Source organism: Ylistrum balloti, unplaced genomic scaffold (genome assembly GCF_031769215.1).
Source record: "Ylistrum balloti isolate Yb309-2 unplaced genomic scaffold, AGI_CSIRO_Ybal_v1 Utg370390, whole genome shotgun sequence".
Lineage (NCBI taxonomy): Eukaryota > Metazoa > Mollusca > Bivalvia > Pectinida > Pectinidae > Ylistrum > Ylistrum balloti.
Genome location: NW_026782270.1, coordinates 31771 through 173835, shown reverse-complemented (window position 1 = coordinate 173835; position 142065 = coordinate 31771). Strand labels below are relative to the sequence as shown.

Sequence of the window (142065 nt, the reverse complement as noted above, 5' to 3'; positions counted from 1 at the left end):
GTGTATATATGCTTGTGACTGGTGTATATACATGCTTGTGATCGATGTATATACAGGCTTGTGTCTGGTGTATATACAGGCTTGTGTCTGGTGTATATACATGCTTCTGACTGGTGTATATACATGCTTGTGTCTGGTGTATATACATGCTTGTAACCAGTGTATATATATTTGTGATGGGTATATACATACTTGTGACAGGTGTATATGTATTTGTGACAGATGCATACATGCTTGTGACCAGTGTATATGTATTTGTGACTGGTGTATAGATACTTGTGACTGGTATTGACTTACTTGTGACTGGTGTCTATTGACTTGTGTTTGGTGTTGACGTACTTGTGCGTGTTGTTTACGTAGTTGTGACTGGTGTTTCCATACTTGTGACTGGTGTTTACATATTTGTGACTGGTGTTTACATACTTTTGATTGGTGTTAACATACTTGTGACTGGTGTTTACTGACTTGTGACTGGTGTTTATTGACTTGTGTTTGGTGTTTCCATACTTGTGATTGGTGTTTACATACTTGTAAATGGTGTTTACATACTTTTGATTGGTGTTTACATACTTGTGAATGGTGTTTACATACTTTTGATTGGTGTTTACATACTTGTGATTGGTGTTCACATACTTGTGAATGGTGTTTACATACTTTTGATTGGTGTTTACATACTTGTGAATGGTGTTGACATGCTTGTGACTGGTGTATACATGCTTGTGACTGGTATATGTACATGCCTGTTACTGATGTATATACATGCTTGTGACTGGTGTATATACATTCTTGTGACTGGTGTATATACATGCTTGTGTCTGTTGTAAATACATGCTTGTGACTTGTGTTGCTTGTGTCTGGTGTATATACAAGATTGTGACTGGTGTATATACATGCTTGTGACTGGTGTATATACATTCTTGTGACTGGTGTATATACATGCTTGTGACTGGTGTATATACATGCTTGTGACTAGTGTATATACATGCTTGTGATCGGTGTATATACAGGCTTGTGTCTGGTGTATATACATGCTTGTGTCTGGTGTATATACATGCTTGTGACTGGTGTATATACATGCTTGTAACCAGTGTATATTTATTTGTGATGGGTATATACATACTTGTGACAGGTGTATATGTATTTGTAACAGATGTATACATGCTTGTGACCAGTGTATATGTATTTGTGACTGGTGTATAGATACTTGTGACTGGTATCGACATACTTGTGACTGGTGTTTACTGACTTGTGTTTGGTGTTGACGTACTTGTGCGTGTTGTTTACGTACTTGTGACTGGTGTTTCCATACTTGTGACTGGTGTTTACATATTTGTGACTGGTGTTTACATACTTTTGATTGGTGTTTATATTCTTGTGACTGGTGTTTACATACTTGTGACTGGTGTTAACATACTTGTGACTGGTGTTTACATACCTGTGACTGGTGTTTACATTCTTTTGATTGGTGTTTATGTTCTTGTGATTGGTGTTTACATACTTGTGACTGGTGTTTACATACTTGTGATTGGTGTTTCCATACTTGTGATTGGTGTTTCCATACTTGTAAATGGTGTTTACATACTTGTGAATGGTGTTTACATACTTGTGATTCGTGTTTACATACTTTTGATTGGTGTTTACATACTTGTGATTGGTGTTTACATACTTGTGAATGGTGTTTACATACTTGTGACTGGTGTTAACATACTTGTGACTGGTGTTTACATACTTTTGATTGGTGTTTACATACTTGTGAATGGTGTTTACATACTTTTGATTGGTGTTTATATTCTTGTTACTGGTGTTTACATACTTGTGACTGGTGTTAACATACTTGTGACTGGTGTTTACATACTTGTGACTGGTGTTTACATACTTGTGACTGGTGTTTACATTCTTTTGATTGGTGTTGATGTTCTTGTGACTGGTGTTTACATACTTGTGACTGGTGTTTACATACTTGTGATTGGTGTTTCCATACTTGTGATTGGTGTTTACATACTTGTAAATGGTGTTTACATACTTTTGATTGGTGTTTACATACTTGTGAATGGTGTTTACATACTTGTGATTGGTGTTCACATACTTGTGAATGGTGTGTACATACTTTTGATTGGTGTTCACATACTTGTGAATGGTGTGTACATACTTTTGATTGGTGTTTACATACTTGTGAATGGTGTTTACATGCTTGTGACTGGTGTATACATGCTTGTGACTGGTGTATATACATGCTTGTGATCGGTGCATACATGCTTGTGATCGGTGTGTATATATGCTTGTGACTGGTGTATATACATGCTTGTGACTTTTGTATATACAAGATTGTGACTGGTGTATATACATGCTTGTGACTGGTGTATATACATGATTGCGACTTGCGTATATACAAGATTGTGACTGGTATATACATGCTTGTGACAGGTGTATATACATGCTTGTGACTGGTATATATATGCTTGTGACTGGTATATACATGCTTGTGACTGGTGTTTACATACTTGTGACTGGTGTTAACATACTTGTGACTGGTGTTTACATACTTGTGACTGGTGTTTACATACTTGTGACTGGTGTTAACATACTTGTGACTGGTGTTTCCATACTTGTGACTGGTGTTTACATACTTGTGACTGGTGTTTACATTCTTTTGATTGGTGTTTATGTTCTTGTGACTGGTGTTTACATACTTGTGACTGGTGTTTACATACTTGTGATTGGTGTTTACATACTGGTGATTGGTGTTTCCATACTTGTGATTGGTGTTTACATACTTGTAAATGGTGTTTACATACTTTTGATTGGTGTTTACATACTTGAGAATGGTGTTTCCATACTTGTGACTGGTGTTTACATATTTGTAACTGGTGTTTACATACTTTTGATTGGTGTTTATATTCTTGTGACTGGTGTTTACATACTTGTGACTGGTGTTAACATACTTGTGACTTGTGTTTACATACCTGTGACTGGTGTTTACATTCTTTTGATTGGTGTTTATGTTCTTGTGACTGGTGTTTACATACTTGTGACTGGTGTTTACATACTTGTGATTGGTGTTTCCATACTTGTGATTGGTGTTTACATACTTGTAAATGGTGTTTACATACTTTTGATTGGTGTTTACATACTTGTTGAATGGTGTTTACATACTTGTGATTGGTGTTTACATACTTTTGATTGGTGTTTACATACTTGTGATTGGTGTTTACGTACTTGTGAATGGTGTTTACATACTTGTGACTGGTGTTAACATACTTGTGACTGGTGTTTACATACTTTTGATTGGTGTTTACATACTTGTGATTGGTGTTTACATACTTGTGAATGGTGTTTCCATACTTGTGACTGGTGTTTACATATTTTTGACTGGTGTTTACATACTTTTGATTGGTGTTTATATTCTTGTGACTGGTGTTTACATACTTGTGACTGGTGTTAACATACTTGTGACTGGTGTTAACATACTTGTGACTGGTGTTTACATACCTGTGACTGGTGTTTACATTCTTTTGATTGGTGTTTATGTTCTTGTGACTGGTGTTTACATACTTGTGACTGGTGTTTACATACTTGTGATTGGTGTTTCCATACTTGTGATTGGTGTTTCCATACTTGTAAATGGTGTTTACATACTTTTGATTGGTGTTTACATACTTGTGAATGGTGTTTACATACTTGTGATTGGTGTTTACATACTTTTGATTGGTGTTTACATACTTGTGATTGGTGTTTACATACTTGTGAATGGTGTTTACATACTTGTGACTGGTGTTAACATACTTGTGACTGGTGTTTACATACTTTTGATTGGTGTTTACATACTTGTGAATGGTGTTTACATACTTTTGATTGGTGTTTATATTCTTGTGACTGGTGTTTACATACTTGTGACTGGTGTTAACATACTTGTGACTGGTGTTTACATACTTGTGACTGGTGTTTACATACTTGTGACTGGTGTTTACATTCTTTTGATTGGTGTTTATTTTCTTGTGACTGGTGTTTACATACTTGTGACTGGTGTTTACATACTTGTGATTGGTGTTTCCATACTTGTATTTGGTGTTTACATACTTGTAAATGGTGTTTACATACTTTTGATTGGTGTTTACATACTTGTGATTGGTGTTTACATACTTGTGATTGGTGTTCACATACTTGTGAATGGTGTGTACATACTTTTGATTGGTGTTCACATACTTGTGAATGGTGTGTACATACTTTTGATTGGTGTTTACATACTTGTGAATGGTGTTTACATGCTTGTGACTGGTGTATACATGCTTGTGACTGGTGTATATACATGCTTGTGATCGGTGCATACATGCTTGTGATCGGTGTGTATATATGCTTGTGACTGGTGTATATACATGCTTGTGATCGGTGTGTATATATGCTTGTGACTGGTGTATATACATGCTTGTGACTTGCGTATATACAAGATTGTGACTGGTGTATATACATTCTTGTGACTGGTGTATATACATGCTTGTGTCTGTTGTAAATACATGCTTGTGACTGGTGTTGCTTGTGTCTGGTGTATATACAAGATTGTGACTGGTGTATATACATGCTTGTGACTGGTGTATATATATGCTTGTGACTTGTGTATATACAAGATTGTGACTGGTGTATATACATGCTTGTGACTTGTGTATATACAAGATTGTGACCGGTGTAATTACATGGTTGTGACTGGTTTATATACATGCTTGTGACTGGTATATATATGCTTGTGACTGGTGTATATACATGCCTGTGACTGGTGTATATACATGCTTGTGACTGGTGTATATATGCTTGTGACTGGTATATATACATGCTTGTGACTGGTATATATACAAGATTGTGACTGATGTATATACATGCTTGTGACTGGTGTATAGACAATCTTGTGACTGGTGTATATACATGATCATGACCGGTGTCAATACATGCTTATAACTGGTATATGTACATGCCTGTTACTGATGGTGTATATACATGCTTGTGACTGGTGTATATATATGCTTGTGACTTGTGTATATACATGCTCATGACTGGTGTAAATACATGCTTGTGACTGGTATATACATGCTTGTGACTGGTGTATATACATTCTTGTGACTGGTGTATATACATGCTTGTGTCTGTTGTAAATACATGCTTGGACTGGTGTTGCTTGTGTCTGGTGTATATACAAGATTGTGACTGATGTATATACATGCTTGTGACTGGTGTATATACATGCTTGTGACTGGTGTATATACATGCTTGTGACTGGTGTATATACATGCTTGTGGCTAGTGTATATACATGCTTGTGATCGGTGTATATACAGGCTTGTGTCTGGTGTATATACATGCTTGTGTCTGGTGTATATACATGCTTGTGACTGGTGTATATACATGCTTGTAACCAGTGTATATGTATTTGTGATGGGTATATACATACTTGTGACAGGTGTATATGTATTTGTGACAGATGTATACATGCTTGTGACCAGTGTATATGTATTTGTGACTGGTGTATAGATACTTGTGACTGGTATCGACATACTTGTGACTGGTGTTTACTGACTTGTGTTTGGTGTTGACGTTCTTGTGAGTGTTGTTTACATACTTGTGACTGGTGTTTCCATACTTGTGACTGGTGTTTACATACTTGTGACTGGTGTTTACATACTTGTGACTGGTGTTTACATTCTTGTGATTGGTGTTTACATACTTGTGATTGGTGTTTACATACTTGGATGGTGTTTACATACTTGTGATACATACTTGTGATTGGTGTTTACATACTTGTGATTGGTGTTTACATACTTGTGATGGTGTTTACATACTTGTGATGGTGTTTACATACTTGTGAATGGTGTTTACATACTTGTGATTGGTGTTTACATACTTGTGACTGGTGTTTATACTTGTGATACATATTGTGATTGGTGTGTTACATACTTGTGATTGTGTTACATACTTGTAAATGGTGTTTACATACTTTTGATTGGTGTTTACATACTTGTGAATGGTGTTTACATACTTTTGATTGGTGTTTACATACTTGTGAATGGTGTTTACATGCTTGTGACTGGTGTATACATGCTTGTGACTGGTGTATATACATGCTTGTGATCAGTGTATATACATGCTTGTGATCGGTGCATACATGCTTGTGATCGGTGTGTATATATGCTTGTGACTGGTGTATATACATGCTTGTGACTTGTGTATATACAAGATTGTGACTGGTGTATATACATGCTTGTGACTGGTGTATATACATGATTGCGACTTGCGTATATACAAGATTGTGACTGGTATATACATGCTTGTGACAGGTGTATATACATGCTTGTGACTGGTATATATATGCTTGTGACTGGTATATACATGCTTGTGACTGGTGTTTACATACTTGTGACTGGTATTAACATACTTGTGACTGGTGTTTACATACTTGTGACTGGTGTTTACATACTTGTGACTGGTGTTAACATACTTGTGACTGGTGTTTCCATACTTGTGACTGGTGTTTACATACTTGTGACTGGTGTTTACATTCTTTTGATTGGTGTTTATGTTCTTGTGACTGGTGTTTACATACTTGTGACTGGTGTTTACATACTTGTGATTGGTGTTTACATACTGGTGATTGGTGTTTCCATACTTGTGATTGGTGTTTACATACTTGTAAATGGTGTTTACATACATTTGATTGGTGTTTACATACTTGGGAATGGTGTTTCCATACTTGTGACTGGTGTTTACATATTTGTGACTGGTGTTTACATACCTTTGATTGGTGTTTATATTCTTGTGACTGGTGTTTACATACTTGTGACTGGTGTTAACATACTTGTGACTGGTGTTTACATACCTGTGACTGGTGTTTACATTCTTTTGATTGGTGTTTATGTTCTTGTGACTGGTGTTTACATACTTATGACTGGTGTTTACATACTACATACTTGTGATTGGTGTTTACATACTTGTGATTGTGATTGGTGTTTACATACTTGTGATTGGTGTTTACATACTTGTGATTGGTGTTTACATACTTGTGATTGGTGTTTACATACTTGTGATTGGTGTTTACATACTTGTGAATGGTGTTTACATACTTGTGACTGGTGTTAACATACTTGTGATTGGTGTTTACATACTTTTGATTGGTGTTTACATACTTGTGATTGGTGTTTACATACTTGAGAATGGTGTTTACATACTTGTGACTGGTGTTAACATACTTGTGACTGGTGTTTACATACTTTTGATTGGTGTTTACATACTTGTGATTGGTGTTTACATACTTGTGAATGGTGTTTACATACTTGTGAATGGTGTTAACATACTTGTGACTGGTGTTTACATACTTTTGATTGGTGTTTATATTCTTGTGACTGGTGTTTACATACTTGTGACTGGTGTTTACATACTTGTGACTGGTGTTTACATACTTGTGACTGGTGTTTACATACTTGTGACTGGTGTTTACATTCTTTTGATTGGTGTTTATGTTCTTGTGACTGGTGTTTACATACTTGTGACTGGTGTTTACATACTTGTGATTGGTGTTTCCATACTTGTGATTGGTGTTTACATACTTGTAAATGGTGTTTACATACTTGTGAATGATGTTTACATACTTGTGATTGGTGTTCACATACTTGTGAATGGTGTGTACATACTTTTGATTGGTGTTCACATACTTGTGAATGGTGTATACATACTTTTGATTGGTGTTTACATACTTGTGAATGGTGTTTACATGCTTGTGACTGGTGTATACATGCTTGTGACTGGTGTATATACATGCTTGTGATCGGTGCATACATGCTTGTGATCGGTGTGTATATATGCTTGTGACTGGTGTATATACATGCTTGTGACTTGTGTATATACAAGATTGTGACTGGTGTATATACATGCTTGTGACTGGTGTATATACATGATTGCGACTTGCGTATATACAAGATTGTGACTGGTATATACATGCTTGTGACAGGTGTATATACATGCTTGTGACTGGTATATATATGCTTGTGACTGGTATATACATGCTTGTGACTGGTGTTTACATACTTGTGACTGGTATTAACATACTTGTGACTGGTGTTTACATACTTGTGACTGGTGTTAACATACTTTTGACTGGTGTTTCCATACTTGTGACTGGTGTTTACATACTTGTGACTGGTGTTTACATTCTTTTGATTGGTGTTTATGTTCTTGTGACTGGTGTTTACATACTTGTGACTGGTGTTTACATACTTGTGATTGGTGTTTACATACTGGTGATTGGTGTTTCCATACTTGTGATTGGTGTTTACATACTTGTAAATGGTGTTTACATACATTTGATTGGTGTTTACATACTTGAGAATGGTGTTTCCATACTTGTGACTGGTGTTAACATACTTGTGACTGGTGTTTACATACTTGTGACTGGTGTTTTCATACTTGTGATTGGTGTTTACATACTGGTGATTGGTGTTTACATACTTGTAAATGGTGTTTACATACATTTGATTGGTGTTTACATACTTGAGAATGGTGTTTCCATACTTGTGACTGGTGTTTCCATACTTGTGACTGGTGTTTACATACTTGTGACTGGTGTTTACATACTTGTGATTGGTGTTTACATAGTTGAGAATGGTGTTTACATACTTGTGATTGGTGTTTACATACTTGTGATTGGTGTTTACATACTTGTGATTGGTGTTTACATACTTTTGATTGGTGTTTACATACTTGTGACTGGTGTTTACATACTTGTGATTGGTGTTTACATACTTGTGATTGGTGTTTACATACTTGTGACTGGTGTTTACATACTTGTGACTGGTGTTTACATACTTGTGATTGGTGTTTACATACTTGAGAATGGTGTTTACATACTTGTGACTGGTGTTTACATACTTGTGATTGGTGTTTACATAGTTGAGAATGGTGTTTACATACTTGTGATTGGTGTTTACATACTTGTGATTGGTGTTTACATACTTGTGATTGGTGTTTACATACTTTTGATTGGTGTTTACATACTTGTGATTGGTGTTTACATACTTGTGACTGGTGTTTACATACTTGTGACTGGTGTTTACATACTTGTGATTGGTGTTTACATACTTGTGACTGGTGTTTACATACTTGTGACTGGTGTTTACATACTTGTGACTGGTGTTTACATGCTTGTGACTGGTGTATACATGCTTGTGACTGGTGTATATACATGCTTGTGATCGGTGCATACATGCTTGTGATCGGTGTGTATATATGCTTGTGACTGGTGTATATACATGCTTGTGACTTGTGTATATACAAGATTGTGACTGGTGTATATACATGCTTGTGACTGGTGTATATACATGATTGCGACTTGCGTATATACAAGATTGTGACTGGTATATACATGCTTGTGACAGGTGTATATACATGCTTGTGACTGGTATATATATGCTTGTGACTGGTATATACATGCTTGTGACTGGTGTTTACATACTTGTGACTGGTATTAACATACTTGTGACTGGTGTTTACATACTTGTGACTGGTGTTTACATACTTGTGACTGGTGTTTACATACTTGTGACTGGTGTTTACATTCTTTTGATTGGTGTTTATGTTCTTGTGACTGGTGTTTACATACTTGTGACTGGTGTTTACATACTTGTGATTGGTGTTTACATACTTGTGATTGGTGTTTCCATACTTGTGATTGGTGTTCACATACTTGTGAATTTGATTGGTGTTTACATACTTTTGATTGGTGTTTACATACTTGTGACTGGTGTTTACATACTTTTGATTGGTGTTTACATACTTGTAACATACTTGTAAATGGTGTTTACATACTTTTGATTGGTGTTTACATACTTGTGACATACTTGGACTGGTGTTTACATACTTGTGACTGGTGTTTACATACTTGTGACTGGTGTTTACATACTTGTGATTGGTGTTTACATACTTGTGAATGGTGTTTACATACTTGTGATTGGTGTTTACATACTTTTGATTAGTGTTTACATACTTTTGATTGGTGTTTACATACTTGTGACTGGTGTTTACATACTTTTGATTGGTGTTTACATACTTGTAATTGGTGTTGACATACTTGTGACTGGTATTTACATACTTGTGATTGGTGTTTACATACTTGTGAATGTGTTTACATGTGACTGGTGTTTACATACTTGTGATTGGTGTTTACATACTTGAGAATGGTGTTTACATACTTGTGATTGGTGTTTACATACTTGTGATTGGTGTTTACATACTTGTGATTGGTGTTTACATACTTGTGATTGGTGTTTACATACTTGTGATTGGTGTTTACATACTTGTGACTGGTGTTTACATACTTGTGACTGGTGTTTACATACTTGTGATTGGTGTTTACATACTTGTGACTGGTGTTTACATACTTGTGAATGGTGTTTACATACTTGTGAATGGTGTTTACATACTTGTGATTGGTGTTCACATACTTGTGATTGGTGTTTACATACTTGTGATTGGTGTTTACATACTTGTGACTGGTGTTTACATACTTGTGATTGGTGTTTACATACTTGTGAATGGTGTGTACATACTTTTGATTGGTGTTTATGTTCTTGTGATTGGTGTTTACATACTTGTGAATGGTGTTTACATACTTGTGAATGGTGTTTACATACTTGTGGTTGGTGTTCACATACTTGTGAATGGTGTGTACATACTTTTGATTGGTGTTTACATACTTGTGAATGGTGTTTACATACTTGTGATTGGTGTACATACTTGTGAATGGTGTGTACATACTTTTGATTGGTGTTTACATACTTCTTAGTGATTGGTGTTTACATACTTGTGATTGGTGTTTACATACTTGTGACTGGTGTTTACATACTTGTGATGGTGTTTACATACTTGTGATGGTGTTTACATACTTGTGATTGGTGTTTACATACTTGTGACTGGTGTTTACATACTTGTGACTGGTGTTTACATACTTGTGATTGGTGTTTACATACTTGAGAATGTGTTTACATACTTGTGACTGGTGTTTACATACTTGTGATTGGTGTTTACATACTTGAGAATGGTGTTTACATACTTGTGATTGGTGTTTACATACTTGTGATTGGTGTTTACATACTTGTGATTGGTGTTTACATACTTTTGATTGGTGTTTACATACTTGTGACTGGTGTTTACATACTTGTGATTGGTGTTTACATACTTGTGTTTACATACTTGTGATTGGTGTTTACATACTTGTGACTGGTGTTTACATACTTGTGATTGGTGTTCACATACTTGTGAATGGTGTTTACATACTTGTGATTGGTGTTTACATACTTGTGAATGGTGTTTACATACTTGTGATTGGTGTTTACATACTTGTGATTGGTGTTTACATACTTGAGAATGGTGTTTACATACTTGTGATTGGTGTTTACATACTTGTGATTGGTGTTTACATACTTGTGAATGGTGTTTACATACTTGTGAATGGTGTTTACATACTTGTGAATGGTGTTTACATACTTGTGAATGGTGTTTACATACTTGTGATTGGTGTTCACATACTTGTGAATGTTGTTTACATACTTGTGAATGGTGTGTACATACTTTTGATTGGTGTTTATGTTCTTGTGATTGGTGTTTACATACTTGTGAATGGTGTTTACATACTTGTGAATGGTGTTTACATACTTGTGACTGGTGTTTACATACTTGTGACTGGTGTTTACATACTTGTGATTGGTGTTTACATACTTGTGATTGGTGTTTACATACTTGTGATTGGTGTTTACATACTTGTGACTGGTGTTTACATACTTGTGACTGGTGTTTACATACTTGTGATTGGTGTTTACATACTTGTGATTGGTGTTTACATACTTGTGACTGGTGTTTACATACTTGTGATTGGTGTTTACATACTTGTGATTGGTGTTTACATACTTGTGATTGGTGTTTACATACTATTGACTGGTGTTTACATACTTGAGAGTGGTGTTTACATACTTGTGATTGGTGTTTACATACTTGTGATTGGTGTTTACATACTTGTGATTGGTGTTTACATACTTGTGATTGGTGTTTACATACTTGTGACTGGTGTTTACATACTTGTGATTGGTGTTTACATACTTGTGATTGGTGTTTACATACTTGTGACTGGTGTTTACATACTTGTGATTGGTGTTTACATACTTGTGATGGTGTTTACATACTTGTGACTGGTGTTTACATACTTGTGATTGGTTTTTACATACTTGTGAATGGTGTTTACATGTACTTGTGATGGTGTTTACATACTTGTGATTGGTGTTTACATACTTGTGATTGGTGTTTACATACTTGTGATGGTGTTTACATACTTGTGATTGGTGTTTACATACTTGTGATTGGTGTTTACATACTTGTGATTGGTGTTGTACATACTTGTGATTGGTGTATTACATACTTGTGATTGGTGTTGGTATATACCTGTATATACATGGTGTATACATGCTTGTGACTGGTGTATATACATGCTTGTGACTGGTATATACATGCTTGTGACTGGTATATACATGCTTGTGACTGGTATATACATGCTTGTGACTGGTATATATATGCTTGTGACTGGTGTATACATGCTTGTGATTGGTATATACATGCTTGTGACTGGTATATATACATGCTTGTGATCGGTGTAAATACATGATTGTGACTTGTATATATACATGTTTGTGATCGATATATATACATACTTGTGACTGGTATATATACAAGATTGTGAATGGCGTATATGCATGCTTGAGACTGTGTTGTGATATACATGCTTGTGACTTGTGATTGTGACAGGTGTATATACATGCTTGTGACTGGTGTATAGACAATCTTGTGACTGGTGTATATTCATGCTTGTGACTGGTATATACAGTGTATATATACATTCTTGTGATCGGTGTATACATGATTGTGATCGGTGATGTATATATGCTTGTGACTGGTGTATATACATGCTTGTGATCAGGTGTATATATATGCTTGTGACTGGTGTATATACATGGTGTATATACTTGTGACTTGGTGTATATACATGCTTGTGACTGGTATATATAGATGATTGTGACTGGTGTATATACATGCTGGTGACTGGTATATACATGCTTGTGACTGGTGTATATACATGCTTGTGACTGGTGATATATACATGCTTGTGACTGTATACATGCTTGTATATATATATATGCTTGTGACTGGTGTATATACATGCTTGTGATATATGGTATATATGCATGCTTGTGACTGGTATATATATGCTTGTGACTGGTGTATATACATCCTTGTGACAGGTGTATACATGCTTGTGATCGGTGTATATACATGCTTGTGACAGGTGTATACATGCTTGTGATCAGTGTATATACATGCTTGTGATCGGTGTATATACATGCGGGTGAACGGTATCTATAAATGACTGTGACTGGTGTATATACATGCTTGTGACTGGTGTATATACATGCTTTTGATCGGTGTGTATATATGCTTGTGACTGGTGTATACATGCTTGTGATCAGTGTAAATACATGCTTGTGACTGGTGTATACATGCTTGTGACTGGTGTATACATGCTTGTGACTGGTGTATATACAGGCTTGTGACTGGTATATATACTGCTTGTGATCGGTGTATACATACATGCTTATATACATGCTTGTGATGTATACATGCTTGTGACTGGTGTATATACAGGCTTGTGACTTGGGTATATACATGCTTCTGACTGGTATATAAACATGCTTGTGACTGGTGTATATACATGCTTGTGTCTGGTGTATATACATGCTTGTGACTGGTGCATACATGCTTGTGATCGGTGTATATATATGTTTGTGACAGGTGTATACATGCTTGTGATCAGTGTAAATACATGCTTTCGACTGGTGTATACATGCTTGTGATCGGTGCAAACATGCTTGTGATCAGTGTATACATTCTTGTGATTGGTATATATATATACATGTGACTGGTGTATATACATGCTTGTGACTGGTATATATAAACTTGTGACTGGTATATATACATGCTTGTGACTGGTGTATACATGCTTGTGACTGGTATATATAGATGATTGTGACTGCTGTATATACATGCTTGTGACTGGTATATACATGCTTGTTACTGGTGTATATACATGCTTGTGACTGGTGTATACATGCTTGTGATCAGTGTATATATATGCTTGTGATCAGTGTATATACATGCTTGTGACAGGTGTATACATGCTTGTGATCAGTGTAAATACATGCTTGTGACTGGTGTACACATGCTTGTTACTGGTGTATAAATGCTTGTGATCAGTGTATATACATGCTTGTGATCGGTGCATACATGCTTGTGATCGGTGCATACATGCTTGTGATCAGTGTATACATACTTGTGATTGGTATATATATATGCCTGTAACTGGTGTATATACATGCTTGTGACTGGTATATATAAATTTGTGACTGGTATATATACATGCTTGTGACTGGTATATATACAAGATTTTGACTGGTGTATATCCATGCTCATGACTGGTGTATATACATGCTTGTGACTGGTATATGTACATGCCTGTGACTGATGTATATACATGCTTGTGACTGGTGTATATACATTCTTGTGATTGGTGTATATACATGCTTGTGTCTGTAGTTATTACATGCTTGTGATATATACATGGTGTTGTATATACATGCTTGTGTCTGGTGTATATACATATACATGCTGTGACTGATATATATGCTTGTGACTGTATATACATGCTTGTGACTGGTGTATATACATGCTTGTGACTGGTGTATATACATGCTTCTGATCGGTGTGTATATATGCTTGTGACTGGTGTATACATGCTTGTGATCGGTGTATATACATGATATATATTACATGACTTGATACATGCTTGTGACATGCTTGTGACTGGTATATATACATCCTTGTATATACATGCTTGTGACTGGTATATATACATCCTTGTGATGGGTATATATACATGCTTGTGACTGGTATATATATATATATATATATCCTTATAATCGGTGTATATACATTCTTGTGACTGGTGTATATACATGCTTGTGACTGGTGTATATACATGCTTGTGATCGGTGTATATACATGCTTGTGACTATATACATGCTTGTGACTGGTATATACTGCTTGTGACTTGTGTGTATATACATACTTGTGACTGGTGTATATACATGCTTGTGTGTATATACATGCTTGTGACTGGTGTATATACATGCTTGTGACTGATGTATACATGCTTGTGACTGGTATATACATGCTTGTGACTGGTGTATATACATGCTTGTGACTGGTATATACATGCTTGTGACTGGTGTATATACATGCTTGTGACAGGTGAATATACATGCTTGTGTCTGGTGTATATACATGCTTGTGACTGGTGTATACATGCTTGTGACTGGTGTATATACATGCTTGTGACTGGTGTATATACATGCTTGTGACTGGTGTATACATGCTTGTGACTGGTGTATATACATGCTTTTGATCAGTGTATATACATGCTTGTGACTGGTGTATATATATACATGCTTGTGATATATACATGTGTATATACATTCTTGTGACTGGTGTATACATCCTTGTGTCTGGTGTATATACATGCTTGTGACTGGTGTATATACATGCTTGTGACTGGTGTATATACATGCTTGTGACTGGTATATATATGCTTGTGACTGGTGTATATACATGCTTGTGACTGCTTTATATACATGCTTGTGACTGGTATATATACATGCCTGTGACTGGTGTATATACATGCTTGTGACTGGTATATACATGCTTGTTACTGGTGTATATACATGCTTGTGACTGGTATACATACATCCTTGTGATGGGTATATATACATGCTTGTGACTGGTATATACATGCTTGTGACTGGTGTATATACATGCTTGTGACTGGTGTATACATGCTTGTGACTGGTGTATATACAAGCTTCTGACTGGTATTGATATGCTTGTGACTGGTGTATATACATGATTGTGACTGGTGTATACACATGATTGTGACTAGTATATATACATGCTCATGACTGGTGTATATACATGTTTGTGTCTGGTGTATATACATGCTTGTGACTGGTATATATATAAGATTGTGACTGATGTATATACATGCTTGTGACTGGTGTATATACATGCTTGTGACTGGTGTATATACATGCTTGTGACTGGTGTATATACCTGCTTGTGATCGGTGTATATACATGCTTGTGACTGGTATATATACATGCTTGTGATCGGTGTAAATACATGATTGTGACTTGTATATATACATGCTCATGACTGGTGAATATACATGCTTGTGACTGGTGTATACATGCTTGTGACTGGTGTATATACATGGTGATATATATATATGCTTGTGACTGGTGTATATACATGCTTGTACTATATACATGGTGATTGGTGTATATACATGCTTGTGACTGGTATATATACATGCTTGTGATGGGTATATATACATGCTTGTGACTGGTATATATAGATGATTGTGACTGGTGTATATACATGCTTGTGACTGGTATATACATGCTTGTGACTGGTATATATACATGCTTGTGATATGGTGTGGTATATACATGCTTGTGACTGTGTATATACATACTTGTGACTGGTGTATATACATGCTTGTGACTTGGTGTATATACATGCTTGTGACTGGTATACATACTTATACATGCTTGTGATGGTATATACTTGTTGTGACTGGTGTATATACATGCTTGTGACTGGTGTATATACATGCTTGTGACTGGTGTATATACATGCTTGTGATGGTGTATACAAATGCTTGTGACTGTATACATGCTTGTGATGACATGCTTGTGACTGGTATATACATACTTGTGACTGGTATATATACAAGATTGTGACTGGCGTATATGCATGCTTGAGACTGGTGTATATACATGCTTGTGACCGGTGTATTTACATGGTTGTGACTGGTTTATATACATGATTGTCACTGGTGTATATACATGATTGTGACTTGTGTATATACATGATTGTGACTTGGGTATATACATGCTTGTGACTGGTATATACATGCTTGTGACTGGTGTATATACCTGCTTGTGATCGGTGTATATACATGCTTGTGACTGGTATATATACATGTTTGTGATCGATATATATACATACTTGTGACTGGTATATATACAAGATTGTGACTGGCGTATATACAAGATTGTGACTGGTGTATATACATGCTTGTGACTGGTGTATACACATGATTGTGATTAGTATATATACATGCTCATGACTGGTGTATATACATGTTTGTGTCTGGTGTATATATGCTTGTATATATACATGCTTGTGATTGGTGTATATACATGCTTGTGACTGGTGTATACATGCTTGTGATCAGTGTATATACTTTGTGACTGTGTATATACAAGCTTGTGACTATATACATGCTTGTGATGGTGTATATACATGCTTGTGATATGTACTTGGTGTATATACATGCTTGTGATTGTATACATGCTTGTGACTGGTGTATATACATGCTTGTGACTGGTGTATATACATGCTTGTGACTGGTATATACATGCTTGTGACTAGTGTATATACATTCTTGTGACTGGTGTATACATCCTTGTGTCTGGTGTATATACATGCTTGTGACTGGTGTATATACATGCTTGTGACTGGTGTATATACATGCTTGTGACTTGGGTATATACATGCTTGTGACTGGTATATACATGCTTGTGACTGGTGTATATACATTCTTGTGATATACATTTGTGATTGGTGTGACAGGTATATACATGCTTGTGACTACATGCTTGTGATGTGTGATTGGTGTATATACATGCTTGTGACTGGTATATATACAAGATTGTGACTGGCGTATATGCATGCTTGAGACTGGTGTATATACATGCTTGTGACAGTGTATATATGCTTGTGATCAGTGTGTACATGCTTGTGACATACATTTGTGATTGTATACATGGTGTTATATACATGCTTGTGACATACTTGTGACAGTGTATACATGCTTGGTGTTGTACTGGTGTATATACATGCTTGTGACTGGTGTATATACATGTTGTGACTGGTGTATATACATGCTTGTGACTGGTGTATATACATGCTTGTGACTGGTGTATATACATGCTTGTGATGGTATATACATGACTTGTGATTGTGACTGGTGTATATACATACTTGTATATACATGCTTGTGACTGGTGTATATACATACTTGTGACTGGTGTATATACATACTTGTGATTGGTGTTATACACATATATACTTGTGATTGGTGTATGGTGTTTACATACTTGTGACTTGTGTGTGTTTACATACTTGTGATTGGTGTTTACATACTTGTGACTGGTGTTTACATACTTGTGATTGTGATTGGTGTTACATGCTTGTGTTTACATACTTGTGATTGGTGTTTACATACTTGTGACTGGTGTTTACATACTTGTGACTGGTGTTTACATACTTGTGAGTGGTGTTTACATACTTGTGACTGGTGTTTACATACTTGTGACATTGTGTGTTTACATACTTGTGAATGGTGTGTTACATACTTGTGATTGGTGTTTACATACTTGTGATTGGTGTTTACATACTTGTGATGGTGTTTACATGTGTGTTTACATACTTGTGATTGGTGTTTACATACTTGTGATTGGTGTTTACATACTTGTGATTGGTGTTTACATAGTTGTGATTGGTGTTTAGATACTTGTGATTGGTGTTTACATACTTGTGATTGGTGTTTACATAGTTGTGATTGGTGTTTACATACTTGTGATTGGTGTTTACATACTTGTGATGGTGTTGGTACATACTTGTGAACATGGTGTGTTACATACTTGTGATTGGTGTTTACATACTTGTGAATGGTGTTTACATACTTGTGACTGGTGTTTACATACTTGTGATTGGTGTTTACATAGTTGTGAATGGTGTTTACATACTTGTGATTGGTTTTACATACTTGTGATTGGTGTTTACATACTTGTGATTGGTGTTTACATACTTGTGACTGGTGTTTACATACTTGTGATTGGTGTTACATACTTGTGATACTTGTGACTGGTGTTTACATACTTGTGATTGGTGTTTACATACTTGTGACTGGTGTTTACATACTTGTGACTGGTGTTTACATACTTGTGATTGGTGTTCACATACTTGTGAATGGTGTGTACATACTTTTGATTGGTGTTTACATACTTGTGAATGGTGTTTACATACTTGTGATTGGTGTTCACATACTTGTGAATGGTGTGTACATACTTTTGATTGGTGTTTACATACTTTTGATAGGTGTTTACATACTTTTGATTGGTGTTTACATACTTGTGACTGGTGTTTACATACTTGTGACTGGTGTTTACATACTTGTGATTGGTGTTTACATACTTGTGACTGGTGTTTACATACTTGTGATTGGTGTTTACATACTTGTGACTGGTGTTTACATACTTGTGACTGGTGTTTACATACTTGTGATTGGTGTTTACATACTTGAGAATGGTGTTTACATACTTGTGACTGGTGTTTACATACTTGTGATTGGTGTTTACATAGTTGAGAATGGTGTTTACATACTTGTGATTGGTGTTTACTTACTTGTGATTGGTGTTTACATACTTGTGATTGGTGTTTACATACTTTTGATTGGTGTTTACATACTTGTGACTGGTGTTTACATACTTGTGATTGGTGTTTACATACTTGTGACTGGTGTTTACATACTTGTGATTGGTGTTTACATACTTGTGACTGGTGTTTACATACTTGTGAATGGTGTTTACATACTTGTGATTGGTGTTTACATACTTGAGAATGGTGTTTACATACTTGTGATTGGTGTTTACATACTTGTGATTGGTGTTTACATACTTGTGATTGGTGTTCACATACTTGTGAATGGTGTGTACATACTTGTGAATGGTGTTTACATACTTGTGAATGGTGTGTACATACTTTTGATTGGTGTTTACATACTTGAGAATGGTGTTTACATACTTGTGATTGGTGTTCACATACTTGTGATTGGTGTTCACATACTTGTGAATGGTGTGTACATACTTTTGATTGGTGTTTACATACTTGTGACTGGTGTTTACATACTTGTGATTGGTGTTCACATACTTGTGAATGGTGTGTACATACTTTTGATTGGTGTTTACATACTTGTGACTGGTGTTTACATACTTGTGACTGGTGTTTACATACTTGTGATTGGTGTTTACATACTTGTGACTGGTGTTTACATACTTGTGATTGGTGTTTACATACTTGTGACTGGTGTTTACATACTTGTGACTGGTGTTTACATACTTGTGATTGGTGTTTACATACTTGAGAATGGTGTTTACATACTTGTGATTGGTGTTTACATACTTTTGATTGGTGTTTACATACTTGTGACTGGTGTTTATGTTCTTGTGACTGGTGTTTACATGCTTGTGACTGGTGTTAACATACTTGTGACTGGTGTTCACATACTTGTGACTGGTGTTTACATACTTGTGACTGGTGTTTACATACTTGTGACTGGTGTTGATGTTTTTTTTATTGGTGTATATGTACTTTTGAATTTGGTGTGACTTACACTTAAAGAGGAATTTCAATGAAATTTTTATTTTTCAAATCTACAATGATACAGAAATGATGAACACTTGTTAGACAGTGCCTCCTTTATAAAAGAAGTTGATGTATCAAACTGTTATCACATCAGTGTATTTCACAATGTAAAGTATGTCCTAATTCTCAGATGATTTCTTCTGCTAAAACTCACAATAATGCTATAGTACACATTTTTCTGAATTAAAAACTCCACTATATGTCTACTTTCAAACATGTATACAGTTCAGGAACCAACCAAGATAATCAGGACATGTTCTGGCTGAATCAATCATTGTCATCTTGTGATGCGATTGTCTTTGAACTGGTGTTCAGGTACTTAAATATTCCACATTCAAAGAAGCGACAACCTCCAATCAAAATCAAGGCTGCAATAAAAACAAAGTTTAATCATGAATCAAAATGCTTCAGCATTTTATATGTAGTATATTGTTATACAGTATATTACTGTTATATAATTCATAAAAGCTGGTAGTGAAAAGATAAAATTTTGATTAACGTTTCATAATTACTTATATGTACAATGTAATCTGACATTCTTTACAGAGAAAATTTAATTAAGTTTTAAAACAGTTTCAATAAGACACAAGCTATCTAATAAGCCTTCCTCAACTACCTGAAGACATTCCTAAACACACAATGTTCCATATCAATCCTTCAGATCCTTTGTAAACACTTTTCTTGAGTCGATAATGATGCAAGATATATCCTGCTGCACCAATAGGCACTGTTGTCCCTATTATTCTACATTCTAAACAGCCCTGATTTGTCACAATATTGGGGTTCAACTTGGAACCATCATCCACATGATGTGAATGATATGGTGAAGAATCTTCTCTTTTAATCCCAAATATTCGTTGAATTCGGTCCATCTGTCAAAAAATTTTATTATCATTAGTATCCATTTATAGCAACCTGGTAACAGTTGTGTAATCTAATAACATCCAACTCCCAGTTACGTTTACATATTAACTACCCAGTAGGTTTTATTCTGCATCTAGATTTATCAATCAAACAGGTGGTGGGAGGATTCCAGAGAACCTGTAAAACAACTTACAGGAACTGGAAGATCACTTCACGCCTGAAGATTTTAATGCCAAGAGAAACCTTATCAGTGTAAAGTTTTAAACTTTAAGCAATTAACTTAACAAAAATGTAGTTGGCACCAAGAAGAAATTGCTTGTGTTTGACTCCCTTCTGCCATTTAGACCCTTTACCAGTTATAAGGCCAGATAAATTTTCTGAGAGAATAATTTCAATATCAAATATATAAATATAAGTATGAAGCCAAATGTAAAGATATACTTTGAAATTAAATTATCTCTATTATTACTGCTAAATGGCAATGTCCTTCTGAGCATGCCATTAAGGATTTGCTGTGATTAACCCTTTCAACTATAGGCATTTTTAATGACCCAAACGTAAATTTGTACTCAGTATAATTTTTTCTGAAAGAAGACTTGTATTGTAAATAAGTGGCCAGGCAACAGGGGCCATGAGAAAACCCCAGGTACCAGAACTTGCTGCCAGGAGAAATAAATATTTATTTATGGAGTACTGTATCTCTTCATTTATATAACACTTTGCTTCTAACCCAGCCGATGCGTCATACAAAAGAAGGCTCAGAAAAATGTCAACAATATATATGAGTACATAGACATTTAAACTGTAACTTATCTAGTATGGTAACGGAACTGAATAAAAATATTTTTTCAACAAAATTTAAACTAACATCTTTCAAGCAACAGTATGTAACCTTGTAAATACTAGTAGCAATATAATACACCTTGGCTAGAGAGAACTTCTCTTTAACACAATCAATTGAGCGTCAGACTAGGAAGCCATGCTACACTGGGTTAAAATCCTAGACATTGCAATAACTTATAACCTCTGTTACATTGGCGCCCATGTAGAGACTCGGAAATAACACTTAGCCATGCCCAATAAGCATTGTTGTAATCCCTAGAAAACTTGAGGATGAGTTTTTTCCTGGAAGGCAAGTATGTAACCTTGGTAAATATTAGACGCCATATACTGCTCAGCTAGAGAGATCTTATTTAGCTTGTTGGCAGTAAGGTCCATCGGTTCAAATCTTAGCGGAGGCATCAAAATAAATAATGACCTCTGTTACAAATGTATTCAACCTCTAAAGAGTTGGACATTTCTTCTCCTGTTTGTCACAGTACCTCAGAGATACTTCCAAGAATGTCCCAATCTCAGGTACTTTAATTAACTGATATGGTATTCTTGTGCATTTTAAATAAGTACACACCTTTATCGGCAATCCTAAAATGACACTGTTTTGTTATTCTTATAGAGCAATGGTAGACACTTAAGTTTACAATTCAACGTTTCTGGTTTACAGTTTCCTCAACTAAATAAAGTAGTTGGATGTTTATAATCTGTTTAAATAATATCTGTTTAAATAATATATGGTTAAACATGATACCGGACTAACTCACCAAAGTGACAAAGTATTTTGCTGTCACTGCGCTATGCCAATTTATCTATAATGAACACTTGAACAATGTCAATTACAGTTAAATTACAATTAAAAACTGTAGTTCTATGTGAGTGACACTGTCGTTTATATTTAGGGATAAAGATCAATTGTATTAGTAATAAGAATAGACGACGAGGAAACAACACCAAACCAATGGGGAGTAAACATACGAAAACACAAATTGTGGTGGGATTCCACCTTGCCACTCATTTTTATCAGACGTTTGACAACCTCTCTCGTCGGCGAGGGTCACTGTCAAACATCCAATGTAAATGAGTCCCCAGGAGGTACTTCCATTGTTTGGCTCTCATCGAATGAGAGATACATCTTTGCTTTTTGGGGCTTAAGGTCCTTGTTTCGGTTACAACCGGGCCTAGGACACTCTGAGAGATACATGACATCACTTTCTATTATATGGTCCAGCATATTTATACGCGCATGCGTTTTAACGAATGTCTTGGTATTCCTTAAAATCAACATAACAATACACACCTTGCCACTTTTCCGACCGTCAAGGAAGATAACTCCATTGTAATTGCACGTGATCACGCCCACACATCTGCGAGGATTGTGGCGGCATTGACACTAGTAGGTACGTCAACAGTCTTACGCATCGTTACCAACTGGACAACAAAGGGTGTACGCAAAATGAGTGTCAAAACAACAGCTTATGGATCATGGACATCGCCAATCACCAGCAAAATTGTCACTGACAGTAGTGTTCTGCTACAGGAGGTTAGGACAGACGCAAAATGCCCAAGTAAGTACTGATGCCATAGTAGGCTATCTACTTTCGCTTTGTCAGTTTGGAAGCTTGTCCTGTATTTAATTGTTTTGTAGTCCTGCAAAACATACAAATTTCATAATCTGCTTTCAGTATTCACTAACGATGGGAAAATATATCATTTAGGTGTAGTGGAATATTCAGGTAATACCCGTTTAAGGTTTCACGTCCGCTGTAATTTACACTAGGAATAGGTGCGATTTTAAGTTGAACTTTTAACAATTCGAGCTTTAAAAACACACAAAAACTTACCCGATCATGCATGAATGGTTTCTTACAAGACGAAAGATGGGAATATTTACTTGATGTCATTAAAACATTGTTGTAGATGATGTATACTGGACGGAGATGCGATTTGATGAGGGTGGGCGCTACGTTATCTGTAAAAAGACTGTTGGCCAGGGCAAACCATGTATATCACTTACACCAGCGGAATTTAGTGCTAGGACCCTGGTTCATGAATATGGAGGTGGAGCATTCTTTGTCAATAATGGAAAGGTGTATTTCTCAAATTTCAAAGACCAGAGACTTTACATGCAAAAATCTGAGGTAGGAGCCAATCCTGAGCCAATTACACCAAAAGATTGTGGCTTGAGGTATGCGGATGGGGAGCTTGATGACAAGGTATTTTTTTTAAATACAGTCTTTACATCTTTAATACATCTTTTCATTTCTGGAGACAGAGATTGACTTATATTCAAGACATGAAAAGTAATGAAACATAATGTGTACAATTTTATTCTAAAATCATACATTTTGGGTTAAAAAATCCCAAACTGTAGACACCTGATTTTGTGGATAACTATAGCTCAATAAATCTACTTATGTTAATATCAGCAGTTCACGGAAACACTCTGTGTATGGATTTGTAGATTAAGAAAGCTCATGAAATCAGTAAAAATAAACCACAAACCAAGTAATGGTGGTATCATGTGTCTCAAGGATACTTTTGTTACACATAGTATACTTCAAATATTACTGTTTGATTGGTAGCTATAATTCTTATTTATCTTACAGACAGGCAAAATCTTCTGTGTGAGAGAAGAACATAAAACAGGAGTCAAAGAACCTGTGAATACTGTGATATCTCTTGACCCCTCCAGTCAACAACAGACAGTTTTGGTAAGGTTGATACAGTCATGTCGTTTGACCCCTCCAGTCAATGTTAATTATAAATAGAGAATATCATGAAAATGAAAGGTTTGTGCATTGGATTCATTCCATTTATAATGAAAATTTCCCCATCCCTGGAGTGTTTTGAGACTAAGGTTTGAATAAAATGGTGTACTTATACATTATCATTCAGTTGCTGGCTTGTTATAGTGTGAGGGAACATGTCAAAGTGGTGTAGATAGATCAGTTGAGTTAGAAAACAATTTACTTGTTAACTACACCTACGATATTTGGTTATTTTGGCAGGTGCACTGTAGTACCTGGACATTTCTGTAGGCATTTTGCACCAAAACATGTCTGTGTGATGTTTAATTTTGCATGTCCAGGCTTATAAATCAATAAGGTTATTAACATAAATTTGTTGATGATGTAACCTGAGTATAACTTCCGATGCAGTATTGTCAATAACACATACCTAAATCTCCTATAACTGAAGTGTTTTTCCAAGTATCATGGAAATTTACAAAGCACCTGCTAACTTCAATCATGAGCCCGAAGCCTTTTCTTGGTATTGTGTGATGTGGATCTATTTTTAGAATTCCATGAATCTCATATGGATATTTCTAAGAATAACAAAATTGTTGTGTGGAATGCTCTTGAATCGAGTTACATTTGTTTTTTGAGTAACTGACTGAATTCTTTACTTAGAGGGTATGTAATGGAATACTATTATGTTATTGCATAGATCACTAGTGTCCTTACATTGTATACACTACTACACAGATCACTAGTATCCCCTACATTGTATACACTACTACACAGATCACTAGTGTCCTTACATTGTATACACTACTACACAGATCACTAGTGTCCTTACATTGTATACACTACTACACAGATCACTAGTGTCCCCTACATTGTATACACTACTACACAGATCACTAGTGTCCCCTACATTGTATACACTACTACACAGATCACTAGTGTCCTTATATTGTATACACTACTACACAGATCACTAGTGTCCTTACATTGTATACACTACTACACAGATCACTAGTGTCCTTATATTGTATACACTACTACACAGATCACTAGTGTCCTTACATTGTATACACTACACTACTACACATTGTATCACTAGTACACAGATCCTTACATTGTATACACTACTACACAGATCACTAGTGTCCTTACATTGTATACACTACTACACAGATCACTAGTGTCCCCTACATTGTATACACTACTACACAGATCACTAGTGTCCTTACATTGTATACACTACTACACAGATCACTAGTGTCCCCTACATTGTATACACTACTACACAGATCACTAGTGTCCTTAACATTGTATACACTACTACACAGAACACTAGTGTCCTTACATTGTATACACTACTACACAGATCACTAGTGTCCCCTACATTGTATACACTACTACACAGATCACTAGTGTCCCCTATACACTACTACACAGATCACTAGTGTCATTGTATACACTACTACACAGATCACTAGTGTCCTTACTTTGTATACACTACTACACAGATCATTAGTGTCCCCTACATTGTATACACTACTACACAGATCACTAGTGTCCTTACATTGTATACTACACAGATTAGTGTCCTTACATTGTATATACACAGATCACTAGTCCTTACATTGTATACACTACTACACAGATCACTAGTGTCCCCTACATTGTATACACTACTACACAGATCACTAGTTGTCCTTACATTGTATACACTACTACACAGATCACTAGTGTCCTTACATTGTATACACTACTACACAGATACACTAGTGTCCTTACATTGTATACACTACTACACAGATCACTAGTGTCCTTACATTGTATACACTACTACACAGATCACTAGTGTCCTTACATTGTATACACTACTACACAGATCACTAGTGTCCCCTACATTGTATACACTACTACACAGATCACTAGTGTCTTGATATTGTATACACTACTTCACAGATCACTAGTGTCCCCTACATTGTATACACTACTACACAGATCACTAGTGTCCACTACATTGTATACACTACTACACAGATCACTAGTGTCCTTACATTGTATACACTACTACACAGATCACTAGTGTCCTTACATTGTATACACTACTACACAGATCACTAGTGTCCCCTACATTGTATACACTACTACACAGATCACTAGTGTCCTTACATTGTATACTACATTGTATACACTACTACACAGATCACTAGTGTCCCCTACATTGTATACACTACTACACAGATCACTAGTGTCCTTACATTATATATTGTATACACTACTACACAGATCACTAGTGTCCTTACATTGTATACACTACTACACAGATCACTAGTCACTAGTGTCCTTACATTGTATACACTACTACACAGATCACTAGTGTCCCCTACATTGTATACACTACTACACAGATCACTAGTGTCCCCTACATTGTATACACTACTACACAGATCACTAGTGTCCCTAGTACATTGTATACACTACTACACAGATCACTAGTGTCCTTACATTGTATACACTACTACACAGATCACTAGTGTCCTTACATTGTATACACTACTACACAGATCACTAGTGTCCTTACATTGTATACACTACTACACAGATCACTAGTGTCCTACTACACAGTGTCACTACTACACAGACATTGTATACACTACTACACAGATCACTAGTGTCCTTACATTGTATACACTACTACACAGATCACTAGTGTCCTTACATTGTATACACTACTACACAGATCACTAGTGTCCCCTACATTGTATACACTACTACACAGATACTAGTGTCACAGATCACTAGTGTCCCCTACATTGTATACACTACTGCACAGATCACTAGTGTCCCCTACATTGTCTACACTTCTACACAGATCACTAGTGTCCTTACATTGTATACACTACTACACAGATCCATTGTATACACTACTACACAGATCACTAGTGTCCCCTACATTGTATACACTACTACACAGATCACTAGTGTCCTTACATTGTATACACTACTACACAGATCACTAGTGTCCTACATACACTACTACACAGATCACTAGTATACACTACTACACAGATCACTAGTGTCCTTACATTGTATACACTACTACACAGATCACTAGTGTCCCCTACATTGTATACACTACTACACAGATCACTAGTATCCCCTACATTGTATACACTACTACACAGATCACTAGTGTCCTTACATTGTATACACTACTACACAGATCACTAGTGTCCCCTACATTGTATACACTACTACACAGATCACTAGTGTCCCCTACATTCTATACACTACTACACAGATCACTAGTGTCACTATACACTACTACAGATCACTAGTGTCCCCTACATTGTATATTGTACTACCCCTACATTATATACACTACACACAGATCACTAGTGTCCTTACATTGTATACACTACTACAAAGATCATGTATTGTATACACTACTACACAGATCACTAGTGTCCCCTACATTGTATACACTACTACACAGATCACTAGTGTCCTTACATTGTATACACTACTACACAGATAGTGTCCCCTACATTGTATACACTAGTGTCCTACATTGTATACACTACTACACAGATCACTAGTGTCCCCTACATTGTATACACTACTACACAGATCACTAGTGTCCCCTACATTGTATACACTACTACACAGATCACTAGTGTCCTTACATTGTATACACTACTACACAGATCACTACATTGTATACACTACACAGATACATTCCCCTACATTGTATACACTACTACACAGATCACTAGTGTCCTTACATTGTATACACTACTACACAGATCACTAGTGTCCCCTACATTGTATACACTACTACACAGATCACTAGTGTCCTTACATTGTATACACTACTACACAGATCACTAGTGTCCTTACATTGTATACACTTGTATACACTACTACACAGATCACTAGTGTCCCCTACATTGTATACACTACTACACAGATCACTAGTGTCCCCTACATTGTATACACTACTACACAGATCACTAGTGTCCCCTACATTGTATACACTACTACACAGATCACTAGTGTCCTTACATTGTATACACTACTACACAGATCACTAGTGTCCCCTACATTGTATACACTACTACACAGATCACTAGTGTCCCCTACATTGTATACACTACTACACAGATCACTAGTGTCCTTACATTGTATACACTACTACACAGTATACACTAGTGTCCCCTACATTGTATACACTACTACACAGATCACTAGTGTCCCCTACATTGTATACACTACTACACAGATCACTAGTGTCCTTACATTGTATACACTACTACACAGATCACTAGTGTCCCCTACATTGTATACACTACTACACAGTCATATTGTATACACTACACTACTACACAGATCACTAGTGTCCTTACATTGTATACACTACTACACAGATCACTAGTGTCCTTACATTGTATACACTACTACACAGATCACTAGTGTCCTTACATTGTATACACTACTACACAGATCACTAGTGTCCCCTACATTGTATACACTACTACACAGATCACTAGTGTCCTTACATTGTATACACTACTACACAGATCACTAGTGTCCTTACATTGTATACACTACTACACAGATCACTAGTGTCTTATTGTATACCCAACATTGTATACACTACTACACAGATCACTAGTGTCCTTATATTGTATACACTACTACACAGATCACTAGTGTCCCCTACATTGTATACACTACTACACAGATCACTAGTGTCCTTACATTGTATACACTACTACACAGATCACTAGTGTCCCCTACATTGTATACACTACTACACAGATCACTAGTGTCCCCAACATTGTATACACTACTACACAGATCACTAGTGTCCTTATATTGTATACACTACTACACAGATCACTAGTGTCCCCTACATTGTATACACTACTACACAGATCACTAGTGTCCTTACATTGTATACACTACTACACAGATCACTAGTGTCCTTACATTGTATACACTTCTACACAGATCACTAGTGTCCTTACATTGTATACACTACTACACAGATCACTAGTGTCCTTACATTGTATACACTACTACACAGATCACTAGCGTCCTTACATTGTATACACTACTGCATAGATCACTAGTGTCCCCTACATTGTATACACTACTACACAGATCACTAGTATCCCCTACATTGTATACACTACTACACAGATCACTAGTGTCCCCTACATTGTATACACTACTACACAGATCACTAGTGTCCCTTACATTGTATACACTACTACACAGATCAATAGTGTCCTTACATTGTATACACTACTACACAGATCACTAGTGTCCCCTACATTGTATACACTACTACACAGATCAATAGTGTCCTGATATTATATACACTACTACACAGATCACTAGTGTCCTTACATTGTATACACTACTACACAGATCACTAGTGTCCTTACATTGTATACACTACTATACAGATCACTAGTGTCCTTACATTGTATACACTACTACACAGATCACTAGTGTCCTTACATTGTATACACTACTACACAGATCACTAGTGTCCTTACATTGTATACACTACCACACAGATCACTAGTGTCATGACATTGTATACACTACTACACAGATCACTAGTGTCCCCTACATTGTATACACTACTACACAGATCACTAGTGTCTTGATATTGTATACACTACTTCACAGATCACTAGTGTCCCCTACATTGTATACACTACTACACAGATCACTAGTGTCTTGATATTGTATACACTACTACACAGATCACTAGTGTCCCCTACATTGTATACACTACTACACAGATCACTAGTGTCTTGATATTGTATACACTACTACACAGATCACTAGTGTCATTACATTGTATACACTACTACACAGATCACTAGTGTCCCCTACATTATATACACTACTACACAGATCACTAGTGTCCCCTACATTGTATACACTACTACACAGATCACTAGTGTCCTTACATTGTATACACTACTGCACAGATCACCAGTGTCCTTACATTGTATACACTACAACACCGATCACTAGTGTCCCCTATATTGTATGCACTACTAAACAGATCACTAGTGTCCCCTACATTGTATACACTACTACACAGATCACTAGTGTCCTTACATTATATACACTACTACACAGATCACTAGTGTCCTTACATTGTATACACTACTACACAGATCACTAGTATCCCCTACATTGTATACACTACTACACAGATCACTAGTGTCCCCTACATTGTATACACTACTACACAGATCACTAGTGTCCCCTACATTGTATACACTACTACACAGATCACTAGTGTCTTGATATTGTATACATTACTACACAGATCACTAGTGTTCTTACATTGTATACACTACTACACAGATCACTAGTGTCCCCTACATTGTATACACTACTAAACAGATCACTAGTGTCCCCTACATTGTATACACTACTACACAGATCACTAGTGTCTTGATATTGTATACATTACTACACAGATCACTAGTGTTCTTACATTGTATACACTACTACACAGATCACTAGTGTTCTTACATTGTATACACTACTACACAGATCACTAGTGTCCCCTACATTGTATACACTACTAAACAGATCACTAGTGTCCCCTACATTGTATACACTACTACACAGATCACTAGTGTCTTGATATTGTATACATTACTACACAGATCACTAGTGTTCTTACATTGTATACACTACTACACAGATCACTAGTGTCCCCTACATTGTATACACTACTAAACAGATCACTAGTGTCCCCTACATTGTATACACTACTGCACAGATCACTAGTGTCCCCTACATTATATACACTATTACACAGATCACTAGTGTCCTTACATTGTATACACTACTACAAAGATCATTAGTGTCCCCTACATTGTATACACTACTACACAGATCACTAGTGTCCCCTACATTGTATACACTACTACACAGATCACTAGTGTCCTTACATTGTATACACTACTACACAGATCACTAGTGTCCTTACATTGTATACACTACTGCACAGATCACTAGTGTCCCCTACATTATATACACTACTACACAGATCACTAGTGTCCTTACATTGTATACACTACTACAAAGATCATTAGTGTCCCCTACATTGTATACACTACTACACAGATCACTAGTGTCCCCTACATTGTATACACTACTACACAGATCACTAGTGTCCCCTACATTGTATACACTACTAAACAGATCACTAGTGTCCCCTACATTGTATACACTACTGCACAGATCACTAGTGTCCCCTACATTATATACACTACTACACAGATCACTAGTGTCCTTACATTGTATACACTACTACAAAGATCATTAGTGTCCCCTACATTGTATACACTACTACACAGATCACTAGTGTCCCCTACATTGTATACACTACTACACAGATCACTAGTGTCCTTACATTGTATACACTACTACACAGATCACTAGTGTCCTTACATTGTATACACTAGTACACAGATCACTAGTGTCCTTACATTGTATACACTACTACAAAGATCATTAGTGTCCCCTACATTGTATACACTACTACACAGATCACTAGTGTCCCCTACATTGTATACACTACTACACAGATCACTAGTGTCCTTACATTGTATACACTACTACACAGATCACTAGTGTCCTTACATTGTATACACTACTACACAGATCACTAGTGTCCCCTACATTATATACACTACTACACAGATCACTAGTGTCCTTACATTGTATACACTACTACACAGATCACTAGTGTTCTTACATTGTATACACTACTACACAGATCACTAGTGTCATTACATTGTATACACTACTACACAGATCACTAGTGTCCCCTACATTGTATACACTACTACACAGATCACTAGTGTCCCCTACATTGTATACACTACTACACAGATCACTAGTGTCCTTACATTGTATACACTACTACACAGATCACTAGTGTCCCCTACATTGTATACACTACTACACAGATCACTAGTGTCCCCTACATTGTATACACTACTACACAGATCACTAGTGTCCTTACATTGTATACACTACTACACAGATCACTAGTGTCCCCTACATTGTATACACTACTAAACAGATCACTAGTGTCCTTACATTGTATACACTACTACACAGATCACTAGTGTCCCCTACATTGTATACACTACTACACAGATCACTAGTGTCCCCTACATTGTATACACTACTACACAGATCACTAGTGTCCCCTACATTGTATACACTACTACACAGATCACTAGTGTCCCCTACATTGTATACACTACTACACAGATCACTAGTGTTCTTACATTGTATACACTACTACACAGATCACTAGTGTCATTACATTGTATACACTACTGCACAGATCACTAGTGTCCCCTACATTATATACACTACTACACAGATCACTAGTGTCCCCTACATTGTATACACTACTACACAGATCACTAGTGTCCTTACATTGTATACACTACTACAAAGATCATTAGTGTCCCCTACATTGTATACACTACTACACAGATCACTAGTGTCCCCTACATTGTATACACTACTACACAGATCACTAGTGTCCCCTACATTGTATACACTACTACACAGATCACTAGTGTCCTTACATTGTATACACTACTACACAGATCACTAGTGTCCTTACATTGTATACACTACTACACAGATCACTAGTGTCCTTACATTGTATACACTACTACACAGATCACTAGTGTCCCCTACATTGTATACACTACTACACAGATCACTAGTGTCCCCTACATTGTATACACTACTACACAGATCACTAGTGTCTTGATATTGTATACACTACTACACAGATCACTAGTGTCCTTTCATTGTATACACTACTACACAGATCACTAGTGTCCCCTACATTGTATACACTACTACACAGATCACTAGTGTCCTTACATTGTATACACTACTACACAGATCACTAGTGTCCCCTACATTGTATACACTACTACACAGATCACTAGTGTCCCCTACATTGTATACACTACTACACAGATCACTAGTGTTCTTACATTGTATACACTACTACACAGATCACTAGTGTCCCCTACATTGTATACACTACTACACAGATCACTAGTGTCTTGATATTGTATACACTACTACACAGATCACTAGTGTCCTTACATTGTATACACTACTACACATATCACTAGTGTCCCCTACATTGTATACACTACTACACAGATCACTAGTGTCCCCTACATTGTATACACTACTACACAGATCACTAGTGTCTTGATATTGTATACACTACTACACAGATCACTAGTGTCCTTACATTGTATACACTACTACACAGATCACTAGTGTCCCCTACATTGTATACACTACTACACAGATCACTAGTGTCCTTACATTGTATACACTACTACACAGATCACTAGTGTCCCCTACATTGTATACACTACTACACAGATCACTAGTGTCCCCTACATTGTATACACTACTACACAGATCACTAGTGTTCTTACATTGTATACACTACTACACAGATCACTAGTGTCCCCTACATTGTATACACTACTACACAGATCACTAGTGTCTTGATATTGTATACACTACTACACAGATCACTAGTGTCCTTACATTGTATACACTACTACACATATCACTAGTGTCCCCTACATTGTATACACTACTACACAGATCACTAGTGTCTTGATATTGTATACACTACTACACAGATCACTAGTGTCCTTACATTGTATACACTACTACACAGATCACTAGTGTCCCCTACATTGTATACACTACTACACAGATCACTAGTGTCCTTACATTGTATACACTACTACACAGATCACCAGTGTCCTTACATTGTATATACTACTACACAGATCACTAATCACAGGAACTTCATACTTTGTATATGGATTCACCTTGGTCAGGTGGTTTGTCCTAGTTGGGAACTGTAATTCAATCAATTTTTTTTATATTGATAGCTTAAACCTTATTTACATGTATTTTACAATAATTGTGAAACAAGCTCAAAGCTTATATTTATCACTGATGCTGGCTCAAATGGAAGCATGTGGAGGGTTTTCCTGTCTGGAATATCCTGTGAAAACCCATGTAGTCAGGCAGGGGATCCCATACCTAATCACATCTGGTCTGGGAATCTAACCCCAGACAGTAAGGAGAAAGGTTAGTGTGTTACCACTGTACCACCCAACCACTTATAACTATGTCATAAACAACTAGATGATTGCAAGCATATGCAATGTAGATTGTGTTCAGATGAATTTACTGATATAAGTACACAAACAATCCATTGGGATTTTCCAGGTTCAGGGGTCAGACTTCTATAGCCATCCAAGAGTGTCACCTGATGGAAAAACTCTGGCCTGGATACAATGGGATCATCCAAACATGGTTTGTATTCTAGACAGATTTAAGCTCTTTACTATGTTATACTGGTGTTATTCCTATGTAACAAATCTACATTAATTATGGAAATTAATGTCACACAGCTATTCAGTACACCACGGTTTATGAACATCACTAATTCAGAAAAAGATGTCAAAGATGAGACACATAAAGGTCTGGCATAACTCACTCTCCCTTACAAGTGTTAAGGTGGAAAATAGCAATCTGTACCTAACCACAGTGGTTGCCATTTTGTTTTGTCCTGACCATCAATTTGTTTACTCCTTGACATCTTGGGATCAGATTGTAGCATTTATCTCTCTTGCCCCAACAAGGTGGTATTGGTTTGGTATAGATTTACAAGGTGTTGATGCACCAGGCCAGTCAATGTCATGTTCCTGTATTCTAATCAGTGATAGTTCCTGTATTCTAAGCAGTGATATGTTCCTGTATTCTAATCAGTGATATGTTCCTGTATTCTAATAAGTGATATGTTCCTGTATTCTAATAAGTGATATGTTCCTGTATTCTAATAAGTGATATGCTCCTGTATTCTAATCAGTGATATGTTCTTGTATTCTAATCAGTGATATGTTCCTGTATTCTAATAAGTGATATGTTCCTGTATTCTAATAAGTGATATGTTCTTGTATTCTAATAAGTGATATGCTCCTGTATTCTAATCAGTGATATGTTCTTGTATTCTAATCAGTGATATGCTCCTGTATTCTAATCAGTGATATGTTCTTGTATTCTAATCAGTGATATGTTCTTGTATTCTAATAAGTGATATGTTCCTGTATTCTAATCAGTGATATGTTCCTGTATTCTAATCAGTGATATGTTCCTGTATTCTAATCAGTGTTATGTTCCTGTATTTTAATCAGTGATCTGATGTAACATGGTATTGTGAAGCATGGGGACATGAACCAGGATCAAAATAGCATAATTGAGAAATGAATCCCCCCCCCCCCCCCCATTGGTAAAGTGAATCCACTTTATATTTTGTCTTCAATTGCTGTTCACCATAATGGTGAAATGAACTGTGGTTCACTTTACCATGGGCTTCACTTTACCATACTACACCAGTATTGACAACAGTTGCTGTATATATGGATATTGTTGATATGTTCAAGCCATGGGACACCACTGAATTGTGGATTGCTGATTTGAATGAGGCTGGTGATGGGATCAGTGGTGCAAGACAGGTTAGTATCGGGATCAGTGGAGCAAGACAGGTTAGTATTGTGATCAGTGGTGTGAGACAGGTTAGTATCGGAACCAGCGGTATGAAACAGATTATCATAGGCATCAGTGGTATGAGACAGGTTAGTGTTGGCATCAGTGGTGTGAGACAGGTTAGTGTTGGCATCAGTGGTGTGAGACAGGGTAGTATCGGAACCAGCGGTATGAAACAGCTTATCATAGGCATCAGTGGTGTGAGACAGGTTAGTATCGGAACCAGCGGTATGAAACAGATTATCATAGGCATCAGTGGTGTGAGACAGGTTAGTGTTGGTATCAGTGGTGTGAGACAGGTTAGTGTTGGTATCAGTGGTGTGAGACAGGTTAGTGTTGGTATCAGTGGTGTAAGACAGGTTAGTGTTGGTATCAGTGGTGTGAGACAAGTTAGCTTTGGCATCAGTGGTGTGAGACAGGTTAGTGTTGGCATCAGTGGTGTGAGACAGGTTAGTGTTGGCATCAGTGGTGTGAGACAGGTTAGTGTTGGCATCAGTGGTGTGAGACAGGTTAGTGTTGGCATCAGTGGTGCATTACTGAATACTACACAATGAAGAAATCATGTTTGATGTTTGAAATTTGTGTGATGATTATCATCCTTCAATTCATCATTTTGTTTCATTGAATGTTTTGACAGAAAATATGACCAAGATTGCCATTGGAAGTGTAACAAGAAATTGGTTGTGTGATATTCTTTAATGCCACACTTGAATAGGAGCCTAAATTAGGACACTTACGAATCTGACCCCTACAGTTGAGAAATCTTTGCCACACCTTGAAGTTACATTCTGTCATTTGACACAATTAAATGGAACCATAGTTGTTATCCATGAGAAAAATTGTGGATTACAAAAATTTCACAGTGCCTGATATTTGAATTCTATGTGTTAACTTGTTAAATATAGCTTACTATCATTGAATAGTGGGCTAATTCAGTTGCCCTTACTCTGTCTTCCATTATCTGTTGTCAGACTGTCATCTGTCAATCTTTAAACAATTCTAGTTATTGTTATTTCTGGGGAAGCATTGAATAGATCATTCTCTTATTTGATGTGGTTTGCCTTGATCCCTAATTGTGCATAGGCTGTTTTAGGACTAATGAAAAAAAAGATGGCTTATAGGCAGTCATCCTGGTTTTTGACAATCATACCTTGTAACTGTTATTTCTGAATGCCTATAGTTATACTTATTCCATTGTGGGACTAACTGTTGAAATAAGATGGCCAACAGGTGACTAACTTTTATTTAAGTTTGTTAACATTTTGTCTTACCCCTCGGTCCCTAGTAATGCTCTTTTGATTTTTGGATTGATCAGAAGAATGGGCAGGCAGACATCTTGGATTTTGACAAGAAAAGTTTGTTATGGCTGTTTTATGAAGTAATGGATGGAGTTTTCTAAAATTTCATATATAGGTTCCCCTTGATCTTTAGTTGTGCATTTTTGATTTTGGGACTGATTCAAACAAAATGGCCAACAGGTGGCCATCTTGAATTTAGCAGTTTAAGATCCAACTGTTTAAGAACAAACAAAGATGAAACGATAGTGGGCGCCAAGATGTCGTTGGGATCTCTTGTTTTCAGTGTTTCACATACAAAGTATTGGCATAAATAGTGTGTCATTAAAAAAAAGAATTTTAGCTAATTTTGCTTGTTTAGACCAATGACAATGATTTATATTAAGATTTGTGACCCTGGTAAATACTAGTCACAATATACTGCTAAGGTAGAGAGAACTTCTCTCTTTAGCTCCACTGGTTGAATATCCAACTAGTAAGCCAGAGGACCCAGGTCCATCTCCTAGTGGAGGCATACTAACTTTATTTTCAAAAGCATGCTGTAACCCCTGGAAACCTGAGAATTATTATGTAACCTTGGTAGATAATATACTTTCAGCTAGAGAGAATTCTCTTTATCTCCATTGAATGAGCATCTAACAAGTAAACGAGAAGTCCTGGGTTTCAATCCTAGCAGAGACATTGAAATGAATAATGACCTCTGTTACATTTTGTTCAGCTTCTGGGAGTGACGATTGCAGTGTGATTGAGCCTGGTTGGACAAGAGACAGTGATTTATATTAATGTTGTCAGGTTGCCGGGGGTGATAATTGCAGCGTGATTGAGCCTGGTTGGACCACAGACAACAATTTACTGTACATAAGCGACAAGTCTGAATGGTGGAACTTATATAAGATGACCTCTGAAGGGGAGCATATTAACCTATTACCACAGGAGAAGGAGACAGGAGGTCCACACTGGGGTTTCAACTGTACATCATACAGTGTGAATCCATCAGGGAATGGTCAGGTTGCCATCAAGATGGGAGGGGTGAGTAGGCCTAATATGACGTAGATACCATATAGCGACTAATTTTCAGAGTCAAAATTTTCTCGATGTTGTTTTACATTGAACTGAATTACATTTTAATGATGTTAAATGTCTGTATTTATTTTACATATGTCTCATTTCACAGATATAGCCAAAATTAAACAGTATATGCATCATTGAGCGTCTTAATTTTGATATTTGTTGACAAGGAATTTATCAATATTTCATATATAATCAGCATACACCATTATGGATTTTCGGGAGTGTCAAAGCAATCAAAATATATGTTACATTAAGTTCTAAAGAAGATAAGATGGTTGGATTCCTGATGACTGATTCCAGACCTCAAAAAGGAATAGGAAGTATCATTAATGTTATAAGATCAAGTGTCAGACCAAAGAGAATGAATCTTCTAAAAATGAATGGACTGACCCATAGAGCCAACGGTGATGGCACTCTGACATTAAGACTTTACAAGAAGAAATTAAAAGGCAATCCAACTAATGATAGGTGACTGCCAGTCATGAACATTTCCAGTGTACTGGTTTGAAATCAGAAATCCTCCTTTATTTACAAGTTTCAGATTCGCCAATTTGTGTATCATTATTGTTTAAATAAGCTACCTTTACCCACATTCAAGATTTGATTACTGAGTTTTGAAACAGCATCGTGAAACAAAATGAAATGAGAGAGCATTGATTGTTTTGTAATGTATAAAAACTTTGTAATGACTGAAATAAATACTGCTTTCAACTTAGGAGCTTGGAATATTGGATCTGAAGACAAAAGTGTACGATGTGATTGATAAAAGGTTTGCTTCTTACCGCTTCATCAACTTCACAACAAATGGCGATATTTTCTGTTATGGAGCCAGTTCAACACATTTTCCCTGTATTGTCCATATACAGTCCAATGATAACAAGGTAGGTACAGTCCAATGACAACAAGATAGGTACAGTCCAATGACAACAAGGTAGGTACAGTCCAATGACAACAAGGTGGGTACAGTCCAATGACAACAATGTAGGTACAGTACAGTGACAACAATGTAGGTACAATCCAAGGACAACAAGGTAGGTACAGTCTAGTGACAACAAGGTAGGTACAGCCCAGAAATAACAAGGTGGGTACAGTCCAATGACAACAAGGTAGGTACAGTCCAGTGACAACAAGGTAGGTACAATCCAATGACAACAAGGTGGGTACAGCCCAGTGACAACAATGTAGGTACAGCCCAGTGACAACAATGTAGGTACAGTCCAATGACAACAATGTAGGTACAGTCCAGTGACAACAATGTAGGTACAATCCAATGACAACAAGGTAGGTACAGTCTAGTGACAACAAGGTAGGTACAGCCGAGTGACAACAAGGTAGATATAGCTCAATGACAACAAGGTGGGTACAGTCCAATGATAACAAGGTAGGTATAGCTCAATGACAACAAGGTAGGTACAGTCCAATGATAACAAGGTGGGTACAGTCCAATGACAACAAGGTAGGTACAGTCCAATGACAACAAGATAGGTACAGTCCAATGACAACAAGGTGGGTACAGTCCAATGACAACAAGGTGGGTACAGTCTGATGACAACAAGGTGGGAACAGCCCTGTAATAACAAGGTAGGTACAGTCCAATGACAACAAGGTGGGTACAGTCCAATGACAACAAGGTAGGTACAGTCCAATGATAGCAAGGTGGGTACAGTCCAGTGACAACAAGGTGGGTACAGTCCAATGACAACAGGGTGGGTACAGTCCAATGACAACAAGGTAGGTACAGTCCAATGACAACAAGGTAGGTACAGCCCAGTGACAACAAGATAGGTACAGTCCAATGACAACAAGGTGGGTACAGCCCAGTAACAACAAGGTAGGTACAGTCCAATGACAACAAGGTAGGTACAGTCCAGTGACAACAAGGTAGGTACAGTCCAGTGACAACAAGGTGGGTACAGTCCAATGACAACAAGGTGGGTACAGTCCAATGACAACAAGGTGGGTACAGTCCAATGACAACAATGTGGGTACAGTCAAGTGACAACAAGGTAGGTACAGTCCAATGAAAACAAGGAGGGAACAGCCATGTAAAAACAAGGTGGGTACAGTCCAATGACAACAAGGTGGGTACAGTCCAATGACAACAAGGTGGGTACAGACTAATGATAACAAGGTGGGTACAGTTCAGTGACAACAAGGTGGGTACAGTCCAATGACAACAGGGTGGGTACAGTCCAATGACAACAATGTAGGTACAGCCCAGTAACAACAAGGTAGGTACAGTCCAATGACAACAAGGTAGGTACAGTCCAATGACAACAAGGTAGGTACAGTCCAGTGACAACAAGGTAGGTACAGTCCAGTGACAACAAGGTGGGTACAGTCCAATGACAACAAGGTCGGTACAGTCCAATGACAACAAGGTGGGTACAGTCCAATGACAACAAGGTAGGCATAGTTCAATGACAACAATGTAGGTACAGTCCAGTGACAACAAGGTGTGTACATTCCAATGACAACAAGGTGGGTACAGCCCACTGACAACAAGGTGGATACAGCCCAGTGACAACAAGGTAGGTACAGCCAAGTGACAACAAGATGGTTACAGCCCAGTAACAACAAAGTGGGTACAGCCAAGTGACAACAAGGTAGGTACTGTCCAGTGACAACAAGGTGGGTACAATCCAATGACAACAAGGTAGGTACAGTCCAATGACAACAAGGTAGGTACAGTCCAGTGACAACAAGGTGGGTACAGTCCAATGACAACAAGGTAGGTACAGTCCAATGACAACAAGGTGGGTACAGTCCAATGACAACAAGGTAGGTACAGTCCAATGACAACAAGGTGGGTACAGTCCAATGACAACAATGTGGGTACAGTCCAATGACAACAAGGTGGGTACAGACTAATGATAAGAAGGTGGGTACAGTCCAGTGACAACAAGGTGGGTACAGTCCAATAACAACAGAATGGGTACAGTCCAATGACAACAAGGTAGGTATAGTTCAATGACAACAATGTAGGTACAGTCCAGTGACAACAAGGTGTGTACATTCCAATGACAACAAGGTGAGTACAGCCCAGTGACAACAAGGTGGCTACAGCCCAGTGACAACAAGGTAGGTACAGCCTAGTGACAACAAGATGGGTACAGCCCAGTAACAATAAAGTGGGTACAGCCAAGTGACAACAAGGTAGGTATAGTCCAGTGACAACAAGGTGGGTACAATCCAATGACAACAAGGTAGGTACAGTCCAGTGACAACAAGGTGGGTACAGCCAAATGACAACAAGGTGGGTACAGTCCAATGACAACAAGGTGGGTACAGTCCACTGACAACAAGGTAGGTATAGTCCAGTGACAACAAGATAGGTACAGTCTAATGACAAAAAGGTGGGTACAGTCCAATGACAAGGTAGGTATAGTTCAATGACAACAAGGTAGGTACAGTCCAATGACAACAAGGTGTGTACAGTCCAATGACAACAAGGTAGGTACAGTCCAATGACAACAAGATAGGTACAGTCCAATGACAACAAGGTGGGTACAGTCCAATGACAACAAGGTGGGTACAGTCTGATGACAACAAGGTGGGAACAGCCCTGTAATAACAAGGTAGGTACAGTCCAATGACAACAAGGTGGGTACAGTCCAATGACAACAAGGTGGGTACAGTCCAATGACAACAATGTGGGTACCGTTCAATGACAACAAGGTGGGTACAGTCCAATGACAATAACGTAGGTACAGTCCACAGACAACAAGATAGGTACAGTCCAATGACAACAAGGTAGGTACAGTCCAATGACAACAAGGTGGGAACAGCCATGTAATAACAAGGTAGGTACAGTCCAATGACAACAAGGTGGGTACAGTCCAATGACAACAAGGTAGGTACAGTCCAATGATAGCAAGGTGGGTACAGTCCAGTGACAACAAGGTGGGTACAGTCCAATGACAACAGGGTGGGTACAGTCCAATGACAACAAGGTAGGTACAGTCCAATGACAACAAGGTAGGTACAGCCCAGTGACAACAAGGTAGGTACAGTCCAATGACAACAAGGTAGGTACAGCCCAGTAACAACAAGGTAGGTACAGTCCAATGACAACAAGGTAGGTACAGTCCAGTGACAACAAGGTAGGTACAGTCCAGTGACAACAAGGTGGGTACAGTCCAATGACAACAAGGTGGGTACAGTCCAATGACAACAAGGTGGGTACAGTCCAATGACAACAATGTGGGTACAGTCCAGTGACAACAAGGTAGGTACAGTCCAATGAAAACAAGGAGGGAACAGCCATGTAAAAACAAGGTGGGTACAGTCCAATGACAACAAGGTGGGTACAGTCCAATGACAACAAGGTGGGTACAGACTAATGATAACAAGGTGGGTACAGTTCAGTGACAACAAGGTGGGTACAGTCCAATGACAACAGGGTGGGTACAGTCCAATGACAACAAGGTAGGTACAGTCCAATGACAACAAGGTAGGTACAGCCCAGTGACAACAAGGTCGGTACAGTCCAATGGCAACAATGTAGGTACAGCCCAGTAACAACAAGGTAGGTACAGTCCAATGACAACAAGGTAGGTACAGTCCAATGACAACAAGGTAGGTACAGTCCAGTGACAACAAGGTAGGTACAGTCCAGTGACAACAAGGTGGGTACAGTCCAATGACAACAAGGTCGGTACAGTCCAATGACAACAAGGTGGGTACAGTCCAATGACAACAAGGTAGGCATAGTTCAATGACAACAATGTAGGTACAGTCCAGTGACAACAAGGTGTGTACATTCCAATGACAACAAGGTGGGAACAGCCATGTAATAACAAGGTAGGTACAGTCCAATGACAACAAGGTGGGTACAGTCCAATGACAACAAGGTGGGTACAGACTAATGATAAGAAGGTGGGTACAGTCCAGTGACAACAAGGTGGGTACAGTCCAATAACAACAGAGTGGGTACAGTCCAATGACAACAAGGTAGGTATAGTTCAATGACAACAATGTAGGTACAGTCCAGTGACAACAAGGTGTGTACATTCCAATGACAACAAGGTGAGTACAGTCCAGTGACAACAAGGTGGGTACAGTATAATGACAACAAGGTAGGTACAGCCCAGAAATAACAAGGTGGGTACAGTCCAATGACAACAAGGTAGGTACAGTCCAATGACAACAAGATAGGTACAGCCCAGTGACAACAAGGTCGGTACAGTCCAATGGCAACAATGTAGGTACAGCCCAGTAACAACAAGGTAGGTACAGTCCAATGACAACAAGGTAGGTACAGTCCAATGACAACAAGGTAGGTACAGTCCAGTGACAACAAGGTAGGTACAGTCCAGTGACAACAAGGTGGGTACAGTCCAATGACAACAAGGTCGGTACAGTCCAATGACAACAAGGTGGGTACAGTCCAATGACAACAAGGTAGGCATAGTTCAATGACAACAATGTAGGTACAGTCCAGTGACAACAAGGTGTGTACATTCCAATGACAACAAGGTGGGAACAGCCATGTAATAACAAGGTAGGTACAGTCCAATGACAACAAGGTGGGTACAGTCCAATGACAACAAGGTGGGTACAGACTAATGATAAGAAGGTGGGTACAGTCCAGTGACAACAAGGTGGGTACAGTCCAATAACAACAGAGTGGGTACAGTCCAATGACAACAAGGTAGGTATAGTTCAATGACAACAATGTAGGTACAGTCCAGTGACAACAAGGTGTGTACATTCCAATGACAACAAGGTGAGTACAGCCGAGTGACAACAAGGTGGCTACAGCCCAGTGACAACAAGGTAGGTACAGCCTAGTGACAACAAGATGGGTACAGCCCAGTAACAATAAAGTGGGTACAGCCAAGAGACAACAAGGTAGGTACAGTCCAGTGACAACAAGGTGGGTACAATCCAATGACAACAAGGTAGGTACAGTCCAGTGACAACAAGGTGGGTACAGCCAAATGACAACAAGGTGGGTACAGTCCAATGACAACAAGGTAGGTACAGTCCACTGACAACAAGGTAGGTATAGTCCAGTGACAACAAGATAGGTACAGTCTAATGACAAAAAGGTGGGTACAGTCCAATGACAAGGTAGGTATAGTTCAATGACAACAAGGTAGGTACAGTCCAATGACAACAAGGTGTGTACATTCCAATGACAACAAGGTGGCTACAGCCCAGTGACAACAAGGTAGGTACAGTCCACTGACAACAAGGTAGGTACAGTCCAATGACAACAAGGTAGGTACAGTCCAATGACAACAAGGTGGGTACAGTCCAATGACAACAAGGTGGGTACAGTCCAATGACAACAAGGTGGGAACAGCCATGTAATAACAAGGTAGGTACAGTCCAATGACAACAAGGTGGGTACAGTCCAATGATAACAAGGTGGGTACAGACTAATGATAAGAAGGTGGGTACAGTCCAGTGACAACAAGGTGGGTACAGTCCAATAACAACAGAGTGGGTACAGTCCAATGACAACAAGGTAGGTATAGTTCAATGACAACAATGTAGTTACACTCCAGTGACAACAAGGTGTGTACATTCCAATGACAACAAGGTGAGTACAGCCCAGTGACAACAAGGTGGCTACAGTCCAGTGACAACAAGGTGGGTACAATCCAATGACAACAAGGTAGGTACAATCCAGTGACAACAAGGTGGGTACAGCCAAATGACAACAAGGTGGGTACAGTCCAATGACAACAAGGTGGGTACAGTCCACTGACAACAAGGTAGGTATAGTCCAGTGACAACAAGATAGGTACAGTCTGATGACAACAAGGTGGGTACAGTCTAATGACAAAAAGGTGGGTACAGTCCAATGACAAGGTAGGTATAGTTCAATGACAACAAGGTAGGTACAGTCCAATGACAACAAGCTGTGTACATTCCAATGACAACAAGGTGGCTACAGCCCAGTGACAACAAGGTAGGTACAGTCCACTGACAACAAGGTAGGTATAGTCAAGTGACAAGAAGGTGGGTACAGTCCAATGACAACAAGGTAGACACATGCCAATAATAACAAGGTGGGTACAGTCTAATGACAACAAGGTAGGTACATTCCAGTAATAATAAGGTAGGTACAGTCCAATGACAACAAGGTAGGTACAGTCCAGTAATAACAACGTGGGTACAGTCCAAAACAACAAGGTGGGTACAGTCCAATGAAAACAAGATGGGTACAGTCCAATGACAACAAGGTAGGTACAATCCAGTGACAACAAGGTGGGTACAGTTCAATGACAACAAGGTAGGTACAGTCCAGTAATAACAAGGTCGGTACAGTCCAATGACAACAAGGTGGGTACAGTCCAATGAAAACAAGGTGGGTACAGTCCAATGACAACAAGGTAGGTATAACTCAATGACATCAAGGTAGGTACAGTCCAGTGACAACAAGGTAGGTAGAGCCCAGTGACAACAAGGTGGGTACAGCTCAGTAACAACAAGGTGGGTCAGCCAAGTGACAACAAAGTAGGTACAATCCAATGACAACAAGGTAGGTACAGTCCAATGAAAACAAGGTAGGTACAGTCCAGTGACAACAAGGTAGATACAGTCCACTAACAACAAGGTAGGTACAGTCCAGTGACAACAAGGTGGGTACAGTTCAATGACAACAATGTGGGTACAGTCCAGTGACAACAAGGTAGGTACAGTCCAATGACAACAAGGTGGGAACAGCCATGTAATAACAAGGTAGGTACAGTCCAATGACAACAAGGTGGGTACAGTCCAGTGACAACAAGGTGGGTACAGTCCAATGATAACAAGGTGGGTACAGTCCAGTGACAACAAGATAGGTACAGTCCAATGGCAACAAGGTGTGTACATTCCAATGACAACAAGGTGAGTACAGCCGAGTGACAACAAGGTGGCTACAGCCCAGTGACAACAATGTAGGTACAGTCCAGTGACAACAAGGTGTGTACATTCCAATGACAACAAGGTGAGTACAGCCGAGTGACAACAAGGTGGCTACAGCCCAGTGACAACAAGGTAGGTACAGCCTAGTGACAACAAGATGGGTACAGCCCAGTAACAATAAAGTGGGTACAGCCAAGAGACAACAAGGTAGGTACAGTCCAGTGACAACAGGGTGGGTACAATCCAATGACAACAAGGTAGGTACAGTCCAGTGACAACAAGGTGGGTACAGCCAAATGACAACAAGGTGGGTACAGTCCAATGACAACAAGGTGGGTACAGTCCACTGACAACAAGGTAGGTATAGTCCAGTGACAACAAGATAGGTACAGTCTAATGACAAAAAGGTGGGTACAGTCCAATGACAAGGTAGGTATAGTTCAATGACAACAAGGTAGGTACAGTCCAATGACAACAAGGTGTGTACATTCCAATGACAACAAGGTGGCTACAGCCCAGTGACAACAAGGTAGGTACAGTCCACTGACAACAAGGTAGGTACAGTCCAATGACAACAAGGTAGGTACAGTCCAATGACAACAAGGTGGGTACAGTCCAATGACAACAATGTGGGTACAGTCCAATGACAACAAGGTGGGAACAGCCATGTAATAACAAGGTAGGTACAGTCCAATGACAACAAGGTGGGTACAGTCCAATGATAACAAGGTGGGTACAGACTAATGATAAGAAGGTGGGTACAGTCCAGTGACAACAAGGTGGGTACAGTCCAATAACAACAGAGTGGGTACAGTCCAATGACAACAAGGTAGGTATAGTTCAATGACAACAATGTAGTTACACTCCAGTGACAACAAGGTGTGTACATTCCAATGACAACAAGGTGAGTACAGCCCAGTGACAACAAGGTGGCTACAGTCCAGTGACAACAAGGTGGGTACAATCCAATGACAACAAGGTAGGTACAATCCAGTGACAACAAGGTGGGTACAGCCAAATGACAACAAGGTGGGTACAGTCCAATGACAACAAGGTGGGTACAGTCCACTGACAACAAGGTAGGTATAGTCCAGTGACAACAAGATAGGTACAGTCTGATGACAACAAGGTGGGTACAGTCTAATGACAAAAAGGTGGGTACAGTCCAATGACAAGGTAGGTATAGTTCAATGACAACAAGGTAGGTACAGTCCAATGACAACAAGCTGTGTACATTCCAATGACAACAAGGTGGCTACAGCCCAGTGACAACAAGGTAGGTACAGTCCACTGACAACAAGGTAGGTATAGTCAAGTGACAAGAAGGTGGGTACAGTCCAATGACAACAAGGTAGACACATGCCAATAATAACAAGGTGGGTACAGTCTAATGACAACAAGGTAGGTACATTCCAGTAATAATAAGGTAGGTACAGTCCAATGACAACAAGGTAGGTACAGTCCAGTAATAACAACGTGGGTACAGTCCAAAACAACAAGGTGGGTACAGTCCAATGAAAACAAGATGGGTACAGTCCAATGACAACAAGGTAGGTACAATCCAGTGACAACAAGGTGGGTACAGTTCAATGACAACAAGGTAGGTACAGTCCAGTAATAACAAGGTCGGTACAGTCCAATGACAACAAGGTGGGTACAGTCCAATGAAAACAAGGTGGGTACAGTCCAATGACAACAAGGTAGGTATAACTCAATGACATCAAGGTAGGTACAGTCCAGTGACAACAAGGTAGGTAGAGCCCAGTGACAACAAGGTGGGTACAGCTCAGTAACAACAAGGTGGGTCAGCCAAGTGACAACAAAGTAGGTACAATCCAATGACAACAAGGTAGGTACAGTCCAATGAAAACAAGGTAGGTACAGTCCAGTGACAACAAGGTGGGTACAGTTCAATGACAACAATGTGGGTACAGTCCAGTGACAACAAGGTAGGTACAGTCCAATGACAACAAGGTGGGAACAGCCATGTAATAACAAGGTAGGTACAGTCCAATGACAACAAGGTGGGTACAGTCCAGTGACAACAAGGTGGGTACAGTCCAATGATAACAAGGTGGGTACAGTCCAGTGACAACAAGGTAGGTACAGTCCAATGGCAACAAGGTGGGTACAGTCCAATGAAAACAATGTGGGTACAGTCCAATGACAACAAGGTAGGTATAGCTCAATGACAACAAGGTAGGTACAGTCCAGTGACAACAAGGTGGGTACAACTCAGTAACAACAAGGTGGGTCAGCCAAGTGACAACAAAGTAGGTACAATCCAATGACAACACGATAGGTACAGTCCAATGACAACAAGGTAGGTACAGTCCAGTGACAACAAGGTAGGTACAGTCCAGTGACCCCAAGGTAGGTACAGTCCACTAACAACAAGGTAGGTACAGTCCAGTGACAACAAGGTAGGTACAGTTCAATGACAACAATGTGGGTACAGTCCAGTGACAACAAGGTAGGTACAGTCCAATGACAACAAGGTGGGAACAGCCATGTAATAACAAGGAAGGTACAGTCCAATGACAACAAGGTGGGTACACTCCAATGACAACAAGGTGGGTACAGTCCAATGACAACAAGGTAGGTACAGTCCAATGACAACAAGGTAGGTAAAGCCCAGTGACAACAAGGTAGGTACAGTCCAATGGCAACAAGGTAGGTACAGCCCAGTAACAACAAGGTAGGTACAGTCCAATGACAACAAGGTAGGTATAACTCAATGACAACAAGTTAGGTACAGTCCAGTGACAACAAGGTGGGTACAGTCCAATGATAACAAGGTGGGTACAGTCCAGTGACAACAAGGTGGGTACAGTCCAATGACAACAGGGTGGGTACAGTCCAATGACAACAAGGTAGGTACAGTCCAGTAATAACAAGGTCGGTACAATCCAATGACAACAATGTGGGTACAGTCCAATGAAAACAAGGTGGGTACAGTCCAATGACAACAAGGTAGGTATAGCTCAATGACAACAAGGTAGGTACAGTCCAGTGACAACAAGGTAGGTAGAGCCCAGTGACAACAAGGTGGGTACAGCCCAGTAACAAGGTGGGTCAGCCAAGTGACAACAAGGTAGGTACAATCCAATGACAACAAGGTAGGTACAGTCCAATGACAACAAGGTAGGTACAGTCCAGTGACAACAAGGTAGGTACAGTCCAGTGACAACAAGGTAGGTACAGTCCAGTAATAACAAGGTCGGTACAGTCCAGTGACAACAAGGTGGGTACAGTATAATGACAACAAGGTAGGTACAGCCCAGAAATAACAAGGTGGGTACAGTCCAATGACAACAAGGTAGGTACAGTCCAATGACAACAAGGTAGGTACAGTCCAGTGACAACAAGGTAGGTACAGTCCAATGACAACAAGGTAGGTACAGTCCAATGACAACAAGGTGGGTACAGTCCAATGACAACAAGGTGGGTACAGTCCAATGACAACAAGGTAGGTACAGTACAGTGACAAAAAGGAAGGTACAGTCCAGTGACAACAAGGTAGATATAGCTCAATTACAACAAAGTAGGTACAGTCCAGTGATAACAAGGTGGGTACAGCCCAGTGACAACAAGGTGGGTACAGTCCAATGACAACAAGGTGGGTACAGTCCACTAACAAGGTAGGTATAGACCAGTGACAACAAGGTAGGTACAGTCTGATGACAACAAGGTGGGTACAGTTCAATGACAACAAGGTGGGTACAGTCCAATGACAACAAGGTAGGTACAGTCCAGTGACAACAAGGTGGGTCAGCCCAGTGACAACAAGGTAGGTACAGTCCAATGACAACAAGGTAGGTACATGCCAATAATAACAAGGTGGGTACAGTCTAATGACAACAAGGTAGGTACAGTCCAGTGACAACAAGGTAGGTACAGTCCAGTAATAACAAGGTGGGTACAGTCCAATACAACAAGGTGGGTACAGTCCAATGAAAACAAGATGGGTACAGTCCAATGACAACAAGGTAGGTACAGTCCAGTGACAACAAGGTGGGTACAGTTCAATGACAACAAGGTAGGTACTGTCCAGTAATAACAAGGTCGGTACAGTCCAATGACAACAAGGTGGGTACAGTCCAATGAAAACAAGGTGGGTACAGTCCAATGACAACAAGGTAGGTATAGCTCAATGACAACAAGGTAGGTACAGTCCAGTGACAACAAGGTAGGTAGAGCCCAGTAACAACAAGGTGGGTCAGCCAAGTGACAACAAGGTGGGTACAGTCCAGTGACAACAATGTAGGTACAGTCCAATGACAACAAGATGGGTACAGTCCAATGAAAACAAGGTGGGTACAGTCCACTAACAACAAGGTTGGAACAGTCTGATGACAACAAGGTGGGTACAGTCCAATGACAACAAGGTGGGTACAGTCCAATGACAACAAGGTGGGTACAGTCCAATGACAACAAGGTAGGTATAGTTCAATGACAACAATGTAGGTACAGTCCAGTGAGAACAAGGTGTGTACATTCCAATGACAACAAGGTGGGTACAGCCCAGTGACAACAAGGTGGCTACAGCCCGGTGACAACAAGGTAGGTACAGCCTAGTGACAACAAGATGGGTACAGTCCAATAAAAACAAGGTGGGTACAATCCAGTGACAACAAGGTAGGTAGAGCCCAGTGACAACAAGGTGGGTACTGCCCAGTAACAACAAGGTTGGTCAGCCAAGTGACAACAATGTAGGTACAGTCTGATGACAACAAGGTAGGTACATGCCAGTAATAACAAGGTGGGTACATTCGAATGACAACAAGGTAGGTACAGTCCAGTGACAAGGTGGGTACAGTCCATTGACAACAAGGTAGGTACAGTCCAGTAATAACAAGGTGGGTACAGTCCAATGACAACAAGGTGGGTACAGTCCAGTCACAACAAGGTGGGTACAGTCAATGAAAACAAGGTGGGTACAGTCCACTAACAACAAGGTTGGAACAGTCTGATGACAACAAGGTGGGTACAATCCAGTGACAACAAGGTGGGTACAGCCCAATGACAACAAGGTAGGTACAGTCCAGTGACAGCAAGGTAGATACAGTCCACTAACAACAAGGTAGATACAGTCCACTAACAACAAGGTAGGTACAGTTCAGTCACAACAAGGTGGGTACAGTCTGATGACAACAAGGTAGGTACAGTCCAGTGACAAGGTGAGTACAGCCCAGTGACAACAAGGTGGGTACACAAACTCACCTGTTCGGAGAGTAATGTACGTGTTACTAGTATATTTATGTGCATATAGGCGCCGCTCGAATACTCTATTTGTGAATATTTCTATAGAATTATAATATGTTCTGAAATGTAGTTATTATCAGTTCGTATGTATTAGTAGTTATATAATGTGTCTTTACAATGCCAATTGGTTCTCGTTACAGGAATAGGAAAACACATTTGATATATTACTGGTATTACAAGAAAGACCAAATGATGTGGATGTATTTTTTTGTTACTTCTTCTTATACACTGTAAGGTAATACTTAATTATCCTTCACAGGTAAATGTTATCAAAGAGTCAAAGGTGCTGTCAATTGACCAGGGATATTACAGTACACCAGAGGAGATAACCTGGCTTACGTCAAAGGGAGACAAATCATATGGTTACTTGTACATGCCACAGAACAAAGACTTTATAGGCATTGAGGATACCTTACCTCCGCTGCTTGTCAAGGTACATGGTGGTCCCACCTCACAGTCAAGCAGTAATTTAGACCTCAAGATTCAGTACTTTACAAGTCGTGGATTTGCTGTCCTTGATGTCAACTACCGCGGGTCTACAGGCTATGGGCGAACATACAGATTGAAACTACACAAAAAGTATGAGTATACTGTTATTACTGAGTATAAATTAGACAATGTAAGTGGATACCAAACTCAGGGCCACAATACTTGTTCAGATATTTAACAATTACAAATTTAACATTTGAGTAAGAGTCTTTTCTGCCATGTCCTAATTGTAGGTTTTTAAGCTTCATAAAGTCAGCCTTTGAATCATTATTCTACATTAGACAGCATTTTAGGCTTTTTCTTCTGAAGTTTAAAGTGTTGTCATTAGATCTTTGTATTAACCGGATCACTTCCATTGCTGACATAGCTGGGGTGTGTATGATGTGGATGACTGCTGTTCTGGTGCTCAGTTCTTGGCAGTCTCTAAAAAAGTGGATCCCAATAAGCTGTGTATTGATGGAGGATCAGCAGGGGGTTACACCACCTTGGCCTGTCTTGCCTTCAAAGACACCTTCAAAGCAGGTAGGCTACAATTCTCATTTAATCTCACTTCAAGGTCACCTTCAAAGCAGCTGGGCCACCACACTCACCTATCTCACTTCAAGGTCACTTTCAAAGCACCAAACTCAACTGTGATTTCAAAGAACTTCAAGGTTACCTTCAAAGCTGGTAATTAACTTTTACATTACACATTCTACAGTTTCACTATTGGATCACTTTTTACAGTTAAGGTCATCTTACACATAGTTTCCCTATACAAAAGGAGAGTAAAACAAAGATTTTATGGCAAACTTTTTGTTACAGGTATCTGGGTCTAGCACCATTTGTCAGATAAATTGATATGTTGTGTTCCTTGTTTAGACTGTATAATATTGAAAATGATGTATGCAACAGGTGCCAGTCACTATGGTGTTAGTGACTTGGAGGCTTTGGCACAAGACACACATAAGTTTGAAAGTAGATACCTAGACTCACTGATCGCTCCCTACAGTGGAGATGGCATCAACATCTACAAGGCCCGTTCTCCTATCAACTTTGTGGATAACCTTACATGTGCCATGGCCTTCTTTCAGGGAGATGAAGACAAGGTATTTGTCATTTAATCTCATATTCTTAAGTGTAAAAAATATGGTATTCTGCATTTCATAAAAGAAGTACAAATAAAAATGCAATTGTTTATTTAAAAGTACGGTTGACTTTGATACTCTGGTTAGTAAGGTAGAATGGTTGATAGTGAGGTAGACATGGTTGATAGGGAGGTAGACATGGTTGATAGTGAGGTAGACATGGTTGAAAGGGAGGTAGACATGGTTGATAGTGAGGTAGACATGGTTGATAGTGAGGTAGACATGGTTGATAGTGAGGTAGACATGGTTGATAGTGAGATAGACGTGGTTGATCGGGTTGATAGTGTGGTAGACATGGTTGATAGTGAGGTAGACATGGTTGATAGTGAGGTAGACATGGTTGATAGGGTTGATAGGGCAGTAGACATGGTTGATGGTGGGGTAGACATGGTTGATGGTGAGGTAGACATGGTTGATAGGGAGGTAGACATGGTTGATAGGGAGGTAGACATGGTTGATAGTGAGGTAGACATGGTTGATAGGGTTGATAGAGCAGTAGACATGGTTGATGGTGGGGTAGACATGGTTGATGGTGAGGTAGACATGGTTGATGGTGAGGTAGACATGGTTGATAGGGAGGTAGACATGGTTGATGATGAGGTAGACATGGTTGATGGTGAGGTAGACATGGTTGATTGTGAGGTAGACATGGTTGATATGGAGGTAGACATGGTTGATAGTGAGGTAGACATGGTTGATAGTGAGGTAGACATGGTTGATAGGGAGGTAGACATGGTTGATAGGGAGGTAGACATGGTTGATGGTGAGGTAGACATGGTTGATGGTGAGGTAGACATGGTTGATTGTGAGGTAGACATGGTTGATATGGAGGTAGACATGGTTGATAGTGAGGTAGACATGGTTGATAGTGAGGTAGACATGGTTGATAGGGAGGTAGACATGGTTGATGGTGAGGTAGACATGGTTGATGGTGAGGTAGACATGGTTGATTGTGAGGTAGACATGGTTGATAGTGAGGTAGACATGGTTGATATGGAGGTAGACATGGTTGATAGGGAGGTAGACATGGTTGATAGTGAGGTAGACATGGTTGATAGTGAGGTAGACATTGTTTATAGGGAGGTAGAATGGTTTATATTGAAGTAGACATGGTTGACAGTGAGGCAGATGTTGTTGATAGTGAGGTAGACATGGTTGATATGGTTGATAGGGAAGTAGACATGGTTGATAGGGAGGTAGACAAGGTTGATAGTGTGGTAGACATGGTTGATATGGTTGATAGAGAGGTAGACATGGTTGATAGTGAGGTAGACATGGTTGATAGTGAGGTAGACATGATTGATAGTGAGGTAGACATGGTTGATAGTGAGGTAGACATGGTTGATAGGGAGGTAGACATGGTTGATAGGGAGGTTGATAGTGAGGTAGACATGGTTGATATGGTTGATAGTGAGGTAGAAATGGTTGATAGTGAAGTAAACATGGTCTAAAATATTAGTTGTTACATGACTTAATCTCTTTGCTGATAAATGATGTTTTAGCTCACCATGCTCAAAGGGCCAAGTAAGCTTATAGCATACTGTTGCATTCAATGTCTGTCTGTATTTCATTTGTCAAATTTTTCCTAAATAATGCTACTTGTTTTAAATGACTGACAAGATTTTGACAAAATTCAGTCAGAACTCTCCTATAGAAATGATTGGATTTTGGACAAATCTGTAGCATTCTTGTTTGAAGAAGAATCAGTTTTGTATAAACTGCTAGTCTTGGTCCCCTTTGGCATGAAGAGAGGGGCCCGAAAGGGGAAATAGATTCTGTAAAATCCTCCTCCTGTAGGAATGATTATATTTTGCCCAGATTTAGCCTGAAGCATTCTTAGGTGATGGAGAATCAATTTTTCATAAACAGTGGATTTTGTCCCCCTCGAGTGAAAGCGGCGGGGCCAAATATGGGAATTGAACCAATTTCTATCAAAATCCTACTCCTCCTGTAGGAATGATTGGTTGCTGCCCAATTTTAATCAAGCATTTTTGAGTTAAGAGGAATCATCTTTGTATAAATGATAGGTCTCAGCTTCCTGGGACAAGAGGGTGTGGCTGAATAGAGTTAATAGAGCAAAGATCTTTAAAATCCTACTCCTCCTGTAGGAATGATTGGATTTTCTGCAAGATGATCTGAAACATTCTCAGGTGATGGGGAATCAAATTTGAATAAAAGGTCATTCCGTGGGATGGGGTCTAATTGGGGAAATAGAAAGGAAATTCTTTAAAATTCTGCTCCTGTGGGAATGATTGGATTAGGACAAAATTTGGTGTGAAGCTTTTTTAGGTGAAGAGGAATCTATTTTGTGAGGTGAGGGGTACAGGCCGTATAGGCCTCTTGTTAAACTTATTATATGCATGATTCTTTTGTTACAGATTGTACCTCCTAACCAGGCTCAGATGATGTTTGATGCAGTAAAGAAGAAGAGCCTACCTACCATGTTTGTCTTATTTGAAGGTTAGAAATACTTTCACCACTCAAGTGTAGGGAGCCATATAAATTGTGTATATATTGTTTTAAACTTCATGTGGTGTCTACAACAACCATCATATTAATAGTGGTAAATTATCTATTAGGTTACAAAAATTTACAGCAACAATTATTTGTATGTAATAAACACTATCTTAATGATGAAAATCTCCAAAACATTTACCTATATATACCTGGGGTAAGAACCATGATGTTGATGGTAGTGATCCCCACAATATCAAATTTATAAGAATTCTTTCATATTTGGTGATTGCTGTAGTGATGATCAACAATTGATTCATTGTTGCCTGCCATTAGTTCAGTGATAATAATGGTTCTATTGATATATAGATGACTAAAATCATGTAATTGTTAATGACAGTCATTAATGCTGTGAATTGGATCATTTTTTTCACATTCAATTTTAATTCATCCATCTTTCAGGAGAACAACATGGCTTTAGAAAAGCAGAAAATTTACAGACTGCCCTTGATGGAGAGCTCTATTTCTTCTCGAAAGTGTTTGGCTTTGAAGCTGCTGGTATCACATGTGATGTAAGTAATGTTTTCTCACAGGTACTGATGGAAGAGATGATAGAAGTATAGACCTGTCTATGTTAATGAGTGTCTTATGTACTGATGGAAGAGATGATAGAAGTATAGACCTGTCTATGTTAATGAGTGTCTTATGTACTGATGGAAGAGATGATAGAAGTATAGACCTGTCTATGTTAATGAGTGTCTTATGTACTGATGGAAGAGAAGTTTAGACCTGTCTATGTTAATGAGTGTCTTATGTACTGATGGAAGAGAAGTATAGACCTGTCTATGTTAATGAGTGTCTTATGTACTGATGGAAGAGAAGTATAGACCTGTCTATGTTAATGAGTGTCTTATGTACTGATGGAAGAGAAGTATAGACCTGTCTATGTTAATGAGTGTCTTATGTACTGATGGAAGAGATGATAGAAGTATAGACCTGTCTATGTTAATGAGTGTCTTATGTACTGATGGAAGAGAAGTTTAGACCTGTCTATGTTAATGAGTGTCTTATGTACTGATGGAAGAGAAGTATAGACCTGTCTATGTTAATGAGTGTCTTATGTACTGATGGAAGAGAAGTATAGACCTGTCTATGTTAATGAGTGTCTTATGTACTGATGGAAGAGAAGTATAGACCTGTCTATGTTAATGAGTGTCTTATGTACTGATGGAAGAGAAGTTTAGACCTGTCTATGTTAATGAGTGTCTTATGTACTGATGGAAGAGAAGTATAGACCTGTCTATGTTAATGAGTGTCTTATGTACTGATGGGAGAGAAGTATAGACCTGTCTATGTTAATGAGTGTCTTATGTACTGATGGAAGAGAAGTATAGACCTGTCTATGTTAATGAGTGTCTTATGTACTGATGGAAGAGAAGTTTAGACTTGGCTATGTTTATCATTGTCGTATGTGCTGATGGAAGAGATGATAGAAGTATAGACCTGTCTATGTTAATGAGTGTTGTAGTACTGATGGAAGAGAAGTGTAGACCTGTCTATGTTAATGAGTGTCTTATGTACTGATGGAAGAGAAGTATAGACCTGTCTATGTTAATGAGTGTCTTATGTACTGATGGAAGAGAAGTATAGACCTGTCTATGTTAATGAGTGTCTTATGTACTGATGGAAGAGAAGTTTAGACTTGGCTATGTTTATCATTGTCGTATGTACTGATGGAAGAGATGATAGAAGTATAGACCTGTCTATGTTAATGAGTGTTGTAGTACTGATGGAAGAGAAGTATAGACCTGTCTATGTTAATGAGTGTTGTAGTACTGATGGAAGAGAAGTTTAGACTTGGCTATGTTTATCATTGTCGTATGTACTGATGGAAGAGATGATAGAAGTATAGACCTGTCTATGTTAATGAGTGTTGTAGTACTGATGGAAGAGAAGTTTAGACCTGGCTATGTTTATCATTGTCGTATGTACTGATGGAAGAGAAGTTAAGACCTGGCTATGTTAATGAGTGTCATATGTACTGATGGACCTGTGTATGTTTATCAGTGTCTTATGCAACAATTAGATCAAATACAACTGCCAAATTTTAGATATCTGTTCCGCTTTAAACAAAATATAGATATGATGTCAAATTTTAAAAAGAGTTATTGCCCTTGGTACATTTTTTCCAGATGTAATTCTAGCCTAAGTTTGGGGGCTGTAACAAAATAATGTATATTAAGTGGTGTACTTAGATTTCCTCAATATTTGTGGTTAATTTGCCTTATTGCTATGTAGCAATAATAATTTGATAGGACATCTTTAAATTAAAACATTTTGATAATATGTTCATTGTTCATAAATACATTTGTACATTAGTATATATATTATTCTGTTTTACTGGAGCTAAACCACTACTTATGGTAATTCTTGGTTATTATGAATGGATAGAACATGCAGAATGAGGATTATCCTGCCACATGTCAATATTTAGCCAACAACCTGGTTGTCTGATATTTGAAAAATTCACTTGTAGTACCAATGGAAATAATAGCTCATTTTTTTCTCTTGTACATGTATAATTTCTGAAGAAGAGAACCAGGGAATGTGCTTACTAGAATATTGCATTGTGTTTCAGGAAACCATTTACAACTTGTGAAGAGGAATTCTACAAAATAAACAAGGTTGACTGTTAGATGTTTCCTAGGAGTTCACTGTTATTAGAGATCAAGTATCATGGACAGATTACAATAAATTGAATAACATAACAAGCGTATCTAACAGCTAGTCACTCGGATATGAGTGACATACAACAAGTCTTTATATCACTTGATGTTTATTGCTAGTTTATATATGTAAATTGTAGATGACCTCTCCTGTTGAGCATCTCCTGTGGGATATAACTTCTTCTGTAGAATGTTTCCTAGAGGGAGATGATCTCTCCTGAAGAGCCTTTCCTAGAGAGAGGGAAATGTCCTCTCCTGTAGAGTTTCTAGTAGAGAGAGGGAAATGTCCTCTCCTGTAGAGTATCTCCTAGAGAGTGGAAATGATCTCTCCTGTAGAGTCTCTCCTAGAGAGTGGAAATGATCTCTCCTGTAGAGTCTCTCCTAGAGAGTGGAAATGATCTCTCCTGTAGAGTCTCTAGTAGAGAGAGGGAAATGTCCTCTCCTGTAGAGTCTCTCCTATAGAGAGGGAAATGACATTGATGAAGGATGTCTCCTAAAGGTCAATGATCTCTATAGCAGAGACTAGTCTAGAGAGAGGGAGATGATCTCTGGTGTAGAGTCTCTCCTAGAGAGAGGGAGATGATCTCTCCTTTGGAGTCTCTTCTAGAGAGAAAGATACCCTCTCCTGTAGATTCTCTCCTAGAGAGAGGGAAATTACGTCTCCTCTAGAGTCTTTCCTAGCGAGAGGGAGATGACCTCGCCTGAAGAGTCTCTCCTAGAGAGAGGGAGATGATCTGTCCTGTACCGTCTCTCCTAGAGAGAGGTACAGTTACTCCTAGAGAAAGGAGATGACCTCTCCTGTAGAATCTTTCCTAGAGAAAGGAGATGACCTCTCTTCTACTGTCTCTCCTAGAGAAAGGAGATGACCTCTCTTCTACTGTCTCTCCTAGAGAAAGGAGATGACCTCTCTTCTACTGTCTCTCCTAGAGAAAGGAGATGACCTCTCTTCTACTGTCTCTCCTAGAGAAAGGAGATGACCTCTCCTGTACAGTCTCTCCTAGAGAAAGGAGATGACCTCTACTGTAGAATCTTTCCTAGAGAAAGGAGATGACCTCTCCTTTACATTCTCTCCTAGAGAGAGGGAAATGACCTCTACTGTGGAGATTCTCATAGTGGAAATGATGTCTCCTGTAGAGTGTCTTCTAGTGAAAGATGGCATCTCTAGTAGGGCATGACTCCTATATGGAGATATGTTCTCCAGTAGTGTGTTTCCTAGAGGGAGATGATCTCTCTTGAAGAGACGGAGATGTGTTCTCTTGGAGGGTGCTACCCAGGTAAATAGAGATGACCTCTCTGATTGGGTGTCTCCTAGAGGTAGATGACCTTGATGCAGCTTCACCTTGGGGAGATTATATCTCCTGTAGAGTTTATCCTAGATAGTGATAGCCTCTCCTGTAGTGTCTTGTAGAGGGAAAGGATCCTCCAGTGCATATTAGAGGAGGAGTGTAGAGCATGTTTCTTTGGTGGATATGTGCTCTCCAGTAGAGCATTTCCTTGGAGATGACCTCTCTTGTAGGGTGTTTCCTAGAGGGAGATGACCCCTCCTGTGGGAGATGATCTGCCATATAGATATCTATTGGGAGATGGCATCTCCTGTAGAGTACCTCTTAAGATAACCACTTCCATAGTGTCTCCTAGAAGGAAATGCTTCCTCCATAGAGTTTGTAAAGAGGGAGATAACCATCCGTGTAGAGTGTCTATTAGAGGGAGATGCTTTTCTAGTAGAATGTATCAAATATTATATATATATAATAATATCAATGAATGTAATAGGGCTATAATACCAGTTTGCTTATTGTTTTTTTTCTGGGCCCATTTCCATGGGGTTTTATTTCAATTTTTCACCAGCATTTTCACTTATGTACATGAATATGAGAAAAAAAACCCACTTGCACTGTTGTGAGGTATACTGCGTAGTTTCCTACATATGTATACATAGTAAACACTGGATGATACTTTCATGTGCGGACACATCTGTGCTCTTTGGTCCATATTTGAAAGGGTTTTCATATCTTGGTTTTCAATTCTGTTTTATATTTAGTATATGATTGTGACTAATGTTTATTTAGATGTGATATAACAAACATAGTCTAATCATTTAATATCAGCTTATGGGTTTTTTCAAAGTGAAATTTTGTGGTGAACAATTTCAAATAAAAATTACTTGAAAAAATTATTTGTTTCATTGTGAGTGTTTTTTGTTTTTTAAATGGGATAAATGTTAATTCATAATTTCTTTCCAGGATTCAAGTTAATGCAATGCATGTTTTTTGTGCTGTAGGTAGCAGAAGATTATTCAGTGTAATTTTGTGAGAGTAGGCTTACATCAAGAATAACATAAACAAAACCATCACTGTAAAAACTTTCGAAAGCAAATAAATGGGCTAAATGTATGCAAACAAAATTTGGATGAACTGGTTTGAGCACCAAGGAAATAAACAAAAAAGAGTATATTGAATTATTGAAGATAATTACTTGGTACTGCTATCCACATACTACCTGAAGAGCACTTAAGCCCGTCATCAAGACATATTTTCCTTCAACAGTTCTTAAACAATTCTCATTATCTTACAAATTTTGTATGGGTTATTTCTGTGGTCACATTGCAACATTTTGACAAGATTAATTTAATTTTCCAATATCATATACAAGTTCTCAATAGCCCATGGCCATTATGTAATATGGGAATTATTGAAAGAATTGATGGCCATTTTGGAAAATGTCTTGTTGACCCACAAGCACAATTATTTACAGACCCAGACATTGGTGGCCATCTTGGATTTTTATGCTCCCTGAAGGAAGATCATATAATTGCTGCTTTGTCTATCATAATTTTGTTTGAAGCACAACACAAACACTATATGAGGTATCAAAAGAAAACTTCGTAGGCAGATAGATCTCAACAAGAAGTGCAGTGCACAAGAACCAGCACTCTATTTTTCATAATTTAGGAGTTATTGCCCTGTGTTATTTTTCATACTTAAATATTGCAGTGCACAAGAGCCATCACTCTCTTTTGCATAAATCAGGGGTTATTGTTCTTTTTGTTATTTTTTTAAACTTAAATTTTGTTTGGGGCATTACAATAAAGTGGTATAAACATGAAACTTCCTTGGTAGATAGATCTCAACAAGGGGAAGTGCAGAGCACAAGAACCATCTACTTAACTTTTGTCTGGAGTACTACACTAAAACATAAGTGGTATAAACATGAAACTTTATAGGTAGACAGATATCAACCAGAAAAAGGGCAGTGCACAAGAACTAATTATAATTTAGGAGTTATTTTTCATACTAAAGATTTGTTAAAAGCACATTTCATAAAGTAGAAATGGTATAATCTTGAAACTTTAAAAGGTAGCTAAATGTTATGCTCCCAAAGGGAGAGCTTTTAGTCGCCACTTTGTCCTTCCATCCGTTTGTTTGTCCGTCATAATTTTTCCCAGAGCACATCACTAAAACTATAAGATGCATCAACATGAAACTTCATAGGTTGATAGATCTTTGTAAGCAGTGCAGTGTACAAGAACCATAACTCTCTTCAGCATAATTCATTAGTTACTTTTCATACTTAAATTTTGTCTGCATCATTAAACAAGAGGCCCAAGGGGCCTTAACAGTCACCTGAGGAATATTTGTCAATAATCTGGGGATTTTAAAATGTTGCAAAAATGTAACAACACTTGTGAAGGACCGTGTGTAAAACATCTGTACCAAGTTTGAACATGATCCACCCAGTGGTTCTTTAGAGGAAGTCCAAAATGTCTTAGCCAAACAGAGGCCAGTGTTGCACATTTATATAAATCAAATCATGTTTTCATTTACAAGTTGAAATATAGCTTAGTAGATACATGTATAGCTAAAGTATACAAAAAATCAGATTAATTTCAAGTCTATCCACAATCTTTTTCTTCCCTAATACAATAAGGCATCCAACTAAAAAAACTCACATAAAACAATGTGAAACAAGAGGCCCATGGGCCTTAACGGTCATCTGACAAAAAGCAAGCCAAACCTAGAAAGTGGGTTGAGGTCATTCATTTGAACAAACTTGGTAGCCTCTCCTCCAAACATCTTACAGGCCCAATATCAGCACTCATGGACTTTTGCTTGTTGAGAAGAAGTCGTTTGTATATTTTAACATATTTGACCCCTGTGACCTTGAAAGTGGGTTGAGGTCATTCATTTGAATAAACTTGGTAGCCTTTCCTCCCAGCATGCTACAGACCCAATATCGGCACTCATAGACTTTTGCTTATTGAGATGAAGTCCTTTGTATATTTTAACATATTTGACACCTGTGACCTTGAAAGTGGGCCAAGGTCATTCATTTGAACAAACTTTGTAGGGCTCCATGCCAGCATGCTATGGGCCAAGTATTAGCCCCCTAGGCCTTCTAGTATTTGAGAAGAAGTTATTTAAAGATTTTGACATATTTGACCCCTGCGACCTTGAAAGTTGTTCAAGGTCATTCATTTAAATAAACTTGGTAGCCTTTCCTCCCAGCATGCTACAGACCCAATATCGGCACTCATAGACTTTTGCTTATTGAGATGAAGTCCTTTGTATATTTTAACATATTTGACCCCTGTGACCTTGAAAGTGGGCCAAGGTCATTCATTTGAACAAACTTTGTAGGGCTCCATGCCAGCATGCTATGGGCCAAGTATTAGCCCCCTAGGCCTTCTAGTATTTGAGAAGAAGTTGTTTAAAGATTTTAACATATTTGACCCCTGTGACCTTTAAAGTGGGTCAAGGTCATTCATTTGAACAAACTTGGTAGTCCTTCATCCCAGCATGTCACAGGCCCAATATCTACACTCTGAGCCTTTTGGTTAATGAGAAGAAGTTGTTTAAAGATTTCAACATATTTGATCCCTGTGACCTTGAAAGTTGTTCAAGGTCATTCATTTAAACAAACTTGATAGCCCTTCATCCCAGCATGCCACAGGCACAATATCAGCAATCTGAGCCTTTTGGTTATTGAGAAGAAGTTGTTTAAAGATTTTAACATATTTGACCCCTGTGACCTTTAAAGTGGGTCAAGGTCATTCATTTGAACAAACTTGGATGTCCTTCATCCCAGCATGTCACAGGCCCAATATCTACACTCTGAGCCTTTTGGTTAATGAGAAGAAGTTATTTAAAGATTTTGACATATTTGACCCCTGCGACCTTGAAAGTTGTTCAAGGTCATTCATTTAAATAAACTTGGTAGCCTTTCCTCCCAGCATGCTACAGACCCAATATCGGCACTCATAGACTTTTGCTTATTGAGATGAAGTCCTTTGTATATTTTAACATATTTGACCCCTGTGACCTTGAAAGTGGGCCAAGGTCATTCATTTGAACAAACTTTGTAGGGCTCCATGCCAGCATGCTATGGGCCAAGTATTAGCCCTCTAGGCCTTCTAGTATTTGAGAAGAAGTTATTTAAAGATTTTGACATATTTGACCCCTGCGACCTTGAAAGTTGTTCAAGGTCATTCATTTAAACAAACTTGATAGCCCTTCATCCCAGCATGCCACAGGCACAATATCAGCAATCTGAGCCTTTTGGTTATTGAGAAGATGTTGTTTAAAGATTTTAACATATTTGACCCCTGTGACCTTTAAAGTGGGTCAAGGTCATTCATTTGAACAAACTTGGTAGTCCTTCATCCCAGCATGTCACAGGCCCAATATCTACACTCTGAGCCTTTTGGTTAATGAGAAGAAGTTGTTTAAAGATTTCAACATATTTGACCCCTGTGACCTTGAAAGTTGTTCAAGGTCATTCATTTAAACAAACTTGATAGCCCTTCATCCCAGCATGCCACAGGCACAATATCAGCAATCTGAGCCTTTTGGTTATTGAGAAGAAGTTGTTTAAAGATTTTAACATATTTGACCCCTGTGACCTTTAAAGTGGGTCAAGGTCATTCATTTGAACAAACTTGGTAGAGCTCCATGCCAGTATCCTCTGTGCCAAGTATTAGCCCCCTAGACCTTCTAGTATTTGAGAAGAAGTCGTTTGAATGAAAAGTTTACGGACGGCGCACGGCGGACGACGACGGACGAAGCATGATGACTATAGGTCATCGTACCCTTCGGGTCAGATGACCTAAAAATCTTGTGGTACTTCTGAGACCGGAATATATATGTATCAAGGCTGAGAAATATAGTGTTACCACAGGTATTGAACCATATTATACATGTAGCTCAGAACATAGAAGGTTCAGCGAGTAATAAGATCCAGGTTTGATGAAAGATCTGGCTACACATTTTTTCTCGCCTATATGGTTGTCATAAACACACAACATGTCTTTATTAAAGATTAATATGTAACAAATATCAGATGGGCTAATTTTGGACCAGTTATTTTTATTCTCACAAACTATGCAGTCCTTTCCCTATAGATTATCTATATGAAGTTACGCTTTTGGTTCAGGACAACAAGATTTGCTAAGATTTAACAAATTCTACCCTTTTCTGCCCCTTAAATATGTCCCCATTGAGGCCACACCTTTTTCTATTGTAAACTTAAAGAAGCTTACTTTACCTAATTTTACTTTTTTACCCCCACCTGAGGCCCCTATTGCTGCCATTACTCTTTTTTCCCCAAACTAAATGTGTCTTATTACACAGATGTGTTGTGCTTAGTGTGGTTGTAACCCAAAAACATGGTCAATGCCATTAGAACCCATTTTTCAAAAAAAATCTAATCGACCCCTTTTTGCCCCCCATGAGGCCCCAAAACCCCTCAGACACTTTTTTTCAACTCAAAGTCACATGTTCTTCACTAGGGGACCCTATATACTAAATCTGGTTGAAATCCATCAACTTTGAATTTTGACCCCTTTTTAGTGCCCCTGGAGGGCCTGTTTATGACCCAATTTTTTTTCAAATTCGTAAACTTTGTAGACCTTGCTCTAAGAATTATTAATTTTGAATTTTAGGAAAATCTGATACTTGGTTCATTTGAAGAAGATATTGCCATCAGTTTTAGCTGTCGTCGTGCGTTGTGCTTCGTTAACTTTTCACATATTCGACTTCTTCTCAAGAGCCACTGAATGGATTTTGACCAAACTTGGCACAAAGCATCCCCATGGGAAGCTGCTTCCAGTTTGTGAAGAAAAAGGGTGTGGCCCCAATAGGGGCCGCAGGAGGGGGAAAAAGGTGGTAAAATTAGGTAAATCTTTAAAAATCTGATGGCCTCACTGAATAGATTTTGACCAAACTTGACACAAAGCATCCTCACGGGAAGCCGCTTCAAGTTTGCGGAGAAATAGGGCGTGCCCCTAATAGGGGTCCAAGGAGGGGGAAAAAGGGGTTAAAATTAAGTAAATCTTTAAAAATCTTCTTCGCATGAACCAACAGTCAGATTAACCACTGGGTTGATCATGTCTAAACTTGATACGAATGCTCTTCACAGGGTCCTGGCAAGTGTTTTAACTTTTTAGGGCGATTCAAAATCCAAGATGGCTACCCTGACCTCTGTTTGACTAAGACATTTTGGACTTCCTCTCAAGAACCACTTGAGAAGAAGTCGAAAATGTGAAAAGTTAACGATGCAGGACGGCAGACAAATCATGATGGCAATAGGTCACCATGTGCCTTTGGCTCAGGTGACCTAAAAAGTTAACAACGCACGAACTTTCTCTGAATGTTGGTTCATGAGAAGATTTTTGAAGATTTACCTAATTTTACCACCTTTTTCCCCCTCCTACGGTCCTTATTGGTGCCACACCCTTTTTCTTCACAAACTGGAAGCGGCTTCCCATGGGGATGCTTTGTGCCAAGTTTGGCCAAAATCCATCCACTGGTTCTTGAGAAGAAGTCATTTAAAGGTTTTTACATATGGCCCCTTTTACACTCCTTATGGGCCCCAAAGGGGACATAATCACTTTTTCAACATAATTTCATATGGACTTCACTAAGGGATGCTTTCTACCAAATTTGGTTGAAATCAGTTAAAGTTGAATTTGTTACCCTTTTGAGTGCTCCCTAGTGGGGCCGTTTTTGACCAGATCTTTTTTTTCATTCGCAAACTTTGTAGACCTTAAGGACCCTAAATATCAAATAAGAACTTAATCTGACTGTTGGTTCATGAGAAGAAGATTTTTAAAGATTTACCTAATTTTACCCCCTCCTGGGGCCACGCCCTTTTTCTTCCCAAACTTGAAGCGGCTTCCCATGGGGATGCTTTGTGCCAAGTTTGGTCAAAATCCATTCAGTGGTTCTTGAGAAGAAGTCGAATATGTGAAAAGGACGACAGACAAATCATGATGGCAATAGCAATAAGAGGTATCAACACTGAAAGTGCTAGCGTTTCTTTTGGGGGCATCCATAAGTTCTTTCAATGCTCTTGTTGTGTCAGAAAAATATCCCTAATGCTCAAGGAGACTACAATATCTATAATTTTTGTTGAAGTGATTGAGGCATTCAAAGCAGGAGTATTAGAAAGAGCACTACCTCTTATTAAAGAATGATATAAGACATGTTACAGGAATTTAGAATTTTTTTAATTTTTTTCCCATTGCTGTTGAACATTTTATTTAAATCAAAATTTAAATTCAAATTGTAAAACAATTATTTATTCAGTTTGATAACATGGTACGTAAGTGATGCAAATTACCTTTTAGAAGCAAGGCAATACCTGTACAATGTATATTCATTTAAACAGAAAATCTTTAAAGAGAGGATTTTTCCATTAAAATATCAGGTGAGGTAATATGTTTAATGTAAACAGTTCAATAGTTTGTTTCTTTAAGAAAACAGCTTAAGAAATATAATGATATTTAATAATTTACTGTTACATAACAGCATTATTGATTTTTAGCTGCATATTAGTAAGAAATCCGACTAAATTCCAGATGATCAATTCTAGAAGAAAAATACCTCTCTTACACAACCACTGATCTGGTATTACATGTACATGTTCTGTTGTAATGCTCCAAATTTAAATTTAACACACTACAAGGCTATTATAGTCAGTCTATGATAAACTAAACATGGAATCTACATGGTGGATCTGACAAGGAAATGACCTTTATGGTGTTTGAAGCAAATTTACAAAGTAATTGTTGGTGTTTTAAAAATTAAATATGAGCATACAAATATTGAAGTCCATGCCTTTCAAGCACCACAACATATTGTACATGAATACCAAATAATTATTGATACATTGAAATATTACTGCCATTATACTCTTAACTTAAATGCCAATAGATCTAGTCATAATTCCACTGGGATTACAACACTCACTTGGTATCATGGATGTTAACTTTTCTTGTTTTAAGAAGGCCTTTTTTCAAAGCTTAAATTCTGATGGCCTCACCTAAACGACAGACGATACGTCACAGCATCATCAGTTCTTTTTCGTCCTCCATTAATTCAAAAGGAAGGCTCTATCTGAGCGAGTAAAAAAATGCCTGATATCAAACACTTGCATTTACTTGACTTAGAGTGTGGATTTCAATTGTTACGTCATTATCAATGGTAAAGCGAGACCAAAGTAAACAAAAAGATACGCGTCAATTTTGATTTACAAAAACACTATGTATTTCATGACATTGGAACCTTACAGTAACAAGTTAATGAAATGTTTTCCATTATTTTATACATTTGCAATTTCATTAAAAAAATAAAGAAAGAAAACCCCACTCTGATCGCTTCTAAACCATTCATACTCAGGAGAACTAATCTGTGATAATGACAACATAGTGGCAATGGTTTTATATTGTTTCTGTTTCCATTGCATCGACAAATGAGATGTCATCAGTATATTTCACTTGGAATAAGAGCAAATCTGTCTATTAAATATACCATTTCAGTAATTTCCAGAACTAAATCCAGTGACAAATCAGCAAGTGATAAACTTCAGATTTATAAAGTACTCTAAATCAGAATAAAACCACTGATTTCTTTCAAGTACTTCTATCAAATATGACACTTCACTGTCTTTTGATCTATTTTACTGTATGTATACAAAATATTCAATTAAATCAAAATTATTTGTGAAAACATAACATGCTGTTAAATTGCTAATCCTCGTAATGCAAGTCATTATTTCGTCTTCCAGTGCAAGGATTACCAATATACAGAGAACACAATCGTATCATACATAAAATATCAACATTCTCATAGTGATTACGACATGATCAAAGCTATTAAAATACATTTTTTTCCAGTACTGTTGGAGGAAATAGCTTAGTGATTAGCATGTAATTGTTGAGACATTTAACTTATTAAGGCCTAGCTTATATGTGGAAAGACTTCTAGAAAAAAAAATTGAAAAAAATGTTTAGACACTCCTCCCTCCCTTTGCTGTATTCAAAGTTTTGGCAAGAGTATTGTAACAGTATATGATACTTACAACACAGTTGAAGACAGCCTTCACCCAATCATACTTAAAGTATTTATAGCTCTGCCAACCAAAGACTCGCATTAAGTCTAGCAAAAATAACTAAACATTTCATTTATGAGCTCTGAATTTGATAAAAAAAAAAAAAAAAACCCACACAATCTTAAGAAAAAAAATGTATTTAGTAAAAGTAATAGGTTTACTTAAAGCCAACAACTTGAAGATGTACTTTTGTGCACTAAATCATTTGATATCTTAATTTTGAATTGACCATGTGCTCTGTAAACATGTTCAAAATTTAATATCGCAGATACTAAAGGATGGACCCTTTTATCTGTAAACTTAACTTTCCCTCATTCCTGATATTTTCTTTACTGTTTAGGGAGAAGAAATTCCTCCAAGATATAGACATTGAAAAGCAGTGTTGGTTTTAGCCTCCTGGCAAAAACTAAATATTCAGAATATCAAGTTATTTAGTGTTTATAATATATCAAGGAAAGTGAGTTTCCAATTCTGACATCGTTGGTACGAGTACCAAAGATTTGCATTGCGTAATTAAAAAGTCAATGCTGCATTTATAACCTATAACTGTAATTCATTGTTCAATATAACATGGTATAACATGGTTCAAACTCGATTTCTCTAATCATTTACTTCAGATAACATACATCACATACAAGCTGTATACTCTCTTTCATATTTAAAAAGCACTAAGCCGAGATTTAAACACCTCGCTTCACAGATTGTCTGTTATCAATCTATCATCTGTTATGTGAAGAGACATTCAACCCTCCATTTCCATAATTTTATATACAGCTACAAGCTGTATCAATAATACCTTTACTCATTATGCTCCTTCATCAATAGGTGATTAGGTCATCCAGTCCACTTACAGGATCTTTTGCATTTTAAGATCACAACATGTACTTAGGTGGGAATTCCAAGATAGACATGTGTGACAAACAGATCAATCACGAACCCATGTGGCTCTCTGAAGTGCACCCGGTCCATTGCTTCATCACTTGATCATGTTCAATGTTCTGCTTTCTGACCAAGCAGATGATGAACCAGCTCCCAATTGGAAGTGTTCCCTTTTCATGTTACAGCAGAGATTCACTGGACCAAAAGTAATCCTTGGTAACTTTAATCCTGCATGTCTTCCTGAATCTCATGTGGTCCTATGATACCAGGAACAGCCATCTGTACCTTTCGTTTCTCATCAGCAGCTTGTTTTATTGCTGCTTCTCGCTCCTCAAGGAACAAGTCACTGTTGTCTTCACCAGCAAACTCCTGCAGGATATACAGAAAAAAGTTTCAGCTTAACAATTCCTAGTAACAATGTGAATTCTTATCTAAAATAACAATTTGTTTTATGTAGCAAAAATTTATTTGTGAACATAAAACAAGTAATCTGTAAACAAAAAAGAACAAAGTCAGCAAAGGTTTTGTTTTATTGTTATTTTATCAGTACATAAAGTAAAAATTAAATGTGCAACATTTAAACAATGTGTAGTACCAGAGTAGGGATTAGTTCCAATGTTAGAAATTGAATTGAAACATTCAACATACCCTGATCTGCACAAGGAAATCCCGGACATGCTCCTTGAATGCTGGGATATCTCTATCGAAGCTGAAAGCACCCTCAATAAACACACGGATTTGTGGCCTGAAATCAGAAATGATCATATCATGAATATGATGAGAATCTTAATGATTATGAATTGTATCTTCATCAATTTTTATTAGTAGCACTTATAGTATATACCAATTGGCAGAGTACATAAACGTTCCGTTAACTCCTACCGTATTTACCAATTCTACTCATAACCTGATCACAAACTCCAAAGATGTTTACTAATTCTCTGATCTCTTAATTCCTACAGTATTTATAAATTCTCTAATCACTAGCTCAAACAGTGTTTACCAATTCCCAAATCACTAGTTCCTTCACCATTTACCGATTCTCGGATTGCTTACATATAGTATTAACAATTTTCTTAGTGCTAACTCTTTCCAGTAAACTAATTACAAGCTTGAATGGTATTGACCAATTCTTTAATCACCAGCTCCAATATTATTGACCAATTCTCTTAACACTAGTTCTTATAGTATATACCAATTAACTGATTACTATCTCATATAGTATTAACAGGTTCTCTTAACACTAGCTCCTCAAGTACTTAGCAATTCTCTGATCAGTATGTCCTATATTATTGATCAGCTACCATATCACTATCTCCTATTCTCCAACTCTCTGATAACTAGCTATCATACAACTCTCTCTTTTACTACTCCCTGATGTTCCTACAGTGCCGTCTCTCTTGTCATACTTCTTATAAAACCAGTTTTATTTAAGTCTTTAATTGCACATAACCCATTTCCTAACACCATTAATATTTCTAGACTCTCTGATAGTATATGACTTACTCATTGAGATGAGGAAATGCTGCTTTGAGAAGGTTGAGGAGAAACTGCTGTATGTATTGAACGTTTTGTGATGATGATGAATTGGAACCAAGAGCCACTGTGACTTTGCCTGTCTCCACTAATACAAACATGTACGCCAAAATTGTTGCTTGTGTTGTCAAACCTGCAATTAAAAAAGTTAACATTTCAAGAAAAGTGAAAATAAATAATGATGAAGGAATAGTAGAATCAGGATTACCTAAATAAATTTTGACTTCAAAACAAGTTTTCATAACAAATCTATTGGAATACTGTAAGTTTAACCAAGCCGAGTTACTGCCATATACCCAAAGTTTGATACTGATAAAAACTTTACCTGCAGTGTGTGAACTGTCTGTCACAACAGAAAACACATGCTGTAATATGTCTGTGAAGTAAGTCTGATAGAAGCTCTGGGCAGCCGTCTCCTCATTGGCTATATTCTGAAGCAATACATAGAGAATGTCTAGTCCAGTGTCTGCAACATTCCTCATAGTGTGTTTAAATGCCCAAATTATTGAATCCAACACCAACTTAAATTGCGCAGGTGGAATATTCAAGAAAGCTGGAAGAGAAGATTCATTTGCATTAAATATCAATGATACTACTAGGGTATTCTAAAATGTTTTAAGCAAGAAAGTATTAAGACAATTTCATAGTATCACTTTTTCCAGTTGTAGACCTTTAAACTCATGAACAGCATTCTAACATAAGGTTACATGCTAAATCCAGAGTTTATTTAAGTAGGACTTTTTCTCACTTTAAACAGTCATAGAATATCCCATCTGGGATCTTGGTGTCTACCATTGTTTGGTCTTTATTTGTTCTTCAAAAGTTGTATCTTTTCCTCTGATGTGACTATTACTTAAAAGTAATTTGAAATCTCCTCGTTAAAAATGGTCATAATACAAATTAATTTACAAATCCAAGATGGTTGCCTGTCGGCCATTTTGGTTTTCTGATCAGTTCCAAAATCAAAAGGGCAAACTAGGGACTGAGTGAAACCTACTTTAAAAAAAAAACATCTGAAAAAAGATCCTGCAGTATTTCCCACCAATTAGTGATTCATAACTTTTTCTGTCAAAATCAAAGCAAATCGTCTCTCAGCCATTTTATTTGCCTGATTGTAAGCCTCAGAATAGAAAGGGCCACCAGGGGGAAACTATATATGAAATCTGAGAATGATCAATCCAGTACTTCCTGAGAAACAGCTAAGACAAACTTTTATTGGCAAAATCCAAGATGGCTGCCATCAGCAATTTTGTTTTTCAGATAAGTCCGAAAATGGGACAATGCACTACTAGGATAAAAGGGATAACACACATGAAATTTGGGAATAATCCAAGTACTTCTCTAAAAATAACAATAACTGTCCAAAACCAAGACGGCTGTCTGTCAGCCAATTTCTTTTTGGAATCGGTCCCAAATTCAGACAATATCCAACTAGGGACAGAGAAGAACATATTTATCAAATTTGAAAATGATCCATACAACTTTTTTTAAGAAATAGTGATACATTTTATTCCTGTCAAAATCCAAGACAGCTACTTTTCTTGCAGATTTTGTTTTTCAGATTAGCCCCAATATTGGGCAATGCACAATTTGAAAATGATATATCAAATACTCCTTATGAAATAGCAATAGCAAGAAATGTTCAAGGAGAGGTGGACTAAAATAAACACACTAGTCCATATACACTATACATGATTACAAAGATATGTCAATTCAACCCACTATCTGTCATGCCAAATTATTTAACACTGATTTTTCTGTGTTATCAGTAAATAAAGATTATAGAGTAGTGGTGTATGTCTGTTGGTAGTTCTTTTTCCTCACTTTACTTTCATTTGTACTCATTGTCTTGGTAAATGTGGTGGATGTTACTAAAGTTAATTTAAATAATGGTCAAACCTTGGAAGCAATGTGAGTTGACAGCTTGCAGGAGCAAAAAGAAATTTGTTCTATGTTCTGGAAACTCTTCAAAGTCCTTGTTGATCATGTCCAATGTACATTCAAATACAGCATCAAAGATCTGGGGAATATCCTTGGTAATATGATTCTGTGAAACAAAGTGTTTTAGATATGGAGTTACCACTTGAAGCAAAACAGCATTACATTATACTCATATTGTTTGTCCATACCGAAAAATTAAAGCCAAATCTTTTTAAGTCTATTTCATATACTCACTTCCAATCTGTTGACAATGGTGGCCATTGTGCTCAGCACTTCTGGTTCCCTAGCAGCTGGCACATTCCTTTGATAGTCAAGTAATACAGCATCTAATAGAGGTGGGATGAAGTTCTCTGCAACCTGCACAAAATAAAAGTTTGTCTTGAAAAATTAAAACTTAAATCATTTGATTTGGTTCTTCATTTCAAAAACTGATTTTCCAATTTCCACTGTCATCTGCTTTTGTCTTGTAAATTAAGAACAGTTTTAATTTTAAGTTAGGTATCATTTGATACCACAAAGTATTAATACACATACCATAGCAGGGTCATTGGATCGACTGACCCATCCTGATATCAACTTGAGTGTTTCTTTCTTGACTGTTCTCATGCTCCTGATGAGCGGCTGTTTGGTGACACTCTCACCATTGGTCGCTATGGCACTGCTGATATTCTCACTCATGACTTTGTACACATTTAACATATCCAGATATATCCTTCCCAACTAAATCAATACAAACAAACAAGTAGGACAACCATAACCTCAATATGTGATTTACTATGCTCCAGCTTCTAGCAAAATCTACAGCAATTAAATAGGAAAGAAATACCAGGTATAAATCCTTGAATAACAACAGGATTTTTACACTAATATACAATTCATACAATATATACAAGATATAGGAGACATAAAAATGTCCTCTGATTTATTTATTGCTATCTTGTAATCTTAACTTTATAACTGATGTCTTCATAATTGGCAATGTTGTTCAGTAGGAGAAATTTGTTACTCACCTGTACAACATAGGGGTGACCTAAAGCTTTACAAGCTCGCACATTAGTTTTCAGAATATTTCCAAGTTGTTTTACAGCATCACCATCCTTAAGGACCTCTACATTCTGTGTAGCCTGATTAATGATGCCATCCCATACTTGGTTTGGTAGTAGCATGTACCTCTCGATTAGATGTTCTTGAGCTACCTGATCGGTCTGTGCACTGATCATTAAACCCACTGCCTCATAAAATGTGTGGACCTAGGAACAATATGTGTCAATCTCATGAAAATCAAGTATTTACCACATCCAATTAATTCTATAAAGCACATTTTTTATTAACCTATCTGCTTTCTGATTCATTGGTTTCGATCATTATCCTGGAAACAGTGGAAAATATAGAATATATACATCATAGTATTTATTTCATTTTTGTTAGCATGCAATAGTTCAATTATGAAATTGTTTAGCACAAAAATAGAGACTGTTAGAAGTTCATGCATACATCTAAACATTTGAGTTGATTTATTTACCTGTTGTGGTTGTAGATCACAGATAATTGTGTTGATGCCATTTAAAATTTCCTCAATGAAAGGCATGACCTCGCCCACCTGTACCTGTACAAAATGACGACGACATTTCTGTGCTATCTTGATAAAGGTGTCACAGGCCATATCTTGTACACCATCATGAGTTTCTGAAGAAACAAGTCACAAAGTTTATACTCCATTCTCTGTAAAAGCACCAAATATCAATCTGGCTGTTATGACATTAATTTGTTATCTTTGACCAGCTCATTAAAAATCCTACAAAATACTCACCATGCATAAATTCAAATAACTTGTTGACAACTGTCTTGAGAAACTTCCAATGTGCCCGGAGAAATCGTGGGTACTGCCCTACCACATACATGATATTGGATGCTATGATGGCTTTGTTATCCTTTCCTCTCTTCTGCTCACATAGACCAAGCAAGTCCTGGAGAATATCAATCATTATGATACAGCTTGAGGTACTACACTGCAAATGCCAGTTCATAATATATCTGTAACACTGGTAAATGCTAGCAGCAATATACAGCTCAGCTAAAGAGAACTTCTCTAAGCTCAATCGCTCGAGCGTCTGACTAGTCAAGGTCGAAGGGGAAAATCCTTTCAGGTGCATTGGAATAAATATTGCCCTCTGTTATATTAGCCCCAATGTATGGACTCCTGAATAGTATTTAGCATTATCCCAAAACATTGCTCTGAAAACTTGGTGACAATTTCTTTCCTAGAAGAGGAGTATGTAACCCTGGTAAGTACTAGCCACAATATGTCATTCAGGCAGAAAGAATTTCTCGTTAGTTTGATCAGCTGAGTGTCAGACAAGTAATTCAGATGTCTGGGGTTTAAATCCTGACATTATTGTAAAGTACTGCACACACATATTATATACATTCTGATGAAAAGGCTGACTGAAGTTAAACTTGTGAGTAGGAACAAGTTTTTATGAAACAAAAAATGTAATGGATCATCCAAAGATTCTTTTTATTTCATCCAACTCACCTTTATCACAATCACTAAGAATCTCTTTTCATCATCTTCATGCATTGCACCACTGATAGACCCAATAGCCCAACACAGCTGTTAAAAAAATTTTTTAGTCATTTTGCTTTATACAACATATTTTTTAAGACACAATACTTAAAAAAAGTACACTGATGTAACAAAAGCACTTTAAAACACAAAATGGAATTAAGATACTTACCGTATTGAGATTTTTCCATGACCATTCAGTTCCATTCACTTGATTGTGTAGTTTTTCAGTCATAATAGATTCAGTGTCAGCACAGTCCAAATGTGTCAGATAAACTTTAAAAGAAAGAAATACATCAAAATACAAAAAAAATAAAGAGTCAATGTCACTGTGGCTGACAAAAATGGTAAATGAGTACTTCATTCCATTGTAGATTACTTCAACAAATATATCTGACCATTGTCTGCTCTCTGCAAAGAACACAAGGATATTGTATGTAATTGCTAGCACAAAACACTTTTTTTCATATGTATCAGTATATATATCATTTTAAAAGCAGAACCAAAGTCATTTACAAGACCTAGTGTCTCTCTCACATTCTTGTGTAAACTTACCAAGAACATACCACGAAAGTGGTCAAAAGCAAAAACATTTGAAAGCATGTTTTCATAAGTTTCATATGTTTTTCAAAAGTGATTTACCCAGAGTTTCTCTCATGTTCTTGTATAAATTAATTGAGTCTGTGTCTTTCATGAATTCTCTAACAACCTCTCCTTGTTCATTTTCCACCACCAGCACCTCTTCAGGTTTTGCCATTCTAGAGATCATCACTCTTCGTACGCGCGATAATACAGGGTTGTAAAGCTGTCTTCGGGCTGGTAGTTCATTGTGGTGAGACTTGCCCAGAAGAAGTGGAGAGGAACTTGTAGCAGAAAATGGACTCTCCCTGTAAATATCTGCAGCCAGACTATTCCAATATTCTAGACATATTTTGAAAATCTCCACTTCATCGACTTCTGATATCAGGATAAGGTAATTAAGTGCCTGTTGTAAAAAAACAAATTTATTCATGTCCTTTAACAATATCTTTGTGGATTTTGTTCATTAAAAGTTACAGCACATTATAATGAACAATACGAAAATAAAAACAAATATGGGATGAGAACAGGAAATTTTTGGTCTCTTCATTTCCATTGTACCTGTATTCAGGAAAAGATCACTTAAAAAATTTGAAGACATGGTCTAAAATTATCAAGAATTGTGAATCCTGTTTGTAAATCTAAACACTCACCTCTAGTAAAACCTCATGATTTTCTTGTTTTCTTTCAATTAATGTACTATGCTCTTTTAAATAGGAACACAGAAAAAGGCTGAGATTTTGTATGAAGTTCTGTTCATCATCTGTCCCACTTTGGTAAGCTTCCCTCAGGTTAGTTTGAAGTGGGAGCATCTGTAACAGACCAATGTATATTTAATGATTTTCTACAGCAAAAGATATTTAATATTAAATACAAAAATCCCTGCAACTTTAAAACAAATTCATGCATAATCTTATCTAAAATATAATTGAGGGTGATGAAGGTCCCACAGAATGCCACCATTTCTCTATTTCTAAAATAAAGAAATAAAAATGAAATACCTGTTTCAGTTGCCCCATTCCTAAATTGAAGAGCAGTAAAAATTGGTCATCATATTGTGATACCTGAACAGCAGCTGAAATAGAAATTTAATCAGCAATAATTATGATAAAACAAAAACAAATGATAAATTAACCAAAATGAAGTTAAAAGAATACTTAATCCACATAATCATGTATACTTACATGTACCTTATAAGAAATTGTACTCCTATGTATGACAAACTCTAATCAGTACTGCTACTGGTTCAATCTTTCAATCATGTTAGAAAAACTACAAGAAGCAGCTGATGATCAGTTTAAAACCTTCAAACAGATCATGAACAATTCTTTATTGTATTTGCACTACAACTAACAACAGTACAATACTAAGATATAATCAGCTGAGATTTCTCAAACATTTCCATAATTGAGACATGGAGATCTATTTCTACAGGAATTACTCACCAATTTCTGTGAGACACTTTAATGTGACATTCCTGAACATTGGCACATTCAAAAACTGAAATGTAAAAACTGGAATTTTAGAAATTAGCTACACCATGTAAATGTGTCTGTGAAAATCAAACACATCAAGGAACTTGAACTCTAGGACATCAAAGTTAAAAACTAGTTATCTATACGTTGGATGAAATAACTGATTTCAATATGCTAATCGTGTATGACAGAATAAACTGACACAACTATGAGTGATAAAATATGTGGTCTGACTGCAGGATAAACATCCACATATCATAAATAAAAACAAAAAAAGATCTGACTGCCCCATTAAGCTTTGCAAAAATTTTGAATAAAGAAAATTCTTCCAAGATATATTAAATAATGTATATTTAAATTAATATTTTCATAAATCAACTTATCTAATGTGAAAAATTAATGTTGATGTATCATTTTGCAACCGCCTCATTCATTTAATTAATGCATGTATGAATTTAACACAAGAAACCATCCCTTCCCCCACACTACAATTTACAAATATGGCTGAACTATTCATCTACGATCACATCACAATGCTCTAAGAATCTATTCAATCTTATATTAGTTGTGATTCCTTTGAAGCAAGTGAACATTGCAACACATATTTAAGTAGTTCAATTTCAGAACTAAAACCTTTCTAAATTGTTAAACAGTCAAACTATTCCATGGGAAAGGGCAATAATTTCAGAATGGAGTAATTAAGAACAGAAATAACTTCCGTAGGATTTTAATACTTGGGACATTTTTTTTAATACTCAAACCATTTATTGTCAACATTTAAGAAGGAGGGCAAATAGTTTTCAGTTGCCCTGACAAATACCTAGAGGCCAGGACTTGCACCAGAGCATGATTTGGTTTGGTGGCCTTCCTGGAAATACACCATTTTGCCAAATAACTGGACAGGAAACAATATTGCATGCCCATAAATACAGTGTTACAGCAAATGAAAACGAAACAACTTGTAATCAAGTTATGGTTCAAGTAAGCTCTTAACACAGTCATTATTACATTTACTCACTATCCAAGACAAGACCAAGCAATAGAAATTCATCATTCTTTTAACGTACTTTATAAGTATTAAATTTGTCTAAACGTTCCAATGATAAGTAACTCTAGATAAGCAATTTTTCAATCAAATATACAGATACAATCAATTTAACAAACACTGCTTTCTAGCGATCTGCTATCAACTCATTATTGAACACAAATATTTTGATTATCCGAGAAAATATGTTTGGTCATCAAGTTTTCAGACAAAACTTTCTGGCTGGAAGGTCATTAGGTGATTCTTAAATCTACATGATTCACATGATATAATTCTAAAGACTTTTCAGAATGTTTTTGGTTTAGAAAAAAAATTTCAGGGCCAAGTTTTTAAATAAAGAAAAGAGTCTCAGATACTGTCATTTAGAAAGAAATTAGAACAAATGATCATGGTTTGAAAATGATCAATTTAAAAGTAAATCTTTATCAGAAAAGAGTATACTCTGCACCTTCTTCAAGATAAGTGTCCACCACTTTTTTTCATGTGAAATCCTACCCATTCCCATGATACACTATTTTTCCATTATTTTTCAAACATTTTATAGCAATTTTAAGATGTTGAAAACCTTGCTCTCCAATGGATTGTATCATACTTGCTAAACATTCTATCTACTATCAACACTTTTCAACACAAAAACAAAATCTAAAATGACATACCTTGTAAATCAATGTACTGATCAATTTTGTTTCAAAAATATAGCCAAGAGGGATCCAGTTGAGAAATCGTAATAATGTTTCCAATGTTGATCCAACAAGAGGTGCATTTTGAGAATTATCCTGAAAGTAAAATCATCAAAATCATATCTAATGTCTAAAAAATGGGGCAAAGCAACAATTGGCTAGGTTGCGGGACGAGTGCAATGTTATATGGTATTTATAAGACAATTAAGGGTGTTTCATTTGTTGAGTATGTAGAATATTTGTTATAAGAGAGAAAGTTTGGTTGTATTTTATGAAATGGTGCAGAAGAAGGGCATTTGAAGAAAGAAGTTGCAGCCATTTTTGATTCGTAGATGTTCAGAAAAAGACAATGGACATCTAAGTCCTAAAGACGATTTAAATGCGGATAATGACCAAGTTCCAAAGCCCAGAAAATGCAGAAAAATGTCTGGAATTAATCCATAATACGAGGTGTACATCTTCAACATATAAATTAACATCCTACAAAGGTTAAAGCTTCTACGTCAAAAACTCTAGGAAGAGTTGATTCTACAAAACTGATACCCCTTTTCCACTTCCGCCCAACATTCACCATACTATAACCTGGATTTGCACAATGTGCAACCTCGCCAAAAATTAAAAAGACTATAATACTAATAATAAAAACATGTTTGTGTCTTCAATTACAAAATTGAAACGAGATCCCAGAGGGATCTTGGCGCCCACCATTTGAGGATCTGTTTTCAGTTCTTGAAGATTTTTTTTTGTTTGTTACAGGTGTTGTAAATGTTCATGAACTGGTCTTCATTGAATGTACTCAATGATGGCATAAGATATTTTTATTAAGCACCTATTAGCAAATATCATTTGAAAAAGATCCCAAAGTATTATTAGATAGCAGTCAGTTACAGGTGGATAATGGACAATATGCTTGTGCTGTATTACTGTCGACATCCAAGATGGCTGCCTGTGGGCCACCTTAATTTCAAATCAGTCCAAAAAAGGTACAATGCACAACTAGGGACCAAGGGAAACCAATATCTATGAAATATCAGAAGGATCCATCCTGGACTTCCTCAGATATAGCAGTAACAAGATTTTACTCTCAAAATCCAAGATGGCTGCCTGTCAGCCATCTTGATTTTGGATCAGTCCAAAAAGGTATAATGCACAACTTGGAACCAAAGGGAACCTGCATATGAAATTTGAGAAAGATCCATCCAGTACTTTCCAAGAAATAGCAGTAACAAACTTTTACTACCAAAATCCAACATGGTTGCCTGTCTGCCATCTTGAATTCGAATCAGTCCAAAAAAGGTACAATGCACAACTAGGGACCAAGGGAAACCAATATCTATGAAATATCAGAAGGATCCATCCTGGACTTCTTCAGATATAGCAGTAACAAGATTTTACTCTCAAAATCCAAGATGGCTGCCTGTCAGCCATCTTGATTTCGGATCAGTCCAAAAAGGTATAATGCACAACTTGGAACCAAGGGGAAACTGCATATGGAATTTGAGAAAGATCCATCCAGTACTTTCCAAGAAATAGCAGTAACAAACTTTTACATTCAAAATCCAAGATGGCCACCTGTCTGCCATCTTGAATTCGAATCAGTCCAAAAAAGGTACAATGCATAACTAGGGACCAAGGGGAAACTGCATATGAAATTTGAGGAAGATCCATTTAGTACTTTCTCAGAAATAGCGATAACAAACTTTTACTTCCAAAATCCAAGATGGCCACCTGTCGGCCATCTTGAATTCGAATCAGTTCAAAAAAGGTACAATGCACAACTAGGGACCAAGGGGAAACTGCATATGTAATTTGAGAAAGATCCATCCAGTACTTTTCAAGAAATAGCAGTAACAAACTTTTACTTCCAAAATCCAAGATGGCCACCTGTCGGCCATCTTGAATTCGAATCTGTCCAAAAAAGGTACAATGCATAACTAGGGACCAAGGGGAAACTGCATATGAAATTTGAGGAAGATCCATTTAGTACTTTCTCAGAAATAGCGATAACAAACTTTTACTTCCAAAATCCAAGATGGCCACCTGTCGGCCATCTTGAATTTGAATCAGTTCAAAAAAGGTACAATGCACAACTAGGGACCAAGGGTAAACTGCATATGTAATTTGAGAAAGATCCATCCAGTACTTTTCAAGAAATAGCGGTAACAAACTTTTACTTCCAAAATCCAAGATGGCCACCTGTCGGCCCTTTCGAATGTGAATCAGTTCAAAAAAGGTACAATGCACAACTAGGGACCAAGGGGAACCTGCATATGAAATTTGAGAAAGATCCATCCAGTTCTTTTCCAGAAATAGCGGTAACAAGAATTGTTTACGGACGGACAGAGGACCACGGACGCAAGGCGATTTGAATAACCCACCATCTATTTGAATAGATGGTGGGCTAAAAATCTTATGTAAGATTCATCAAGTGAGATTTATTCATTTGTCTTTTTATTTAAAGCAATAATTTAGTTTCTATTATTTTTAGTGGAGTCCTGTTTAAAGTCTGTAAGCTTTCACTGGAGTCAGGTACTTACCATAACAAACTGACAAAGTTGAAAGATCTGTGAGAATTCTGAACACATACTATCCTTTAGATGTTTGGCTTTAGCTTGTGTCATCTGGCCACTGCTGAAGTCAAATACTTCTTCACTACAACAAAATATAACAGTTTCTAATTTTACACAATGGTAAATAGGTTTGTTGGTAGGATTGCTGGTCACAGACATGTCAAGCATTCCTTCAATCATCACAAGTTGATTGCCAAGTTTGATATGAACATGTTGATTTCTTTTCCGACATTTTTGAATTATAGAATCTCACTGCAGGGACTTTGTTTATAGCCATTAAAACATGTTTACTGTTTTCAATTGAAAAATTGAGAATCATACAAACCTCAAAAGCTTTAAGATGATCATGTTGTTCTGACAAAGTGACTCATTTGTTTTGCTAGCACCAACTATATCACATATGAAAGATGGCCAGTTTCGTGGCCATTCATATTTCAAAATCTGGAAAGGAACCATGACAATTATCAATATAATGTTGTTAACATTTTTCTAAAAGGTAAGAATGGGAGGTTATCTTCAAACTATCAAAGTAGGAACAAAAGGAGAAGAACATTTTCATCAAATATCTTAAAAGGCATAAAATTAGTCACCAACACAAATATGACAATGTACTAACTGGTATTGTCCAATATCGAAAACAATAAATTAAACATGGACAGGGCTTGATTCCTTTATGAGGTAACAGAGGTTATCTGTAGTCTTTATGAGGAAAATAATAAATCTGTTTCAAATCCGTACCTCGCGGTTAAAATACAGTCTGGGAACATGAACTGAAGTGGATTTAATCACAATGGCAACAGTGTTGTTGTGAGATTATAATCAACACAGTTACAACTATATAGAAGGCCACTTATCTCGACACTTGGCAGTTTTATTTGATACTTACTTGAACAAGGATCATGTTAAGTTTCCCTATGTAGACTTTTTCTTGTTCTAACATGGTAGCATCAGAAGATGTTTTGATTATCAACCCAACAATATATTTCTTTATACCTAAGAAAAACAGATTTCATGTTTTTATAGTCTCTTTCATCAACAAAAATGAAGCCATAAGGATACATTATCAACAGCACAAATTCATACATAAAAGCAACACTGAAAGTTTCAAACATCGAAACTTACACCAATATTATAATTTTCACATAAAACTTATCAATTATTGACATTCATATGGATATTAACCAGTTTTGTTGGATAGTAAATAACTCATTGAAAGCACACTAAACAACAAAAATTTTTGTGTGCTTTTATAATGAATTGTCAAGACTTCAAATTCTTTCTATCATTTTATCTGACAAAAACAAAGAGTACAAACCTTCACACTGTGGTCTTGGTAGGACTTTCCACCTAGTTTTTATGACATTTTCTAATATTTGGAGAGCATAATACTTGGTCTGTTGATTGCTGGAGTATTCCAATATGGTATCTACCCTCGTCCATGCATCTGGATGTTCTTTAAGTGTAGTAAGTACCTCTTGTGCCATACGCTAAGAAATCAGAATATAATTGAAATACATTTTTTATCTGTACAGTTTAAAAGGTTTTTTTTCAACCTTAATTTTATAGTTATCTATGCCTGTATGAATTCGGAAAATGTCGCCAAATTTTCTTTGTAACAGGGGAAAAATAGTCATGCCTTTCTTGTTATTATAGGTTGTAAATCAATAAAAATAACACACACAATACTTAAGGCAAATGTCTACATGATCCATGAAATAGCTATGCAGTGATTTAAAAGCAAAACACAGTTTTTTATACTTAAGTTTATATATTCTTGTTTTATCTTTTTTAAAATTATGCCCGATTTCATTCATACCTGCTGTCCATCTCCTGTATACATCATAGCAACGATGTTGTCCAGGAGATTTATGTCCAGCTTCTGGTTAAAATCCAGAAGCTTAGCAGCTTCCTCTGGGAGGTTAGCCATACTCATACTTATTGGTGGCATGAATTATTTCGAAGAAGAACCCTACAAAAAAAATTACATATGGACATATTTAAGAAGGGCTGACATAACAAATGTTATTTAATTTCAATATGTTCATTGATACTATAACAGTTCAGATTACTAGTATCAGTAAGTTCTGACCGTAGCTTGTGGATTTGATATCAAAACCTTTAAACATATTATTGGCATTAACATTGACATACATGGTAGAAACAAACTTTTTCAAATGGCCAAGTTTATCACGTATCTTGACCAAAAAATAACTTATTCTGAATGGTTATTTATTTTTCCAGATTTTTTTTTGCCTCAATAATCATCTCTATGCATAAAACCCATCACAAAGATATCTCTTTATTTATCATTTTTTTCCAATATTTACCAGAAGGAACTATTACAGTCAATATTCCTTTTCTATATCGGTACATATGGTCAAAATTTCTTACAAAAAAGGGTTTACCAACTAGTCTAATCCATTACTTAGCAGAATCATACATTTATTTAGATCCCAGGTGAGTTATAAAATAATTTGACCTATGAAATATTCCACCAGTTATTGCCTAAAACTAAACAAGGAGTGTCCTAATCATGTAACTTATGACTACTTATAATTCAGAAAGGAATCCAAAACTAAGTATACAGAAAAATCTTCAGTCAGTATCTAGTAAGAACCAGAATATTTGGACAGGGCATTTATCGTGGTAACGGTATTAACCATTCTCAACAGTGAAGTTCGCACTTAAATTTCATATTAATCAAACAAATGATTTGAATTCACGATTTTGTAAAATAAATTAACTAATAAGAGATTATTTTTTTCATTATTTAACCATTAATGATACGCGTCCGTATATACAGTTTTCAGTGAAGTACTTCGGTAAGTGACGGCTTATACTCTCATCACTAACAATCTTCACGAGTTGTCCAAACCCTAAACAGAAAGACGAGAGGAACTGTCTAAAAATCTCGATAAAGAACAGGAAGAAACCTGCTATCAATTAAATAAAACTGTCAAACATCCCACATTCAAATAGAGATAAATAAGAGAATAAATCGATTTTTTTTTTCATGAGTTTGTATCTAAAAATAACTCAATGGAAAATTCCAATCACCCGCCTAAGTTTAAAAGTCGGTCAATATCCAATGACAGTGTGCACATGTAAACTTCCGCTATATCTTATGTTGTGGGGTCAAAATGGCGGCGCCCATAAATGAAACAGTGAAGCAAAATAAGCGTTCCACGGCTATAAACGAAATTGACAATAAGAGTTCTCGATTCATTGAAATAAATGGTAAAATTTAACAAAATACCTGTTTCATGTCTACACCAAACATCCACCTTCCTTGTAATGAAAGGCATTAGACTTTCTGTAACCGGTTCAAACTGGAACATGTTGGTTTCATCGGATATCTTCGTGGTTTGACGGCAAACAACAATATATGGAATTCATGTAGTTGTATTTATGAATGTTGTATTAATTTGATATACAATAAAAGAAGTTAAAAAAAAAATAAAAAAAAACCCAAAAAATGCCTTTCAGGATAAAAAATCTTTCAAAATTTATTTCCGACTGGAAGATAGGCGTGGTTTTGATGTTGTAATCTCCGTTTTGATTGGTCATTATTTGCTGGGTGTTAAAATGGTGTTTTATCGATATTTTCCCATTGCGTAGTTGAAAACGCATGTTTTTCGGCCCTCAGTATCTCAGCTTTGTAAATATCGAATCATGTGTGTATATTCTCTAGCAATATTGACATGACATTTATTGGAAATTGCCTTTTCTTTCGTGGAAAATTTTGACCCATTAACCAATCAAATGACAGTGTTCTGGAGCGAATTGGATGGGTCTTAAAATTTGCATAAAACATCATGGCGTGCAATGACAAAACATAGTTCGCAAATGTAAATGTTCAATTAAAAATGAAATGTCTCTGACCTGTTATTTTTCCTAACATCCATTTGAAAACATTTTTTCTTGATTCTTTAAATTTTAACCTTTGTAATAAAGATTGAAGTTACTTAATTCCATAAAAAAATGTTAAAATCCATGCGCCCAAAATTCAAAATGACTGAAGACCATAATACTCCAGCCCATAATATTCGGTAGGTATTTTTGCGGGAGTTTCAACGTGACGTGTTTGCTGCTGTTTAAATATTGTGTACCGTTATGATAGGAAAATGCATGGGTACTCACAATTATTCAAAAAGTAAATGTATTTGTAGACGTGACATATAAAAAAAGATAGTCCTGTCACATAACCGACTCCGGAACTGTGGCAACAATGGAGTAGTTCTTCTATTTCAACATGAAGACACTGTCAACTGTCCAAGTCTGTGCTGTGGGAAGAAAAAACAACTTAGAATGTTAAAAAATATGAACAAGAAGAGCGAAGTTAGGCCAAATAAATGTCAGGAGAGAGATGGAATTTGATGGTTGATGTGTCGGATCTAGAGAGGGCTTATTCAAGTAGTATATAAATAACAACTACTAGAAAAACTGATTTACATGAAATTACATCAATTATATTTGTCTCTCTTTGTTATCATTTTGTCAATACATATTTAGTCCAGCTTTAAAGGGAAAGGGCGGGACACAAGTTGAAAAACTTGAGCTCATTCCCACTGTATATTACTCAAAATGTTTTTTGAAATCAAATACTAGAAAATAGTTGAAACAGAGAGCATTGATTGATTTCGATTTCTAGGAATCAAATGCACCCCTGGCTTACTAGTGTGAAACTCGACTGATTGAGCTAATGAGAAGTTCCCTCTAACGAAGCCGTATTTTGTGGCTAGTATTTTACCAGAGTTACATACTCTCCCTCTAGGAAATAACTTGTCCTCAAGTGCCCAGAGGTTACAGAGGTACTTGTACTTGTCCGTACATGGACCCCAATGTAATGGAGGGCGTTATGTATTTCAGTGTTTCTGCTAGGAATCAAACCCGGGACCTTGGCATGCTAGTCTGATGCTCAACTAATTGAGCTAAAGGGAAGTTCTATTATTTTACCAGGGTTACATAATGATTTATAATGACAGCTGGTTCAGCACTAAGGGATTTGATTACAAAAAGACAAAACATTCTGTTAGCTACCTAAACAAAGTTAGGGTTGGTAGGTGGGGATTTTCTTTATCTTTAAGCCCACCATCGTCAGGCAGGTTGTGGACCATTCAAATTGACTTGGGTCTGTGGTCTGGCATCCATCTGTCCTTAAAAAATTACTGTTGTCGCTATTTCTGGAGAAGAAATGGATTGATCTTTTTCAAATTTCATATGTCCCTAGTTGTGCATTGTCTTATTTTTGGACTGATTTGTTAATCAACTTGGTCAGCAGGCAGCTGTCTTGGATTTTGACAGTATTAGTTTGTTATTGCTATTTCTGGAAAAGTACAGGATGGGTCTTTTTCAAATTTCTTGTGTAGGTCCCCCTTCGTCTCTTGTTGCGCATGGTTGCATTTTCACTGATCCCAGAAAACAACATGGCTGACAAACAACCATCTTTAATTTTGACAGTAATAATAAAGACATCCCTGGTGATAGAACTTCGTTTTGTACGAACAGTGCATCTAAATTCCTTTGGGAGGAGAAGTGAGCCTACTACGAGGAAAGAGATACAAGTGTTTTGATTACTTTCCCTCAGTTTAAATGATTCAATTCCAGCAAACTTAACCTTATGGCCTTATGAGCCTTTTTTATTTATCTTTTCCTGTTTGGTTAACAAAATAGCAAGTGCCATACAAGACCAAAAGTATGGACTGCTATGTATAATGTATCTGACAAGGAAATAAGTTTTGTGGAGGTAGTCTAAATCTTGGCCCCTAAGGCCTGAGGGACAGGGTGTGGAAGAGGAAGTTTAGCTGATTCTTATAATTTCTTTGTGATAGGATTGTGAGAATTTGGTTAAAACTTAGTTCAAAGCAGCTTTTGTTGAAGGGAACTCAATTTTGTGTGAAACGTAGGTCTCGCCCTCCTGAGAGCTGAGGGCATAGCCCAATAAGACATACAGATGTTCAATATAATAGAAGGTATTTTGACCAATTTTTATAAGGTCATCTGATCCGAAGGGCCTGATGACCTATTGCGATCATATTTGTCTGGCGTCATCCGGCGACCGTCGTAAACAATTTACATTTTCAACTTCTTCTGTAGTTCCACATGTCTCATTGAGCTGAAACTTACCTGAAATGATCGTGACATGGTTCTGACCAAAGTTTGTTACTTTCGGGTTGGTCCAAAATCCAAGATGGCCGCCATCTTGAAAACACTTTTTCAACTTCCTCTCAAGTTCCACCAGTGTGATTGAGCCAAAACTTGCATGAAATGATCGTGACATGGCACTGACCAAAGTTTGTCAATTTCCAGTCAGTCCAAAATCCAACATGGCCGCCATTATTTTATGTCATCTTACCGCACATCATCTCTTTCATAAATTTTTAGTTCATCTGACCTGAAGAGTCATGATAACCTTAATGTCATGATGCTTCGTCCGTCATTGGCTGCTAAAAAAATCTTTGTGCAAATTAACAGAGTTCAAAAACAGAAGTAAGTAGTCGTTCTTATATTTGAAGGTTGTCTGATCTGTGTTGTTCTGGCACCTAAGACCTTCTAGGTATATACAGCTGTTCAAGGCTTATATAATCTATAAACAACACGGTATTCGACCTAATTGCCACACATGCTGCTATAACTGCACCCCATACTTTTGTATGGAAAAGAAGATGGGTGCGCTTATTTAAACCCCAGAAACATTCTTTGCCTCAATGATCCGATGTCCAGAAGATTTGTCAGCCTTCTAACCAAAGACTCTGTTCAGGAGAATCCTCTTAATTGAAACAAATGACCTTGATCCCTTTTCAAGGTCACAAGGGTCAACTTTGTATAAAACCTGGAATAAACATTCTCTGAATAACCAGAACACCCAGGGTGATGATATTTGGCCTGTAGCATGCTGAGATGAAGGTTTACAAAGTTTGTTGAAATGAGTAACCTTAACCCACTTTCAAGGTGGTGGCAGAGTGCCCTTGATTCTTAAATCCAGGTGAAATCAGTTCAAAATTTGAAATCTTGTATTTTATGTCAGATGACCGTTAATGCCCATGGGCCTCTTGTTTTAAATATTCTGGGGTGAAGGGGACTGACTCAATTTTATGTAAATGAAGGGTCTGCAGAGGGGCCGAGCTAGATATGGGAAATTCAGGGAAGAGTGTAACTTATTCTTTTTCTGCTTGGATGAAAGTATCTTTTAAATGTTTAGTTGGAAGGTTTAAAATTCCTCATCTCTAGAGAAAAATGTTTTTTGAAATGCAAGATGAAAGAAACAGGAGAGATACAGGCCTAATGAGCCTTTTGTTTTAAGTAGAATGACAATAAGAAATAAGTTATCACAGGCTTCAATATCATGATAGCACAAATGATCACTGAGAGAACTGGTTATTTTGAAAAGTGTTAATGTGACAAATGTGGATAGAAAATCAAGCAACATTCTACTTTGCTTAGAGATCAGCATCAATATTCCATTAACACATTTCAAAAATACATAGTTTTTACTTTTTACAGGTGATTGCATTAAAGAGATGGAATTAATATGTGATGCCTTTGTGCTGCAATATAAATCGCCCAAAGATGGACTTGACAGGAAATGAAGCTCTGAAAATTTATACTTCTAGTAGGGTGACTGACACCTCCACCAGCATTGATCATTCACTGAGCAATACACAGACAACACAAGCAGTGTCTATTTTGTCTGAGCCAGGGATGGTTTATCAGCCCCAGGGACCCAGGGTAGTTCATGTCCAGCGTTCAGACACATCTGTAATGCCACCAAGTACTTACATATATCTTTCCAATAAAGACAAATTTGAATCCACTCCAAAGATCGATGCCATTCCGCCAGGAACTGGAAATACACTGAGTGATTTAATGATGGCTGATGGGCAGGAAACACTGTCTAATTATAGTAATAATGTTAACAGACCAACACCTGTCATGTTATTCTTAAATCAAGATCAGAATACTAACACCTCAATGGAGACAAACTTGGTGCTGCATCATCCACTGATATCAGACATGTATCATATTCAAAACAACCTTTCAAGCATTTATGCTATAGCTCAGGCGAATCTTGTAGCTCAAACACAGCAGGACATTGCCAAACAGTTGATAGGGCAGAATGAAGGTCACAACCAGGTGAATGTAGGACAGATAGAAAACCTGCCACAGCAGCCATCAACAACACACACATCTGTTCAGGGGAACAACAATGCCCCCAACAACAAAGTGTTGATCCATACCTCTCAAAAGGAAAAGGAGGGGAAATGTCCCGGTAAGTATATTAATTTTGTCAGAGTTGTGTGACATTTCCTGAATTTCTACATATACCGATATGTAAGATGAAAATTTATACCTTACACATAAAGTTAAAGGGAAATATCTCCTTGTATTCCATCATATCTTTACATCACTACAGGAGACAAAGAAGATAAAGAAGAAAAGATGTTTGTGTGTAAGTTAGAAAAATGTGGTCGCAACTTTTCATCTGTTGGTCATCTGAGGAACCATCAGACAAACCACAGTCGAGATAATTCACTGACATGTACGCATGAAGGATGTGGTCGTACATTTACCTGGCCAGCCCACCTAAAATACCATAAACTCACCCACATGTAAGTACTCATTATACCATGCAATGAAAAGGCTAGTTAATTACTTGATACTAGTTAAAAATTTGTAATTACTTGTTTTACAAATATATGTCTGGCCCAAGAACAAAACCATGACAGCACAAACTGGTCTGTTTGTCCGCTTCTTGAGAAATATGAACTATCACAGCAGCACACACCAGAGATTCACCTGAAGTTGTGCTGGTTAGGGAGCATCACAGCACACACCACAGATATTCACTTGAAGTTGTGTAGGGTAGGGAGCACCACAATAGAGAGATGTTCACCTGAGGCTGTATAGGGTAGGGAGCACCACAATACAGAGATGTACACCTGAGGTTGTGTAGGATAGGGAGCATCGCAGCAGACCAGAGATGTTTACCTGAGGTTGTGTAGGGTAGGGAGCACCACAATACAGAGGTGCTCACCTGAGGTTGTGTAGGGTAGGGAGCACCACAGCACACCAGAGATATTCACCTGAAGTTGTGTTTGGTAGGGAGCACCACAGCACACCAGAGATGTTCACCTAAGGTTGTGTAGGGTAGGGAGCACCACAGCACACCAGAGATGTTCACCTGAGGTTGTGTAAGGTAGGGAGCACCACAATACAGAGATGTTCACCTGAAGTTGTGTTCAGTAGGGAGCACCACAGCACACCAGAGATGTTCACCTGAAGTTGTGTAGGGTAGGGAGCACCACAATACAGAGATGTTCACCTAAGGTTGTGTAGGATAGGGAGCACCACAATACAGAGATGTTCACCTGAAGTTGTGTTTGGTAGGGAGCACCACAGCACACCATAGATGTTCACCTGAAGTTGTGTAGGGTAGGGAGCACCACAATACAGAGATATTCACCTGAGGTTGTGTAGGGTAGAGAGCACCACAATACAGAGATGTTCACCATAGGTTGTGTAGGGTAAGGAGCACCACAGCACACCAGAGATGTTCACCTGAAGTTGTGTAGGGTAGGGAGCACCACAATACAGAGATATTCACCTGAAGTTGTGTTCGGTAGGGAGCACCACAATACAGAGATATTCATTCACCTGAGGTAGTGTAGGGTAGGGATAACCTCAGCACATCAGAGATATCTACCTTGAGATCAAAATTACACTCAGCAACAACAAATTCCTCCTCCAATTGAATTTTGCTATTTATTGGTCAAAGTTAAAATGGTCAAAGGTCACATTTTAACAAAAGCTTGTCTACAAGATAACTCAACAGAATAAGTTGAAAATTTAAAGATCAAGGAGTGGGGCTTTTCCAGTAAGTCCCTGTTCCTTTTATTTATGTTTTTGTGATACATAGTGTTTGTGGTTGCCAGGTCTGCAAGAAACTTTTCCTGCAATATGTGTGATAAAAAGTTCTACACTGCTCAGAGACTGAAGGTTCATACAAGGGTCCACACTGGAGAGAAACCATTCCCCTGTGATGAATGTGATAAAGAATTCTCAACATCAGGCAATCTCAAGAATCACAAGAGGATTCATTCTGGTATGTAGTGTAAGAAGATATCTTCAAAAGTGGAAAAAAAATCACTGATGTATAGTCTCCAATGTTCATGATTAAGGAAATTATTTTTGATACCCAAAGAACTTTTTGAATGAAGATTCTATTTGAATTGATATAGTAGTGTATTTAGTTACAATGAAAATGGAGTTTGTTGTGTAATTAGATGACAAGAATCAGATTAAATGTACTATAGACACTTAATTATCTCAAAATTGATTAGTAGAGGCCTAAAGGATAAGAACATTGTATAGCAGTAAAATTTTAATGAGATTCACAATCTTATGTTGCACGTTGAATGTCGGTTAAATAACAAGGTAGATCCCTGTTTAGTTTTAAGGATGGGCAGTCAAAGATTACTATTTATTCACAAATTTGTTATTAATGCCTTCTTGAATTTAGGTGAGCGGCCATATGTTTGTTCCCATGAAAAATGTGAGAAGAGATTTGCAGAGTATTCAAGTCTACGTAAACACGTGTTGACACACACTGGTAAGAAACACAGGGTTTGCACTGGATATTTTCTAAATTGGATATTTCCCAGATTAAATGATGTTTTCTGTATAGTTTGATAGAAGTGCCTAAAAATTTAAGGGGGTTGTTTTCAATTTTTAGTCAAATGACTAAAGGGATAAACACTGATCTACGTATTTTGCCAAATCATCAATAATAGACTACATAGGTACTTTCACATATGCAATACTAGTAGTTTCAAGTTTCTTTAACCCACCATCTGATAATGGTGGGCCATTCAAATTGCTCTACTTCTGTGGTCCATCATTCATCTGTACCCAATCCTTGTCATCACTATTTCTTAAGAAGTACTTGTATCTCTCTTATTGTGCCTATCCAATTTCTAATCTTAACAGGAAAACAAAATGACCAACAGGTGGCCATCTTGGATTTTGACATTTTAAATTTTTATCATTATTTCTTGAGAAGAAACGAGACATATTTTTCTGAAACTTGATGTGTAGGTCTCCTTGATAGCTAGTTGTGCATGTTCTATTTAAAGTCTGATCAAGAAAACAAAATGCACTACAAGCGACGGTCAATAATGCTTTCCTTTTGTTACCTGTGAGAGTTTCTAGGGCATAATGTGAGAAGTTCACAAAATTTTCATTACTTAGGCTCAGCAGTTAGACTAACAAGAGGTTTCATACATAGCATCCATACAGAAATCCATTAGCCTTAAGAGTCATCAATTGTTAGTGAATGGTGATATGTAAATATATTTGATATTAATAAATTGATTGTGGCTACAGGTGAGAAACCTTTCAAGTGTGAAAAGTGTGGTCGATGTTTCACCCAGAGTGGCAGTCTGACAGTACACATGAAGAAGCACCTGTTGGCAGAGGAGGAAGAGGACAGAGTCAAGAATGTTATTGTTGTTCACAATGGCCAGGATGATCTATTACAGTATCAAGGTACAGGTTGAGAGTCAACAGTTCCACAATAATCATAAATTCATAAGTTTTGATCTCCAAGTTATCAGATCTAAAAGTCACTGAAATTTTACAAAATGTGATACAAGTAATATAGCACATACTTGAAATATTTAAGCATTGTAAATGGAATAAGCTTTGCAATATCACAGGATGGATCTGTGGGAAGACCAACATTTACCAGCAACATGATAAAGAATGAATGAATTTATTTAATTTTATCCATTTAGAACTGCAACTTGTGTTTTCCCAAGGAGTGAGTGACCACATAGTAACTGTGACAACACAAACAGCAGACCATGATGAAAAGTTTCCACCGATAGCTAATGAAATGCTACTTAGTGAAGGTAAAAATACAGTGTTTATACACCTCTACTTTTCCATGTCCAGCCCAGTGAATTTTTTCTTTGTTTTAAAGCAGAAAAAACTGTTTCTTCTACACAAAGTGTGTGTTGTGTTCCTACTACCGGTATATACTAACACTTATCTTGATGAAGGCACAGGCTGCTGTAAAATCTAGGGAGAAAACTTATTGCATCCTTATGCTCCTGGTACACATGTAAATTGTTAGAATTACATCACCAAAATAACAAAGAAACATGCAATGAAATCAATTTGTATTGCCTTGGAAGGTTAATTAATCATTATCAAACTGTAAATTTTGAATCCTGTATAGTTACTGGACAATGTTAAGGATCATACATTGTTACCATAATCTCAGATGAAAATATGTCACCCATCTTTTTCAATATATAGCCTAAGTGTTGACAAGGATGTATGAACATGCATCATGAGGTTGTTTTGTACCATTTTAGTAAACTTTGATGGTTTGAAATTGTATGGCTCTAGTGAATTTAGGTGATGTATAAAAAATGGACGGTTGATGACTGCTGGTAAAATTTTGATTTGAATTTTGTAAATTCTTAGCTAAATTTTTACATTTTGGACTTTGGCCGTAGCGCGGCGTCTGTCCGTCCGTCTAGGCGCCTGTCCGTCGTCCGTCTGTCTTGCATGAATCAACTTTTCATATAAACAACTTCTTCTGAAATACCAATAGGCGTAGAGTTATCATATTTGGCTGGAAAGTTCCTCTGATGAAGCCCAACAAAGTTTGCAAAAAGAAATGACCTTGACCCACATTCAAGGTCACAGAGATCAAATGTGTTAATACCTTTAAATGACTTCTTCCAAAATACCGGAATGCCTAGAATCATTATATTTGGCTGGAAGGTTCCTTTAAAGCCCAACGAAGTTTGCAAAAAGAAATGACCTTGACCCATATTCAAGGTCACAGAGATCAAATGTGTTAATACCTTTAAATGACTTCTTCCAAAATACCAGAAGGTCTAGAATCATTATATTTGGCTGGAAGGTTCCTTTAAAGCCCAACGAAGTTTGCAAAAAGAAATGGCCTTGACCCATATTCAAGGTCACAGAGGTCAAATGTGTAAAAATCTTTAAATGACTTCTTCCAAAATACCAGAAGGCCTAGAATTATTATATTTGGCTGAAAGGTTCCTTTGATAAAGCCCAATGAAGTTTGCAAAAAGAAATGACCTTGATCCATATTCAAGGTCACATAGGTCAAATGTGTTAACACCTTTAAATGACTTCTTCCAAAATACCAGAAGGCCCAGAATGATTACATTTGGCTGGAAGGTTTCTTTGATGAAGCCCAACAAAGTTTGCAAAAAAGAAATGACCTTGACCAATATTCAAGGTCACAGAGGTCAAATATATTAAAACCTTTAAACGGCTTCTTCCAAAATACTGAAAGGCCTAGAATCATTATATTTGGCTTGAAGGTTCCTTTGATGAAGCCCAACAAAATTTGCGAAAAAATTACCCAGACCCATATTCAACGTCACAGAGGTCACATGTGTTCAAAAATTTAAGCGGCTTCTTTCAAAAAACCGTAAGACGTAGAAACCAATCTTCAAGGTCACAGGAGTCAAATGTGTTAAAATGTTTAAACAATTTCTTCTGTAATATCAAAAAACCTAGAATCATTATATTTGGCCAGTATTTCCTTTTATGAAGTCCAAGAAAGTAAAAGAAATGACCTTGACCCATAGTTAAGGTCACAGGGGTCAAATGTGTTAAATGTGGAACATATGCACAGATATAGTAATGTTGGTCGTAAGGATCCAGGTGAGCGATACAGGCCCTCTGGGCCTCTTGTTTAACTTGTTTTCATGAAGTCTAACACAACCAATCTTGTGAAGACATTAAAGTGATATGAAAGCTGTAGGAGACATAGGTTTACTCCAAGATGGTCCAATTCGAAGAAGTATGGTTGTATAGCTTAATGTTTCTCAGAGTGTGTTTAGTAAGCTATAGAGTCACTATCAACAGACAAATATATTTAATAATGTCCAACACTGGTCAAGATCTGGACGATGTTACTCTACGATGATCATCTTCAATTTGTCATGTCATCACAGGTTTGTTCTTGATAATTTCAATTTGTATTGACTTCTGTGATGGAAGGAGGGTATGGAGGTCACAGGGTGAGCATTATGCAGACTGCTGTTTTGCCCACCTTGACAACTTTGATAATTGGTCAGTGATGGTTTAGAAATTGGGGGATTAGTAATGACTTTCTCACAAACCTCTATGCAATTCCTGTAACAGGGATGAGATTCTACATGTAACAGAGGTCATTATGCATTACAGTGCCTCCTCTTGGATTCAAAGCCTGGGCCACTGGCTTACTACTCTTAAGCTCAACCATTCGAATTAAAGAGACACTCTCTCTAGTCAATTCTGTCTAGCCAAGCAGTATATTTTGGCTAGTATTTATCAGGGTTACATACTTCCTCTCCTTGAAAGATCTTGTCCTGGAGTTTCCAGGGGTTTCAGCGATGTCTATGGAACAATGCTAAGTATTATTCCTGTCTCTCCGTGGGTGCCAATGTCACAGAGGTCATTATTTATTTCAATGCCTACACTAGGATTTGAACCTGAGACCTCTGGCTTACTAGTCTGATGCTCAAACAACTAAGCTGAAGGGAAATTCTCCCTAGCCTAGTGGTATTTTGCAGCTAGTATCTAATTTATCTTATTTACGGGAGCTGTTGGATAGGTCTTTGCAGGGCTTGGTTTTAGTTCTTGCCAAACCTTCACAACACCACTAAGAGCTTATGACAGTATTACAAGAGAAATGGTAATATAGTCCACAGGGCAGTCACCACAACTAATAAGGAGCATGCAGACGTTACAGGACAGTAATGAGGGTCAAAAGAGGTCATACTCCCTATTGAGTCTCTAATATCTATTTCTGGTCTTCTTATTGTCTCCGTGATTCAGATTCTGCATTCTTGGTATTGTTATTCTTTGTTATCTGCTCATACATGAAATCTGAATGTGTAATCATAGACTGATTTCCTTATCTAAAATATTATCACATTTTTCTAAGTATAAAAACCTTTATTGTTTCAGGTCTATGATCCTTAACTTAATTTTGCATATAGTTTTTACCATATTTTATTGTTGTCTAGAAAAAGAGATATCTACAAGTTTGTCAAAAACATCACTTCCTGTGATTATGACTTCGGAATCTGTTATTGTTTCAGATGTATTCCAGTCTGGTGAACTTCGGAATCTGTTATTGTTTCAGATGTGTTCCAGTCTGGTGAACTTCGGAATCTGTTATTGTTTCAGGTGTGTTCCAGTCTGGTGAACTTTGGAATCTGTTATTGTTTCAGATGTGTTCCAGTCTGGTGAACTTAGTAATCTGTTATTGTTTCAGATGTGTTCCAATCTAGTGAACTTCGGAATCTGTTATTGTTTCAGATGTGTTCCAGTCTGGTGAACTTTGGAATCTGTTATTGTTTCAGATGTGTTCCAGTCTGGTGAACTTTGGAATCTGTTATTATTTCAGGTGTGTTCCAGTCTGGTGAACTTCGGAATCTGTTATTGTTTCAGATGTGTTCCAGTCTGGTGAACTTTGGAATCTGTAATTATTTCAGGTGTGTTCCCGTCTGGTGAACTTAGGAATCTGTTATTGTTTCAGATGTGTTCCAGTCTGGTGAACTTTGGAATCTGTTATTGTTTCAGATGTGTTCCAGTCTGGTGAACTTTGGAATCTGTTATTGTTTCAGATGTGTTCCAGTCTGGTGAACTTAGGAATCTGTTATTGTTTCAGATGTGTTCCAATCTAGTGAACTTAGGAATCTGTTATTATTTCAGATGTGTTCCAGTCTGGTGAACTTCGGAATCTGTTATTGTTTCAGATGTGTTCCAGTCTGGTGAACTTCGGAATCTGTTATTGTTTCAGATGTGTTCCAGTCTGGTGAACTTTGGAATCTGTTATTATTTCAGGTGTGTTCCAGTCTGGTGAACTTAGGAATCTGTTATTGTTTCAGATGTGTTCCAGTCTGGTGAACTTTGGAATCTGTTATTGTTTCAGATGTGTTCCAGTCTGGTGAACTTTGGAATCTGTTATTGTTTCAGATGTGTTCCAGTTTCGTGAACTTCGGAATCTGTTATTGTTTCAGATGTGTTCCAGTCTGGTAAACTTCGGAATCTGTTATTGTTTCAGATGTGTTCCAGTCTGGTGAACTTTGGAATCTGTTATTATTTCAGGTGTGTTCCAGTCTGGTGAACTTCGGAATCTGTTATTGTTTCAGATGTGTTCCAGTCTGGTGAACTTTGGAATCTGTTATTATTTCAGGTGTGTTCCAGTCTGGTGAACTTCGGAATCTGTTATTGTTTCAGATGTGTTCCAGTCTGGTGAACTTTGGAATCTGTTATTGTTTCAGATGTGTTCCAGTCTGGTGAACTTTGGAATCTGTTATTGTTTCAGATGTGTTCCAGTCTGGTGAACTTAGGAATCTGTTATTGTTTCAGATGTGTTCCAGTCTGGTGATGCTGCAGCCAATGTAGGGACCATGACAGATGAGAACATGATGGCACATGGGTCTGCTAATGTAGTAGTTGTAGCACAGCCTCAAATGATGGTGTCCATGACAACCGACTTTCATGATCCACATGGCCGTGAGGAAATTGTGTATGACAGCGAATTTTTACACTCAGATCTTGTGAATGAGGGAATATCCCACAACATCACGGAAACAACTTCTAGTGGTAAAATGGAAATATCAACTCAAGTGACTCCATCGTCAATCAGTAGTACAGCAGTAGATCAACATGTTACTTAATTAGAAAATGAGGCAGACTTTGTAGAAGACAAGGAAACAGTTTGTCATGAAATTATGAAATTGGAAGCGAGAACTAGTCAACAAGGAGATGATGGGAATTAGAAAACTGTAAAAAACTCTTTTCATGATTCCATTTCATTTCTGTGAAACTGAAGGAAAAAAGAAGACATGTTTATATACATTTTCAAGGCTGTGTGTCATATACTATCTGTTGTGAAAAGAGTAAACAATATGCATGATTTGAACTGTTTATAGCTGGCAATATACTTTGGTCTTGAGAGTGATGTTATTTTTCTCTAGTTTGAAGTACATAAACATTTTGATATCAAATTTTTTTTTCATAATCGGGGCTGGTATTAATTCCTTGAAATGTGAATTTCATTGTTCATTTAGAATATAGGCAGTACTTGCAGTATTCTGTTTACCGGTATATGAAATTTAGTATGAAATACATCACTTCATATTTATCTGTTGTTTTGCTACCAGATATGAACCTCTGATTGTTGACTTTTGAAATTAAAAAGCAGACTATGAACATTTACTTATGTTTTCAGTTTCTTTCGCTTTTTTCTAGAAATTTTTTTTAACAGTCATGGAGCTACTCTCAGACATACTGTTGGTGATTTTTTCTGAATTTTATAGTATCCTGTGCCTGAATAAGCTGAGGAAATATGTCAATATATTCTAGAAAATTAAGGGAGTTGTGATAGTTCAGTTGGCATATAGAGCATTAGAATTACATGCACTATCAGGTAAAGATACAAAGTGTGTGGTTTGGTGATCAATTCTCCTATTGACATTGTGTTTTACCTGCAGTATGCTGTAATTATTTTTTTTTTAATATTAAACTTCTTCTGAAGTTCCACCGCTGGGATTGAGCTAATATTTGCTTGAAACAATCAGTTATTTAGTCTAGAACTTTTTCAAAATGTTCACATCATTGGACCTGTGGCTTTGAGAGTAAGCATGTGCCATTTTTAATATTTGAACCACTAATGTTTGTGGCTAAACTTTCTATGGTCTCTTGGTCATTCTGAAAAAGTCATATTTGACCCTTGCAATTGATTATTTATTGTAAGATTTTAACTCTGTAGCAAGTCATCACAGTAAACATTAACTATGATCTGTACCACAGATGAAGTGATTTACAGTATGATTTTACTTATGAAAGTCAAGCTCAATACATGACCTTTTCTGATTTCAAATCTTTGAACAAACAACAGATAATGGTATTGATCTACAAAGTATCAGTTTATTGTATTGTGCTACTTCCAGTACAAAAAGGTTTAAATATCAACCGAAGTCTTAAGTTAGGAATACATACATAGAAACTGTTTACATACAAGACTGTACAGTAGAGGGATGACAGACACGGTTTATGTTGAAAACACTTTTGACGCACAACTATACAGCTTGATTTCCTTAGTCTACTCTAACTCCCTTTCAAATGATTTTTTTGTCAAGAAACCTTTAACAAATGGTGAGTTGGACTTACAATTTAGTCATGGATAATTTAGATACATCAACACTGTAACAGCTTGTTGTAGGAGTAATAAAGTAATGATACTTAACACAAATAATGTGCACAACTTTAATTATAAATTAATAATACACTGATCTATCTATGATATCAATTTATTTACTGAGAAGTGAAAGTACATGCAATTATTGTTCTGTATGTTTTCACATAGGAAAATAAATTCAAAAATAAAATTTCTTCATTTTGCAATCACACATTAATGAGCTGAGGAACACGAATCTATATAATGAAGAAAGGAAATATTTTCTCCGTCCTGCATCATGATAAGAAATGATTAACAGGACATTTCAGTTGGTTCTCAAAAACAAAATCAGGTTTCACCAGTGTAAATCAACACCGTCAAAATAATAAGCTGCTTTGTCAAAGAGAAAGAAAGGTTGTGCAATTGAACCATCAACTATATGCTTAATACTCCTGGTTTATGCTCACTATTGCTCTCTTCACCCCTGTGGAAAATTTCTTGACAAAATTGAAAGTTTCATGTGTGACACCTTGTGAATAAGACAAGAAAAATAGTTTGATCCTTTGATGTACATCAAACGAAACTTGAGGTTACATAATAGTATGTTGCACTGGCTTCAAAAAATTGTATCAGTCTGTGATTGATCAGTATTTCTCCTGAAACCCACTTTAGACCAATCAAATTACTTTGCTTGAGCCTTCAGGAAATGCGCCAGGAGTGCAGAGAGTAAATGTGATTGAAACCTCTTGAGTATCGAAGACGAATCAATCTGGGGGATATGTTTATGCTTGAACACGTGAGATACCATGTAGTCTCAGTATACATATACAAGTTAAAGGATCTGATGATCTAATATAAATATTAACTACCATATCTTTGAATGCAAGCATACATACTACTATCAGCAGGGTGACCTGGGTTAAAGTATGTTGTTCCCATCTTACAATTATGTGTATTATACACACTTTCTTCACGTATGATTAACAATGATTGTAATCTGAATAAAAAAATGAAAAGGCAAAAAAGGAAGGATTTTTTTTGTTTCCAACAAATAGATAATAACTTGTTACATCTAAGGATACAGTACCACTGGTAATCATTATATGGACGGATATTACAAACAGTCATATGGACAGATTTTTAAGAGTTAGTAAAGCATGTTGTCTTACAATTAGAAATACCTTTTAGTGTCAGACAAAAGAACTTGATAATGTTACTTGTGGTACATATATCTTTAAGAGATCTATGACCATATTAGCAGTAAAAGTGGGAAAAACTTGCTGTATACTTACATATTACAGTGGATTGCTAAAAGTACCTGATTTATTACACCGATCAATTTGATTGAAGGATTGACTGAAATAAGTATTGAAAGATTTTTGCTAAATAATCTAGGATTGCATTGAAAACAAGTTCTGTGTATACGCAACAGAACGCATTCATGGCCTTGTTCTGAACCCAACAGCCAACTTTGCAAATAATGAACATCACTTCTGCAAAAACAGTGTACTATTGAAGACTCATTTGCTCCACTTTATATATCAGTACATTATGTCATTAGGAATAACACACTATAGATGTAAGAATGCAGTTTTCATGGTCTCCACATTCCAAAAGGCAAAGCTGACTTTAGAAGTATCACTTAAATGTCTACATACAAGCATTAGTCAATCTTCTGTCACTAATCTGAAACCTTTCGTTGTACTTTTTGACAATACACGTCTTTCTCATTATGTTGCCTTAACACTATGACAAAACCATTATAGAAATACAGGATGAGAAGGTCAACATACAGCATAGAATTACCCTGACAGAGTTCTGAAAAAAAGTAGATTTATCTACAAAAAATACTACAAGGGTAGTTATATGACTAGTACAAGCTAGATATATACAAAATTCACTGAACATTAACCAACCAAAAAAGGAAAAAAATATGCAAACTTATGAAAACATGTAAACTGCTGATAAAACAAGGAAACATTGATGACACTCAGGTAAAGTGAAAGATTACCTGTCATGTTGCAGTGTTTCATCTCGTGTCTAACCCGAAATACCTCATCAGACATTACAGCTTTCTATGTGATAAAACAACTTATTTTAGACATAACTTAGAAGGTACTCTCACTACTGGTGGTAACTTTGTTCGACCTACTGCCATGTTGTGTTATAGAGCTATACTATAAGACCGGATCGGTACTCAGTGTTAACAACTGACTGAAAACTGTAATGTCAGGTCGTTTGTTTGATTGAGAATCTATCAAATTTAACTGGTCATCTTGTGTCATAGTTGCAAATATAGGTCTCATTACATATTAACGTAATACAAAAGACGTGTACATACTTTAAATCAAAAGCAGGAATGTAATATAAGAGACTGTATATTGTACTATGTGACAAGCCAGTACAAGTACTAATTTAATCATTATGTGTGGCTATAGGACTACTTGTACATTTTTACAACTTGCTATGATAAAATATCTTCTTAAAGTTTAGACTCAACAAAATGCCTCTGAATCTTGTTTGCGAGATCTGCATGAACTACTTTTACTGAAGACCATCAACAATAAGACCTTACTACTGTTGTGCACTTCTAATGTCTAGTAATCAGACTTCTTTCTTCATGATTATAACACCCTTGTGTCAATTTTTGGATGACAGTCACTTGTTTCTGTGTTGTAGTTATTTTTATTTTCTTAAAGCTTTTAATATAAACTGACATTTTGGAAAACTCATGCTTCATCTACCTCATCATCATCATAATCATCATACTTTTCATCATCAACAGACTTTGCATATGTTGCATCAAAGTCATCTTCATAATTTTCATTACCATCATCGTTTACAACACTGGCGGCTCGAGAACTGCGACTCTGAACAAAGTCCTCATCAATTCCGTAATTCCTTAGAGTTGAAGCAAACTTCTTCTCTGCTGATGCTCTTGCATTCACCTGAAAAAAAAACCCGTGACCATAGTATACATATCAAAATTCTACCTCTGTAATTACTTATTATTTCTTGCTTGGATTCACAATGTTATAGTAACTCATAGGAGCAAGACAAAAATAATTTGGGTGTATGCAAGTTTTGGATTTTCCATTTTGATAAGAAATGTCATAAAAATTGTTGATGACATTGTAAAAATGCTATTTGTCACATTGATACACAATAAAAACCTGGTAGTCAAATGGAAAATCTCATATATGATCAGTGAAAATGTAATAACTGTTTATATATATATCATTAAATAAATTCAACTCATAACATTTCAAATTCCTAATAAACACCTGGTTTAATGTCGTATCGAACTGGAATTCCTAGCAAAAACTGTTATCCAAAGCAAATTGAAATTTGACTTATGTATGATAGAATTAACTATGAGACATACTTGACAAATTAAGGAAAGCAAAATTTAATTAAAGCAGTCAGCCTAATGGAGTGGAGACTGTCTGTTTTTATCTCATCTCTTGGTATTATTTTCATTATTACACTCATTACAAATTTGCTTGAAGTCTGACAATAAAACTAAATTAAGTTATTTGATGGACACAAAAAAATTATCTTCTGTAAGGATTTTAAAGTCTCATAACACTGGCAAATGTTGATATACATTCATCAAGATCGAAATCATCCGACATCTTATTGATATAAAGCAATATACAAAATTTTGTTCAAATCAAACGAAGGTAATTAAAGTTACTTGCTGTAAACAAACAAAACAAATTATCTTTTTAAGGTCCCATAACTAGCAAATGATGGATTAATTTTGACTAAAATCAATCTCATCAGAGATCTTACTGACCTCAAGCAAAATATCTCTATGATCTGAGGGCCATAGTTATAAATGTTGATGTCAACATTGCCTGTCTGAATATCAAAAATATCATGCAAAAAAACAAGGTTTGCATTAGGTATGTTTAAAATGGGGCGCTCTTCAAATTAAATTGGACCCTCCTGTATATCCTGAATGCCATATCCCACGAAATATGGGGTCTTTTTTTATTTCTATGCCATAAATGGATATTGGGATGGCTTCATCACAAACTCTTAATGATGATAACAAGAAATAGATTGAAGAATGACAAATCAGGATCCTATATCCGTATATCTACAGCTTAAAATCTAAATAGTTAGCAAAATGTTAAATAGGCTAAAAGATACAATTTTTCTAGTTTACAAAGTATCAATATAAAGAACTCAGTCACAAATATACCGGTATCAGGAAATTGTGCCCTCACCTGACTCTCTTGTTGAAACAACAAAGGTCTTTTGTTCACTCGCGCCTGCATTTCCTCCAAACTCTTCTGGTATTCCTCTTTTCTTGCACGGTCATCATTTCTGAAAAAATATATTGGGAATGTTAATATGTAGCTATAATTTGACAAAAAATGGTAACAGACCTTAAAAGCATAATTACCAATTCATGTGCACCGAGCTGGCCATTTGATATTTCTTTATAACATTACAGATCACTTTGCTGGGTACTTACTTGAATGTGCGAACTTTTTGTCTATAAGTGTCCTCTAGAGTGCGACCATTTTCCCCATCCCTTGTCTTGGACATGATCTGTGTCCTCAGTCTCATTTCGCGTATCCTTCTCTTTCTATCTGCCTCAAGCTGCTCGCGTTCTTTATTTGTCATGTTGTGAAGCTTCTTTCTGAAGAATTAACAACCCACAATTCTTAAACATTGACTTTTATAGAAGCTGGTTCCTACATTCACTATTACAGCGGGTGTTCATTTGCTATACTCATCAGGACAAGTAGCATACATATGACTGATCCAATCACAAATTAATATACAAACATTTACTCCGTGGATACCTACATGTACGTGTTATTGTGAACTATTTATTGTCTCTTAATTAATCATCCGTTTGTATACAGTGTAACAACAGTATACAGTCAGTTTATTTGTATAAACCCTAGCATGCAGCAGTAGACAGAATGTTTAAAACCTTCCTGCAGACTTACTCTAAGTCAGGGGCATAGTATTGGATTTGGATACATTGTTGTATCTTTATCTTTACTATGCAAACCACTCACTACAGGTGAGGCCGAGGATTGAATAGCGTCCTAACCTCATGAGGGAATCCAGGGCATGCTTCCCTGGAAACGTTTTGTGCATTTCTCTCCGGTGCAATTGCAAATATTCTCTGACAACAAAGTTTAAACTTTTCTTTTAGGTTTTGATATGGTGGAGTTTAGTTACTCATATTAATTTTTCCTCGAATGTCCATGCTTCAAATAAAAAAGTTTCTTGCCACGTTGTTTTTCATTCACAGCACAAGGTGTATCTCTTGTGCGATTCCTTAACTACAATACATTTCTAAGAAATAGATTTGATTTACACTGTTACTAATCTAGAAATCTTGCATGAATATGAACATAAGAACATGAACAATTTACAAACAAATAATGTAAAGACTACCTGACCTGCTCCCCCCACCTGATCCAACTACTTTTTAAGAGCTAATAAGAAAAGTAGATTCTACTGTGCGAGGAATATTCAGAATAATTTCAAATATCTTAACTTTCATCTGCTTACCATGTAGAAATAAAAAGAGAGGAAAAACAGCAGAAAAATAATACAGATACATAAGAGTTTGGTAGTACATCTAGTTTTGCCACTGGTGAGAAAATATATTGCAACACCCTGTGTTATGATTTTCTAGGTCAGCAAATTGATTATAAATGTGAATTTCAATACCTTGTGTGATTGTTCCTAAGGTCGGCTGACACAGTATTTTTTGCTGGAATGGAGTCAAGTGAAGTAGATAGGGTACCTAAAATTTGAAGAAAAATTAAGTGGAAGTATCCAGTAATGCCAATTAAAACATGTACACATACAATATTTACAAATATACGTAATTCCAGTTTTTAGTTCTTCTCATATTTTAGATTGACAAGTCATGATATCAAAATAAACTGATACAACATTGATTGATGTCAGATAAAAATACCAACCTAAACTTCTTGGTGTGACTCGAGGGTTCTTGTATGGCCATCTATTCTCCTTCATATTTTCTTCATCTCTCTCTATGTCTTTAATAATCCTGTCCTGTGTTGATTTAAGATGCATTGTGTTGAGTTGAAAAGGTTTAACCACAGTTGACTCTCTTTCACGCTTGCGTCGTGCCAGTTCTTTTTGGAAATGTCTATAAAGTTCATCATAATCTGGTACTTCATGATTTACTTTTGGCTGGAACTGAGCTTTTCTTTTGTTTTTAACTTGTTTGTCACGCTTTTTAATTTGCTCATATTGTTTTCTTGCTTCCATATTAGGAGGTAATGTTGCAGCTTTTAAAAGTTCCTCTGAACGCATTTTTATTCTTATTTTTCTGTACTCTTCCTCTTCCATGATCTTATCATTAACACTGTTATCAATGACTGAGGTAGGCACAGGTTTAGCTTTAAATGATGTAGACTTCCTCACATTATCATCAGATATTGGTGCTGATTTCACTCGTCTGTGCTTCTTTTTGTCTTCCTCTCTTTTCATAAAATTGAATGGCCTTTCTTGTGATTTGAGTAATTCCTTGCTGTATTCTTGTATGTATCTTCTTCGAGTTTCATTCTTTTCTGCAATTTCATCATACATTGGTAAATATATGTGGGCTGGCACTGGTGATGCTTTGAATTTCTTTTGACATTCCATTTCTTCTTCCTTGTATTTCTGCTGTAACTTTTCTTCTTGTTCCTTCTGTATCTGTGATATTTTCTTTTCTTTGTTCATTTCACGAATAGTCATTTTAAAAGGCTTTGGTATAGTGATTCTATGTCTCCATTCTTTTTCTTTTTCTTTGCGAGTGACTGTAGCTGAAGATGGTCTTTTAGCTCTTGGTGCGTATTCTTCTATGGAAAAATTATCCCACATGTCATCAATGTCCGCCAAGGCAGTTGTTAATTCTGGAGTTTCATATGTTTCAGACTGGGTTGTTTCATATCTCTCCACTGGCTCATCTTCTTTTGCCTCTCTGGCTGCCTTTCTTTCTGCTGCAATTTTCAACCAGACTTCCTCTTCTAAACTACGTGCAAGATTTAGTGACCCACTTCTTGTTGGTGCTGAGCTTGGTCTTTCTTTTGGCACAGTAGTTCTTTTAACTGGCAATGTCCTTATTCCAGGGGAGGGCACAGTCCTAATTCCTGGCGACTGGGCTGGTCGACCCGTAGGCGGCTTACTTGCAGATTCATTAAGAGAATTTCGTGAAAACATTTCTGGTGGTTGGACACCATTTACTTCTGAAATATATGTTTCTTCGTTTTTTGCTAAATGAACTGGCACTTTGCCAAAATCTGCATAGGAAACAAAGCCGTTCACATTGTCGCCCTGGTCAGAGTTAATTTTACGATTGTATAACTTTTCACATATTGCCAGAGTTTTCTTATGCTCACTTTTTAGTTGTATCAACTTTTCATAAAATTTGTCATCTGGCAAATTGTTTAATTCCCTTGGAATATCCTTGCTGGCGGGATCCGACAGGGCAAGACCGGGCAAATAATCTCCGCGGGTCTGTCCCTCATCATCGAACATCTCATCCTTTTCTTCTGCATATTCATCCCCATAGTGGATGAGTGACGCAAGTGTTCTTTCATTAAAAGATGCTGACAATCCTGTTTTAGGATCAACTGGAGGTTTGACACAGGCATTCGTCAAAACAGCCAAACTGTGATGTGCTGTTGCCATCGTCGGCCATTTGTTGATTCGAAACTATGTCGGATGATACGGAGTAAATTATTTCTATTTTTTTTTTAATCAAAACGAGACAGTATAAAATACCCATAAATGGAGACTGTGTATCTTAGAATTTTAAACACGATTATTCATATTTCATTTTCCAAAGTTATTTTCTTATGGTTATTACTTAATCATTTTATGCGTGACATGCAATCAAGGGAGATCATTCTAACGCTTTTAACAAAATGTCTTGCACCATGTCATTAAAACGATGCACGTTGTGTTTCGCTACTATTAGATCAATGCGTATGCTTCCAACCACGTCAAAAAAACTACAAACTGCAGCGTCTCAAAATGAAGAAACAGTTGATATTGTGATATCGGGTGGCGGCATGGTCGGGACTGCCATGGCATGTGCACTTGGTAAGTTTTGTCAGAGATGTATATATCGTGTGATATATATCTCTGGTTTTATTAAATGTTATTCGATCTTATCATTAAGATTTGAAATTGTAATTACTACTCGAGGAAGAAAATAATAAGTGGAGAATCATGTTATCTTTGTGAATTGTATCACGAATTAGATAGAACTATGAAGGAAATATGTGATTCTAAATAACTATCAGATGTCAAACGAGCAATTTTCAATGAATGAACATTATAGTTGTGTAACTTGCAATGCTGAATGGCGTTACAGAGATTTACCGAAACAGACACAAATACCGAAACAAGACCGAAACAAGCCATTTGTAGGGGTTTTATCATGCTGATTACTAACATATCTATTAAATGTCAATCAAATATACTTCTCTAGGTAAAAAAAAATAAGATATATTTGAGTATGGTATGATTTACACTGACTTTGATTACGAAATGCTTAACGGAAACAAGACGAGGATATAAGAGACGTAACTCTTACAGAACTGTTGTAACAGAACCTGTATCATACTGCACTTTAGAAGTGTCTTACCGATTTTTATACAAGTTGTTTATCGGATAATGTACAGTTTGTTGAAAGTGTGCAATGCAATAAAATGGTAAAAAAAATGTATTGTATTTTACTTATGTACTCAAACTTTATATCTATTTTGAAATAAGTACTATTCATTGACTACAGATCTGTTTTAGACATGGATTCACAGGCCTACTTTATTTTTGGGAATTAATTGAAACTTATGATATCGAGAAAGTAATGTGTTAATAATATTTAAGTGGGAATTGTGTATTTCAAGAACAAAAATGGTTCTTTTCATGATTTTTTTTGTAGCTCTGAAAAGAGCTGTTTGCAATAAATGATATTGAAATATCAATTTATCAGAGCTGATAATAGGTGTCTTCTGGCGCTATGGAAATACTTCTGCAGCCCCTTCTTGTTGTAGTGAACTAAATCTTCAGAATAAGCTCTTGGGTAAGATGACTGGTCCATCTTTAACTTGTCTTTTATTTTGTGTCTTAAGTTTCTTGTTGATGGCACGTCTTTGTTTGTCAAAGTTTTCAAATGTCAGGCCATTGCTGAATTTGCCCCGTCTGGAAATCTCTTGCATCAAAATTTGTTTTATGCCGCTTGAGTGAAGTAGGTCTATCAGAGCAAGGGTTGATGAAAACACACCGGCTGGAGAAGTAGTTGTTTCTATGTCATTTCCACCAACACACACATAAACTGTGTCAGGCTTGAAGAGCAGCAGTTCTTCCAGTCATCTTTTAAACCTCGGAGTAGTGAATATTCTATCAGCCCTCATCCCACCTTCTGCAAAAAATCTTACATCTCCAGGAATCTTCATGTCATACTTACCAAATGCACCAAGACGTGCAATGCAACTACTTCCGAACAATGCAACTTTCGTCATTTTTTTTTTTCTTGAAGGTATGGTTTTACTGGCACTTAAATTGTTTAAAATTTGTGCAAGTAAATGAGCGGTCCCATGGAAAGCTCTCCTTCCAATAAGAATTTTTGTTCAACAAATGGGCGGGTTTGATTAAAGAATTACTGCGATATTTCTCCAAACATTTCCTTTGTTTTCATTAGATCACAAGCTATCAAGATAGTTGAAAAGCTTGTTAAAAACCCTTTGTTTCACAATCGCCACAAGTGTTTGTTTAATTGCCCAGGTGAAAAGAATTGCCACTCGTGACCAATTTGTAAAAATAACACCATTATCATATGTTTGAACACGCATTTTCACGAGTACCTGAAATTTCATAAAACAATAAGTCCCATGGACAGTGTGAATGAAATCTGCATTTTTCCCAAAATCTTGTCACACACTTTATGGTTTACCATGGGTTGTGCACGCAAATTTCAATATAAAAAATATCCTTGCAAAAAATGCAAGCAGGATTGTAAACGATTATGTCCTGTGTAGTTTCTGGAACTGTTGTATACATGCGGAATGGGTTCTGATGTCAAGATCTCTACTTGCTAAATGGTCCAACGATAAAAAGACTTTCCTCTGTTTTGAATGCTGTCATGACCACAATGGTATTTTCAATGTCAGAGATGCACTGCTGCGGTAAGTAAATTAAAATTATTGTGTTCTCTGTCGTTATTATAGTAATGTATTTAAGTATGATTGCTTCAAAACACTGTTTAACACGTTATTTTATATTAAAAATTAACGTAACTCAGCTTCCTGTTTTAAACAATTGAGTGTGGTATGAACTGACACAAAACCTTTATTTCTAGGACCTATCTTTATCCATGACAACAGGGACTATGAGACCTATTGTACATTCTTTTCATATCTTAGATCTAAACTAACGGGAGTAGACAAGTCAAAACTCATGGTGAACGCAATCACCGACAACTTTCATGACCCAAGACAAAGTACTTTGTACAAGACATTTGAAGCAAAATGCAGTTGACAGACTAGAAAATGACAAAATTGACAGAAGTGAAATAAAAATTATCGTAGGAAAACTGTTTGGAGACAATGGACTAGTTGACAGTGACAACTCCATTTGTTTTGATGACAAATGTGACGAAATTGTAACACTCTGCCAATCTACAGCGCCAAAGTTTTATGATAACAGAATTTTGATAATTTAAAACTGTCTTCTTATGGTGTTCTTTCAATTGTTTATTCAGTTCATATTTCAAATAATTACTGTAAAATTTAATATACCCTTTTTATAAAGTTTCTGTTTAGTGTTATTTTGCTCATATGTAACATGTTTTATATGAAATTGACAAAAGGAAAGAAAAGAAATAGAAAGAAAAGAAAGAAAAAATGAGATTTCAAAATAAAGAATATAATGAGAAAAGTAGAAAAGATTTGTGAAAAGAAAAATGAAATCACTTGCGTACATAAGAATAAATAAATAAATAAATGGGTCTCCATGAAAGTAGGGTCTCTGTTCCCGAGACCTTGGCAATGCAATGATATTCTAATTTGAAACTCATTGAATTCATCAAGTTAATTGATCATTGTAGCTGATGGCTTTCTTTGTTTTATTGTTTATTTCTTGTTGTATGGTCAGATGACTGAAGAGTTTTTGATTTTTTTTTTTCAATAGATCAACTGAAATATCTTTTTTTTTTTTTTTGTTACAGTCAGTTTTCATCTCTTCTGTCAGGCATTGGATTCTGGAAATACTGAAACCAAGGAAAAATCAAAGACATGATTATTAATTATTTCTATATTGAATCATGATGCATGCAGGCTGTTAATACATCATTAATAAGAACGTATGAGTTATGCCCCTTGTATTCTCACTTTGTGTTCTTTTTCGGTAACTACATTAGATCATTTAAAATCAATATCAGTTATCATGGACTTTTATTTGCTAACAAAATAAACTAAAATGTATTATGTTAGCGGTTTGTTATGAAAATACACCAGCCAAACTACTTAAAAAGCTCTGTTTCAGTCTTGATTTGGTCTTGTTTCAGTAATTGGGTCTGTTTCAGTAAATCGCCTTACCCTTTCAGAGACAATATGTATCTTTGGCACATTAGTTTTTGACCTCTTAAGAATCATATATCGCTAGCTACTCTACGTTGATAAATTTCAACCAAACAAATATATAAATGAATTCAAATGTTTTCATACTTTAACATTTACTGAAAAAAAAACTGACCGATGAAACACTTATAAAAAAATCTACAGATCCGACCTTAATTCGCTCACCTGAAATTGGCGACATCAGTATTGGACGTGTGTGTGCACTTCCGTTTCTGATGACATCACTAATTATTGAAACGCTTGAGTTATAATTAGCATACAGTGACCCTGATGTACACATGTATTACATAAAATCATCATTCAAAGAGGAATGACATTTTGATGAAATTGAAGAGAAATTCATTGTGCGAAAGTGGTGGATATCAGTGTTTGTGTGTGCAATTTTTCGTAGGACTTAGATTCAGGTTTTTATGGTTTGGTCTTTTTTTACTCAAATGAGTAAAATTTCTTGGTAAACTTCTTTGTTATAATGTAAACTTTTTAAATAAGTTAGTTTTTCATCTTTCTGTCTACAACTCAATTGTTAAATAAAATAAAAAATGAGTTCTCAAAGGTGATGATTTAAAAATCATCATTTTTTCAATATAATTCATGCATGGTTGGATTTCCCCAGCCTAAAAGTTGCAAGAAAGCATGGCCTATTTATTGGCATCCGAGATAAGTCTGACAAGGCGATACAGTATCTGACAGGTTTTCTAATCTTTTGATCAATGATGCTGTTATTTTCAGAATTGATATTTTCAAACATTTTGAATGCTAGGTCATGAAGAACTTCTAAAAGACAAGAAGATTGTGTTGTTGGAAGCTGCGTCCAAGAAGAACTACACTGTGCCAGATACATTCAGTAACAGAACATGTGCTATAAGTCCATCATCTGTAGACTTACTTAACAGTAAGAAACACAGTCTATCTTTCTGAATTCCATTAGGATATTTCTAATCATACCCTATCACTTTCCTTCTGATCAACAAAATGGGATAAATCATATCAAAATAATGAAAATGTCAATTCCATTTGATATCAAAGGGAAAAGAGTTAGAACATTTGTTGTATGTAATGTCAAATATCTTGTGACCTTGCTTGGGCTTGAGCTAGTGACCTTGCACTCTCAGGGCAACCTGTACTACTGGCTGAAGTTGAATTCCCATTAGGCTGAGTCAAGACTAATTTTCTCCAAATGCCAAACATGGTTGAAGTAATCAGTATTGTACTCTCTACTTCTCCACATGTATAAAATACTTAAGTAATCTAATCTATGGATAATGTTTCCAACACTGAAGGATTCATCTATCCTGATAGCTTTTATATTATACACATGTGAATATTCAGTGTCACAATTTCTGTTTCATGAGGCTTGATAGCTACCCTTCAATCTTTATATTCAATATTGCTTATCTCAGGTAACTGTCAAGGGTGCTAGGCTTCTTGTATAATATACACTTGTCAATTGCATAGCAGAAAAATGTAGAACCTGCATTAGAATGATGTCTAAACAGATTTGTCTCCTAGTGGACATATCATTCCAGATACCTGCAGACTGAACAATGCCAATGTAATATTGAAAAAAATATCAGTGGTTTTATAAATGGTTTTGTAAAAGAAATTTAAGAGATGCTACATCTGTTCTTTGATGTTATAAACTGGCATATACATGAAACTTTTTTGTCAGGTGTTGGTGCATGGGAAGAAGTAGAAAACATGCGATGTCATCCTGTGAAAAGAATGCAGGTACATATATACCAGTTTTCTCTTAAGCTTACTTATCCTTGTAATATGGTAGATACACATACTACAATACAATGTACACAAAGATCTAGCCTCCACAGGAACGTGGCCCAATTAAGTTCAAAAAAGGTCAAATGTCTTCAGTTCTGTTTGAAAAAATTTCAATCCACCAGCTTGAACATCCTTTGGTAAACAGGATTTATTTTGTTTAAATAGAGGCTTTATCCCACCTAGCCTAAGGACAAGGGGACAGAGGGATGGCTCACAGTCATTAAAGACTAGATCGCAAAATTCTTCTGTTTGAATCATTGATTTAGCCTTATTGGGAAACATCCCTGGTGTAGGGAAACCATTTTTTATTTGTTTTCGTAGGTTTGGGATTCCTGTTCAGATTCCCTGATTGCATTCAGCAAAGAGAATCTCTTAGATGATATGGCTTATATTGCTGAGAATGATGTTATAGAAGAAGCACTGAGAAAGCGTTTAGAAGCAGTGTCAGACCGTGTGGATGTCAGGTATCAGACATCGGCTAAATCCTACATCATCCCAGGAGTAACACCAGGACATGCAGAAACACACCAAAATTCCTGGGTAACTGTTGGACTACAGGACAACCATGTGCTGAAAACAAAACTTCTGGTATGTCATTCTAATTCATGTTATGTTGTTGCAATGGATTAAATTATTGAATTGTCATGTACAAATGTAATTTAAGGTAAATACAATCAATTGAAAATAAAATCAAGACAAAAATTAACAAACATCATTTCAATCTTTTTTCTTTAGTTACATTCTAACAAACTGATGTTTTATATTATAAGTCATGGATATCAGGTAGTCTTTGCTCACTGAACATTTATGGGAAAACATGTTTCAGATTGGAGCTGATGGTATATTTTCTGCAGTGCGTAAAGCAGGTGAATTTCACACATTACAAAGGGATTATAATCAGACAGCTGTTGTAGCCACGCTTCAAGTGGATGAGGTATGATACTGATGATTTATATTGTGTGCTGATTTTTTTGTCTCATGACAACCTTATTTTTGTATTGATTTATGTTATAATACCTGGTAACTAGAATTTGACCTTACAAGATCTCTCAGATAAAAACAAAATATATAAGTTTTTGTTTCTTGGCTTAGAAAATGGGTTTATTGTATTTCACAGGACATGTGTTTACATTACAATATATGTGCATGGGAAGTGAAATTTGGTACATATGAGATATTATTGCGAAGTGTTTTCAAATATAAGTAATTAATTGTCAGTGTGCTGACATGCTATTGGAACAATTTACTCATATTACCATGCTTGTCACAGTGACCTTACAGTAATGTACCTGGTAATATCCAAATTCATCACCTCAACCTGCAGCTCTTGCTGCAAATTTGTTCTGTCAATATTTCAAACATCATTACCTGTATTTTTAATCTGTCAATATTTCATACATCCTTACCTGAATTTTTAATCTGTCAATATTTCAAACATCATTACATGAATCACTACCTGAATTTTTAATCTGTCAATATTTCAAACATCATTACCTGTATTTCTAATCTGTCAATATTTCATACATCCTTACCTGAATTTTTAATCTGTCAATATTTCAAACATCATTACCTGAATTTTTAATATGTCGATATTTCAAACATCATTGCCTGTATTTTTAATCTGTCAATATTTCAAACACATCCTATATGTGTATGTGACCTCATAACATCTCTACCACATCATCTGTAGATGTGACTATCTAAATAATATTGTCTCTTTTTGTGACCTCTTACACTCTCAAAACATCATCACCTGTATATGTGACCCCTCCCTATCTCTGTCACAATCACCTGTATATGTGACTTCTCCCTTTCTCTGTCACTATCACCTGTATATGTGACCTCTCCCTATCTCTGTCACTATCACCGGTATATGTGACCTCTCCCTATCTCTGTCACCATCACCTGTATAGGTGACCTCTCCCTATCTCTGTCACCATCACCTGTATATGTGACCTCTCCCTATCTCTGTCACCATCACCTGTATATGTGACCTCTCCCTATCTCTGTCACCATCACCTGTATATGTGACCTCTCCCTATCTCTGTCACCATCACCTGTATAGGTGACCTCTCCCTATCTCTGTCACCATCACCTGTATATGTGACCTCTCCCTATCTCTGTCATCCATCACCTGTATATGTGACCTCTCCCTCCCTATCTCTGTCACACCTGTCACCTGTATATGTGACCTCTCCCTATCTCTGTCACCATCACCTGTATATGTGACCTCTCCCTATCTCTGTCACCATCACCTGTATATGTGACCTCTCCCTATCTCTGTCACCATCACCTGTATATGTGACCTCTCCCTATCTCTGTCACTATCATCTCTGTCACCATCACCTGTATATGTGACCTCTCCCTATCTCTGTCACCATCACCTGTATATGTGACCTCTCCCTATCTCTGTCACCATCACCTGTATATGTGACCTCTCCCTATCTCTGTCACCATCACCTGTATATGTGACCTCTCCCTATCTCTGTCACCATCACCTGTATAGGTGACCTCTCCCTATCTCTGTCACTATCACCTGTATATGTGACCTCTCCCTATCTCTGTCACCATCACCTGTATATGTGACCTCTCCCTATCTCTGTCACCATCACCTGTATATGTGACCTCTCCCTATCTCTGTCACCATCACCTGTATATGTGACCTCTCCCTATCTCTGTCACCATCACCTGTATATGTGACCTCTCCCTATCTCTGTCACCATCACCTGTATATGTGACCTCTCCCTATCTCTGTCACTATCACTGTATATGTGACCTCTCCTGTCACCATCACCTGTATACCTCTCCCTATCTCTGTCACCATCCACTGCCTAAGTGAACTCTCCCTATCTCTTTCACCATCACCTGTCACCATCACCTGTATATGTGACCTCTCCCTATCTCTGTCACCATCACCTGTATATGTGACCTCTCCCTATCTCTGTCACCATCACCTGTATATGTGACCTCTCCCTATCTCTGTCACCATCACCTGTATATGTGACCTCTCCCTATCTCTGTCACCATCACCTGTATATGTGACCTCTCCCTATCTCTGTCACTATCACCTGTATATGTGACCTCTCCCTATCTCTGTCACCATCACCTGTATATGTGACCTCTCCCTATCTCTGTCACTATCACCTGTATATGTGACCTCTCCCTATCTCTGTCACTATCACCTGTATATGTGACCTCTCCCTATCTCTGTCACCATCACCTGTATATGTGACCTCTCCCTATCTCTGTCACCATCACCTGTATATGTGACCTCTCCCTATCTCTGTCACTATCACCTGTATATGTGTCCTCTCCCTATCTCTGTCACCATCACCTGTATATGTGACCTCTCCCTATCTCTGTCACCATCACCTGTATATGTGACCTCTCCCTATCTCTGTCACTATCACCTGTATATGTGACCTCTCCCTATCTCTGTCACTATCACCTGTATAGGTGACCTCTCCCTATTTTTGTCACCATCGTCTGTATATGTGACTTCTCCCTATCCCTGTTACCATCACCTGTATACGTGACCTCTCCCTATCTCTGTCACCTGTATATGTGACCTCTCCCTATCTCTGTCACTATCACCTGTATATGTGACCTCTCCCTATCTCTGTCACCATCACCTGTATAGGTGACCCCTCCCTATCTCTGTCACCATCACCTGTATATGTGACCTCTCCCTATCTCTGCTTCTGTCACCTGTATATGTGACATCTCCCTATCTCTGTCACCATCACCTGTATATGTGACCTCTCCCTATCTCTGTCACTATCACCTGTATATGTGACCTCTCCCTATCTCTGTCACTATCACCTGTATATGTGACCTCTCCCTATCTCTGTCACCATCACCTGTATATGTGACCTCTTCCTATCTCTGTCACCATCACCTGTATAGGTGACCTCTCCCTATCTCTGTCACTATCAACAGTATATGTGACCTCTCCCTATCTCTGTCACCACCTGTATATGTCTCCCTATTTTTGTCACCTCTCCCTCTCCCTATCTCTGTCACCATCACCATCACCTGTATATGTGACCTCTCCCTATCTCTGTCATCATCACCTGTATATGTGACCTCTCCCTATCTCTGTCACCATCACCTGTATATGTGACCTCTCCCTATCTCTGTCACCATCACCTGTATATGTGACCTCTCCCTATCTCTGTCACCATCACCTGTATATGTGACCTCTCCCTATCTCTGTCACCATCACCTGTATATGTGACCTCTCCCTATCTCTGTCACAATCACCTGTATATGTGACCTCTCCCTATCTCTGTCACCATCACCTGTATATGTGACCTCTCCCTATCTCTGTCACCATCACCTGTATAGTGACCTCTCCCTATCTCTGTCACCATCACCTGTATATCTCTGTGACCTCTCCCTATCTCTGTCACCATCACCTGTATATGTGACCTCTCCCTATCTCTGTCACCATCACCTGTATATGTGACCTCTCCCTATCTCTGTCACCATCACCTGTATATGTGACCTCTCCCTATCTCTGTCACCATCACCTGTATATGTGACCTCTCCCTATCTCTGTCACCATCACCTGTATATGTGACCTCTCCCTATCTCTGTCACCATCACCTGTATATGTGACCTCTCCCTATCTCTGTCACCATCACCTGTATATGTGACCTCTCCCTATCTCTGTCACCATCACCTGTATATGTGACCTCTCCCTATCTCTGTCACTATCACCTGTATATGTGACCTCTCCCTATCTCTGTCACCATCACCTGTATATGTGACCTCTCCCTATCTCTGTCACCATCACCTGTATATGTGACCTCTCCCTATCACTGTCAACATCACCTGTATATGTGACCTCTCCCTATCTCTGTCACCATCACCTGTATATGTGACCTCTCCCTATCTCTGTCACCATCACCTGTATATGTGACCTCTCCCTATCTCTGTCACCATCACCTGTATATGTGACCTCTCCCTATCTCTGTCACCATCACCTGTATATGTGACATCTCCCTATCTCTGTCACCATCACCTGTATATGTGACCTCTCCCTATCTCTGTCACCATCACCTGTATATGTGACCTCTCCCTATCTTTGTCACCATCACCTGTATAAGTTACCTCTCCCTATCCCTGTCACCATCACCTGTATATGTGACCTCTCCCTATCTCTGTCACCATCACCTGTATATGTGACCTCTCCCTATCTCTGTCACCATCACCTGTATATGTGACCTCTCCCTATCTCTGTCACCATCACCTGTATATGTGACCTCTCCCTATCTCTGTCACCATCACCTGTATATGTGGCCAAAACTGGCATGAAATGATCATGACATGGCACTGACCAAAGTTTGTTTCTTCAAACATCCTCTGAATAACCAGAACATCTGGGGTGATGATATTTGGCCTGTAGCATGCTGGGATGAAGGTTTACAAAGTTTGTTGAAATGAATAACCTTAACCCACTTTCAAGGTGGTGGCTGAGTGCCCTTGATTCTTAAATCCAGGTGAAATAAGTTCAAAATTTGAAATCTTGTATTTTATGTCAGATGACCGTTAAGGTCCATGGGACTCTTGTTTTCTTTGTCATGCAAACCTTTTATTTTTTTATTGCCTTTTCAGTCAGTTGATAACTCTGTAGCTTGGCAACGGTTCTTGCCAACAGGTCCTATTGCCATGCTGCCAGTGAGTAAGAATCAACATATGCAGTACACCATGGTTACTATGAACATTTCCGACGGTTCTTATAAATAAAACCATACCAGTCTACCAGATATAACAGCTAATCATTTGTTGAATGTTGTGACTTTTTAACTGGTACATGTTTACACTAGAGAGTCAGTAATATCAATCTGAATTGAAAATATCTCAAATGACAATGTTTGAATTGTCACACAGAAGTTGTTTCTGTTACAAGTACACTATTTTTAACATGTATTTAGAGGTCAAGACAGGAACAGTATTTTCTGAAAAAATAATTTCCATGGGGTTGGTTATAATACAGAATTTGCTGAATAAGTACTAGATTGAATGTGTTTGTTTTGTTCTATAAAATCGTTATAATTTAAGTTTTGAAATGTGATGTTGTTTCAGCTGTCCAATAAATATTCTAATCTTATATGGACAACAACACCTGACCTTGCCAGGAACTTGAAGGAAATCCCAGAGGAGAGTTTTGTTGATGCTGTTAATGATGCTTTTGTAAGTCCTTTGTAACATTACAATTGATTTCCTGAGCTTTTCTGTACCCATTCATTAATGAGAATCATGTTTTTTCTTAGTTATCAATGGATGTAGACTACGTTACCATTATGTTTTATTTTGTAGAGGAGGGCTTTTGGATTGATCAACTTGACTTTATTTCATTTTGAAAGGTGATTGTGAAAGCTGATTGTTATGACATGAAGGTCAAAGTTATCGTGATACAAAGAATTACTTAAAGGATTTTATTATCAGTTTGAAAATGATAATGATAAAAACTGTAATGATTTGATTTCTGATTTCTTAGTGGCATGACCGAGACAGGAATGATTTGGTGGTGAAGGCGGGGGAAATGTTCCAAAGAGTGTTAAATACAACAACGGAAGGTGAGGTAAACTAATGATAGTCCCCTCATGTTAAACTTTAAGTCATCTCTATTTAACTAGTACTTCACGTTATAAGGTCTTTATTCAGTTTTGCTGTCTTTTGTCAGGAGGGATTTGTTCAGATAGACAGGTCACATAAAAATGATCTTTTTCAACCACTTCATTTATATATTTTCATATTATTCATTATAAAATTTGATTTGGTCTCGAAATATATAATTCACTCATTACTGAGAGCATGTATAGAAATAGGACAAAAATTATTTTCCTGAAGATTTCTGCTGTATGAATCAGTCACAAAGTTAAGTCCAAGGTGTTGTTGATATGTATTTAGCTGTGTTTTTCAAGGTATATAGCCATGGACCATCTCAGACAAGGTGGTTTTGGTAATTGCATTGCTTCTTGTTATGTCTCTTTCAAATTAAATAATCATTACATAGACAATGCACTATGTACATATATGAAGGTAGGTTTTGCTTTGAAATAAGTTGGAATGTATGAAAATGAATAAAGGCATGACATGAAGGCGTGTCTTTTTAGGGAATTGAAATAACACTTTAACATCACGCATCACATGACTTCTTCTGCCCTCAAAATATGCATTTTCACCAGACTATGGTAAAGGGGTTGGGATAAGCTCCCACAGTCATCTGCAGGCAGATAGACTGGATAACACAGAGTAAATGCATTATTGCATCATTTTATGTTGAAATATGGAATCATATTGGAAGTTGTTAGTTTTAAACTAATGATAATCCCCTAACATTTAAAAGCAAGTCTACATTTCTGGTACTGCTTATTGTTTTGTAGGAGGAGGTGGTTCATTTCAGCAAATACCGCCATCAGTTGTGGGTGTAGAGGCAAACAGTAGGGCTTCCTTCCCCCTTTCCATGACTCATGCCTCCAATTATGTTCTTCACAGGGTGGCATTGCTGGGGTAAGAACCTGTTACAAGTATTATAGATTCATCTTGATGTTTAGTCACCTGTAACAACCAGCAGTAAAATGTATAGATAATTTTGTCTTGTTCCACAATGTAAAACAAGTCATTACTCATGAATTTACTGGTAACTTATTTCTGATGTCTCTGCTGACATTTCCACAAGGTTGTGGTAGCAGGAAATAGTTAATTTGCATTTTTCCTGAAATTATTGGTCATGTTTGAGATTGCAGGTATAGAAGATTGGTTATGAAAAATACATCATTACATGTATATATATTTATACATTACATTAATAGTAGAGAGATAAAATTTGTGTAAATCAAACATTTCCTCTGATTTCTGACATGTGATTGCCATGGTTACCTACTGAAAAAATGAAACCCCACATTATCCACTTTAACATGACAAGACCAATTTTAGCAAGGATTTATTTTCTTTAATTTTAATTAAAACCTTTATAATGAGGTAATCTAATGAACAAAAAAAAATCACCAATGGCCACAACAGAAACTGTGTACTGCTACCAGTGAACATACCAGAACAATGCAGGGATAGTATTTGTTAGTCCAGGTATACTTTTACAGTCACTTCAACCACATGCAGACCATTTTTTTGTATTGAAAAAAGAAAATGGATGCCTTACTTCTCTGTGCTTTTGAAAACTATTTACAGAAATTTGTTGAAAGTATGTTGAAACATAATGAATTTGAATTTGAAAAAGATTGAATGGTCAGCCAAATTACTTAATTGTTGGATATTTTATTTGAAGACAACCAATGAACTAAGCAAACTTTTTACAGACTTTCATTAATGATAAGCATACCTGTCTTCTTTCCCAGGAAAAGTTAGGGCATTACTTATAGGGGAATGAAACTTAAAGAGATCAAATACAGTAACAGAACTAGATACATGATTCACATTCACAGGGATGCTGCACACAGAATCCATCCTCTGGCCGGTCAAGGAGTAAACTTAGGGTTTGGGGATGTGGCTTGTCTGCGGGACCTTCTGGCTGAGACTGTTTCCAATGGCAGTGATGTGGGTAAGCTGTCATGATTGACTTCTCATTGAGAGAGGAACTGATGACATACTTTTTGTTTTTCCTTGTCCAGTGAGGTTACAATTTCTCTTTAGCATTATTTATGAGCATCAGTGTTATTTTCCATTTGCAGCAAAGAAAACATAGCACTTTATGCTATCACTCTAGCTTCACCCACATATTAAGAATCATTTTTTCTCAGACAAGTTTCAAACTTCATAGTGAAAAGGTTGCAAATTATTGAAGTTCATTTTGTTTTTCCTGAAAAAACCTGTAGAAATTAAGGACTTGTCTTTCAGTGAATCTTTAGTGCAACTGTTGGGAGTTCCTGATGCCCATACAGCTTGGCATAGTAACCTTACTCTGTAATTTCTCGTCTTTTCACTCTCTTTCAAAATCTATGAATTGTTCTCTCAAATAAGAATTTTGCTAAAGTTGATACCAGCATGGAATGATAATAGCCTGTTGCAAATCAGTTGCAGTTCTGATTTATGATGTTAATATGAAATAATTCATGAGAGTTCTAGTTTTATTTTGATGGTTTGTAAGGTTCCCTGCTGCACTTGACACAGTATGAGACAACTCGACAGCGAGCAGTCATTCCTGTTCTGGCAACAATTGATGGTCTACAGAGACTTTACAATACAGACTTCACCCCAGTTGTCCTCCTGAGATCATTAGGGCTCCAGGCCACTAATTCCATGGCCTTTGTTAAGGTATATAACTGATAAAGTTACTCATTTATAAGTAATCACTATCAATAAGGTGAAACAAAGGTTCAAGAGGTCTGAGTGGTATTGAAAACTGCCAGTCTTTTTGGTGTTAATTGATCAATTGAATTTTGTCCATTGTAATGAAAATTTTAAACAGTTAAAAAAAAATAACCGTCTTTATTATTTTGAGCAATTAGCTAACTTTATTAATTATTAAAATTCAATAAAGTGATGTTGTTAATTGTAGGACTATCTGGTGAAAGGGGCCTCTGGTTGATGGTGCTGTCAGCAGTTTAACTGGAATCCTGTATCTTCTGATGTTTTGTTATTACTGTTGAGCCTAATGAAATTATACAATATTGATAATATGGGTTATTTTATTATGACCTAGGATCGAAAATTTTGGCCATGTAACCATGAACTTTGACCTACATTTGAAAAATTCTAACATTGGCCGTAACTATTGCACTGTAAGAGGCAGGGCTTTCGTATCAAGCATGTGTTCCTTGTGACAATGTCTTTTCAGTGGTACCAAAGTTTTTGACGATGTGACCTACATTTGAACATTTTTTACATGAGCCACATAATATTGAACTTAATCTGTCATATCTTAACAACAAAGGGGACAAGTGTTTTAACAAAGTGTGCATGCAGTTATTGCATGCCTTACACAGTAGTTTTAATGTCCTACTTTAAGAGTTTGTTGCAACTAGGGGCATAGTGTTTTTATCATGCGTCTCATTTGTGACCGAAAACGTTACGGAGGTTTTTGAAAAATTTTGTTTAAAAGTTCATGCTCTGAAGACCTTGGGAACTTATTTTGTGGGAGTCACAAAATTTTTGAATTAAAGCATACCCAGTACTCATACTGTCCAAACTTTCTATGGTCATTTGAATAAAATAAGTGTTCAACCATAGCATTTAAGTTTGGACATCATTTATAAATCTAAATTGAAATATTGCTTGTAATACTTTATCAAACAAGTTAAAGGAGTGCCACTGAGGTACAGAGTTCGTGTACTTGTGAACAGCAGATTAATGCTCTGCAATATTTATTTTTGTTAGCCCATGACTTCCAATTTGAGACTAGGGGTCGTACAGGTATGATGTAAGATCGTAAGATCATAAGGCAAGATCTGGACAAGCCAGACTTTTTCCAATTAATAATATCAACAGATACCCCCAACTTCAGCCACATTAATTTTCTACATTGGCATTTTGATTTCTCCATTGACCCAATGTCACGCTTACTCAGATTCTAAGGGTAGAGCAATTGCTGAGTTCATCGCCATTGGCATTGTCGCACAGCAGTTTGTGTTGCCCGGTGTACAATTGGCCGATCGACAGCTTTTGATTGACAGCGCGGTTTAGCCAATCAGTATTCGCCTCTTTGTTTACATTTCGCTACTCCGACATTCTCCGACAATGGTGATACTTTGCTGGGGAACTTGCAACACCGATTTCGCTACCCCGAGCGATTATAGGGAGGTGTTGTGTTCATACCGTTTCCCAAATCTCAGATGAAGCATGAGAAGTGCAAATCTTGGCTCCGATTGTGCGGACGGCCTAAGTATCAACTTAACGAGGAGATCCTGTGGTGTCCTTCTAAAGCAAAGCATTTTTTATTTATGTCTGCTCAAAAGTGCGTAAATATTCACAGACTCAAGTGTACAATATTGCAATGAACATCAGTATTTGTTTTTCACTCAAAATTTTGCTAGCATAAGTTTTATAATCCTCTCTCATGTGCTAATAAGTCGCATGTTAATGTGTGTATTTATAAACAAGCTTGATTTCGGACTGACCATTTTCGGATATTTATTGACTGAAGGGAAATGAAATTATCTGGACATGTTTCTGCTCTTTTACAAAGTTTTACTTTGTGAATGGTCTGTGATAAAATGAATGTTTACTGTTATGGTTAAACAGTTGAAATAAAATCTTAAAGTCTTCCAATAAGGTATTAATATTCTTGATGAAAAAAAACCCCATTAACATGATATAAATAAAAAAAAAAACCAAAAAAAAAAATTAAGAATTTAATGCCAGTTTAGAAAGTAACCATTATATCAGTGATGTATCTTGGTGGCCATTTTATAAAGACTTTATATGACTGTAAAAACAAACTTGTTTTGTTTGTTTCTTTGGGGTTTACCACTTCCTTCCCACTTGAAACAGAGGTGAAAGAAATTGCTGCTGCCGGGATTCAAACACACCCGGCCCTCTGCACCCTTCTGGTCGTGGAGCCTATGCTCTACCAACTGAGCTAACCCTGCATGGCGACTGTTTTTATTTTTATTTCATTAATTCTGCTCCATAGAAAACAACCACACCACTTGAACTTTGTTTTGTTTTTTCTTTTATCTTTTTAATTATTAGCAAAAATGTAAAGAGGAAAAAAACAAACAGATTCAACATTGTGTGGTGTTTAAAGGGTATCTTCAGCGAAAAATCTTTTTTTTATATATATGAAAATATAGGTTACTGTGACCACTTTACAGAAATAAAAATTTTCAAAGATGAACCATAAAAGCGACATTGACTGTTAAAATGGCAAAATTATCGATTTCACGGAAACAGTTGAGTAAAAATCTGAAAACCCAATAAGTGACCAGTGACGTCACAGTATACCAAAAGATACTGAAATCGACTCGATTTAACATGGCGAGTATAGGGAAATGAAAGTACGTGACTACTTAAATGGACTGTTTTAAGTCATTCAAGGAGGAAAGGGGCTAAAAAATATATATACATAATTTTAGGTTATTAAATTCCCTAACGACCGGTATATTTCTTTATTTAATTATTGCACTGCTACCACATATAAAATTAGTTTAAAAAGTAAAAAACCGTCTCAGACATACTCGTCTGAAAAACGGATCGTAGTAATGTGGCGACTTACTGGGTCCTGGCAATATGCGTCAAATGAAAAAGACAGTTTTTACTCCTTCAATAACGGAAAGGGCTGTAATTCATAGATACAAATTTAGTATTTTGAATTCCCTATTGATTGGTATATATATTGAATAAATGCAGTGATTTGCCATGTTAACCTTATTTGAAAAGGAAAACCTCATAAATATTCAACTGAAAACGGGTATATCCCCAAATTTTTCCGCTGACTGGGGAAAACATGGCCATTAATTTCAACTGTATCATCGTCTCTTGTTTGGAAGGACGCTCGTTGAAAGTATGACCCAGACACGAAACCGTTTGCTTTTAGTTTTTTTCTTCAACGACACGTTAGTCCGATATCATTGGGAATGACGTTCAATGCTGACGACACTTTGTTTGTCGGAGATGGTAAGAGTAGCCTTCCTTTATTTTCGGTAGGCGTGGTTATCTTTGCGTTGTCGATCGGCCAATTATCCATCTCTACACGCTTTTCCCTACTACTGGGTATATATAGCCCCAACATATCTCCCATTGAGCAACTGTGGGATGAGCTGGACAGGTGTTTTAGGAAAATCAATCCATAGGACAATTCCTACAGGGATTCGTGCAAGAGGTGCCGACACCAGGTACTGAAGGGACTCCTTTTTGCGGGGTATCACACTTCAATAACTACCTAAGACAGCGGTGATGTCACACAGACTTTTCTTCTACAGTATTGTAGACTCGTCCCCTTCACATCAACATAAAATTTTGTACAAAATATCATAGGATATTGGATTCAAAATTTAATTGTGCATTGTTTTTTTTTCAATGCTTTTCAGCATGTTGCTATCGCCCCTGAGGCTGAGTATCAGTACTTCGTTTTCATTGGTTCATAAATCGAAAGTTTACTCCTACTCCATCTGCCGGACATTACTGTAATAATTGGATTATCGCCCCTACAAGTTGCTGATGCTAGTCATTAAATGAAACAACCTTATCGACATTTTCTTCATTACTTGTACATCAAGAAAACGTTTTGTATTGTATATTAATGATAATCAGACATCGAAATTTGTAAATACAATGACAAAGACTCACGTTTATGGTGGTAAATTTTGCGAGGCGATGCCAATATGGCGGCTTAACTTTCTTTTCCGCGCGATGCATTGTGGGTGTCATATACATTTGTATATCTTTCTTTTTTTCTTTTTTCGATAATTTACTTCCCGTTTAATACTGTTGAAAACTGTTAAAGATACTGAAATATGTAGTTGAAAATAAAAATGAAACTAAAATAAGAATGATTTAGAGTAGCATAAAATTTTGACGGAAACAGCCGGGATGCTCTGTGCTGCTGGACCCTGAAAGAAGACGGCGGCTGAAAGAAGATGGCGGGTAATTTATGTAGGTAAGTATCACTATATATATGTAAGCTGAATTTGAAGTCAATACTTATACTGAACTATCAATGGCATTTTTTTTTTTTTGCAACAATTCATTTGGAATGAGCCTTCTCGTCTGTAGCAGTGTAGATCTTTGCCAGTTTAAACACCAACAAACACACTTGTAAAGGGTTCTCCGATTTATTGATAAAACTACATTTATCACCCTGTAACAATATATAACAATCATTAGCGATGGCTTTACCATAAATTACTTTGTAGATATCGCACATATACAGCACAATATAAATATTTTGATAACAAGCTGTTCGCTTATACATGTAGGTATAGAACTATTAAAATTACAAATACTTTAACTAGATTTACAGTTTCAAATATAATAGTTACATGCTATATTGAGCATAATTATATATAAAGAATATTGCAAATCTTATCATCCATGTACATACAGAACAGATCGTTAAAAACGCAATAAATTGAATATACATCAGACTTTTAAGAGCGTACCCATTTGTGGAATAGGGCGGTGGGATCACTATACAGCCGACGATATAGTACTAATAAGTAACAGTAATCTGCATAAAAAACAAACACAATACAGTAAATTAAAAAAAACCATATAGCGTTACCGGTACATATATAAATCCGATCACGATTACACAAATCAAAGGAAGCAAATGAATTAGTAATTGCACAATTAATTTAGTGAAAATTAGTAAATGTCTTACCTATCAAAATTCCATCCTGTCAGTCAAGTGCCTATGGACAGAGTGCCGAATAGCGCGCCAAAAATGACCAAAATACAATAACGACAAAGAAAACACTGACCATTGGCTAAGGAAAGGGGGTACTGACGGGATTATCAGAAACTGACCAATCAAGAAATAGAAATACCTTAAAAATACACCAAGGCCAAAATAAAGGGAAACGCATATTTAAATTAATAGACGGACGCTATAACGTATATATGTATTGATATAATAAAAACATGTAATAACGAAATATCGTCTCTGCCACACGTCTATTGAATTTAGGCTTGACGGCGACGCGCAAGCTGGGCACTGCCGCCATGGCACTTTTTTTCAAAATATTTTCAAGACTTTTCCTTTGAAGCAATATGCACTTGAAAAATGTTATGTAAGCATCTAGCACATTTTTGTTGCTTCCGTAAAGTATTTCAGTATTTTGAAATGGATTTATTTTTGAAAGATCGTTTCATAATGGTCTCATCGCAGTCACTTCTGTCAGTGGCCCAACAAATCGGAAATTAACCAGAAAAAAACTTATCCGTAATATTGTACTGTACTACTTACGCTACCGTGAAAAGACCTAGGAATCTATCTGTGTAATATATCGATTTTACTTTAAAATATCGGTCACTGTCCACGCTATTGTAGATCTAGCTCTTTCAAATTTCTGATCGGAGATAATTTATAAGTACCCCAAGGCCAGGGTATGAAATCCTACGGGAACTGTACAGCTATGCTAATTGTAAGGTTTACATGTGAAGTTGATATATATAGTTTTAGCTTAAATTTAGTTTTTGTCTTTTTGACATGATGTCTCGTTGATTCTGTTGAAAAGTGATGCATGTGAACGATTACAATATGAAGATTGGAAATAATGAAGATGTCAGTTAACATCTGAATCCCGGAAAGTGTTTTAATAAAGATTAGGATAAACCTAGCAAAGTGTTAGGTCCCAGTGTGAATGTGTAAAGTGTAAGGTCCCAGTGTGAATGTGTAAAGTGTAATTGGTACAACTGAACTTTTCATATATATACTGTATTTGTTCATCTCAGAAATTTAAGTATTATGTCAACTGCGTCCACTTTCAGTTCAACACTTTTGATTCATTTTTGAAAAACCTCTACTGTAGCTAAATGTGGCATTTGTAATAGACAGCCAAAGTTGATTTTGTGATAGACGTAGCCAAAGTTAATTTTAGGATCAGTTAGGACAGCTACTGTTTGTAACAGGCATGGGTTCAATTACATGATGATGTAATTAATTAAATTACAATTACATTATGAAAATGGCATTGCCATTACATGACGGTCCAATGTAATCAATTAAATTACACATTACTTTTCAAGTCATAATAATTTTTGAAATACAAACGTCAAAATAAATTATCATACTGCACAGATTTATCACACGAATTTAACTTTATGATTCAATCTCTGTATGACCATGGTCAAGATATTATTATTTTCTAGCTGTCCATCGCTTAATAATTTGACAGTCCTGAACGTCAAAATAATTAATTACAGTATATTTAATATAGACTCCTATTGGGAAGTTCAATACTATAAGTTTATACAGAAGTGTGTATTTCTTGCACATAATCATAGCAATAAAGAAATATAAATATTTATTTCCCTTACTCTCTTTCAGCAGGTGGATGTCCCTGAAGAAATGAAATCTGGAATGGTAGAAGGTATCTCTTCTTTCCGACCTCCAATTTGATGTTGAAGATGATTAATCACTTGAGGAGATGCTAACAACCATTTTGCCTTTTAAGGTCACAGTACTTTCTAAAGGCGGCAATATATTAACCATCACAAAAGAAGAATCAACAAATGGCGGAAACTAAAAAAATGTGGAAAAGATCATTGTATACTGCATTTGTAGTAAATTTGTATACAATCTTCAATTTACTTGAGTAGAAAGATTCACTAGTTATACCAAGTTTTTGTAGAAAGGATCACTGTATACTGAGTTTGTAGTGTACATAGAAAGGTTTACTTATTTTTTTTTGTGTGTGTTTAGTGTATACAATATATAAAAAAACTTTTTGGTAGAAAATATCACCGCATACTGAGTTTGTTGTTTACAAATGTGTAGAAAAGATCGCTGTATACCGAGTTTATAGTTTACAATTGTCTAGAAAAATCACTGTATACTGAACATAATACGACTTCTGTTTAAAACCTTCATTTAAACTTAGACATGTATTTTTTTTATTTATCTTAAAAGTCTACCTACAACAATTTTGTGTATGCAATCTTGTACTAGGATATTGACATGACAAGATTACATTGCTGATCAAAGCATGGAAAGAATACTGAATAAAGAAAACAAGATATAAGCATCCTTATCATGTTTTAATTTTTATTATTATCATTATTATTTTTCCATGATGTCTGTCCACATGGAATTTGTAAGCACTCTTGTGCATTCTTATACCACCAAAAGGGTGGGTAAATCGAATCAAGTTGTCCATCTGTCCATCCATCTGTTTGTCTGTCTGTAGACACATCTTGTCTTAGACAACTCCAATGAAACTTTACAGTAATATTCGGGACAATGTGTAGATGTGCATGCACCATTTCCCCCTCGAAATATTGATTGCCATGGCAACTGGTCAATATAGACAGGTTTTGCATGTCGGTCAACTTCTAAACCTGTGGACCAATTTCAACAAAACTTCGCAGGAATATTAGGGAACATGTGCACATGCCGCTGTGTTTCAGAGGATGTTTCTGTGCAAAAGGTCACCATGGGGAGATAACTAAGGCTGTGGGTGTTGGGGGTATTAGTTATCATTTGGATTACAGTTTCAGTTATCCCTGGGCAATGTGGAGAGGATATAGTAATGATATTGAGGATTGACTGTAGAGGTCACAGTACTTGCATAAGTACTATATGATTACCTTGTGAACGCATTGAGACCAAGACAGTTAGTATACCTTACTCAAATTTGGAACATGTATCCCTTATGAGGAGATGTCGGTTTCTTTAGAAATTTCAAGATTATTTTGTAGTGACATACAGAGTTAACTCCCCTGAATTATTCAACTCGTAGAAAAGAAAAATGGCGTCGGTTTTGACTTGCTGTTCAAAAAGGAAACCCGAAATCAAAGGTAAAGACGGGATCTCGGTGAGTTCTTACTCGTAAGTAGTCTAATAAGTGTAAAAACGAGTATTTAATAATGGTTGTGATTGAATGGAATGACATAATGTACCAATAGACAATCGAAAGGCAGACAGTGCTGCATTGCACCGGTGTTACCGGTAAAATATACCAACTATCTTAGTGCAAGTTGAGCCGCGGGAACTCCTTCGTTCGGGAAAAAATGTATTTGGGTTAAATCAAATTAAGTCCATTTCAATGCATGTGCTGTGATATAACATATGGGTTATTCAATAAGTATTGTGATTTAGGTGTTTATGTGCAAAATAGAAAGCATTTTGTGTGTGTGAAACTAATGGGAGGGGGGGGGGGGGGGGTCTGAACTAGTACTGTACTGTACTAGTACTGTAGCATGAAATATAGGCCAAATGTACATGTAGATTGAAAATAGTAAGGTATTTACTGTATACTGTACATGTATATATGCTTATACATCTCAAGCTAAAAATAGTTTTCTAATGCATTCACACTCTTCCACCCACAGGTTCCAAGTACATCTAAAGCGTAAATGTAAAATTTCATTTGTATATTGTAAAATCAATATTTTTTGCAGAGATTTGAACTTTGTTGAATTGCCAAAGGCAAGAAAGAGCAGTTTGAAATCAAAAGAGTGGAAAGCAGGATTGTATCCGGTGGAAATCCTGTCCAGTCCAGAAGATGGTTATGTCAAAGTTCATTTTACAGGTATGTTGTATGTAGTAAATACTATTGATAATTATTGCTTTCAGCATTTTGTTGACTTTTTTATTATTTATTTTTAACTGTATACATATAATATATGCATGCATAAACTTTCATCATTAGGTGTGTAACATTTAACACAGGCTGTTGAACAGTAACAGTTATGTTCTATAACTTAAAAACAAATTACCAATGTTATACCATTAATTAAGAATCTTCAGGATTTTTTTAAACTCAAGTCTCCTTATATATATGCATAAATATGTGATCATTAACACTTTCGATACATGATTAATATTATATCATTGTATATAGAAAAATCTGTATAATCAAATGTAATCTTTCAATTCCTCTAAAGAAAATCTTATGTCAGCCTTGTAAATACTAGCTGTTTCCTACCAACTCAGCTAGGGAGATCTTGTTATCTCATTCGGTAAAGTGTAACACTAGTTAGCGAGAGCAGGGACATATAATACGTATACTCTGTTATATACGTCCCTGGTGAGAGGTCATGAGTTCGACTCCTAGTGACGCATTAAGAAAATTAATAATCTCTGTTACTCTTATGATAGTTTCGTCTGCTTTTTCTTCTTCTTCTTCATCTTAAAAAAATTATCAGGTATCAATGGTTCAATCATAGTAATACATTTTTGTTTGAAAACATTAATTTTAAAAACTACCTGGAGTAATACCTCCCTTGACAAAATAACACTATGGGATCATATTACATGTAATGAAATGAAATACAAAACATTTTTCGAACAAAATGTTACAAATGTACCTTCTCATTTAACTCCCTGCCAGAAATTGAACGGATATTGGGGAGAGGAAGGAAGGGGGGGGGGGGGGGGGGGGGGGGGGGAAAGAAATTGTTTGAAGTCACTTCAAGCTAATAATTCAATGTACCGGTAAATGGTTTTTGCACACTAGATCAACAGGTGTATTTGATAAAATGCATCATTGAAATTTGTCATAGTTTATTTATGATGTAAAATCTTTATTGATAGGATGGAGTGCAAAGTATGACACTATCATCAAAGAGGCAGAACTTGAGACTAATGAATGTGAGGGGACACAGTCAATTGTGAATGTGGGTTCAATGATCAAGGACAGTCTGACAACAGGTTCAAGACTGGACAGCATTGTAAGGCTAAAAACTCCTATGGATGAAAGGGATTTTTCTTGTCTTCAAGAAAAGCTACACATGTTTAAAAAAACAGAAACAAAAACTGTGTACAGCTTAAGGTCACGCTTCGACTTGAACTCTATTTTTGGGAAACATTGGGATTTTAGGATACTTAATAAGGAAGGAGATTGTGTTTATATTAAAACAGCAACAGTTAAGATTTATCATAAATCTCTAAGAGAATCCAAAGAATTTGTTGTCCGAAAGACTGGTGGTCAGCTCAGGATTGAAGAATCATTTCGGCCAAGGGGCAAACAAGTCATAGTCAGTTTTGTGAAGTGCACTGGCAACTACAGAATGTTACCAAATTTGATGGATGACCCTCTCTTGTAATGCCAAAGTTAACATTTAAAAAATGATCATCATTTCTAGAGAAGAACTTTTTAATATACTATTGAAAAACTATTGGAATAAACCATTAAATATACCAACTGTTAAAGAAATATCAACAGCTATTGAAAGCATCTGTACATTGAAATTTCTCCCAGATGAACATAGTTTGAAATGTTTACGTGCTGAACTTTTTAGGCTTAAACAAAATGGTTTACAAGCAAAAGTGAAGGGTGGGTCACAATTTAGAAAGTTTAAAGAACAATTAAAACATTCCAAATATAGTTGGGACGTCAAAGTTGATAGAGAAGAAACTCAGTTTTTAGTTGATAAAATAAAGGCTGATACTGAAAAAGATCTAAGGGATAAAGAAAAAGAAAACAAAGAGTTGAGGGAAAAGTTATGTAATTTAAGTGCAGTAATTGGTACTCCTGAAGTGAAACCTATAAAGCGGAAAGCATTTGCTGATTGCACACCTAGTTGGCAGTCCAAAATTAGGAAAAAAGATGAAGAACATTGTAAAAAAGCACTGTCATTTTTAAAAGATTCAGATGCTGTGCCTGTATCTGTCACAGTGGTCAGGAATGGAAAAGAGGAGGTGCTTAGATTGTATGAAACTGGTGAAAATAAGGAAAACCAGTCACTGGAGGCAAGTGAAACTTTAGATGATTTGAATGCTCTGATTTACATTTTAGATACATTTAACATCAGTAAAGATGCATATCATGAGTTGAGTATGGCATTTAAAACCCTCCCAAGAATTAACGCTGTTAATAAAGTTCTTTCAGATTTAAATTCAAAATTTGATATCATCCAAACTCCAGATGGACTTGGTGTTCAGCAGAGTTTGAAAAAACATTTACATGACGTACTTTCACATAAGATTAAAACTGACAAGAACTTTGCCCCTGCAGGTAAGGTAAAAATTAAAATATCAGGGGATGGTACAAATATAGGGAAAAGGATTCATGTTGTTAATGTTACTTTTACTATTGTAAATGAAGAAAGGAGTGCATCAGTCCGGGGAAACTACCCTTTGGCTGTCATACGAACTGCAGAAAAATATAGTGATCTAGTATTGGGTTTATCAGATTTGGTTAAGGAAGTTGAGGAACTAGATGGCAATAGTCTAAAAGTACAACATAGAAGTTTTGATATTGAAATAGTTTTAGGCGGGGATTATAAATTTCTTCTGCTTGCTACTGGAATATCTTCAGTAGCTTGTCAGCATTTTTGCATTTACTGCACATGTAACAAGGCTGAAAAACTAGACCTCAGTAGAAATTGGTCTATGGTTGATCCATCCAAAGGAGCTAGACTTGAGTATAAGTGTGAGGAATTGGTACAATCTTCATCACTAAAGAGAAAGAAGGTCAACAAGGGTTTTTTTTCTGTGAAGAATAAGCCACTTTTTCCAAGCATTACTCCAAATCGTGTTGTTATAGACCATTTGCATATGTATTTGAGAATATCTGACAAATTGTTCAATCTTCTCCTTTCTGACTTAAGATGCTTAGATAACATAAATGAGAACTCCACATTTACAAGTGTGTACGAGAAGAAAGACAAACTGAAGCATGTTTTGAAATTAGAAAATGTGCTACAGCAACTTGGAATACATTTTGAGATAGGTGTAAATCAAGAAACAAAGAAATTGGACTACAGAGACCTTACAGGTCCAGAGAAGCGTGTTTTGTTTGACCATTTTCATGCATCAGATTTGTTTGAGGATAAGGACAGAGCAGCAGAGATTCAGGAATTATGGGATGGCTTTAAAGACATAAATGAGTTAATAAAATCTGAAAATCCAGACCCTGATGAGATTGAAGCGAAGGCAAAAAGCTGGTGTGCTCTTTATATACAGGTGTATCAAACAAGAGATATTACCCCATACATACACTTGTTGAGATATCATGTGGGAGAGATCATTAGAACTCATGGAACCATGGTAAGATTTAGCCAACAAGGACTAGAAAAACTCAATGATAATATAACAAAGCAGTTTTTTAGGGGATCATGTCATAGAGGATTACCTGCATTGAAGCAAGTATTAGAGAAACAAAATCGGCTCTTATTTCTCGAGGGAAAAGGGAAAAGAACAAAAGAAAGTAGGAAATGTTCAAACTGTCATGGTGCAGACCATAACTCAAAGTCATGTGCCAAGTAGTTTTCTGTGTGTATCTATTAAAAATGCAGCATGCTTTCTTAAGTAAAATCCAATCTATATTGTATTGAGGTTGTGTAACTGCCAGTTATTTGTTGATGTAAAAATGATATACCTGCAGATATAAAAAAAAGGCATTCAATTAATATGAAAGTGAAATATATGACTGCATTAAATACATGTACTGAAATGAAGTTTTTGTTGAAGTTTAACATGCAAATGCATGCATAGATTTGTTTATCTCACTTGGATCTTGGTTTATACATGTATGTAATTTTATAATTGCTTTAAACATGTAATCACCTTTTTCTGTTATATTTTATTCCTATTTTTCATTTATTATTATTATTGTTTTTGTTATCAGTGCAAAGCAGCACGTTATTTTTTCAAATAAATTTTGATTGCAAAAATTAATGGTTTAATGGTCTTTTATCACGTCTTTGTACTTAAGCTGAGAAGTATAAATTTCAGGCGCAGTGCAGAATACTCAGGTAGAAAATTGCGTCAACACCGTTTCGAAAAATAGCCGGGAAATCCTTTAAAAACGGCGGAAATCCTGTCTTTTTATATCCAATTTTTCATTGGTCAAGGGCGTCAAGGTCTCAATGACGTTATCCTATTTGTAATAGACGATTGGTTCCGAAGATCAACATGTTTTTTATAGAATAAACAGGACGGTGTGGTATTTCCTATTGATAAGTTGGGTACCCTAGTACCTTACATTGCTGTCAGTACGGACGATTTTCGTTATATTGCAAGAAGATTACGTAATTAAACAATGACCAAATATTCAAAGAAAAACATCCAGTTTGTAATAGAGATTCTGAGAAGTGGCCTTGAAAATAAAAACAATTTCTCCGAAAAATCGAGGTCGATAACTTGCAATATCGACAGGATGAGCTCCAATTTCAAGGGAGATAATTTCCGACTACAACTATATATTGATATGAAAGTACAAGAAGAATAAGACCAGGTTTTCCGGAAGAATAGGCATCTTCTATTTTAAGTTATGGTGACAAGTCAGGTTTGTTTTAGAAAATTGGTACTCTTATGCAGTCATTTACAAACAATCTGGAAAATGAAGCTGTCCAATATTTGTATGTAGCATGTTATTTGCACGATGGTCTTAAACCAATAGGATACGCAGTCTTTAAAGTGATATGGTGTCCAAGATCAACATTCCCTACAATGTATCCAAAGAAATGGACAACTTCCCTATCATTGCATCTTGGAGCCTACTTGGGACATGTATTACATAAGTAATACTATTTTGCTCGTTATTTCCGATATCTGCTGATCATTTTTTTATAGGCTGCAATGATTTACTGCTTTCAGTATATAGCAAGCTAATAACTAAATTTATTTTTTAATGGTCTTAGGCATGCCAGTACTTTGATTGTTAATTATAGTATTTTGCAGGAGAATACCAACATAGGCTTGGTCAGTTCAAGGGGTTTTTAAAGCCAACTTTTGAAAACCATTCATTGAACCTGAATTGGGCCTATGATCATGATAGTGCCTAAGTTGTCCCTTTTATCATTTGAAAAATGTTATGTGATATTTTCTGTAACCATTAGAAAAAAAAAAGCAAAAACTTGAAAAGAGTATACAATCTTTATAATCTATAATTTGGAAACATTTCAATGGATCTCCGAGCAGCTTAGGTTAATAAATCGGCTTATATGGAAATTAATTTGTTACACCATCGGAAGTCCTTATCCATTTTGATGTACACTGAAATTATGCGTTCTCTAGTTTTCCATAATTTTTTTTTCCCATTTGGTAGAAATGGTCAAAGCCAAATCAAGTTACTCCATGAAAGTTTCCTTGGTAATTTTTTTACTGCAAAAATCATCGATTTATTTCAATTCAATTTTTGGGTACTTTCGAAATTTGGCAGTTTTATCTCTTTAAAACCAGAAAATTTAGGATTTCAAAGTGCATATTCCATTACTTGTTCCTAATGTGCTTTTCTATAGGTTTTTACAAACATCTTGTTAGTATGGTCTTGTATATAGCTTTCCCAAAAAGTTTCAAATCAAAGAGACTCCTTCACCATTTTTAAATGTGCAACAATATAATCATGGAGGATTTTTTTCTACCAAAATCAGCACTATCTGTTCAAACTGACCTGAGGTTTGACATATGCTATTGGTATGTGAAGAGTGTGCCTTCACAATTACCTTCATTTAAAGCAAGTCTAATCACCAACTTGCAAAACGTGTTCTTTAAAAAATGCAAGCTGGTAAGTACAATTGCTTTATTTCATACAAAACACATAATGACAAAGTCGGTGTATAAAGTTAACATGTTTATTATTGATTTAACAATTACTCCAACAGTTACATTCATTTATAAATTTTGATTACATAGAAACTTAAATTACTTAACTATACTTTAAACTTGATAAATTTCGTTGTCAAGAATGGAATTTCTGATGAAAATTTAATATTTAAACATTTTTATAAAAATGATACTATTTCGAAATATAATCAATATAAATAATTTAATATCATTTGTTAATATATTGTTACTCAAAATAAGAAATTGACAATAGTTATTAGTCCAGAATTTCAATGTCAAAACAGCCATAAGTTATGCAAGAAATTAACTTGACATCTTAAAATTTTTTTCTTTGAAAATTACCTTTTCCCTTTACCAATAAATTTCTTTTTCAGCTCTTGATTATTTCTTAAATATTACAATATTTTGATGCCAAAAAGTCAGATTTAATATTGCGAGCAGGCTACCCAACCCTACTCCCATTTAGGAAGGGGGAGGTAGGTTTTCCCGAGGCTCTGTCCAACTGGCAGTGTTTTCTCACTTTCTGACTGTGCCAAATTTATAGCCTAAAAAGATTGTTCAAAGTACACATTTATCTTATTTGCCTTGTGCTTCCCATATACTGTACTTGCTCCTCACACGCCACGGGATCCAAAGAAATCTGAAAATAAGCACCTATACACAAGAGATGACTTCTTGACAGAAGCAAATGCATGATACCTTATCACGATAATTTGAAACATCAAAACATGTCAAAAACATACACATAAATATTACCAAAAACACCATTCATAAAACAACTTTTTAAATCGGAAAACAATCGTCCCAGGCCATCATGAAACCTTCGTCGCAGTCAGATTTGCCTTGGATTTCGAATATACACATTCCATTCTTACGAAAATGCCAATTCTTTCAGTGCTTTACAACTAGACAAGTTAGAAACTCTTCTGGAAACATGAAACCAAGCATGCACAAAAGCAACACTGACCTGCAAATAATGCATCGAGACCACAAAATTCTTTAACCATCAAGGATATTTCTCAAACATTATACACTTAAAACTCTGAAACTAGTGCTCTGTACATTCAGCTTGTCAAACTTCAATTCTCCATCCATCTAATCAGCAAAATAATTCAATTGGAAGGTGAAAGCATTTATACAAGTTTAAAAAAAAAAGGTTAGGACTTTTACGGCAGCAAAATATTGAGTCTCTGCTAGTAAAAGTGAATACTTGTTTTATGTCAAAATATTTCTTACAACAAATGAAAAAAGTATTTCATTAATGCAAGTATTAAATGAAATAAAAGAGGCTGAATATAACCTGCTAACTCCCAACATCAGTCTGCATAACAGTATCCTATTGTCGTCTGTGGGTACAACTAGTTAACTTCTTGGGAAATCTTTTGGATAAATCTGCGTGGTATTACATGTAAAACTTTCTGTATCTGAAATTAAGAAAACTAGTACAATTTATGCAGTCAAAAGACTGCCTGCATACATTTCCTCAAGTTTTAATACCACTGCATTAAAGGCATCCAATGTAAAAGGTTTACAAACTTACTTTCAGAGCAAGATAAATCTATTTTAATGTTGTTCAGTCCCAGTAAACTTTCAATACCTTTTATCAAGATGCTTCACTGACCACAACACTACTGAGGACGCAAATTTTATAAGTATATATTCAAAATTAAAGTACAAAAGAGAAAACATCAAAGAATCTGACTTGGTATGATTTCAAGATAAATAAGAGCTACAGACAGCTTTTCAATAAAAAGAATCCTTTACAATAACAAAGAATGAAAATTCCAAAATTATTCAGATATACGTGTATTATCATGCAACATCATATAAAGCTCACTAGTCCAAAACAGCGGAACTTATTTGGACAGATGGCTCCCACGTTTTGCTTCAAATGCAGGTACAAACAGGAATTGAGTGTGCATACAAGGATACTAAATAGTCTGGCAGTACAATATGGCAAGCAGCTTTCTTGGAAGATCAGTGTGAATCTGATATGGCATTTAAGTTGACCGACAAGTCACAAAGGTAAAGCATGTCACACAGTTTTCATTATCTTCAAGATATATAGAACTTAGCAAATTATACTCAATATTTTCAATTCAAAACAGATCTTCACTTCAAAAAGTTTCATATAAATAACCTTGCTGAAAAAAAAAGGGTATAAAAATTCCTGAAACACCACATCTAGTTACCGTCACGTCAAAAATAGCCAAAGGCACAAGTAATGAAATCCATCATCTACAGCAGCAGTCTATGTTGGCACAACACATACAGCCATCATGAAATCTGAAAGTCTTCCTGTGTAAAAACCATAGCAAATATTGCACCACAAATCACTTAAATAAACATCTCAACCATGCTGTCAGTTTTCCTATGCTGGTCAACTTGTTAGGGTAAATTGTTCAATCAATAAAGATAATTCTTCATAATATTTATCAACTCCTCTTCAATTTCTCATCGTTGAAAACATTGCTAGAACACATATCAACAATTCTATAAAGAATCTGCAGGAAACAAATGAGTGGAAATACTGCACAAATCTAAATGGCTACTCGATTCACCATTCTATCACAAAGATATCCACAGCAACAATATATCCAGTGTTCCCATATAACCCAAGGGTCAAGCATTTGGTACAAGTGTTATTGGCAATCCATGATACAGGATTTGTTGGCAAGCAGCTCAAATATATAATGTGGTAAGATACAACATTTCATCTCTAGGTAGAGTCTAACTAGCAACAAGGTGTGTAAACCAATAGAAATGTGCTAGGAAATAAAAGTAATCTTGACAAAATGTCTTGAGAAATTTCATGCAGAGTATATAAAACCTGGTAATTTAATGTCAACAACAGTATGATATGGTTATGTAATATGGTAAATGCACATAAAACACCAAGCATCACCCATTGCTAATCATAAATTTTTCCAACTCGACCTTAATCTTCTTTCATTCCTTGCTCCAATCCCAGTGCACAGATGAAATTTCTTTGGCTAAGCTTCACAATTATCAGACAAGTTACAACAGGATGGGGAAAGCATCAATGCTGACATGGCTGGTCTGAAATTAAGCAAGTAATGCAATGTTGCAGTCAAAGACTGCCAATTGAAATAACATTCCACTGAATACTGATTATCTGAACAGACTTCTGGAATAGAATAACTGGTATTTTGAATGTTATTAACCTTTAAAACATGTATACATTTATGCAATTTCTACATTATAACTACAACACTCCATTAAGTATGTTGTTCAGTTTACCTGGAAGATCAGTAGTATATAACAGAACTGGTACAAGTTTTGACATCCCCATAATGGCTACTCGATTCACCATTCTGAACATTTGAACAGTGGCAGCATACCTAACAGGTTTATTTACAACAGACTAGGCTAAGCTCACCAATAACTACATGTAGCTGTTAAGGCCTCATCTTATTGTGGATACTTCTGAAATTACAAAGTCTGCATATTTAGTATAACCCCTCCCTACCCTGTTCACTGTACTCAAGTAGTCGCCCTCCCATAAACTTTAATTTATGTTAACAACTTCCTCG

At 36.7% G+C, this 142065-nt stretch overlaps 7 protein-coding genes across 7 annotated transcripts; 4 read left to right on the top strand and 3 right to left on the bottom strand.

Moving 5' to 3' along the window:
* Positions 1-20655: 20655 nt before the first annotated feature.
* Positions 20656-23554, bottom strand: LOC132554294 (uncharacterized). Its single transcript, XM_060218599.1, has 3 exons — positions 23413-23554; positions 21295-21550; positions 20656-21046 (listed from the first exon to the last, which is right to left on the bottom strand). The coding sequence occupies exons 2-3, from the start codon at positions 21548-21550 to the stop codon at positions 20946-20948; spliced, it is 357 nt and encodes a 118-aa protein (XP_060074582.1). The 5' UTR covers positions 23413-23554; the 3' UTR covers positions 20656-20945.
* A 204-nt stretch (positions 23555-23758) lies between these two features.
* LOC132554287 (uncharacterized) lies at positions 23759-61253 on the top strand. The gene is made up of 13 exons (XM_060218592.1): positions 23759-23941; positions 24294-24589; positions 24983-25087; positions 35468-35554; positions 36685-36756; positions 38875-39111; positions 39870-40034; positions 52541-52860; positions 53138-53292; positions 53665-53858; positions 56276-56357; positions 56814-56923; positions 58990-61253. The coding sequence occupies exons 1-13, from the start codon at positions 23830-23832 to the stop codon at positions 59008-59010; spliced, it is 1956 nt and encodes a 651-aa protein (XP_060074575.1). The 5' UTR covers positions 23759-23829; the 3' UTR covers positions 59011-61253.
* A 6305-nt stretch (positions 61254-67558) lies between these two features.
* On the bottom strand, positions 67559-86047 carry LOC132554289 (exportin-1-like). Its single transcript, XM_060218593.1, has 23 exons — positions 85991-86047; positions 84551-84703; positions 84050-84221; positions 83621-83727; positions 83060-83175; positions 82702-82816; positions 80141-80260; positions 78410-78464; positions 77966-78039; positions 77618-77776; positions 77028-77370; positions 76558-76661; positions 76356-76433; positions 75630-75786; positions 75342-75505; positions 74830-75069; positions 74354-74539; positions 74054-74176; positions 73778-73925; positions 72204-72431; positions 71849-72011; positions 70991-71087; positions 67559-70711 (listed from the first exon to the last, which is right to left on the bottom strand). The coding sequence occupies exons 2-23, from the start codon at positions 84680-84682 to the stop codon at positions 70565-70567; spliced, it is 3228 nt and encodes a 1075-aa protein (XP_060074576.1). The 5' UTR covers positions 84683-84703; positions 85991-86047; the 3' UTR covers positions 67559-70564.
* A 709-nt stretch (positions 86048-86756) lies between these two features.
* Positions 86757-99999, top strand: LOC132554293 (zinc finger protein 76-like). Its single transcript, XM_060218598.1, has 8 exons — positions 86757-86783; positions 90238-91003; positions 91148-91343; positions 92667-92836; positions 93254-93343; positions 94117-94278; positions 94527-94643; positions 99148-99999. Exons 2-8 carry the CDS (start codon positions 90271-90273, stop codon positions 99456-99458), a joined length of 1779 nt encoding a protein of 592 aa, XP_060074581.1. The 5' UTR covers positions 86757-86783; positions 90238-90270; the 3' UTR covers positions 99459-99999.
* Positions 100000-100697: 698 nt separating this feature from the next.
* Positions 100698-108643, bottom strand: LOC132554292 (protein FAM161B-like). Its single transcript, XM_060218597.1, has 5 exons — positions 106924-108643; positions 106667-106742; positions 105447-105614; positions 105196-105295; positions 100698-103908 (listed from the first exon to the last, which is right to left on the bottom strand). Exons 1-5 carry the CDS (start codon positions 108641-108643, stop codon positions 103690-103692), a joined length of 2283 nt encoding a protein of 760 aa, XP_060074580.1. The 3' UTR covers positions 100698-103689.
* Positions 108644-108878: 235 nt separating this feature from the next.
* Positions 108879-124017, top strand: LOC132554290 (ubiquinone biosynthesis monooxygenase COQ6, mitochondrial-like). The gene is made up of 12 exons (XM_060218594.1): positions 108879-109057; positions 113357-113488; positions 114266-114324; positions 114694-114960; positions 115199-115306; positions 119992-120054; positions 120463-120570; positions 120878-120956; positions 121767-121893; positions 122826-122941; positions 123488-123654; positions 123899-124017. Exons 1-12 carry the CDS (start codon positions 108880-108882, stop codon positions 123926-123928), a joined length of 1434 nt encoding a protein of 477 aa, XP_060074577.1. The 5' UTR covers position 108879; the 3' UTR covers positions 123929-124017.
* Positions 124018-132255: 8238 nt separating this feature from the next.
* On the top strand, positions 132256-134567 carry LOC132554295 (uncharacterized). The gene is made up of 2 exons (XM_060218600.1): positions 132256-132530; positions 133535-134567. Exons 1-2 carry the CDS (start codon positions 132305-132307, stop codon positions 134044-134046), a joined length of 738 nt encoding a protein of 245 aa, XP_060074583.1. The 5' UTR covers positions 132256-132304; the 3' UTR covers positions 134047-134567.
* The last annotated feature ends 7498 nt before the right edge of the window (positions 134568-142065 follow it).

Excerpts from the sequence above, each read along its gene's own strand:
- LOC132554294 (XM_060218599.1), bottom strand. The coding sequence starts at position 21,550 with ATGGACCGAATTCAACGAATATTTGGGATTAAAAGAGAAGATTCTTCA. Across the intron at positions 21,047-21,294 it reads GTGTTTAGGAATGTCTTCAG|CCTTGATTTTGATTGGAGGT; the intron begins GTAGTTGAGGAA and ends TTTTTATTGCAG.
- LOC132554287 (XM_060218592.1), top strand. The coding sequence starts at position 23,830 with ATGAGTGTCAAAACAACAGCTTATGGATCATGGACATCGCCAATCACC. Across the intron at positions 39,112-39,869 it reads TTGCCATCAAGATGGGAGGG|GAGCTTGGAATATTGGATCT; the intron begins GTGAGTAGGCCT and ends CTTTCAACTTAG. Across the intron at positions 53,859-56,275 it reads TTCAGGGAGATGAAGACAAG|ATTGTACCTCCTAACCAGGC; the intron begins GTATTTGTCATT and ends CTTTTGTTACAG.
- LOC132554289 (XM_060218593.1), bottom strand. The coding sequence starts at position 84,682 with ATGCCACCAATAAGTATGAGTATGGCTAACCTCCCAGAGGAAGCTGCT. Across the intron at positions 75,506-75,629 it reads GTTATTTGAATTTATGCATG|AAACTCATGATGGTGTACAA; the intron begins GTGAGTATTTTG and ends TTGTTTCTTCAG. Across the intron at positions 72,432-73,777 it reads CAACTCACATTGCTTCCAAG|CTTTCTTGAATATTCCACCT; the intron begins GTTTGACCATTA and ends CTTCTCTTCCAG.
- LOC132554293 (XM_060218598.1), top strand. The coding sequence starts at position 90,271 with ATGCCTTTGTGCTGCAATATAAATCGCCCAAAGATGGACTTGACAGGA. Across the intron at positions 94,279-94,526 it reads TGATCTATTACAGTATCAAG|AACTGCAACTTGTGTTTTCC; the intron begins GTACAGGTTGAG and ends TTATCCATTTAG. Across the intron at positions 94,644-99,147 it reads TGAAATGCTACTTAGTGAAG|ATGTGTTCCAGTCTGGTGAT; the intron begins GTAAAAATACAG and ends TTATTGTTTCAG.
- LOC132554292 (XM_060218597.1), bottom strand. The coding sequence starts at position 108,643 with ATGGCAACAGCACATCACAGTTTGGCTGTTTTGACGAATGCCTGTGTC. Across the intron at positions 105,296-105,446 it reads CAAAAAGTTCGCACATTCAA|AAATGATGACCGTGCAAGAA; the intron begins GTAAGTACCCAG and ends ATATTTTTTCAG. Across the intron at positions 103,909-105,195 it reads TGTTTCAACAAGAGAGTCAG|GTGAATGCAAGAGCATCAGC; the intron begins GTGAGGGCACAA and ends TTTTTTTTTCAG.
- LOC132554290 (XM_060218594.1), top strand. The coding sequence starts at position 108,880 with ATGTCTTGCACCATGTCATTAAAACGATGCACGTTGTGTTTCGCTACT. Across the intron at positions 120,957-121,766 it reads GTTAAATACAACAACGGAAG|GAGGAGGTGGTTCATTTCAG; the intron begins GTGAGGTAAACT and ends ATTGTTTTGTAG. Across the intron at positions 121,894-122,825 it reads CACAGGGTGGCATTGCTGGG|GGATGCTGCACACAGAATCC; the intron begins GTAAGAACCTGT and ends TCACATTCACAG.
- LOC132554295 (XM_060218600.1), top strand. The coding sequence starts at position 132,305 with ATGCATTCACACTCTTCCACCCACAGGTTCCAAGTACATCTAAAGCGT. Across the intron at positions 132,531-133,534 it reads TGTCAAAGTTCATTTTACAG|GATGGAGTGCAAAGTATGAC; the intron begins GTATGTTGTATG and ends CTTTATTGATAG.